This window comes from Vanellus vanellus, assembly GCF_965231255.1.
Source record: "Vanellus vanellus genome assembly, chromosome: 19".
Taxonomy (NCBI): domain Eukaryota; kingdom Metazoa; phylum Chordata; class Aves; order Charadriiformes; family Charadriidae; genus Vanellus; species Vanellus vanellus.
In genome coordinates this window covers 9,214,881-9,359,059 of record NC_138924.1, presented here as the reverse complement: position 1 = coordinate 9,359,059, position 144,179 = coordinate 9,214,881, and the positions used below count along the sequence as shown (strand labels likewise).

The window sequence follows — 144,179 nt, the reverse complement described above, 5'->3', positions numbered from 1 at the left end:
TCTTTCTCAAGGGAGTCTGGTATAGCAGGCTGAAGCAGCAGCTAAAGTACCTCAATTCATTTATTAAGGTCATGGTTACCACTGTGTAATGCTTCGGTTCCAAATCTGGATGCTGTTATGTTACTCTGGTGGGAGAGGGTTCAGCTGAGACTTTCAGACCTCAGGTGGTATTTCCAGAAATCAGCACAATCATGATTAGCTTTGAAAGCTGCGACAAGAACTATAGGCGAAGGATTCATGTTACATATTGAGAATGTTAGATGACATATTGTTGCTGGGTGGTGAGAGATTATTCATGAGAATCTTTAAATGTAGTCACGAGCTGACAAATATAAGCCCTTCAACTGCTGAGCTTTCACACTTGTAAGTTGTAGTGGGCAGATGAACTTCTTTCCTGAGCTACTTGTCTTTGGAGCTTTCTGGAAGAGAAACATTCAAAAGATCCTTGTGGATTTGATCACTGAGCTGCAGGTATCTAACTTGCCTATAAAAAGCCTGAGATGAAGAAATAAGTTACCTTGAAGACTAATAATTTAGACTCTGAAAAATATGCTTGCTGTATCTTTTGCTTTCTTTTGTTGACACGTACTCTTTAGTCTGACTATGGGAGGCTGTGCCAGGTGTGTGGTTTCTAATGGAGTATTTGGTACCTCAAAATTCTCTGTATAATTTCAACTGAAGTGTTTTTGACAGCTAAAGAAAAGTGGTTGCTTTGTTACTAAGACATAAATAGCAGATTCTTCTGTGACGAAGTGGTTGAACAATTACAATACAAATCTGTAAAAAAAGGGAAAATATAGGAAGGCTGTAATAAAAAGAAGTCCTAAATAATGATAGAATGTGCTTGCTTGCAGGTTTTTTCTTACAGTTTCTTTAAAAACGTTTTTCCTTTTTCCTTCATAGCGTTGGCTGACTGAACAAAGAGCTCAGTGCCCTCATTGTAGGTAAGGTATTTTTAATATCATAAGTAAATTATCAGGAATTGGATGTACTGTTCTGTTATGGGCGGTCTTTTTTCAGTGCAGGTTGCGCTAAATTTGTAAGCTTGATTTTTAGAGGCCTGCCTGCTGTTACTATAAAAATTTACCCTGGTATAATGCTTATTCTAAAATATGTTCTAGTTTTGTGACAAGCTAAGGAAGATCTTTGTTCTTCTATTGCACTGCTGTTTTCAGTGCACGTAGTCACTGTGATAACAGTAACTAGATGGTATTCCCTTGGAACGCAGGAGTCAGACTCCAGAAACTTCAGTTTTCAGACTGAAATGTGTATTTTTTTTATACCTATAATTTGTGAGACTTAACCTTATGTGTTGCAGATTAGTCTGAGAGGTAGCTACAATGTCTTGTTTGTTCTGTTTTTTTTAATGCAGTGTCCCACCCTGTCCCCCCAAGCCCTGGCACCCCTTAGCACTTCTAGTCCTTGAGTACCTAGCAATTCTAGCTCTTGATAGACCAAAAGTGGGAAGGTAGCATATTTTTTCCCCTAAGGGAAGGGAGGTGTTTAAAAACAACTAACCAACCATTTCTGCAGAACTTTTTTAATATTCAGCTTTTAAAGTATTTGATCAATAGTTCTAAAATGCTTGCAAGGAGGTAAATATATCTGTGTTTTACAAAGGGGATAATTGAAGCTCTGCAATGGGGACAGGTGAATAATGGGAGAAATTGAAGAAGCACTGAGAAATGAAATTATTTGCCCAGTGTAATCCAGGAACCTATCAAGAAATCTGGAAATAGTTCTCAGGTTCCCCATGTAGCTATTCTGTATCTCACTGTGGGGTGGTTCCTTGTGGTTCCTGCCTCCCCCCAGCTCCCAAACGAGCAAATCATAGAATCACAGAATCATAGAAATTTGCTTAGGTTGGAAGGGACCTGAAAGATCATGTAGTTCCAACCCCCCTGCCCTGGGCAGGGACGCCTCCCACCAGCCCAGGTTGCTCCAAGCCCCGTCCAACCTGGCCTTGAACACCTCCAGGGATGGGGCAGCCACAGCTTCTCTGGGCAACCTGGGCCAGTCTCGCCACCCTCACAGTCAAGACTTTCTTCCTAGTATCTAATCTAAATCTACCCTGTTTGAGTTTAAAACCATTCCCCTCGTCCTATTGCTACACTCCCTGATAAAGACTCCGTCTCCACCTTTTCTGTAGGCCCCCTTTAATGGACTTACACCATTACATTTCTTTTTCTTTTTTTTTTTTTCTCTTTATGAAATAACCAGTACAGCTTCAGCTTTTTGCCTTTGACTTTTCCGATAGTGTAGAATTGATGAACTGGTTTTACTTCAATGCTTGTCTTTTAGCTCCTGGAGCTTAGTTCTTGCTCTAACTCTAACAATGCCTCTTGCAGAGCCCCGCTGCAGCTACGAGAGCTTGTAAACTGTCGTTGGGCAGAAGAGGTCACACAACAGCTTGATACACTTCAACTCTGCAATCTCACAAAGCACGAAGAAAATGAAAAAGACAAGTAAATGGAGCATTCTTCACATAAAGCATTTTGCGGGCTTTTAATTTCAGCTTATTATAATTGGGGAACAAACTGATAACTTTTACTTAAAAGCTGAATTGTGCTGGTGCTTAGCAGACAGAAGCAATGTTTTTTTTCTTGCTGACTAAAAGTTGGAGTTCGTTTCTGTCATACTTAACGGAACAAGAAAAGTTCTTCAGTGTCTTTACCTAGAAAACTGTTTCTAGTTCAGTTCAATATAGTTAAAATGAGAGATATGGGAAATAGGAAGGGTAGTAATACTTCTTAAGGCTCTTAGCCCTTCTTAGTGACTACAGATCTGAAATAAAATCTCCTCTCAATGACTTGCTTATTTGGCAGTCCCATTAAGACTGTGGTGCTGCTTTGGTATCTCTTCACATTAAAGCAGAGGAGCTGTTCTGAGAAGGTATCTTCTAGTCCCTTGCAAAACTGTAATTGACAAACCCAGGTTGAGATCAAAGAAAATATATGAAGTTGCACAGAAAGCACTACTATTGCTGTATCTGTCACGTTACTGCTATTCATTCTCCTTCCTTGTCTTTGGAGCCTCCTGTATTTTCTGATACACTCTTCCTAGGAGCAGCTGTCAGTACTTTCTCAGCAGGCTTTTCTCCTGGTTTTGTGCCATTACCAGTGCTGTTACGTGTGTTAAGATATATTCTGGAGATTTGGAGGAGAAAAGTGTGAGAAGAAGCATTGAAAAATGGACAGGGACTAATTATGTGTTCTATACCTGCCTCCTCCCCAAGTTCCTGAATCCTAATGGAGGGGGAAGGGAGAGGCATGTATTTTAGGTCTGGCCTGGTCTGTGCTCAGTTTGTTAATTGATACTGTTCCTGAATTTTAAGAAATTGCAAAGATCAGATTGTCCAAAAAGCTTATGAGACATTGCTCCGTAGTTACTTTAAGTTGTGTATGATTAGGATTTTAACAATGTGAAAGTATTAACTTCTGGAATTCTGAGCTGGGTTCATTGGTGATATCATTTATTTGATAGGTAGAAATGCAATTTTAGTAATATACTTTCTATCTCTGTGAAGTACTTCCTGAGAGTATTAAGAGCAACATTTATTTTACAAAAGGTTTTTATTGACTGTAAGTATTCTTCTTGCAAAACTTTGCTGATGTTTTGTGTTTTACTCTCAGTATTGGCTGGCAAACCAAGTAAGAATGTTAAATTGAGTTTGCAGAAAATTCATAGCTATTTTCTGTTGATGATATCTGTTTGTTTTTTGTGTGTGAAGGTGTGAAAATCATCATGAAAAGCTTAGTGTTTTCTGCTGGACCTGTAAGAAGTGTATCTGCCACCAGTGTGCGCTTTGGGGAGGAATGGTAAGAAGAGACTTGCTTGCTTATGTGCACATGGTATATTACAATAAGAGGCTGCAAGCATTATGTTTGACAGCGGTTTGAAGAAATAGAAATGCTATGAAACTGTTGTTATGACTATTGAATTGCCATGCAAATACTGTAGGTGTATGTGTATTTATAACTTCATGTGAACATTGGTTGTGAAAGGTGATACGTTCTGTTTATAATTGGAGAAGTAAATTGAATTTTTGCCTAAAGGATGTTGGAATTGCCTTCCTTGTTACAAACTTCATGATGTCTTGGACAAACTTTACATGGTGGAGAGAATTTTACGGGCAAAGGAATAAGTCTTTCTCGGAAAACATAGATAACGTTTATGTTATTTAACTGTCCTGGCTTGTAGTCTTGAGTATCTTCGAAGCTGTATTAGTAGCACAGTTGAGTATTTCAAGTTGGGACTGCTGTCGTTGTTTGGAATGTAAGTGGTTAACAGTGTGCTGCCTTTGTTTGTGAAGGGTATTTCAATAATAAAAATAGAATAGCCCTTCTATCCTTATTTGATTTGTTAAGGAATTGAACAGTGAATGAAGCAGTTTATTTTTGGAGGACTGCTGAGACTCCAAATAACTCTTGACAGGAAGCTTTGATGGTATGAGAGCTGAATTCGTGACTTATGAAGGGATGTGAAAGACAGACTTCCTACATACAATCTGCTTTGGAACTTTTCCAAAATGAGTGATACACTAGGAGGCTTTCTTCCCCTCTCTTTCAGTCATTTAATAGGAGTGGAATAAAGTTAAAATGAGATACTCTTATTCCCCACCTCCTCTTCCCCCACTTTTTTTTTTTTTAATTTTAACAGCACGGAGGACATACTTTTAAGCCACTGGCAGAAATCTATGAGCAACATGTTACAAAAGTAAATGAAGAAGTGGCAAAGCTTAGGAGAAGACTCATGGAATTGATCAGTTTGGTGCAAGAAGTGGTAAGAAATTTATCCAATATAACATTGTTTTGCTGTAGTGCAGCATTGTCAAAGGAGAACTGTAAAGTGGGAAATGGAAATAGTACACCATTTCACATGCTCAGGATGTTTTCAGTACCTGTTCAGAAGCTGTTGCTTCTTTGAAGGTAATTAGATTATCCCATAGAGAGACATTTTTACTTGTTAGTTATACTCTTTTTTTATACAATATAGAAAAATCAGCATATTCTCAATACTAGTTTTGTAGTTGCCACACAGAAAAAGAGGTGAGTTAGCTAGCAGGGAATTTTTGTTTTGGTGCGTGCTATTTAAAAGCTAGAGTGGTGCAGTCCTTTGAAATATGTTTTGTAAACACTTATGAAAGTGCAGTCTGGCATGATAAACAAGTATAAAAATGCTTTATTCTAATAAAGCTAATTTTCTTCTCTTTAGGAGAATAAACTACAATTATATTGGAGCATACAGGGTGGGCTGTAAAGCAGCTCACCAGTTAGAGATTTGAAGTTTGTGTACCTCCTTTTTCTTCCCCAGAGGGCTAAACGTGTTAGACATCCAAATATCAACATGGTCAGTTTTGGCAGTTTCAGTGGGAATTCCAACAATTCAGTACAGTTTCTTATGTTCTAGGAAGGATTATTTTTGTGTTCTGTCGAACGCTGTTGCATTTATTCTGTAGTCTTTGTGCAAATAAAATAAGTTTGGGGTTTTTTTTAAAAACAAGTTTTTGTATGGGTTTTTGTCTGCTATTGTTCAGGTAGTTGTTTGCCACATGCAATGGTAGGTTAGCTCTGCTTCAGCTCGCATGTGATGGTTACATCACCAGGTGGGCTACTTGGAAGTATTTGTAAAATGTTGAGAGGATCGCTGCCTTCACCTTCCAGGGTGAAGGGCATATTTTTTATCAAATTATTCTTGTTACCCAGAAGGTGACTTTTCTTTGCTGCTCAAGTTACAGACTGGCAGTTGTATTTACAAATTTTGATACTAAAGAATCCCCATATGACAAATCTCGATGTAATGAGAAAACGTTGCTCAACTTTACTGTTAACCTTTGGTCACCCACCAGAGGGCACACTTACGTGTTCAGTAAAAGGATATTTACAACTGGCAACAGGAATAGCTTGTAATACAGCTCATCTAAAAACTCATTCCTATTTTCTTATTCTAAACATGCAAGCTTCAGTAAAACCAGGATTATTTTTTTCCTCAAAGAAAAATAGGTCTGGAGGGAACTCAAGGGAGGCGTAGGTGTTTCTGGGATCTGAGCAAGTGGAGTCAACGTGTAAATGGGTGAAACGTGCAAAAGCGTGAAAGCTTTCTCACCATGCATTTTTTTTTTTTTCCTGAACCCTGTTTTAGGAGAGGAATGTGGAGGCAGTGCGTAGTGCGAAGGATGAACGAGTTCGGGAAATCAGGAATGCAGTGGAGATGATGATTGCCCGGTTAGACACTCAGCTGAAGAATAAGCTCATAACACTAATGGGTAGGTAATTTGCCTGATCTGTTATGAAAATGAACAGCATATTAACAACGTGTACATCTGTTGAGAAACTTTCTTGCCCTTAAACGCTTTATGGTATTAAGCAAGTTAACTGCTGACAGAAAACTACCTACAGCAAAGATTTTAGTGAGTTACGTAGTTCTAAGTTGTTAGATGTAACCTGGTTATGTTCTGTTAGAAATTCCTGTATAACAACTTGGAGAACATGTCCATCTAATTGGAAGATGTTTAGTACCTTTCACTTAAAATGTTTTTACACCGTTTGTGTTAGCTGAGAAGTCCCATCTTTATATATTACAAAGATGCCAGATTACACTCCTTTTAATATAATTTTTAAAAGCTAGACGTCTATATGACATGTCTGGTGAGCAACAGTTTGGACCCGTACATACAGGCAGCCGTGTCTGCATATGAAGAACATAGCATCTGGAACCAGAGCTGCTCATTTGGTTCCTGACACTTCTGCTGAGCAGGGACTGGTCACTTTAGCTCTCCTTTGGTGTAGCGGTGAGAAGACAGGTGGTACGCTTACAGGTATTGAAGCTTACAGAAGCAACACTACTAAAAATTAAGTGTAGCTTTCAATGAGAAGGACAGAATATTTCTCAGTTGGCTATAACTTTGTCCATGCTATGCTCAGCTAATTTTGCATCTGTCCTGTGTGCTTCCATTAGTGTAGTGCATAGGAGCACATACTAAAAGGTGACGGCATCTTGGCGTATTGGTCTCTTTAGACACTCTCAAAATGTTATACTTGTGACGTTAGTTTTGCAAGGTATACAACTAGTAGATCAAAGTTCACAGACAAATATATACAAGCTCAAGGGTCTGTGTGCTTGTCTCAGAAATAAAATTAAGGCAATAAAATAGCTGTGCTGAAGATGTATTTCTGGTGCTTGAAATCTTCACGCGCACCTAAGAAAACCTGAAATGCTCATGCTTGGAAAATATCCTTAACATTGATAATGCTTGGATTTATTCTTTTAGTTCATTTCCATTAAAACCAAAACAACATAATAAATGTATATTACCTGCATTTCAAGTTCCTCTAAAAATTCATGTAATTACTTTAAAATGTTTGCTTTAAATTAAATCCAGGATTCATACGTATTTTGTGCCTGTATTGAATACAGTTGTCAGTTGCAATATTTGGTTTAGTGTGTACTGATTAAAGATCAGTCTTAAAGCTGTAGTAGAGTGTCTTAAGGTTAACGTTTTGTCTGTGTAACACCTTTTTTCTAAGGACTGCCAAACATTCTTCAGGTATGTAATGTATGATGGAGACAAAGTCCTCATGATAGGAAACAGACAAATGCGACTTTTTTTTTTATTCTTTCTCCTCATGGTCTTCATGCCAATTGAAATGCACAAGCACATTTAAATGTTGTTTATTCTTTTTTATGAAGAAAACACAAACATCAAAGTCAAGAGAAATGGTGGCTTTTAGGAGAAAAGCGTCACCTAATATATGAGAGAGACTTGTCTGGATGAGAGCAAATTTGGTGAAGTCAAACCTGCTTTTTTGTCAAAAAAAAAAAAAAAAAAAAGCACCCCAAAACAACAAACCTGCTATTTCTGGGACACAAAGAATGTTTCATTACTGTCTTAACCTCAAGTGAGTTCTTCACTACAGCTCTAATTAAAAACGTAGGCTTGTTTTTAAAATGCTTTCTCAATCAACCTTGGTATATTTAGAAATCCTTTACCTTAGTAGCTTTTGGGGCAGTTTCCAGGTGTAAAAAAAAAAAAAAAAAGAAGGGGGGCACAAGTTCTTAAAATCCAGTGAGCATGTCTTTTTTTTAAACATGGCTTCCTTTATCTAAACAGGTCAAAAGACATCGCTTACTCAAGAAACTGAACTTCTGGAATCCCTGCTTCAAGAAGTGGAACATCAGGTGATTATGAAAAGAGCTGAAATGTTGTGTTATATAGATTTCCTCCTCAGTTGGTCTTTCTTTTTACTTATTTAATTTCTTTTTAAACTATTAATTGATGGACAGAGCTTGAGGGTATCTTTTCATTTAAGCGGCCCTACGTTGCACAATTTCTTCTTAAAAACAAGCATGTCTTCCAGAAATAATGAAAGGTGTTCTGTTGCTTGAAAAACGAGTACAGGGATTAATAGCAATATCGTGTAAAACTACAGTTATGTGTTTGTTTAAGGTAACTTAGCGTTTAGACTGTGTGGGTAGATTCTGTTAGTTCTGCTGCTGCCAACTGTGTATGAATAGTGGTGGCTATAAACGGAGAATAAACAAAACCGTCCTATTTCTTTTTGTGCTTTTAAGGGAAACTGAACTGGTTCTAGGTTTTTTTTTTTATTCCTGTCCACCTGTCTTTCCAAGAAGATGAAATGGTATCACTTTTTTCATCTTGCTTCTAGCTATGCAAGTTCAGCTTTTGTGAATGAAATATTCAAGTTCTGCAGAGCTTGATTGTACTTGCCCTGAAAAATTCTGAGGAAATGGAAGGGTTTTCTTCCTTCAAGCATTACTGTATCCAGTAATTATCTTTGAGCAGGGTTTGATGTTTTAGGTTGGGGATGGGGGCTAAGCTTCTTTGAGTGATGCCTCTTGAGCTGTGTTCCTTTTTCATTCCCTGCACTGCTTTTGACTCAGCAAGAATGCTAAGCTGGCTTTATCACAGCGATTATCATGTTCTCCTTGTTCATACCTATGACAGAATGTCTTAGTTGAATAATCGATGACATCAGGAGGATGAGAGCTCCTACATACCATGCATCAGCATGGTTTTTTGTCTGTTTGTTGAGAGCTTTCTGTGTATAGATCATTCAGAAATTACTTATGGTGCAGCCCAAATGAAGACCTTCTAAATCCTGAATAGCAGCGTGTATGCAACCGTGCAGATTGGCTGTTCTGCAGAAAAAAACACCACATTAAAATAATAAAAAATTGGTACTAGTGAAACATGACTACTCGTCCCTCTGAAATAGGAGGAAAAGCTTGCTAACTAAAAAAATTGTGAGAAGATGCAGACATCTGGCAACTGCGTATGTCTCTACTACTTAAAGTCATCATGTATGTATTTGTCAAGAGAAGCTTTGAATTTCCTATTCTTTCTGTGGAAGTAATAGAATTATTTGAAGAATTCATAGCAAAAATGTGACTTTAAAAATGTACTTATTAGTACAAGCCTGACAAAGTTTGAATGTAAGTCTAAGATTTGTTTTTCCAATGTTTAAAGTATAAATAAGCAGAGTAGATCTGTTTTCTTTACTAAAGAGGGTTAGAAAAATACAGTACTAGCTATTCAAGGAATGTGGAAGATTAGATTTTTTTTTTTTTCCGGATTTTGAAAAGACCTTTGTTATTACACTGGTTTTGTAGGATATCTCAAATGAAGTGGATTGAAGTGGGGTTTTTTTTGGCCTATTTAAGATTATATAGACTTTGTCTTGTTCAAATTTGGATGAATAAAAAAAGTAGAGCGCTTGGCAATACAGCAGTGAAGGAATGACTGAAATGTAAAAGAACTGTCTAATGTCACAGGAGCTTGTATCGCTGTGTTGTGATGTATTTGAGTAAATTATCCCAACGGCTAATTAAGCTTCCTCTCCAGATTGATTTACTTTGTTATTGTTGCCTAAACGCAGTAACAGATGTGATTTGGTATTAATCAGACATCTTCTATCTAAATTAACCTAAGTGAAGTACACAGTAGTTGCTGTAACTTTCATTGTAGAATTGCATGGAGTCTTAAATGTTCAGGGTTTCCCAAATGGGCTGCACAGGCTTTGGAGCGGGACAGAACTAGAATATCTATTTTAATTTCCTAACAGAAATTTTAGAACGCACGACCATCAGCTATCATAGGCAAATTCTTAGTCTTAAGAGCTGACAGTTTCAAGGGAAATAAAAACCAAACAAATAGGGGGGAGGGAAAAGTACACCCAAAACCTCCAGGCTTCATTTTACATTGCATTGGGGGTAATCTTTCTGAAGCTGTGATAGACATGCCATTTATTTGTTTAAAAACAAAAGTGGTCAAAACCTATGGTTTCTACTAGTGACACAAGTATTTTTTTCTTTCTTGTTTTTCCCCATATAGTTACGATCGTGCAGTAAGAGTGAGTTGATATCCAAAAGTTCAGAGATCCTGATGATGTTCCAGCAGGTTCATAGGAAACCTATGGCCTCGTTTGTCACTACTCCTGTCCCCCCAGACTTTACAAGGTAAGCATCGTATTTCCTTTCTCTTGTAGTTTGAACTTGAAAGCCATCTTATAAAGGTTTGTTTTGCTTGTTAAAAAATATTTAAAGTAACTTAGAGGAGACTATTTCTTCCCATTTTACTGTACCACTACATGGAGGAGGATGTTCCAGTGAGTCTGGGAGGTAGATGTTTTCTTGTGTGCATCAGCCTCTTATAAAACTAGGACAGGAGAGCACTGCTGTATTTTGACATGTGAATTTGAAAGAGTGGATAATAGGTGGTTGTTGGACGGGTTGCTGCAGAGGTGGTCCGATACCAGCCTCTAGCGAAGGGCAGTCATGCTTCTCCACTATAGGAGCAATGGGAATAGTAATCTGTGGGGTAACATGATTCTGTTAATTTCTGTGTTAAACTTGATCTCTCTGACTGAATTTGGGTCCGGGCTTATACACTGAAAATGGTAAACTGCTTAACTTGCTCCTCTTAGTAACCTACGCCGCAAGTAGGCTTTTCTGTTCCAGCAGGGCTTATTTTATGTCTGTAGTCCCTGCTGGGAGGTCAGGAAAGCGGGTTCCAGCTGACAACTTTTTTTCTCCTTTACACTTAGTTTACGGATTTGTCCTTTTTCTCTTATTATTGGGTCATTCAGTATATAATTGCTAGGCTCTCATGAGATGCCTGTGCAGGTCACCTTAGTTCTGAATATATAGCCAAAATCACTTCATAACACAATTCTTCATAAAGAGAATGCTGCTAGTGCTGGGTTCTGAGGAACTCTGTTGAGAGTTTAGGATAGCTGGCTGAAAAGCATGTCCACAAAATTGAAAGTAAGAGAAATTTTAGAAGAATTCCTCGAATAATTGTGTATTTACTAGCAAAAATCAGTTTGGCTTGCTTTTAAATGCAATCTCAAAACTATTCTCATGACACGTTTTCTGAAAAGAATAATTAAATGCCTCTCTGAGGAGAGTTTAAATCTGACTATTAATTTTCCAGTGGCAGTAAGGTATCTCCTGCTCTGAAACACAAACCGTTTAAGCTTTGTATTTTCAGCCATGCAATAGTTTCATCTTTTCTAGAACCACCAGAGTCTTACCTTAAAAATTCACCATATTAAGAGATTATTAGCCATCAGGTAAAAGGTAAAATCCTCTTAAATACTTTTGGTTGCTCTTCCTTTCATAACATAATTTTTTTGTGTGTGTGGTATTGCAGGGAGAGGCTTATAAATGGAACTTTCAGAAGGGCTGAAATAACCCCGTGTAGTCCTAGTGAATTTCAGTGGCTCTGGTGACCTAAACAATTTTAAATGCTTCTGAAGGTTCCAAAGTTGGGATTTTTAATGCCATGTTATTAAGCTCTAGTTTATTTAATTTTTCTGCCCCTCCTTAGTGAATTGGTTCCAGCCTATGACTCAACGACGTTTGTCTTGGAAAACTTCAGGTAAGAATGTATCTTAAATTACTGTGAATATTGTGAGTTGTCTTCTGTTTCTTCTGTACGTGAGCAGTATTCTTTAATAAAAACACCGCATAATCTCTACAGGAAACTGTTAGATATGAACTAAACTATAGGAATTCAATCAAAAATCTCTTGTTTACCAGGTTAACAACAATTAACCCTAGCTGAACTGTTAGCTAAAAAGATTTTTTTTTTCTGTGAAAACAGCAAGCTACTTATTTTTCCTTTTAAAAAAAGATTGAATAATTTTGCAAGGAATACGTATATTTGTATGGACACAACATTTTGCATGGGCCTCAATGCTGCTGCATGCTGTGTGCAGCAAGAAGGGTGGTTCTCAAGTGTAAGAGTGCGAGTGTATATACAGCTTACTGTTTCATGGAGGGTTTTGCTTTGTGCCAATAGCAAATGTTTTTTCTCCTTTTTCAATAGTACGTTGCGTCAGCGAGCAGATCCTGTTTACAGTCCACCTCTTCAAGTGTCAGGACTTTGCTGGAGGTTAAAAGTTTATCCAGTGAGTTATATTTTCAACTAGAGTTGTTATCCCATCCAAAATATATAACCAGCATTCATATGCTTCTCTTGTAAGGAAATCTCAGTTAGTCTCTTCTCGTGTTGTATACAAAAAGCTGTATGAAAAGAGCTTAATAAGGTTGCAGAGTGGATCATCAACCATTGGCGTATTCCCTCTCTGCCTCCAGTTAACCAGCACAAACATTCTCACTATAGTTAATCTGGTTAATTTAAAGGCAATTAAAAATGGGGTTTACAAATATGCCATAGGCACTTTTTAATAGGTATTTTTACCATTTTTGTCTGTCTGAGAGGTTTTTGCAGATGTTTCTTGCAGAATTGATGTATAGAATAACTTACCATATTTATGAATAATACTTATTTGGGAAGTTGGGAGCAGGAGAAGGTATTACTTGAAGGGGAATCTGTTTCACTGTGCATCCAGTTCTCCAATGCTGACACTAAAATGTGCGTATTGTACTAATGTCCCTTCAGTGGGCTGAATACTCAGATTTCAGAAACAGTGTCTTTGTCCACATTGGGATGTTAACCCACAAGGTATGATCTTTTTGCAGTCCACTAGTCTGGTCAGTGCTTCCAGAAAGCTCTGGCTGCTACTACGGCTGTGTTTGGAGAAATACATGTTTAGTGGCGGAGTACCATTTTATTTGTTAGTGATTTACATGGCATCTTCAGAGAACTGGATGGATCTGATAAGCTCACATACGCACAGAAATGTATTCTTGTGATGCAGAGGTGGACTTTTGTGTAAGTTTTGAGAGTATTGTAAATTCAGGATTGACTACATAAGGTGTGCTGACAGAAGACATTGAAATTTATTTTTTAAATGGTAAGTTGAAATGTTTCTTCAACCTAGAGGGTTCAAGTTGAGCCATTCTTCATCCTTGCTTAAGGTGAGTGTGATGGAGGTTTTGCCATGTTTTTTCTTGATTTCTGGTGATTCTAATATTCTTTCTCAGTTAACTGACCTAACTTTTTCATGTTGCATGTTTTTTCTAAAGAAATTGCTCTTCTTTCAAAAACTAAGTGGCTTTGAAATGCAGCTGTATGTAAAATATTTCAGAACTAATGTTTAACCTAAGCTGTTTTCATGTTGAGAATTTGAGAAGAATTGGACTGTAATAAATTGCTAAGTAGATTTTTATGAGATTTTTTGTGCTTTTTCTATACATTAAATAAATGTTTTTCTGATACATTGACAAGTGTTTGTTTAGTCAGTCTTCTGCTTAATTGAATGCCTAAAATTTTAATAGAGTAACTAAAGCTCTGTTTTGAGATTTATATCTGAGATACCAGTACTAGACTGCATATGTACTTCCAGATGCAAACTCTGTGTAGATTCAAGGTACAGTAAGCATTCTAGGTCATGGAAGACTAAAAATCGAAACTGTGGCATACGAAGTAGACTACTGCTACAAATTCTGTATCGATTGAAGCTGTTTTCTAAACTTCAAGGCTATATTGAGATGTTTTGTTTTTCTGGTTTTGGCTTTCTTTTTGTAATGTCTCTCTCAATTTTATTTTATTTCAAGGATGGCAATGGAGTAGTTCGGGGCTACTACCTGTCTGTGTTCTTGGAGCTGTCAGCTGGATTGCCAGAGACGTCCAAGTAAGCAAACCTGTAGTAAGAGCAGCTGTTTCGGTTGTTGTTGGTTTTTTTGTTTCTATTGGCAAAGCATCTGGAGGATGTTTGCAAAGAACGACCTCAAGTTCTGTAGCGTTGCTAGGGACTGATGCATACCCCTCTTGTAAAGAATAGTGAGGCTTCTGTTGTCCATTGGGCTTTGAATCGTAGCCAGAGAAAATATTTTAAAGTTGTTACTCAACGGCTTTCTCGAGATAAAAAGCAAGCTGGCAAAACAACCGATCAGAGTATCTGTCTACTAGTGTTCAATACTAGAGTTGGTTTACCACTCTACTCCCTGTTACTACTTTATTCCCCCCTGTACTCTTTATATAAGTGTTTGGTAAAATTTTAAGATGGGATCACCTCTTCAGCTGGGCATGCAAGCCTCCCAGGAAGTGCAGTTCTGTTAAACTTGACGCATCCAGCAATTCGGACATCTTTATTTTGGTATTAATAACCATGATCTTCCCCTGTGTAGGTATGAGTACCGTGTAGAAATGGTTCACCAGTCCACCAACGATCCCACCAAAAACATAATTCGAGAGTTTGCCTCTGATTTTGAAGTTGGAGAATGCTGGGGGTACAACAGATTCTTTCGTTTAGACTTGCTAGCCAACGAAGGGTATTTAAACAGGCAAAATGACACTGTGATCCTAAGGTAAGGAAGATAACTTAGTGGGGCTCCTTTCTGCTATCATTTCACAAAGTATCGCACCTGCTGCTGAAATAGGAAATAATTAGGTCGTTGAATTTAAAATAATTGTGACATGTTTTGTCATAAATAGATTTCACTGTCATAAGCTTTAAAGAAGAAAATGTGCTGAAGGGAGTTGTGGTAACTTTAAGTTTTCTTTGAGAAGTAGCTACACTTGACTCTAATAAGCCTGGGTTGGAGATCTGTAGCTAACTGAATTAAAGGAAAAGGGTGATTTCTCTCCCTCTTTAGAAACCGATTTAGTGAGCATAGGAGAACTTTGGGAATGAAGGAAGTCTGTAACATAAGAGAACTAATACTGGCAATGGAAATTGCAATGTTTTGACAAAATATAGAAGCTCTATCCATCTACTTCAAATTTTCTTAGTATAGTCCTACTCTTGCTCCTATTAAGTGCTTTGTAGTGCGTTAATCTTTTTGTGTGTTGGTTTGTGAAGATAACCACCTCTCATATAACTGCCTCTCCTACAAAAATCATACTGTTGCCATTCAGTGCATTCAGGATACTGAGTATAGAAGTACGTGTTGTCTGTCAAGTTTATTTCATCACTAGATTTCAGATTGTCTGATGTTCTCATGCAGGGCTTTTCGAACTGGGGTGGGGAGGAATGACAATGACCAAAAAAAAAAATAGCAACAACCAAAATTCCAACAAAAAATAAAACCCCTTTTGAAATGTTCCTTTGAAGGTTCCAAGTGCGCTCACCAACCTTCTTCCAAAAGTGCCGAGATCAACACTGGTACATTGCTCAATTGGAAGCAGCTCAGACAAGTTATATCCAACAAATAAATAACCTTAAAGAAGTAAGTGGGATGTAAAATAACCTTTCGCTGACCAGTAGTTACCTCTTTTAGGTTACAGTGTTCATGTTTTGACACTTGTGTGTGTTTGGGTTGTTATTGATAGCTTGATACTGGTGTTACTAAAATAGTATATATGCAAGTCCACAAACTTATTTGATGCTGCTGCTCCATTGTTGTCTTCTGTGTATACTTTTGTGTATCCTTCTAATATTTAAGAGGCTTGCGATTGAACTTTCCCGGACTCAGAAATCACGAGGCATTTCACCTCCAGACACTCATCTTAGTCCCCAGAATGATGATGGTCCAGAGACAAGATCAAAGAAATCTGGACAAAGCACTGAAGTACTACTTGAGAATGTTGCTGCTCCAGGATTAGTGCGAGATAGCAAGGAAGAGGAGGAAGAGAAGATCCAGCACGAAGACTTTAATGTAGGAATTGTCTTTTTTCCACCCTCTTTGTTTATGTGTAGCTTTTTTATGATAGGGTAGCAGTAGAAACATAAAACTAATTTACAATTCAGAAGTTCACTTTGTATCCTCTATGTGGAAATAGGAGATAACACACTCGAGAGCTAGCGGCGAGAGATGACACTACAGAGATATTCCAGAACAGAGCTAATAGATCCCACCACAAAAAAAGTTTCCAAGTTGCAGCTGAAAAATCCGGCTTCTCTGTTACCAGCTTTTATTGTGCTTTGAGACCCTCCAAACTCCTGTATGGTAGTGTGACACTCTGGCGAGAGAGAGTTTCTGTTCATAGCTTTTGGTGAATGCATCAAAGTACAACTGAAATGTTTCTTTATAAAAAGACTTGTTCTGTTTTTCCTGTAGCACGAGCTCTCTGATGGTGACCTGGATATAGATCTTGCTGGAGAGGATGAGGTGAACCACCTTGATGGTAGCAGCTCTTCAGCTAGTTCGACAGCAACTAGTAACACTGAAGAAAATGATATTGATGAAGAAACTATGTAAGTAACTTAAAATGCCTTTCAGATAGTCACCTTGTCTCCCAAGGTAATCATCCTAATTCTAGTGGAAACAGATTCGTTTGGTATATCACAGTTATGGGGGGGGGGGAATCCGGTGCAATGTGAGGGGCGTTTCCCATACTGGAAACAACATGAACATAATGATATCGTTAACGCTAAACATTGAATTTTCAGTCATCTAGTTCTTCTCTTTCTGATCTCTTTGTTTACTTTAGTGTTGTATTCTGTCTTTGACAGATGGTAGTTACTGTGAAGGTTCTTTCCCAAAACACTATCAAGAAATCCTGTTTTTACACTGTAATGAAAGAGAGGTTTGGTATTAGGAAGCGGTGTAGTAGTAGGAGAGTGATAATAAAGACATTTACTTAAACTGGAGAATTTAAGGTTCTTAACTGAGACAGTGTTAAATCCTAGAATCTTCATTAAAACATGAGAATGTGTTGTAACACATACAAATATAGAAGTTTGCAGGATCAGATTTTACAGTCTAGATAAGCGTGGTACTTTCGGACTCTTGGTTAGTGAGTCAGTCGTTTAAGTAACACACTCTGATTTGTTCAGTTTGTGTAGTTTGGAATGCAGAAAATACTTTTTACGGTGCTTCATGTTGTTTTCAAAGTATGTGCCATAACATTTAACAAGAGCTGACAGAAGCTAATAATTGTATTCTCCTTTTTCCACCCCAATCATTTCCTGAGGTCTGGAGAAAATGACGTGGAATATAGCAGTAATATGGAGTTGGAAGAGGGAGATCTCATGGAGGATGCAGCAGCTGCTGCTACTCCTGGGGCATCAGGTACGAAAAACAGCCGTCAGAATTCCCATATATGCGAAACACTGCTGGATTCCTTCCCGTTCTTCTTGGAACCAACACCAAGCTGCATATTCTGCAGGCATTTCTATTTTTGGAAATGCTGCGTCATGTGGTTTGTACTGATTGTTGCAGTGTAGAAGAAACATTTCATTGGTTCGATTAAAAAAAGGGAAGGGAATGTTCTGAATATGCTTGTTTAAAAGTGATATATAAGTTTGGAGGGAGGCTATTCTGCCTCTTTGAAACCCCTTCCATTCTGATGGAAAGTAGACTGACAAGAAATTTTTACTACTGTCTGTGTGGCCTCTGAATATGTGACATTCACTTTGGTTTTAGAGCACTGTAAAACCTGAAGTACATGGAGACAATCCTTACAAATCAAGCAGAAATATATTTTAAATGCAATAATGAGAAAGCACTCTAAGATCTCTTGCTGCCTAGAGATGATAATAGCCCAAACTTAGCCATACGTTAATAAGATTCTGAACGAAATACATGTATATTGAATATAAGTAGTTATTTATGGCAAAAATACCAGAAGTGGCAGTCACTGGAAGTGGTATTTATGCTGCTGTGGAACTTTGCTAGTGCTTGAAAGACAGAATTCCTTAACAGTCCTGCTTTTAGCTGCTGTTTCGAAACTTCTTGAAAATTCCTTGTAAGCGAGGAGATTGAGGGACATGTCCGTTTCCTTCTGAAAGGATAGCCTTAGAGTAGGAACACAGTGGCTGCAGAAACAGCATTTCTCTAGGAGCTTGTAGAAAGTAATTTTTAACAGCAGTTGGAAAAGCTGACATAAGCTCTTCACTTGAGCTCTTGCGTTTACCTGCTCGCGCTATTTTCCCATCTGACTGTTCAGAGTGTCACCCATCTGTGTTGGAAGGGAGTTCTACAGAACTGTACAACTTTTAATCTTTGCAGATCTAACTATTTTCTCTGAAGACTCTCTTCATCTTTTGAGTCCCTTGGCCACTATGTAATGGGAATATCATAGCACAGAGCAGAACTCAACTGAAGATTCCCCCACTCCCCTAATCCCCCCCCCTTCCCCCCCCCCCCGGTGCTCTTTGGCTTAAACTTTTAGTTAGGAGCATATCTGATTTGCTTTCAGAATCCATAAATCCATGAAGTAATTCTGATGTCTTGTTAACTTTCTTGGAATGTCTTCGTTCCTGATCTGCTTGTAGAACTCTTGTCTTTTTGTTTTCACAGGGAATAGTGCATCACTTGTGTCATGTATATGCACGCTCTTTCCCTGTAACTCTTCCTTAGGTACTAGCCATGGCTACAGCAGTGCAAGTGGAAGACCTTCAAGGCGGGGAGGAAGTGCCCTTGGCTCGACAGCCAGTAGCAGTTTACTAGATATAGATCCCTTAATTTTAATCCACTTGTTGGATCTAAAAGACAGAAATGGGATGGAGAACCTTTGGGGCCTTCAGCCGCGTCCACCTGCCTCTCTGCTGCAGAACAGAGGTAATTGTACATCCTGTGTCAGATGATTTAATGCCAACCTGGAAGTGTCTCTGAGAATGCAGTCCCAGAGTTAGAAGCAGATTTGAGGAGGGGAGGGGAAAAAGAGGGTGAGAGGCAGTCCTTTTCATGGATAGCTAACCCTCTGTGTCCTCATGGATGCTCATCAGTATGCTGCGCCTTACTGCCGCCTCTAACACATTCTTTGTCTTAATGGTTGACCTCAGCTTGAGAATGCTGGATGACTCAACTCAAACCAGAAGTGCGTATCGAGGAGGGTCTCTCGTCTTTTCGTGGGGGATGTGACTGAACTGGTTGGCTGGTTTGTGTAGCAACATTGTCGAGATACAGCTCATGCAGCTTCTTTGACTGCAACTGTGGGAGGTGAATGAAAGGCCCTTTTCTAGAAGGGGTTAGCACTGAAAGACAAAACAACACAAAACAGCTATCTGCTGAGGAAGCAGTTACACCTCTCATTTCACACAGTTTGTACACTTAGTGGCTGAGAGTACTAGGAGCACAGTGCATGCTAACAGGAAATAAATCCTGGAATAAAAAAGGCATTTAAAACAGAACTAGAAAAATGTGTGTGGTAGTAAGGCTGGAAAAGCACATGTAAGCACTTGTGGAAGAAAAATGGATCAAAATGTCAGGAGGGGAAAATAGTGATGGTATTTCAATAATTGAAGACTTGGAAGAGTATTTGTGGTTCAGTTGGGACCCTTCAACTCAAAACCACAATTAACCTCATGCACAGCAAAAGCAAGGTAGCTGGCAGCGCTGGCACCCATGGCTGTTACTGAAGGTTGCTTATTTCTCTTGTTTTGTTAGTGAAGAATTAAAATTAAATCAAACCTCAATAATACATTTATCATGATTAACACTTAATTGGAGCTAGCTGGCCCACTACTGCAACATCTTATTTCAGGTCATTTAGAAACAACCATTTGGTGACTTAATATAACAGAAGAGAAATAATTATGGTCCATTTGCTGCAAATAAATGCTTGCTTTTGCTGCAATGACATTGGTGGTTTAGATTCACAGAATCACAGGACCATTCTGTGATTCTGTGAATCTAAAAGCTAGCCCAAACTATTTGTTCCTTTGTGATTAGCTTTTTAAATGTAGTCAGATGAATTTTCAGCTGAATGTAATCCTTCTTTCCAAAAATGGAAGTCATTTCTGTAAGTACAAAAAGGGGAGGCAGCACATTGAACTGTAATTCTCAGCTCTGTTTTGCCTGGAAAAAGGCCTAGACAGGCTGTTACGAGAGGGCATTGCGCTTTGTGCTGCGCTACTCGAGCAAGGTTAAGCTCCCCTCTGTTGTGTTGAATGGCTTTCTGGTCTTCTTCAGCTACTGGCTACACAGTTGAAATTACCTGTTTTGCTGAAGTTCCCTTAAGGTTTGACTGTTCCCAGAGCTTATTCAAGTCAGTCAACCAAGAGAAAGCCACTGTTACATTTGGAGTTTACCAGACTTCACCTCCTAAGGTGAAGGTTTCTAAGAGCCACTTGCCTTTATTGTTTTGAACAGCTGAATTTGCAGTGAAGCGCTTATAGAATTTATAATGCTTCAAATAGACGTCAAAGTTGATCTAATTCTGGCTGAGCAGCGCGTAGGCTTACTCAGGTATTAGCTCCTCAACCTGATCTTCTGGTGTTAAATACTTAAGGGAATTCCTTCCCTAGTTTCAGGTTTCTTTGGGTTCTATACGTTAACGTGATGTGTTGGTGGTATGAGAATCTTGTATGCACACTCAACAAATTTTATAAAAACATGTAACAAATTTGGCATAAACTGGCAACCAGTCTTGTGAACTCAAGCTGGTCTGGCAATATAGAGTAGTAGCTCTGTTGTCGTCAGAATTCATGCAGCAGTACTGGGAACCGTGCTTCTTCCAGGGAGAAAGTTTCGGGGCCTTCTTCCATGCCAGGCAGAGAATGATGAGCTGCTGTCCCAGTAGCTGTGCAGTGCTGGCAGCCGCAATATTACGGTGCCATACCAACACAGAAGAATATCTCTCCCTTATTTTTATAGCAGGGCAAAAGGTAGAATTCTTCCAGCTGTTAAAAAAGATGTCTATTTTTATTTGAGAACAGTTTTACTTACCCGTTGCGTTCTTTAACTTTTCCTTTGGTAAAAGCGTCATCCTATTCTCTGAAAGATCGAGATCAGCGGAGACACCAGGCAATGTGGCGTGTGCCACCTGACTTGAAGATGCTGAAAAGACTTAAAACGCAGATGGCTGAAGTTCGAAGCAAAATGTCCGATGTAAAAAACCAACTATCAGAAGTGAGAAGCAGCAATGCTGGCGCATGTGATGGACAACCCAGCTTCTTCTCAATTGAGCAAGGCGCTTTAGCTGCCTGTGGAACGGAAAGCTGCAGCAAGCTGCAAGAAATAGGAATGGAACTACTGACAAAGTCTTCAGTTACCAGTTGCTACATAAGGAATTGTAAGTGCATAGGAAAAGGGGATTTAAATGTCACTTGCAGATGTCCATTGAATAGGTGGTTTATATATCTGCAAATAGACCTTTTGTAGTTACTCATACTCAAGTTCAGCTGTAAGAATCCAGAAACGCAAAACCTGCACTGCCTTTTAATAAGTAAAAGTTACTGAAGCTGGTTTCAGCCCTTCTCGGTAAAAGCACCAAAACTTTTGCTTCACAACCAGTAACGCACCTAATGCAGTGAGAATGTTCTGAAGTTTAATCCAGAATCGAACTGATCTGAGCTGAAGGTCACTCCTTGTTGACTGCCGCTCTGCGTCTGGCCCATCTATGGACTTGAGGATGTTTCATGATGCTTGTCAGGGAACAAAATTAGAAAATTCCAGACTCGATATACTTTAGTAACTTGAAATCTCGCTAAAATTCAAGTAAGCCAAGGTTCTCTCTGGAGAGACACTGCCTTTTGAAGGTGACCTCTTTCAAAGAGGTGCCTGTCGTCTATGTGTCTGTTCAGGTACTATCTCTAGGTCCTGCTGGCAGCACTGGTAAGCCAGTGTGGAATCTCTTGGATATCAACATGAAGGCTGTGCAAGTGCTTTGTTGCTTATGATCCTGAATAAAAGCACTGATTGATAATCCTCTCTCACTTCCCTGTTGCCTGGGAGAGATGATTTTCCAGCTTTCTGGGTTTTGATTCAAGTTACTGCTTGCATTTTGGAGTCAAGATGAGTAAGAAATATATTACAGACATGAGTGTACTAAAGAACTAGTAGAATTCCTTTCCATCCCTTTCAATACTGACCTGCAAAATGGAGCTTTTGCAACTCCAGCAAAGGTCTGGGTTGCATTTCATCATTCCCACGGAGCAGAGAATTTCTTCTCTGATGGTGGACAGTAAGAGAAGGAGTTGTGTTCAGGTTTGGAGCCCTGAATTAGTGCCATCAATAAGCCATGGAAGGATCAAGCCACTTCATTGGAAGTGCTGGTTTTGGCGTGTTGTGTGCTTTGAACATCACCTCTTTCCTTAGCAAATGCCTCATCCCTCAAAGGTTACTAAGGCACTGGGCAGTCACTTGATTCTGCATCGGAACGAGAGGAACAGGCATATGGTACTCTGTAAAACAGGAGCAATGTTCTGACTTGTGTTGAAACCTCCAGTCCCTGCCTTTATGGGGTGTGGTGACAGCAGAACTTGGCGTTTTGCTGTTCCAGTTACTACTCCGCCATTCCTCTGCCGAGAGGAGTTTCTGTAGCAGGATCCACACTGAGACGCTCAGAGAATGGTTAGTTTAGGAAGTGGTGAACAGTGTGAGTCCCATAACTGCCTTTCACTCCTGCTTTCGAGGGTCTTTGTTACATTGGGCTTTGAATTTAAGAGCTGAAGGGATGCTTTTGGCTATGCTTGTCCCTTATACTTTCATGGTGACTGAAGGAATCTAGATGATGGCTTTCTGAAGGATGCATAAGGCAAGTGAACGTTACTTGTAGTCTTGGCTGCATCCATAGTTAGTTAAGCTTCCCTCTAGCCCAGGCCTTTAACAGGAAGGGTGTGGAAGGAGTTTTATGTAGGATTGGGAGTTAACGAGCAATGAGCATAATGTGGAGCTTAACTTCACTTAAAACAAGCATAAAGACAGAATACTGCAGCAGTTTGACTGAACACTTGTCACATCTTGAAATATTTTTGCAGCTGCAAGTAAGAAAAGTAATTCACCCAAACCTATTCGTTCTGGAGCAGCAGGTAGTCTGTCTTTACGGAGAGCTATGGACTGTGGGGACACTAATCTTCGTTTAAAGGGAGACGGTCAAACTTCTGAAGGTAAACAAGGTCATCTTTTGTGGTGTGATGTGGTGCATGTTAGCATCTGTTGTACAAAAGCGTTTCAAGAAGTCTTTCACTTGGCAACTAAAATTTCAGAGAAACTTTACTGGATCCTTTCTCAAATCTAGTTAAGGTTATTGATCTGCTGTGAAACAGTGCCACTCCGTTGACTTATTGGAGCGTAAATGTGTATTACATGTTACTTCTGGTCTCTCTGAAGATGTTTCAAGAGCTAACTTTATAATGAAAATCATAGATCAAAATGTACTGACGCCGGCTTAAATTGTGATTTGACTTAAAGGGAGTTCAAGGAAACTGGAGACACACGATGAAAGAATTGTATGAAGAGTTGCTGCTCCTGAGTTTTACAATGCCCTTCCTTAAGGGTACTGAAACACAATACCTAACACAGGAATCAGTATTTTGCCCCTGTCAAGTGTTCAGAGAAGGAATGGGATATGACAATTGTTTTCCTATAATGCTAAATAGATGGAGAAGGCTTGGGTGAGAAACTGGAAAATTACCCTTGTCCAAGACTAGAAAGGCTGCCTTACTGCAGCCAAACGCCGTTGCGTCTATCACCGGGAAAAATGACAGTGACAAGTGTGTCTGTGTTACTAGAAGATATGTGGAAGATAAGTTTTAACTACACAATATGGAGGGGGATTAATCTGTACAGGTTAATGAATTACTTTGCCCGAGTCTCCCATCAGAAATAGCAGCTGAAACAGCAGCTTTGTGTGTTTGGGGAGTGGGTGCTGTGTGTTGCCCGTACATTGATTTGGAAATGCCAGGCGTTAAGAGTGAGGGTGGGGAATGTGCACTTGTGCATCCACGTGTTTGGAACCAAACCAGTGACATGAAAACAACCAGACGTTGAGTCTTTTGAAATAAGGCTGGATGTGCTTTGAGTTTCTCTCCCTCTTTTCTCAGGTGGCGTAGGGAATTCAAAGTTGAGCAGTCGGCATCACTCTCCCAGGCCCCTGGCGAGCAGCAACGCTTCGGAGGTGCTGCCAAAGCCAGAGGAGAGACCTTGTGAAGGTTCAGACTCCGATGTGGGAGTTTCTGGCTTAAATGGCTTAGCTGCTGTAGAGAAGACCAGAAAAGTTGGTGCTCTAGGGTAAGGATTTTATTCTTTTTCCCTCTTGTTATCTCCTCCCCCACCTTCCCTTGATCTGTAAAGGAAAAATACCAATCTACTACAACCAGGTGCTTGTAGCATGGAAGTGAAATTACTTTGAAGTTTACTTGGTTGTTGCTGTTCCCTCTGGATATCAATTTTTGGGTTTCTAACTAGGTTACAAGTCATCTTTTCTTTTTTATTTTTTCTTTTGTTTTGATCAGCTGTGGATGTAGTCTGAAACTTCTATTTGAAAGGCAGGCCCGGTTTGCTCTCCCACTATTCCTTGCAAAATAGCCTCTAACTGAAAGTTATCACTTTTGATTTTCTCATTTACAATATTTTTTTTTCACCGTGACTCCACTTTTCAGCAATTTCATAATAACTCCCTGTTGGCTAGCTAAGCTAATGCAATGGAGTACTCAGTTGTTTGGGCTTTTTCTAAATAGCAAGAGTCGCCATTTTTGGAAAATACTCATAATAAACTTTTCCAGGTTTATTTTTTTAAGATTTTAAATATTTCTAAATCAATCAAAGCTGGAAGTTTGTAGATATGCAAGAGACTTAAACAATGAGTAAAACTAGATGTGGCACTAAAATGACTTGTTTCCTTAGCTGGATTAAAGCTGAATTTCTAACATGGGGTTTTTTGTCTCCTAAATTCTTTCTCAAGATCAAATTCTAAAGGATGTCGTACAGAAGGAGCACAGTCAGGTGGTCTGGAAAATAACTCTGAAACTGGTGAACTGCAGGGTATGCTTTCTGAAGGTGCTTCTGCTGGGCCAGAAGAAGGTAAATCAGATGTTGTAAGGGCAAAGCAGAGTGACAACACTCCAGTCTATGATGATCCATTTCTGTAATGGAAATAGCTTGAAGGGGGGGAAACCAAAAAAAAAAAAAAAAAAAAAAAAAAACCAAACCAAACTGTTTTCATGGCTGTTGAACTTTGCTGTAACATTTGGTGGCTGTAGTATAAGTCTGAATGAGGAGAGAACATCTCTGTGTCGCTGCTGTCCATGGCTTCTCTTTTCATGATGGCACGGTGCAGCAGGAATGTGAGGACCCGGCGGGCAATGTTAGATGGTGCCGTCCATTTCTCTGGACGGACTACGGGTTGCCTTTTGTACCTCTTGATATGTCTTCAGGTCTCCGCTTTGGCATTCAGTTGCATGGCCTTGAAAATAATTTCTTATCTAATTAAAATAGTAGCCAGTGACCTTGGCTTTTAAGTTTTCTGCCTTCAGGGACAGAGCACATTGGTAACTAGCTCCACGTCCGCACTAGAATCTCTCCAACACTTCATTCCTGTTGAGTGTTGTGGTACGTAACCCAGTTTCCTTAGAGACGTGGAGGAAACTTTTCCCCCTCCCTTCCTGCATCCTTTCCATGCTGGAAAAAAAAATATTATTGCCTTTTTTTTTTTTTTCTGAAAGTCCACGTAGAAGAGTTTTTCTTATCTTGCTAAAACTCTCCTGCCTTCCACCCCTGCACTAATTTGAATTTCAATGACTGAATTGTAGCGCAAAGCCTATATTAAGGTGCCAGCATCCATCTCTATCTGCAGTGTGCAATATTGTGTAGGAGTTGGCATTTACAGAAGGTCTCTCAGTGACAAAACTGAATTTCTGCTCTTAGTCACTACAGCGTGATCGTGATGCGCTCCCGCAGTTCTCCTATTATAGCAGAGAGGCTAATAGGAAAATGTTTTAAAAACTGAAATACTTCATTGTTAAAAAAACCCTAGGAAACATATTACAATTTTTTCCCTTTCAGAGGAAAAACTACAGTAAAGTTGGCACCTCACTTAACTACTTGCTTTTTCTTAGCAATATCAGCTCTTAAGAAGTAAAAGATCAGAGCAAACTCCTTTTGTCACCTACGAAACTGTGCAAAAGGTGGAGTTTTGACTGCTGTCAACGCGGGCTCAAGGTCTGGCAAAACAAAAGAAGCCACCTTGATTATCAACAGCTATGGTTCTTTTTTGTAGGAAAAGCATGGGTTTTGTGTGCGAGACTTGAATAGAGTGTTGCTGCTTGAAGGGTCTGGTAGGTACATCTGCTCCACAGGTATACTGAACTGTATAAAAAAGCAACCTTTATTTTCTGTCCTAATTGTAGAGGTAGAGTGAGCAGCTGGCGGGGGAGTGCAGCTCAGACAGGAAGGAGCTGGGGACACCTGAGTCTGCGCTCAGCTGGTGACATGTTGGAACTGCTCCTCTTGAGCTGAGCTGCACAGCAAAATGAGGCGGTTCCCAAAGCCGGTACCCATTGTTCTGTCAAATTCCTTAGTGCTTCAGTAAATACATGTAGCTCTGAACGTGCTCCTCCTCTCCTGTTCTCCTCCCAGCTCTTGGTATTTGACATTGGTAACTCTTACGTGTGAAAAAGTTGAATGCTGCAGCTACATAGGTCTTACTGCTATCATTTTTGCCTTGTGGTTTTTGGTTTTTTGGGTTTTTTTGCAGCTGGGGTGTGTCAGAAGCATGTCCTTCATCTCCTACCAGGAATGAGCAGTGACAGTGACATTGAATGTGACACAGAAAACGAAGAGCAGGAGGATGCCACCTCTACCTCGGAGGGGTTTAACCACGCCTTCTCTGTCCAGTCCTCAAGCGAAGGTAGAGCGGACAGTGTGAGCCCGTCTGCCCCGTCCCTCCCGCGCACATCCCTCAGCCCCGGTGACACGGGGCGCTGCGAAAGCACAGGTCACTGATGGTGCTGTAGAGGCATTAAAGCTCAAGAGAGCGCCAGTAAGATTTGGAACTCCTCTCTTGGGATCCTAATTAAAACCAGATCAAAACAGGAGAGGGGAACTCTTTCTAGCCTTGAGAAGTCAGTTTAGGTGGGTCTCCGGGGGCAGCATTGGAAAAGCCATAGCTCTAGTTCTGCGTTGGAACTCTCTGCGTTCCTGAGTCGCCACTGTAAGTGGGCTAATTTCAGGGAGGCAACCACTGCCTTACACATGGATTTACATCTTAATTGGCAGGAATGTGCTTTGAGCATGTCAGTGGAGTTTCAAAAGCTCATATTTCTTTGAAAAGCTTTAACCTTCTGATCAAATTAAAAGCTGTGGGGTGACAGCTGACGCGAGGTGAAGTTGACTTTTGGCCTGAATAAGCATCCGACACGGCATTAGCAGCACGGCCTAACGACTCGGCTCGGTAATTGGAGTTTGCTGCTTTGCTGTGTGTCTGCAGCAGGCACTAAAACCTCGCAACTCATCAGAAGAATCAAAACATCGCTCCTATCTGTGTTTGACTCGGAGGTAGCCTAAATTTAAAACCCTATGGCAGCCTTAACGGCCGAGCACATCGTGTACCAGTGTGTTAGGGATGAAGTACAACACAGAGGGCCTCGCAGTGATGGAACGCTAACTCGCTGTGTTCCCATTGCTCATCCCATAAAGGTTACTGGGTTTGTGTGCGTTTGTTTTCAGCCTCAGAGCGGTGCTCGATGTTCCCGGAGGGTGATCAAGTTGGTCCTGATGATCTCAGCTTTGTTACTGGAGAAGACGGCACCAGGTAATTGTAACTGCTTGCCGCAGCTGGGCTGTGGGGTGGCTGTAGCCCTGGGGATGCACCTTTCCCATACCGTTCCTCGAGCCGCAGAGATTAGAGACAACGTTCATCATACTGTGAGTAGATGGGTGGGTGTTTGTACGGTCTAACAGCAGATGGGTGAGCCCCTAGTCTGCTTCTGGGGGGCTGCTCTGCCTCCCCAGCGCCATGTGGCTACCGACATCTTTAATGCAGTCTTTAGAAATGACTCGGTGCTGAGGGGCGGCTGGCTGAGTTTTGCATGCTTGTGTTGCATTTAAGTATCTGGCATAAAATTTCAGCTCTTAAGATTGTGTTTGCTTGAAGCCTTAAACTGTCCCAGCATGAGGGTTTTCGGTGACAACTGACTTTCTTTGGAGCAGATAGAGAATGGGGCCTGGAGACCTGCTGGCTCGTGTCCCTGGGAAGAGGCGCGTTTATTCACTGGAGCTTAGTCCGAGGCTGCTGTTCCTGGCTGTGTGCACACTCCATTCTCTCAAATACCCTTGTGTGGTTCTTCTGCAGTCGTCTTAAACCTGTTACTGGGGTAAAATGACCTTTGAAGGCCTTACCCTAAAGGTTGCATTCCTGCTGGCTCTGCCAGCTTCAGATGCTCAGAAAAAAAAAATGTCCAAAAGGTGCTGGAGCCCTGTTTGAGGCTGTGTCCTCTTGTGTCGTTGTGATAACAGCGACTGTGTGAATGTCCCCATTTTAAATGGTGTGAACCGATTGTCTGAGACTGCTGAATCCTCCAGCCATGGTGGAGCGAGAGTTGGGGTGAAGTAGCTGGCGCAGAAGGTGTTTTCCTCAGTCTGTGGTGTGGACCAACTGAACACATTGCCAAACTCTTTGCCACTGTGCGTTGCATTTTGAGCTGCTAAACTACTTGTGAAGCTATGATGAAAGCTGAATACCTGGTTAGTGACAAAGCATGAGTAACTGTAAGCGGTAGTTGTCCTTGTCTCAGCTGGCTCTACTGACATTTGTTTCTGTTTGAATGTTCCACAGTATAAGTGCTGTACAACTCATAGTTTAAAACTGTTTGCACTTTGTTAATAAAATGAATGTTGAACTCTGCTGTGAAGTTTTAGATGTTTGTGTGTAAATAAGAAGGCTGTCGGGGTCAGCAGGACACGGCTGCCACGCTGGACTTGCTCTTTAGTACTGCGTTGCTGTAGCACCTGACTGCTCATAGAAGAACCTTTTTCCTGCCATACACCTGTCACTTTTTTCCTGAATTATTCCATGAAAAGTGCTTGAATCCATTTGGGATTTTTAAAGCTATGTTGTTAGGAGCCAGACCAAATGCTTAAATCTCATATATTCAACTTGGAATTGAGGAGGATCCTCAGTTTTTACCCATCACTTGGTTTTGTATTTCTCAGCTGGAGGAAGGAGGTGTGCCTCTGAGCTGCCTGGGTGCAGATGTTCCAGCTGCTGAGCACTGAAGGGGGCCTGTGACGAGCTGCACACTATGGTAGTGCGTTGTGAGTGTTTACTGTTGTACAGGGCTGCATGTTGCTTATTATACACAGCTCAATTAGCAGTAATCACAGAGCTCTGCCTCTTCAACACGCGCAGCTGCTTTACTCTTAATAAGAGGCCCGAGCTGAAGGGAATTATTTTGATTAGCCACATGCTCTGTGCTGGAGTTACTGCCCAACCTTTGCGGGGACAGGAAAGGAGCCGGTACCATCATGCGTTGCTCACTGTATGATGAGCCGACTTCCACATAGCTGGTTTTTAAACAAGAGGTGGGGAAACAGGCTTGGAAGACTTATTCAGCTAATGAACTTACACCGCCCCTTCCCTTTCTGGCTGTAAACTGGAGCGGGGCTCGATGGGCCCTGGGTAACTGCACGGGTACCACACGAGACCGTGCTGAGCAGTTGTTTTCTGTTACACATCACACAAAGGAAATGTTCTTCCACCACAGCATGACACTGCATTCAGATGTCAGGTGCCTTGTTTGTTAGCTCTTAAATAAACAGACTATGTGAAGTGTGGTTTTAATTACTGTTTTATTAAGATATTGGTAAAACTTCAACAGTTTTTCTGTATAAACAGCTTTCATAAATAAAATATGGATGACTAATACATGGTTATAACTAAAGTCGTATGTGAACTGGAGAACAAGATTGTAAATGGAAAGTCCCACCACAGTTGAAGGGTTAGCTTTAATTTATTCACTTCATAAAGAACACGTTAGTTTCATGAACAAGATAATACAGACAGGTCAACAGGAGCACCCAGTGCAGCGACTGACACCACACCTGGCACCTGCACAAGTACTCGTGCAGGAGATCTCAGCCAGCTTCCCCTGTTCTTGTTCCAAGATGTCTTCTAGAGTGAAGGAGAGAAAAAAACCCTAACGAAACGCAGTCGCGACATAAAATAGTTGTACTAGACCCTAATAGGTGGGGGTTATTTTTGCTTTCGCTTTAATGCTGGCCAGTATAGTGCCATCGCCTGAGCAGCGAGGGCTGGAAAAGGATATGAGTATCTAAGTCAGAGGTTGTGTTAATGCTTCGTTATTAGTTATTGCACGTGATACAAGGGTAGAAAGTTTTGTTCCTGTTGCAAAGAGGCTATGAATTAAAGAAAGATTGCCCTAAATTACAGGCATGACCAAAGCTGCAGTATCCCCTTCGATGGCTTTGTTTATGTGACTAGTGCCGAGTGGATAAATTGTGCTAAAACGGCCCCTAATTTAGACCAATCTTTCTCATTTTTTGTCCCACAGAACATTGCCAGGGTCGGGAGGATTTAGTGAGGAGATCTGAACTACAGCAGCCATGTCTATAAACACAGAACTTGTTATGCCTCATCGTATCTGCCCATAGGACAACGCATTTCTCACTGACACACAGTGTTCCAAAAACAGAGCGGAGTTTCTATGACGATGTACCACTATAAATGTGGCGTAAGTTAAAGTCTGCTTTGACATTGTCCTTCAGCGTTACAATGCAATTGAAATCAAATACTGAATGGTTTTAACTTGCAAGGACAATTGATGGCACTTCTAGGTAAAGAAAAGTTATATACATGCGTTTCCACCCACCTTTAGTGCAAATCGAAATGGGTTAACAGCTCCCTGGTCTGGTGCTATACTGCTCTCTGCGACGCAGACAGTCCTCAGAGTTGCACATTTAAGAAGTGTACACAGGAAACTACCAGAGTGGGGACTGAGTGAATCCCACTGGTACTCACAGTGAAGAGCTTACGAGCAAGTTTTGAGCAGCTTCAGACGAACCGCCTGCAGCCCCTTTCTCAAAACCAACACGATTTCAAAAAATAAAATAAAATAATGTTTTCGCTACCTACCTCCTAGTTCTGCAAACACGGTTAACACGTGAACTGAAACTGATGCGGGTTGTGTTAACGCGGAAAAGGGATACTTCAGCTCTTTATTGGAAAGATTCGTTATACAAATTTCACCACCACTAAGATACACAATAAAAATACAAAACACAGGTCACAGACTGAATCTCAGTATCAACAGTTAATAAATACAATTAGATACTTTTATATTAGCCTAATATTTTTACATTGTCACCAGATAGACAATCAAAGTACGAGATACAGAACACTTAGATACCATCAGAGAGGGATTATTGCTTACGTTAGCAAGCAGCAAATAAGGGCACAGGATTTTGAACTGAAGAGAACTACTTCCTATCACCAGTGGCATTAAGAGAAAACACTGCATTTCACAAAGCACTGCTTTTTTGTCTAGTGTGTAGAATCAAGAGCAGCATATATCAGACCAATAACCACTACTTTTAATAGCATAGAACTTTAAAGGACTTACCTTACAAATGGTTCCTATCTACTCTATAAATATGCATTTAGTGAAGAAATGAACACTTGCTATATCTATACAATGTTTTTACCTGACCACACTGGAACTATGATGGTAGATTTTTTTTCTCCTAGCGAGATACATGGTATGAGTCGCAGAATTATCATTTATGAATCCACACCTAAAAAGCTAGATCCTTCCCAAAACAGCACACATGCAGTCCAGTGCTCTTCAACTGCTTCTGCAGGCTGGGAAGAAGTTTATCATCCATAACGGCTTTTCATTCTAATTTACTCACACAAAGAATTGCACTTACACCACCTCTCTCTCCGAAGCACGGCAGCCAGCTATAAGATGGACTTTTGATGCGTCATTATTACTGTGAATAATTTAAAACAAAGGCACCGCAGAGATGCCCCCGAGTTGCATATTTTACCATTTCATGGTTTCTCAAATTTCCTCAGTTAATCTGACTTGGAACATATGCTGCAGCTGAAGAGAAGGTTGACAACAGCTAAGGCTTAGTAAGATGACAGATAAGAGCCAATGATCCCATAAGATTAACAAAAAGTCTGAAAAAGATCAAAGGAATCTAAAGCCACACTCCAGCTCCTGGTTACTCACGAAGCCTTTTGCTGTTCATCAGATTGCTTTTAAAATAGTGCATCAAAGACAGAAGCAGCGGAAATTGGCAGAATTCAAACCTTGCCATCTCGTCGTGTTGAATAATCTCCTGGCTACTTAATATTAAAATACTTTGCAAATTCTAGCTAAATACTAATACTGTTATTAAGTTGTTACTGCTAAAATGATATGAATTGTACAATAAGCGCCTATGAAGACTTACTTTATTCATACTCTTACAAATGTCTTATTGTAACAAATAATAGTAACAGGATGCGTATTTAGTGGAGCTGACGGGAATTGTCTGCTTACTTACGTTCCAATTAACCGCTCCCCTGCGGGTCTAACATCGCCCCGGGAGTAGGGAAGAGCTGGTGGGAACTGTTTGCTTCCCAGTTTGAGCAACAATGCTCCACTTATGAAAACAGGGGCAAGTGACTTTCCTCACTTCCCTTTCTGAACCCAGGTTTAACCGAAGCAGAGCTCTGGCTCGTTAGTGAATTCTACCCTCTCCGCTAAACCCCACGCGCAGCCCCTGCTCATCTGCATCCACGGCATTTCCGTTGGCTTTGGATTGCGCCGGCAGCCCGGCATCAGCTCCTACGCATGCTGGAAAACACCAAATTGCAGCCGTAGTGCTCCTTGTAGACACAGCATCCTACTACCATCCTCCATGCTGCAACTTGATATTAAATTATGCCTTTGCCATCTAGAAATCATTACCGAAACCAAACAGCTCATCAAATTGCTCATTATCTCTCGCAAGCAGTTCTCTGGTTTGACTGGTTGAGTGACAGCGGTATTGTACTGAACATCTCCACAGATTGGTTTCTTTTAAGACCTGAGATGAAGTTACGATGGAAAGAGGTTGGCTCAAAGCGTTAAGCACAATCATGTTCGATTAAAACTAATTGAGAAGAGTTTCCTACACTGACAAATGAGAGAAATGCCACTAAAAGCACCAGAAAGATACGAAATTCCCTACACTGCACCTCTAGCCATAGGAAATCATTTTTTAAAAACTACAAAAAACAGTTTTCTTCATATTCCACATTTTATGTTACATGAAAAAAAACAGGTAAATTATGAGTCTGTACCTCAATTGGAGTCTGAGAACAGAGCAGCAGGAGCTCGGTTTGTCCATTCCTAAGTTACCTGGTAAAACCCTGTATGGCTTTTAGTCGTCTACCTGCAAAAGTGGATGTAATTTTCTAATTCATCTTAATGCTCGCCTGAAATAAACAGAAAGCAGAACACAAAAAAAAAAACCCACACCTTGACTTCTATGGAAACTTCCCCCCCCCCCCCGCTAAAAAAAATTGGCGGTTCTAAACCAGAATCTTTCTGTACATATTGCTCCGCAGACGTACCTCAGGCAGGTTCAGCTTTCTGTGTTGTTACAGACTGTTCCCTAACCGCGTCTGTTCACGTGAACCGGCTGTTTGGCTTTCACTAGTGAATGTGGCTAGATACTCGTGTGTGCGGGTGGCCGGGTGGCTGTGGCATTGCTCGGGGTGGCACCACCAGCAAACTTCATTGAGACTGAAACAACTACATTTGTTAATTCCTAGATCTATTTACACATGGTTTGAGCTTTGCAGGGGACTGGAGTACAGTTCTGAAATGCCCACCTTTTTTCGCTTTCTGATGATGCCAGTTTTATTTTGGGAATGTCTATTTTGGGAGTCTGACGGGGGAACACGAGGGAGATGATGGTTACATTTTACAGCATTGATGAAGGTATGAATCTGGTATACAATTACTTTGCCTTCGCATCAAAAACATGCTCTCGCCGTAAGCGCTATGACTAGCCAGCCTCCACCACGGGGAGTGTCTTACCGACAACCTCGTGCTACCGCGGCCCCGGACAGGTAAGGACAGACTCGTCCCTTCTATATGGGAAGGCTCACGAGCCACGAGCGGCGTGTGAAACTTTGGTTTGAGCCTGGCTCCTCGTCGCCTCTTGCCGCTACAGAGCCGAAAGTGAAAGAATGCAGCTCGTTTTCCCAGGGATTTGAACAGTTCATCTTCCAGCCCAAAGAAGATGGGGGATAAACCCTTCACCCTGTAGATGCTCTGCCCTGCAGCACCCAGACTAAGAGGAGCGTTGTACTCCCTGGGATCGCTCTGTCCACAGATCGACGACGTGGTACGCTCTGGTGATTCATTCTTCACTGTTAAGCCGTTGATCAAATTCGCACTCTTTGGTATGCCGGGACTAAACGCTTGAATTGGTGGCGGACATTTGGCACTCTGAGGTGTACTAGTTTCTGTTTTTGTCAGGTCTAAATAGCCTTGATCATCAAACAGGTTAACGCCGGACCCTATGCTTAAGCTAGTTCTGTCGGTGAAGGAATCCACTCGTCCATCATAGCCGAGGTCTGCAGGTGCCGAGCACTGGTGCTGGGGCCACGGTCGTTTGCAGTCTCCATGGTTTTCTTTGTCTTCCCCGTTGTCTTCTTGCCCACCTTGAAAAGAGTTCTCTGTCCAGTCCGACTCCTCACTAACAGCGACTGCTGCGTTCATGTCCCTGAGAAATACCACAATGACAGTAATGTTGTCGCTGGAACCGGCATCCCGAGCAGATGCCACTAATTTATGTGCTACCATGCTGCTGTCGCCGTTATTCTCCTTTAGATGGTCAGCCACCACTTTGACTGCCTCATCGGGATTGACTGTGTCATAGAAGCCATCGCAGGCTAAAATGAGGTAGTCTTCAGAGCCATCTAGTACAGTGGAGGCAGAGTCTGCATCCCCACAGATATATGGCTTGTGCTCGGCGTCCCCTGTGGAAAAACAACACACACATACACAAGACCGTGGGTTTGCAGCCACAGCATCTGGAAGCCCTTTTATTAACACAGCGTGGAGCCAATGGCTCTTACCCCAAGTTAAAGAAATTATTTGGAAATTATCCCCTCAAACCGTAGAGACAAAAATAGAGGTCATCGCTCACAGTTCTGTCTTCAGCTGCGTTTCAAATTTTGATCACTAGAAAACTAAAGTTTTTTAATTAAAAAGAAAAGCAAGTCTGAAAAAGGAATTCCAGCGTGTTCTTACCAATAGCTCTGGAGACTGACAGGCTCCCATTCACCCTCCAGGCTCCAAACCAGACCACGCAGCCGCCCAGTGCCTCAATGCGCTTCTTCTCATCCTAAACAGCAAGGCAACACAAGCGTTGTTTGGACAGAGCGCTTAGTACTGCCATCGCGCTCCGAACACTTCAACGAACCCGTGGTGTTTCACATACACAGCATGGTGGAGGCTGCAGACCCCACCAGATGAGAACAAAGGATTTGCACACAAATCCATACCGACTTCCAAAGAAAGCAGGATAACCGGAACGTACACAGCCGCTCCAGGAGACATTGGCAAGGCAACACGCAGCATCCCGACATCCCACATAAAGGCGATACCTGTCAGCTTCAGTGGTAAACACTGCCCCGGTGTATTTAAAACGGGCCATTCTCACCTCTCGATCTGGTTTGTGGGGCTTCATCAGTTCCACAGCTTGGCCTCTCCTCACGAGCATAACCTGGGAGTCCCCAAGCCAAGCCACATGCAGCATATTTCCTCGGATGAACGTCACCACCCCAGTGGTTCCACAACGCAGACTCTGGATAGGGTGGAAAAAAAAAATGCCCCCAGTTTTAGATAAGCCAATATAATTTCAAAGCGTTTTCCTGCTTTAACTTGAGGACAGAACATGTTGCTATTCCCATGCGCAGCCTGTTCCGGGAAGAACACGCAGTGCTTTCACTTACTGCTATGACTGCTCAGTAACAGCCCCTCAGAGCCAGCCTGGCTGAATGCAAGTGATGGATTTTGCCCCGATACTTTCCCTTGCCTTGGGATCGCGTTTCAGAAGCTGGGCGCTGCCAGCGATCTGCCGTGCCACTGGTTTAGTGACGTCCCCTGCCTGTTTCCTATCTGTTGATAGGAATGCATGCATGTTAATGAACTTGGAGGGAGGTTTGTTTGTAAGCATCTCGAGTTCCCTGCACTTCACTCAGCCCTTGCACGAGTTTAGGAGGGCTAGGAGTCAGTTAGCCATTTATTCGTGCTCAATGGAGCTAAGAAAAATGTATGTTGTGGAGATGAGGAAAAAAAAATACCCCAAGGACCAAACCTAGTTAGCATGCGAACATAAGAACAGCAGCAGCATCCTTCGAAATGAACTGGATGTTGTGAGAAGTGGAGGCTGACATCTTTATGGAACACAAAGAAGCCCGCCAGTGGGCACCGGCTCCATGGACTGCGCACGGCCAGCTCTGTGCTGACCCCTGGCCTGTGCTCAGCACAGCACTTGGAGCACCCCTGCTAACAACGACAGAATGTATAGATTAATACTTTTGGAGTCAAGCCCAGGTAACTCAATCACCTCTCTGGCTGCCTTCTGGACAAAGCGCTCATCGGTCACCCGGAAAGCCCGGCACAGTGCCTCTGCCGGGTCGTGCTGAAACATCTCCTGATGGACCATGTTGACATGGAGATGGATGGAGGCATAGATGGCAGCATCCACTCCCCCGTGACCATCAAACACTGCAAAATAAGCTTGCTCTTCTTGGTCCTGTCAATGGAAACACATTGAGAAAACAACTCAGGAGAACGCAATGCAAATAGCTAATTGGATTGTCGTAAAACTTTTGAACTTGAGATTTGTGGTGCCCTCATTAAATTGCACTTAAAGGCAGAGTCTGCACTGGAAAAACAAACTACTCGGACCATCTTCACTTGCATCAGCGGGAAACTTCCACCTTATTGCTGATGAATTCTACCTGCAAACTCCAAGAGATGCCCTGCAAGAATCACCCGTGCAGCGCTCTCAGTGCTCCTTATGTTCGATTTGTTACAATTCAGTCATTCAACTCAAATAGAAAGTGCCATTCTCATCAAATTGTGCAGGAGTTTTTGTGACTGCAAAAACCACAGAGGGAGAAGAACATCCGATACAGTTTGCATGAAGTCTACATCAAGACTGGAATCCACCAGGGATAAAATGCCAGTATAGTTAAAATGTGAAGCCAGCCAGCCTCTGCCTTCACTCTTCTTGTTGTTTTGGGGTTTTTTTTTGTTTTTTTTTGTTTTGTTTTTTTTTTTTTTAAAGTCTAATCCATATCACCTTAGATGCCTGTTTTTTAAAAAAAGTGTTATGTACTCTCTCATCAGATAATTGTGATTACATTCACAAATCAAATACAGGAAAATCACTCATCACGTCAGTTTTCTCAGCTTCCCCCTATCTGTTCAAACAGAGAAACAATGCCGTACCAAGAGACATCAGCTCGTGTGCCTATTCATACACAGAACACACCAACCCACTGTCAGTGCCAATTCAACCTTGACAGCCATCTCAATGACTAGAATATTTGCACATTGTAATTTTTAAGTAATGGGCTCCAACACAAATTGGAATACGAAAGCTGACGACTGACAGGCAAAGGAAACATCTGCCTCTGTTTGCATTAATATCATTTAAAGGCAAGAATGTGGATGGGGCAGAAGATGGTTATTAAAGTGACAAGATATCATAAAGAATCAATTATGCAGCAATCTGATCCTAAAGGTAAATTTCTTGCCACTTTCTTCTATTTGCCATTCTTCAGTGTCCAGTTTTATATCCGAGGAAGAGCAAGCACGAGTGTTTGACCGATGGCCACATAAAGAAATTAATGGAGGGAAGTCTGGCCCCAGTTCCACCAAACTACTCATGGTGCTCCATTCTTGTGTGAACTGCACCCCACTCTCCTATAAGTTTTGTGATTAGTTTATTTATTTATTTGTTTGCTTGCTTTCCTTATTGTTGCTTTTGGCTTCTTCTTCCCAAGAGAAAGGGCTGACAAGCAGCACAGACTCACCCCTGTAGACAACTGGCCTCAGTGATGAACTGTAAGCTGAACCACTTCCTCACCTCCATTGGCAATCCTCTTCTACACCTGGGCGTCTTCAGCCAAAGAGAAGCTCCTACCTTGGTTTATCACATGCTACTACAATGCCTCAGCTGCCACTCACAAAAGCAGGGCTGCGTTCTGCACGACGGCAGGTCAGTCCTTCAGCCACTGCACGAGTGGCTACATCAGGACGGACCAGATACAAAATTTCTTTAGTTAGATGACATTTCACCAGAAGACTGTGAAAATTGCTCTTTTATTCCTCATACCCTACGGAGAAACTGCATGTCAGACTGCTGCTATGCTTACAGAATATCAGCTGAACTAACCTAAGACCAGGTTTGCGTCTTGACTACCAGTTCTCCTCCGGTCCCTCACAGGTATGGCTTTCATTTGCACAGTAGAACACCGCCTCGTTTCCCCAAGAACAGAAACTGTATTTAACGTGTATGTGTCTTCCACGTGATCTCTTTTTACCTCAAGGTTGAAGAGCATGTTGAAGTCTGGGATGCAGACATGCTTGTCTTCCATCTTCCTGCGCATGTTCTTGATGGCATGGATGGATGTCTCGTAGTAGCGGTGGGGCTTTGGCTGGAGTGGAAAGTCTTTCACCCAGTTGCTGCAGATCTCATGCAGTTTGCTAAAAACTAAGCGGGCTAACTTCACCGTCTCAATCTCTGGGGAAGGCAAAAACCACAAATGAAAGGCTAAGGGTGTTATTAAGTGATATTTTTTTTTCTTGCATACATTACAAAGATGAAACAAAACCATTTTAGCCAAGGAGTTGAAATGGATGTCAGCAGGGAAATTCCGGGCTCTGATGCATAAAAAGAGGAAGCCAAAGTCACCATAATCAGCATTCATCAGCAAGCAGCTCATTGTTTGCCTTTTTAACTTCAACATTCCCCCATGCCTTTGGGGAACTCATTTGCAGCATGAAGAAAAATGAAGAGCAAGTATGTGTCCCACAGCATTTGATCCCCTGTGCCGCTCTGCACAGGGTGGTCCAGCTGTGCCACGGCAGCTCTGACAGGGACTTCATCATGGCATAAAGCATCACATACGAAAACCACAATCCATTGCAATGACATATTGGTTTTAGACCAAACTATCTATTCCAAACGCCACTTCACTGCAGAACTGAGGCAATACAGTGGCAAATAATCTACAGAAATTATTATCATTACTTTAAAATGTTTTGGCAGAGTACCCATTTAGCAGTGTACACATACAGGTACCTTCTTCGTTTCATAACATTATTTCCAGATTCCTGACTAGGCTGTGTCAAAGATATCTGCATGAGCAAATGAGAAAACTATAATGGTCTTAAATTTAGGAAAATGCTGAACTGTCACTCCTGAGAAATAGTAATTTTAAAATGTGAAAACTCAGGCACTTGACAATCGTTCTGAAGTTCAGGGCAGGAAAAGAGGATGTAAGAATCAAGAGCCGAACACATCAAAATCTCCTTTTTCATGATCATTCACCAAAGCCAGAGATCTTCAAAGCTAAACATCAGCGATCCATGAATGTCAGTCGTTCCTGGGGGAGGAATGGCCCAAATACAGGGAGCAGAGGGGAGGCTTACAGCATCTCGCAGTTCAAAGAAATTCTGTGAAAAGCCTAAAAGTGGCATTTGCTAGCTTCTGCACTAGGCCTACACAAGGTGTGGACTATAGTGATCAGGGGGCCAAGATCCTTAGGAGCAAGATATATTTGGACCTGTTGGAGTGAGCCCAGAGGAGGCCACAAAGACGCTCTGAGGGCTGGAGCACCTCTGCTAGGAGGACAGGCTGGCAAAGAGAAGGCTTCGGGGAGACCTTAGAGCCCCTTCCAGTCCCTAAAGGGGCTACAGGAGAGCTGGGGAGGGACTCCTGATGAGGGAGTGTAGTGATAGGATGAGGGGTGATGGTTTTAAACTGAAACAAGGTAGATTTAGATTAGATATAAGGAAGGAATTTTGTACACAGAGGGTGGTGAGCCCCTGGCGCAGGTTGCCCCAAGCAGCTGTGGCTGCCCCATTCCTGGAGGTGTTCAAGGCCAGGTTGGACAGGGCTTGGAGCAACCTGGGCCGATGGGAGGTGTCTCTGCCCAGGGCAGGGGGGTTGGAACAAAAAGATCTTTAAGGGCCCTTCCAACCCAAACCATTCGGCGATTCTACGATTGCCAGCTCTGCTGATTATGAGTTGGTTCAAGCTTGATCTGCAAGAGCAGCCATTAAGCTGGAAATAACCTATAAACATAATCAAAAGAAGGAGCCCTAGCTTCTTGATCACACAGCTTTAAAAACAAGTGGTGGAAATCAAATGATTGTGTCATCCCACCACTGCCATAGCAATGGGTACCAATTCCCCCCCAACACCCATACTGCTCTCACTGGTGCCACCAGTAGTCTCTTTGCTGGGTAATATATTTAAAGAGGGAACACATACAGCCTGACATGTCCAAATTATATCTTCCAGAAGTGAAACCTACAGATTTGCTTTTCCATTTTTTTTCCGGTGAGCACGTACAAAGGGACACGGTGTACATTTCAATGTCACGTGGCTGTTACACTTCAGAGCGTCACTCCGAAGGAGGGAGGGAGTGAACCCATTGGCTGTGCTGAGACACTAAACGGCCTTCCCCAGCAGGGAGTGTGCGTAGTGTCAGCATCATCAATAATTGCTCTTGAGGTTAAAACAGGCGAAAGGCCCACAACAGTGAAACCACCCCCTCACAGCTGTAAATTACTCATCAATTGTTAATGCTGCAGCTCTGAGCCAGAGCTGACTCAGCTGTCATTGTGGTTGTGTCATGGAGAATTTAATTTCCCTCCTGCTGCTCCAAAATCCCCAGCGTTGGAAGTAGAGCTTAATTGTACCGCAGCTAGTGGGAAATCCAGCTCATGCATTATTGTTCCCACAGACGACTGACTTCTTTTAGGGCAAAGTCAGGGTAGAAAGAATACCAGTAACCAAATCCTGCTTTTTAGTACCTAAATTTTAACACCTTTCTTGAAAATGTGGACAGTGTGACAACAGGGATCAGCACCCGGGTCAGTAGACATGTCATAAAGCCAATGACCAAGGTTGTCCTTAATCTAAGAACTCCAATTTCGTACTAGTCAATGACTTCTTTGTGTCTTGGTTATAGTAATCTCCTCTCCTAGTACCTGGAAAGACTGGGCAGTGGGACTTTGCAATTTGCTTTGTGAAGTCTGCTGGATATTTTAGATACTTCCACCATGTAACGCAGTCCTACTATCCGGGCTCCTTTGGTGGTTCGTTAACAATGCTGAACCCCCACATGAATATCTTCCTCCATGAAAAAGATAACTAAACGTTCTTAACCTGACCTTTCACAAAGGAAATCAAAAGTCCTTCAGTTCTCATGGAAGCGCTCTCGCTCCTCTCCAGTTTAACGGGAAGAGAAGAATCAGTCACAGCCGATGACTCTCAGATTCTATTCTTGATATCCAATGACACATGGTCACCCTCAAAATATCAGGCCCATATTCTTGCATTCCTACATTCGTGGGCTCAAAACACTTTTTCTTCTTTTAAGATTAGCATTCTTTTCTCATGAAGCTTCTAATTTCCTTTCCACCAGCACACCAATAACTGCTTTTACCAGTCCTAGGCATGCAATATGATATGTCACGTTGCACTACTCAGACTGAAATGTGTCACTAAGGAAATTTGGAGTAATTTTTTTTCTTCTAGCAAATTCAAACTTGAGGCAAATCAGGTAAATGTCTCCTTGTATTATACAGAGTAAAAATCTTCCTGGATTAATAAGAAAAGATGACATAGAACTGGATATCAAAACCAGACAGCTGCATTCAGCTTGGTTTCGCATTCTGCAGCGGTCCAAACATCATTAGGATAAACAGTGAACTCTGAGCACAAAACTTCAAGATGTAGAAATCCCATTTTCATCTCCTGCTACAGTTCCCTTTGTTTTCTTACAAAGTATGAAACTGTCCCTCTATGGTACCAGCTAGGGCACTCATCCGTCACAGTAACTAGCCCGGGGTTCTCAAAGGACTCCTACCAAGAAAGTTAGCTAGAACGCAGTTACCTTTTGCAATGAACTTTCCTTCACTCGTGCGTGAACCCCCCTGGGTTTTTTAATGGTTTTCTTAGCCAAACCTTGCATCACTTGAGCTAATGCTCCATTTCAAAAATTACCATTTATGGTATATTATTTGAAATTGCAGTATTCATATGAAACCATTGCTTTATTACAGTCCAGAAAATGTTCTCTCTCTCTTCCTCTCTCTATCTTCATATTTTAACATTTTCATTGCACCTGTAAAGGTGTATTTTATTTTCAAGTACCTTTGTTATGACAATTCACCTCAACATACTGCAGCTGGAGTCATATTTTTAGCGCCTGCTATAGCCCATACATATATCAATCTGTGTTTGCATTGGTGTATTACAGATTTAGATATATTTAAATGGCAATTTCTGTAGGTGTGAAGGTTTTGTGGTTTTCTTTTCTTTTTCTTTTTTTGTTGAACTCTTTAGATATTCTGTGTGGAGGCTTAGTCAACATTTCCTTGGAGACTGTCAAATATTTATGCAAGTCTCAGAGATCTCAATTTGGAATTAATGAAGGCTGCTCAGCCAGAACAATGACAAATCTATTCCATTTACCTGCTCAGCAGGAGGAGGCAGCAATACCTACAAAAAGGGAACCCGTAGCATGTTTTTCTTTTTCTCAGGTTTCCGAAGACCTCTGAGAAATATACCAGAATTTTCCTTTTTGAAGAGCCAGATTTATATCTCCTACTTATCCCCTAAATAATTTACTTATATTTTGTCAAAAAAGGAGGGAATGGACAAAGTGGTTTAGTGAATGTATTTTCAATATCGAAATGACAGATTTCTTCTCAATACATGTGAGAAACATTGTTGTTCATTGTAACGAGTGCCCCAGTAAGTTTTTCAAGGCTATTTAGTTCAGCAGAATCCTGAAACTATCTACGGTGCATGGCTTTGAGCTGGACGCTGTGTTAGCCAACACAGATAAATGGAGAAAAGGAAATTTTCCTTTTAAGCATGAAATATCACCTTTACACTAACCTTTGCTAAACCAAAAAAAAAAATAAATTAAAAGCCATGGTATAAACTATATTGACTGAAATAATTCAGGATTAAAGTTTCTCTTCCCACATATATTTGACTTTGCTCTAACGATGGAGGACAACTGGCACGTGCCAGCAAGCAGGAGGACCACATAGTCTAAAGCGCATATAAAGAAATTCAGGGCCATCAGATACAGTCTTATGAAGCTGCACTTAAAAGAAAGGAGTAATTTCACCTGGTCTTAGGAGAAAAATTTGATATAAGACTCAAGTACAGCCAGAGAAAGGCATTTAAAAATAGAGAAAGAATTCAATAGTAAAAGTTGAAACTAGACAAGATTCAAAGATGAGAAAGCTTTGACGAAGAAATTAGCCACTAGCTCTATCACAAGTGGTGCCGAATTCTTCATTAATCTTTTTACATCAATATGGAATATTCCTCGTTTGGCTAGCTGGTTGAAAGAACTAACTTGAGGAAAATCTAGTACCATTCAAGTGGTGAGACTAGATGGATCACTGAAGTCAATGCTGACTTAAAAAAAAAACAAACTATGAATTATCTGCAAAGTGTTCCAGTATGCAGTGTAAATGAAAGATCCACACCATATAAAATTGTACATTATCATGCACAGGTGTACTTACGTATGATCCCATCTGCGTTGTCCACATGCTTTGGTAAGTAGTGTGCTGAAAGATCACTCTGAAGGACTTCATCTGAAGTTGCTCTAGCTAAAGCAGCAGCCAAAAATGAAGGGCAATTACTGGAGGGGGGGAAAAAAAAAAAAAAAGATATTGAAAGATATTTTCATCTGATTTAGCAAGGTAACTTGCAGTCAAGGAAACACAGAACAATACTTTTCTATAAACAAACAGGAATCTGAACCAAGACTTGTAAAACTTCCAATCTACTTTGCTAGACAGCACCACAGCCCTCCAGGAAGAGCTCAAACTCACCATAGGGATTTTAGTAACCCTGTTTCACTCTTATGTTCCCTGTTTATTAAGTTTTAATGTTCCATTTCATAAACCCTATTTAAATGCTTTTCAAATCTAGACTTGAGCCACTCTGCAGCGTCTGTCATGCAATCCTTGCTTAGTGCACATTTTCTACACGCGCATTATACACTTTCATCTTAAGCTCATTCTGTCCAGTTTCTCCTAAGAACTGCAGTCAGGTTTCCAAAGGATAAGAGAAGTCCTCAGTTTTCAAAGTGTCCAAAACCTCACCAAGGGACACCTAAAGTTAAGGCAAACCCATAGGAAGTATGACGTTGATGTGCATAAGGTTAAAAAGCTCCCTTGTGAATGATCTCTATCACGAGTAAAGTGGCTTTAACTCACTGTAGCTTAATTAAGCCTGATATCTCCCAAGGTTAATTAATCTATAGCAAACCAAGGCCACTTTAATGTACATCCTCTCATTCAAGAGGAGTTTAATACCTCTTAATTTATGCATATGTATTTCCCATCGGTCTGCCTTAACTTCTCCAGGTGCCTCTTGCTGACACAGCCTGAAACTTCCAGCTTCCATAGTTACCATCTGGGTAACAATGTCCTGCCTAAGACATTTCTACCACTGCAGGATCACACAGAGACACACGAGTTAATTTCAGTCTCAGAAACCATCCACCAACAACAGAATTCTGCGTCAGCTAGGCCAGGGAACAGGTAATGAGCACATATACTCCCTTAACCTATGTCCTCCGCTTATGCCCGGTGAGCCTGTTCGCATGCTTTTAGCACGGTTGGAGGGGGGGTGTTAGCCCAGAAGCATCAGTCCAACCACATCCAGAGCAGAAAAACTTCTACACACCAAACCGGACTTGTCAGACTTCGTTCTGGAACCTGGGAAGCACATGGCAACTACCACTTGCGTTCACATTTGGTTCACTGCCCAGGAAAGCCAACTGCCATCCTAAATTGGCCCACATGCCATTGCTTCAGCAGTGAAATCTGAATTCCAGAAAAAAATCAGATTCGCTACACTTGGGTAGATTCTTGATACCAAATGCTGCTATAAACAGTAAGATTATGTAACAGGTTTAGAAAACGTACACAAAGTAAGTCCTCCAACCCTCATTATTTGCTATCCACCATATCTATAAATAATTTAAATATAAGATTAGCAATAAATAGCTTTGTCCCAGTGACAAATTGCCATGAGACAAGCTCTGAGCCTTGAAGGTACAGAGAACGCCACTCGAACGGCGTTACTGCACCATCAGTAAGAGTATTTCCTAGAATTAGCAGCCGAGTATTCTGCTCACGCAGCACCTCCAAGCCTCAGCGACGTGCGCGCTAATGAAGCACGACTGCTGGAGGAAATCAGCTGTCTTAGGACTGGCTCTTCCCCGCACAACACAGGAACTCTGATCCTATTTACATACAGCACTGCCCAGTGGTAAGAGTAATCAGCAAGAGGAAAACACACCGGGACCTCCTTTACTTCTGGTGCGCGTAGAAGATTATTTTCTGTCTAGTCTTGTCTGCCTTTATTTAGCTCACAAAGAACAGCTTTTTCATTTCTATTATTAGCTCCGATACTCCAGAGCAGGGATACTCGTTAGTGTTCATGTTCTATGCGACTTCCATGTTACAACAAAAGCCAGAGATTGCGATGCCGGGGATAGCATGATTATGCCGGCAGCTCACGGCACCGTGAGAACAGTGTTGTGAAAAAGCACAGAGAAAGGTTAAGGTTCAGCCTAAATAACCCACAGCAGAAGAATCCACGCTGAAAGCATTCACACCACCAGCCAGCCCCAGCTCGCCTCAGGCACGAACATCACAGGCTGCGCCAGCACCTGGAGCAAGCTCAGCTTGTTTCCCAGTCCCTTCTTACCCTCACCAGCTCAGCGCCTAAACTCTGTAGGGAAACCAAAGCTGGTTTGTGTCACTTATAAACGGGCCTTCAAGGATGTCCACCGGTGGGCAAAGAGGGAACCTGGTTAAGAACGGAGGCAACGACGGTTGCTAAAATAGAGAGTCAGGACCTAAACAGCAGAGAAAAAATACCTCCCGACGCGCGGAAGCTCTGCCCTGCCTGGGCTGGGAAGGTGGGAAGGCCACGTCTATGGAGACCCAGAGCCATGAGCATTCATATCTGAAATTTCAGATATTATTTTAAACGTAGTGACAGATTACAAATTCGAAAGATGCATTTACAGCGTATGTAGCTGGTCAGAGTATTTCCCCCATCAGCTTCAAATGCTATTTACATGTCCCTACAGCCAACGCTGGCAGTTTGGCACAGCAGCTCTTTATCTAGCCAAAGAGTGCATTTCCATTACAATGCTAAACCTACACAAAAAGCTGCTGAAGATGTTATTAGATAAATTAGAGGATTTTAAGTACATCCTTCCTGATTCTCTGGCAGCGTGGGTGTGTTTAGAACACCCACAGTTGCATTGCAGCAATCCTGGAATAACTTCGCTAAGGTAATAAATCAAGCCTAAAAGTGGGCCGTTTCCATCAATTAAGTTTGAGAAAAACAGTCTGAAGTGGGCTTAACTCAGCCCACGTATTATTATGTTACCGGCTTAACGCACAACTCTGCTCCTTCCTGATAGCATTAAAGCAGTGAAGACTTTCCAAACATTTCTCTGAGCTATTCCTCTGTGCTCTAAATCTAATATAAGGTCTCCTACTAAAAAAAGAGATGGCAAATTTAAAATTCTTATTGCATGAAAGTTCACCATTGGGGTTTGAGTGACTTTTCCATTTCGACGGAAAAAGTAGAGAAAACAAATCTGCCGAAGGCTTTCCTTCTCTGTCTGGCCACTCTTTGTCCTAATAATAACAGCTGCCTGCCAAAGAATTAATTGCCCTTGACATTTGTTCATCACAAAGCTCCTTATGTAGCCGTTACAGGACTATGCCATGTAAGCAGGGAAGTGACCAGATGCAGACAGATGACTTCCTCTTCCTGATTAGCACAACTCAAAATTTACTTCTCTTACTTGGCTCCTGAGAGGACTTGAGTTGAATTACTTCTCCCCTTCAAGCAACGGCAGACTGCACTGGAGGTTTTTTTCACTTCTTGTAAAATAGATTAGATGTTGAAGTCAAACTGCTCTCAGGACACTTCATTATTGTTCCGCCAAGGCAAATGAAGAATCAGGTCCAGGATCTTTGGTTTTAACCACAAAAGCGATCATTCAGGCGAGCACCTACAGCACCCCACAGAACAGCGAAGACCCTCAGCCTTTGCCACGCTGGTGGTCCTCACCTGCCCTCGCATCTTCTACGCAAAACAAGGAGTAGCAGACAGGATCCACGGGCACACGGGAGGTGTGTTGCGTCCTGCTGCTGGCGTAACTAAGGATTACCTGTTGGCTGCTGAAAATAAATTCTTATGCCACATTCAAGATGCTGAAATGTTATTAGTCATTAAGTTATGACAAATTAAAACTGGGAGGGCACGATCTTGTTTAGCAGAGAGCCGAGAGCTAGAATGCCTATGCCTATTCATAGCCATGCCACTAATTCAGCAGCTGACCTTGGACGAGTCACTTCACCACTCAGACCTTCCGATTCCTCATCTACAAGCAAGGGATGATAATGTCATTCCCTGGGGGAGAGGAAGAGAAGGAGGAAGGCTGTAGAAGTCTTAATTTGGTGTTTGCAAAATACTCTGAGATTTCTAGATATGAGCACAACTGAAGGGAATAATATCACGATGATAGTGGGAGATATTTTCGATCTATACAAGATTTATGGAGCTTTCATACTTTTTTCTCATTCCATATTCTCTGTTCTCATACGCTGTCAGAAGAGCTAAGTGGAATACACGGACAAACAACATCTCTAGTCAGGCAGGTTTAGTCTGATGCGGGCGGCTAACTCACAGTCATGAACAACTCCACGAAGTAAACACATTTTTAGAAAAGCTGATGCATCTCAAAAGGGGAAAACCACGAAAGAAAGACATCAAGTTCTTAAAAGGTGGTAATGCTGGTGTTCCTGGAGCATTAGCGCTGCTGATGGGAAAATGATGCTACAGGCACATCATTGCCCCCCACCAAAATACACAATCGAGTGCCACCAGTGCTGAAAATGCTTAACGCTGTCACGGTCTGGTGTAACTGATGAGGCATCGCTAACCCAAACAAAGCAGGAAAAATGGACCGAAACATACTGGTGCCTTTCAAAGGCCAAAATGGTCAGTAAATCACAAAACAAACAGTGTTCCTATTACCTCAAGAATCCCCTGACACTACAGAACAGCAATTGTTTAGTTGGAATGAAACATGATTTAACTAGAAACGCTATTCAATCAGCTGAAAACACAAAACAAATCTACAGGCAAATAGTATAAAGCATCGTATATAGTTTCACACAGCGATCCAAGACCAAGAACATGACCTGAAAAGAACCAAGTACAGCACATTCCCATAAGGTCTATAATTTACTGTGTTAGTAAAAGACTTTGTAAGGATGACAAGCTAACTGCACCCTTTCCAAAAGACATTACACTAGGGATGCAGTTTGGTAAACACTCCTGTGTTAATGTGGCCTGTTGCAAGTTCTTGTTAGAAAGCAAGTTTTGCAAGATTCAATTTAAGAAAAACCTCATTTGTCCCCAGCCTGTATTTACAAAACACTCCACAGTCTCCTGAGACTTCTTCCAGATGGAGCTTCTGATACAGCCTGGAAGCTCTTTGAAGAAGCCTTTCAAGTCTCTATTATTGAAAGTTCCCATGCTGTGAACTGCAGCAGTAATGAGTAGAGACATTCTTTGGGAAGATCCTCTGGCTCCTTACCCAGCCCTCCCTTCAGCCGCCTGCTGTGTCAGTGGCCATCCAGAAAGACATGGGACTAGCTGAGGGGCTTTTGTCTGGCTCCTAACTCCTGTGAGTCAGGCAGGACCCAGAGAGGAACAGTCTGTTAAGCAGTCCTTAGACCCCAAAATGATTACAGATGTGTCTTCTAATTATGCCAAGCGAATGCTATTTCCAGCTCCTGTCTCTGCAGGTTCTCCTCTCCTTACTCACAACGCATCGCTCTCCTGCGAGCTCACCGCTCTGCTCCGACCCGGGCGGTTCTGCTGCTTCGCACAGCTGGTGGAAGTCTTGATGCTGATTTTAAGCCTGGTCATGGTGGACGAATGAAGTATGGTATTTTTCCAAACACACGGTGAAACCCTGCACTAGATTTTAGCTGCTGCAGTGAGTTACTAAAAAAAGCCAGCACACACGCACAAAAAAAGAAACAAACAGAAAAAACAATGCACCTTTTAATAGATTGCATAACCAAAGCTCCTTGAGAAGTCATTTGAGCTGGCAGTGTTGAGACAGTAAAGATGCTTGATAAATCTGTTTGAAGAAGCTGAAAATGTGCTACACAAGGAAGCTGCTATCTATAGGCTTCACAGAGACAGCTGCCTGGTCAGATCCAAAATGATTCTGTCCTTGTGGTGACAGTTGGAAGCAACAGAAATATAATACACAACCATTACAAAAATATACTCTTTCTGATGTGCTCTACCACATATTCTATTACAGACACTGTGGTGATATTTCTTTGTGCTCACTGCCATATTCTAGAGTATGATCAAGTTTATATAGATATTTTCCTGTGGTTAAGTCTATCTTAACTGGACATTAAAAAAAACCAAACACAAACCAGAGATGCACTACACATCAGACAACATCTTCAACACCTGGATTAAGATGCTTCACACACCAATCAGACTTTCAGTATTTATGGCTGTATTTATTTTGTAATAGCTGTATCTTACTTGTCAAAGCATTTATGGAGGCTATGGTCTCAGAAATGTCCTAAAGAGAGAGAGAATAAAACTTATATGAAGCTCATATTTGACAGCTATGACTAAGATAGGTAAAAATACTTTGGAGACTCAATTTTAAAATAATCACCTTAAAAAAGAAACACACCAAACCCACAACAATCAAAAAATGCCTTTAGAAATGACCTGTTAACTCTCACTTGTTAACCACTACAAGTCAAAGACATTGGTTTTGACTTATTCATAAATTAAGATCTAATCTGAGATAGAACTATTCAAATGTTTTCATCATTTGTAATGAGATACTAAGAGTCAACAAAATGCTCTCTCTAGTAAAGGATATGTGAAATAGGTATGAATGGAAACCTCTAGGAAATCATGTTTGGTGATCAGATGGGAAACATTTGCAAAACCACAGAACTCAATTAGAGTGCGCTGGCACTGATCCCATCAAAGGCCTCAGGTGCTGCACTCATCCGTCAGGGGGTTTGGATTGGATATTATACACAAGGAAGTCAAGAAAGTGCTGTGCTGCGTGGCACATCAAACCAATTAAAAAAAAAAAACCAAAAAAAAACAAGGCAGAGAGAGCAAAATTAAAACACTGGCAAGATGCTGAAAAAAATAAATGAAGAAAAAAAATTGCTCACGAAAGCGTGATTGCAAGAGCATGGTTTATATATCTTTTTATCCGACTGCTTAAGAGACCTGGCTGCAAAGGGATATCCCACCTCGCTTCCCCAGTCGGACGCCGCAGGCGAGCGCAGATTCCCAGCCGCTGAGGTCCAGAGGCAGCTGGCACTAGATTTGTCAACGGATGCCAAATCCATGCTCAGGCCCCTTTCCAGCTACGTACACACACGCGCTCAACCTCTCTCGCACCAACGTGTTTCCGAGCACATCTAACACAGGCTTCCTAGCACACTGCTGCAAACGTCTTTCTTGCCAGAAGTTAACGAAAGGCCAAGTAAGAGACGCGACGCCAGCGGGAGCAGGGAGAGCAAGCCCAGGCGCCCCGCAGATGTGCTCGCTCTGCCCCCGGCTCCCCGCTCCAGCAGGGCTGGGTCCCTCTTTTACCTGCAAATCCATCTGTTTCACAGGACAAACCGCACACGCTGGGAACTGGGCAGGGGCCGTCCCTCCGGCTCTGCCAGACGGACCCATCAGAGCTCAGCCCGCCCTGCCCCTACCTTGGGGGGGGCCATTCTCAGACACTCTGCCGCCAGTTTTCAGAAAATTGACAGCTATTCAGTTATCTTCCAGACTTTAACCCATCTTTTGAGTTTGATTGAAACTGGCCTGCAAGGCCAAGCTTATCAGTGGGAGGAACCCTACGGGCAGAAAGACTGAGCAAGCACAAAAGCCTTACAAACCAGACTTCCGAAAACCACTTCTCGGAAAGATGCTTTTGTTGCCCAGAGAAGCTGTGGCTGCCCCATCCCTGGAGGTGTTCAAGGCCAGGCTGGACGTGGCCTTGGGCAACCTGGTCTAGTGGGAGGTGTCCCTGCCTGTGGCAGGGGGGTTGGAACGTGATCTTCAAGGTCCCTTCCAACCTAAACCCTTCTATGATTCTGCACTACTAGAATTTTGTCTGACAATACAGGTCATTAAGGGAAACCCTTGACTTTTAACATACTGACTTCAACACATGAATTAGACTGAGATCTCTAACCCGTTTTCTGCTGCGTAGTGAGTCACTACGTCCTTTCTCCGGAGGGGTAAGTGCACATGACAGCACATAAAGCTAACAAAATGTAAGCTAGACAAAATAAAAAGGTCACCTTTGTCTCTTTGATGAGGTACAATGTCACGAAGGCTGGTGTATATTTGAAAAATAAATGGTTGCTGACCACAAGCCACTCATAAGCATTTGTGATTTAATGACTGTCACTAAAAAACAATTGACATGGAAGGGGTGAACTGTGAAGAATCCAAACGACATAAAACAGCTCCTACAAAGCTACTCTGCTGAATAGATTGTCTGTATATTATCTTTGAAACCTAATTCTATGATTTCTCTAACTCATTCTCACAATATGGCAGTTCTGAGGTTACTTATATTTCAGTCTCTGTAGAGCTGATGCTACCTGCGTTAAAGGCTGCTTTTAAAATGACAGAAGTCGTCTACTATAACATGAACAACCCTTAAAAACCCAAGATGAATCTTCCAGGAGCTGAAAGCCAAATTACTGCAAGAAATTGAATTCCCAGAAGTGACTGTAGGATAGTTTTCCTCATTATATCAAAGAATTGAAGATAGAAAGTTTGCTGTTGAAAATCATATTCCAGGACTAGAGTCCTCACAGCCGTATTATATCCATCTGTTATTAAAAGAAAGGTAAACCTAGACTTTGAACAAATGCAAAGAGAAACTATTTTATTACAGAAATGGACCAGAATCCGTGAACCTCAGTTACAATACGGAGGCCTTCGGAATGTTTCTATATAGCAGTCTCCCCCTATCTAAATCAGAATCATTTCTGTCTGAGCAGCAAGATTCTGAGGGATTGGACAGTCTTTTATTAAATTTTAATTACTGCTATAAAGTGCATTTTACAAAATTATAAAAATATTAGTATAAAATTTTAAAAATACCAGCAAGATACATATTTGATGGACATTTATTATAAAGCCTAGATCTCTAGGGCTCAGCTACGCAAAAGCAAACACACAGTTAAAAAAATAGTATCTGTATTTACCTTCTTATTAAATAACCAAAATAAAGATGGTTTATTGGAATTACCCAAACATGTGACTTTCAGGAATTTATACTGAGATAAAAGATCCTTCTGGTTTTTGTTGTTACAGTTTTACAGGGATTATCTTGCATATTTACACGGTGCATTCCCTGTTCCAACAGAAATGCTCAGCAAGAGTGACATGCATACCTCGTAACCAGAGTCTTCTGAGCGCCATTCCAAAAACCAGTCACTGCCTGCTTAGCATCCCCGGCTCTGGAATGGTAAAGAAGCCTCCATCTATGCAAGACACATGCTTACCTGAAGAAGTACATTTCTTAACTGGAAATCCAATGCCAACAACAGTTATCTCACAGTGAGTTTCTCTGCTAGACTGAGGCCTGTTTAAGAGCTCTACAGGACATAAAAAATGTCATTGATTTTTCTCTCTTTGGCTCTCAGTCAACTTGAAAGTCAGCATAATTCAATATCTTTCTACTAGTTCCATTAGCAAAGAAAGGAATCCATGCTTCAATCTACGCTGCCTTATTGGAAAAAGTAATTTAATTTTACATCTGAAAGTGTGCCAACATCAGCATAAAACTGTACACAATATACATAAAATTTAATTTATAAATTCTGTATTTTTTCAAGCCAGAATGAGATGCTGTCTAAAATCAATGAGAGTGTCCCAACTTGCTCTGAAGATATTTACATATATTCTTTTTATTTCAGGTATTTTATGTTCTAGTCAGAGTTTTTGATGATTTTTCTCCTTACTATAAAATTTAATGACATACTATCTAGAGAAGTTCATGTTGCAGAAAACCTTGTTACAGAGGGCACGCTTTGCCCCTAAAAGTTCGGGCATATAATTTACTCACCACTGACTCATGTCCTATTTTTTCTTGCTGTTAAAATAAACTTTCATTGATACTTCCTTTAACCTGAAGGGATATACCATCGAAATTTGATGTGTCCAGAAATAAAATTTAAATACGAATCACCCAATGCAGAGCATCTATTTTATTTCAGATCAGATTAACATGCCGAAGTCCTCTGATTACTAGTCAAAAAGAAAAATACCTTGTGCTGTTATAGTTAATGACTTAATTTCCAACAAATGAAACGAAATGCTACCCAGCAGCACATACCGCTCTCCTCATTTATGTCTCTACTGCAGGTCATCATTAAGGCAAACAAATGTAAAATGACTTCTTTAGAAAAGGGTGAAGACAACGAATCTACAGTCCCTGTTCAAGTGAACAGCTTGCAGTAACACCACACAGAGCTAGTCCCCAAATCACTGTGATTGTACTGTAGTATTTGTCTCCATGTAGATGAGAGAAAATAAAAGCCGTGGGCCAGGATTTTCAAATGACATTTGATCACTTAACTTCTTTCAACCCATTGAACAAATATCAAATATAAAGCAAAACACACCCCAGAAGATTTATGAGCACTGAGTCAGCAGAGAATGTTCTCTCGCTCCCTTCTCACTCTCGTGAAACGCAGTTCATCATACAAATGGCTTGGGTGTTTATGCCAGATGTAAGATTAGATAATTAGTCATCTGAGTCCTGGATGTCAACTCTTTTGTGATACAAAATTTATTCCAAATGCACCATTTATAATCAGTTGACTTGCAAAAGCATTCTGGTGTTATACAGTAATACATCTTACGATGTACAGCCAAATATCTGCCACTCCATAGTAACGTATTCTGTTTCTACTGTAGCGATACTCTGCCTGATCTTAGCCCTTCCAATGACTTAATTTTTTGTTTTGCAAAACAGGGATAATGATATTGACCTTTGGAAAGCCATTTCAACTCTAATGATGAACAGTACCAAGAAGGGCTGGGTATTATTAATTAACCCTAAACCAGGAATGGAACAAGAGAACAGCAATTCACTCGCACTGATCACCAGAAAATACTGCTGCTCTTTTACCTTCTTTCTCTTGAGCATGACATGCAGGATAATCAAATTAAAAGCAAACATGGAAAGACTATACAGTACCTTTAAAATAATTTTACAGATAAACATATAACTACAAGTCGCTTCAAACATTATACAGCGGGGCAAATTAAACATTTTATTGGAACCTCAATTTCAAAATTACTGACATCGATGCACACAGAACAGGACACCAGAGGGGTAAATTGGCCTCAAAGATCAGGGTGTGCACTCTTCTAAAGGAATAAAACTTTACTTACTCTGGAAAGATCACATCCTAATTCCCACTGGCACTTGTCCTTCGCAGAATTGCAAAGAATATTGGTGGGTTTAGGGTTTTAAGCTTTTTTCTTTAAAGGATAATCAAAATGTTTTAGCTATTCTGTTTCACGTTAAAGTCCCTAATGCATTCTGTTCTACTGAGCCACATAGTTATTTCAGTCATTCTTAATAAATAACAGTTGCCAGTAGTAGTTAAGCCAACAGATCTGAATTATTTATAGTGTTGAGGAACAGAACGGCAGATAAAATGCATTAGGGCTTTCAGTTGTTCTTGCCTGAACGACACAATGGCAGCCTTTAGATGTTTTTCCACAGGCTGTAAAATATTCTGCTTCCAATCCTGGTTTAAAAGATTTCCTGAAGAGACAACAGCCAAACCTACTGCTATCCATCTTCAATAATCACATTCATGAAGAGCAGGTAAGAGAGTCTTCCAAATACAGTACATTATTTAAAAAAAAAAAAAAAAAAGAAAAAAAGAAAAAAAAAGAAAAAGGCACAGCCTTTTATTTGATTAACAAGTCACATTCAAACTGCTATTTAGTATTATTAGCCAGAATGTATTTATTTAGATGTTATTTAGCATGGCTCTGTACCTTCCATCTAAAAGCACCTCATAGTGTCGCACTCAGTTTTTCCTCTTCTCCTTTGCTTATAATCCCTCCTCCCTTCAGCGAGAAAAAAAGCACAGATATCTTCATTTTACAATGGCAAATCTGACTTCACATTCAAGGGTGGAACATGGAAATCCCAAGTCCTGTCTCTCCTCTATGCCTCTTTTCTAAGAGATCACATCATGAACACACAAAAAACAACAGGGACAGAAATTATCTTGACAGTACTTGACAAATTACGTTAAACAGAGTTGCTGAGTTTATGCTCTTTGTGGCTTAAAAGATGCACTCAAATGTCTGTCTTGATAGACTGATGGGATAACGTGCCTCTGCTGAGCTACGTCTGGGTAGAAATTTGGGGGAACATCTCACTTTCCCACCTTGTACTGACATCACAGGGGATTGCACCAGCGTGACATTCACTATACACAATCGATTCACAAGGAGAACCGTGCCCACAAATGACAAGGAGAGATTTATACTCAAATGCTGTGGAGAGAAGAACTGGGGGAGTAGTTACAGCAACATAAGCTTAAACCAAACAGTTTTCCTTTTTTAGTTCACCTTCCGCTTTCTATATGGTTCTATTTACAGCAGGAAATGCTGCAAATTGTAGCATCTCTAAGGAGTAAAAAGAAGAAAAAAATTAAAACCTGGAGAGGTAAAAACACAGACAAACTTCCTACTACCAAATACTAAAGAAATGGGGAGGGGGAGGGGAATAGCACTTTCAGGCCATGTCAGGATATTAAGGCATCTGCACTGGCTCCCTCCCATGTCAGACTGTAGGAATGAGCCACAGTATCCAAACTGTCAAGCAGGCTCAAGTGACAGGGATCTCTGTGCTTCCTCACTCCCCCTTCCTTGGCTTAGCTTCCCCACCTCTCCCAGTTCAGAGACTTACTTAAAATCGGCACTCTGGTTTTACTGAGACGGTTGTATTGAAGATGCCATATGTCACAGGACTGACCATGCTCAAAAGATGAAGAATATGGCTTTTGCTTTGGGTAGAGCAGGTCCTGAGCCTCCGTAACATACAGCTTGCCTGCAGTATGTATCTATATATAGCTCTTTTTGCGCACAAAGACTATATGAATTGATGCTGAACAAGCTGAGGATTTCAAACAAGTCTGCAGTGCTGTAGCCTCTCTCCTGAAAGGTACAGTGAATTATTTAAAACTTGGAAAACGTCCTAAAATTATTTCCAGCACCGTTTAAAAACAAATCCGTGTACGTATTCCAATCACTGTTACAAGGTCAACTGAAATAAGAGCTGTCACCTTTTATAGCTGTGACTTTACAAAGTAAATCTTGCAAGATTAAAGGCGTTGCTTCTCTACCATGGGCTTCTCGATACAACTCAAACTCTACCTGCCTATTCACCAAAAACTGGGGCTTTGTTTATGCAAAAGAATCAGCCTCTTCTTAACATCTTATTTGTTCCATTTTATTTTGTATGCGCAATGTTGCATTAACACAATCGATTCGCCCACCTCAGAGGCAACACAGCTGCCCCCAATCTACTGCAGCTCATGCAAGAATAATCCAACACCTCTTCTTGCTCTCTACCCCCCCACCCCCCCCAAGAAGACGGCCAACTTTTCCTGTAAGTTTATTATTAAACCTGTGATGTCTTCAGAAGACAGACGAGCTCTAAATATAAGAAAAAATCTATTACGTAACACCTCCGGAGAGGCGGCAGCGCAGACAACACCAGCCCGAGTGAAATAAAAGTGGAAAGGGGATGAAACCCCGTGTTATTGCCCTGCCTTTGCCCACTGCCCGGACTTAGGCCCATTTGCGTACAGTCAAACATACAGCAGTATATGGAATCATGTAATACATGTGTAAAACGTATGGTTTTTTTTTTTATTTCTATAGGTGATAAGCAAATGCAAACAAGCAGCATTATCGGGAAGTTAATTCAGGATCTGGCAAAAACTTACTCAGATCAGAAGACATCTTCCTCAAACACAACAGGACTTGTTTGAAGCTCCATGAACCAGGATTGTAAATAATACACCAGCGAGGACTGACTCACCCACGGTGATGAGTAGGCTCAAAGCGTCTTCAAATGGAGCAGTGTCACAGTTATAATCAGCAGTTACGAGAGTTACTTAGGAGTCACACTATCAATTACAATGGTAATACATATTCAGGGAGTGATATGCAGACAGAGAGAATATGAAATCAAAACATTAATAAAAAACAAGGAACCTTTGGAGACAAATTATTATCTTCTGTATCTACAGTGCTTTATACGTTCGCAAATGATTTATAATCTAAAAATATATGATTACTTCTACCAGCACTGACATACAAGCTACTTTGGATGAAAAACAGCAAATTGCGAACCATGGATAGAAACATTACACAACTGTTTTGAACAAACAGCAAAAAATGGACCATGCTAGAAAGAACAGGGGGAATCTATACAGGAACTGGAGTTACCCAAGCTAAAATTTAGCCAGGATAATGTGAATATTGCCTTGATTTTCTACACCTATGATGGGATTTTCAATAAAACTGAGAATGGTTAGAGTCGTCTGTCTACCTTGATATCTCATCCCCCAATGTACATCATCTTTCTCTGACCATTCTTTAGCATCATACCGAGACACTGACTTGAAGGAAAAATACTCAACATCTGTAGCTGAAATACATATACATATAAATACACACGTGTGTGTGTTTAAACACAAACCATCACCACAGACTCCTTGGGAAAAGGAAGAAGGAAGATTACTAAAGCAGGTAGAAGATCGAAGGTCATGCAAAAGCATGTAGCTAACCCAGAAAAGACATCATTAAAATACTTTGTCAATTAATATTTTGAAAATAAAAAGATCAGTCAATTCTGCCCCCAAAGCACACAGCCAGTACTGGCTCTACCAATGATAACAGCCTTGAAAAACTCAAAGAGGCTTCTGAAAGGCACAGTTGGACTAAGGGTAGCGGTAAACTGGAATAGCAATTATGTAATCACAAAAGAACAAAATCAGGCGGAGGCAATCAAGTAAAGATGAAATCCAAGTATGTTTTCTTAGTTGGAACAGAGAATTCTGTGAAAGAGTTTAGACAGACCATGAGAAGAGCCATGAGAGTGCAAGAATTTTTAACTGTCAACAAAGCAAAAGAAAAAATAAATCTGTATTCTAAATCCACACTGAAAAATAGCAATGAATTCTTTTTGCTGGATTTAGCTGTAAAAGACTGCTAATGGCGTGCAACTGGAACTATCAGAAGTACAGTCAGGCAGCACAAAGATTGCCTCAAGGGCAGATAGTTTTAAAATAAAAATACAGGTGGTGCACCTGCATGAGTGAGCTTTTTAATGATGCATGGAGCCGACATAAGAGACACCCCTGCAATTGGTTAGACTGAAAATAATATACCAAGGAAAAAAAAGATTAGGAACACCAGCTGAGCTCAGAGATGACATAGGAAAAGTTACTGTTAAAGCAAGATTTAAGTTATAATAACACAGCGGTAGTAAATTGGAAGATGTAATATGATAGGAGACCGAGCACTGCTCCCAGTTCTGCGTCTGACAAATGACACTTTAATCTCTACACATCCCCCCATCTATGTGTCAAATAGGTTTATTGCCTTTAAACTTTAGAAGAGTACTGTGACATTTAATAAATTAATACCTGGAAACTATGTTTTAATCCTTGGATAGAAGGTGCTGGGAAAGGACAGCATATTACATAATTAAGACTACCCAATAAAATATTACTGTATTTACTTTAGTGAACTCCTCTCTGTCTCTCTCCTGTTTCAGTTCCCGGGTTCCACAGTGCTTCATGACTTTCTCATTTCTTTTTCTCAGGTTAGTAGGATGAGAGCTGTGGTCACAAAGCAGGACCATTAGTACTGCAGGTGGGACAGACAATTTGCAGTTGCTCCCATAATATACAGAGAATATAGGAAGAATCCTACTTCACCCATGTAGTCACAAGTATTGCTCTGAATCTTAGTCTAAAAAGTACTGTAAAAAGCAGATGGAAAAACTACAGGGGGTACGGAAGAGTAATCTAGGTCCAAATCTTTCCTGAAGTTACCAAGAATGAAAAGTGAGAGATTTGATTTGGCACGACCTGAAGACCCTCAAAACTTCCAGAAACGCAAAGTAAGCACCTTGCAGAATTAAATTCAACTATTCCCTTTAGCACGAGCAAAAAGAGCCCATCCAAAACCAAGTGTAAAACACTGTGGATTTTCATATATGCAGAAAAAAGGCGTGTTCAGTCCTACACTATCTCTAAGCAGTAGATATATATTCATTACCTTTGTTTTTCTATTTCAAAACTAAAAACCTAATGCAAATTGGTTACTAAACTGTAGCAAAATCAAATACGGAGGAATGCAAAGGCAGCAACATGAAGTCCTCAGGGATCAGGGAAATTAAACAAGTATAATATGTTTTAGCTTGTTATAAAACAATAGTGGACTGGTGACAAAAATCTCATCCTTTTATCAAAACTCTGTGTTTTCTAATATTCTGCCTGTTCTTTTTGATCAGGGCTGGTTATATAATCATCAGCCATGCCACGTTTTTGCTGAAATCATGCATTTGATTTATAGATTTTTATTAGTCCCAAAGACAGCAAGAAAATCAATTCATTCCCAAATAAAGTACAGCAAGGTGCCTTAGCACTGATACACTTTCCTATGGGCTAGATGGCAGTAAAAGAAAATGCTTATGACAATTATTTTAAAAATAGAGACAGGAGCTCAAGTAACCACAAAACAAAGAAAGGGAAAACAATGCACACAGGAATGCAAATCCCCCTCGCTCTGCCGTACAAAGCCAAGACGGACCACGCTCCTACCCACAAGGACAGCCCGTGGCAGCAGGTCTGAAAAATCCAATAAGGAAAACTGCCTGGGTCCACTGTTTATAGCTATATATTAATTCTTGATATTTAGCATAGCTTGTCAAGAATAATGCAGTATTGCACAATTCCTCATGAGTCTCTTCTGCCTTTTAGCTATGAGTCACCATTATATTAAGAAAAAGTGAGCTTAATTTAGACAACACAAAAGGATAAATTACATATTTTCTTAAGGTCTCTGATCCAGGGGGCTACATATTTTTTTTAAATTTATTTAATGTCTCATTTCTCTCATCTTCCCATTTTAAAAAAAAAAAAAAACAACACAACCCTATGAAAATGTCATTAATCTTCAGTAGGTGGCATCACGTGAAACAATCACATTCCTGGACATGAGGGAAAGGGATTTCTACATTTGATGGAGGACTTTATCTCTCTGCTATGCTCCCTCTCCTGCAGGAATGACTTAAAGGAACAAAGGAGTATTCCCTCAGTATTATTCCTCCTGCAAAATGTATTGCCCCAATCTACCTTGCCAGAAGGAAAATGGAAAAACTGCAAACAAATATTAGCATTTATAGCTATTTCTTAAATACAGATCTTGTCCTGTTAGGAAAAAAAACATCTGTTTTGATAGCAAACATCATTTAGGCTGGGGAAAGGAGGAGTGTACGTGCCCTTTTTAGTATATATTTTGAGTTTAATGCGATCCCAATTGAAAACAATAGGAAATCTTACTGATTTTAACACCCCAGTGATCAAAGCTTTCCTCTGATGTTTAGTAGCGGCTATGAAAGGTTTGTGAGGAAAAGAACGATTATGTACAGGAAGACATGTCTGAGGAACTCTTCAGGTTTAGATATCTGCAAAACCTTACTAAAAAAGAAAGAAAGAAAAAAGTTAATAGAATGATTGAGATTAATTTGCATACTTGCTGCTACAATAATTAAAGACATCTTTCTTATAATGGGAATGTCTCAGGCATTTCATTCACAAGGGAGATTGACATGCTGATATATTTTACTTCCAAGTTAGAAAGTATTTTTCTTTCATGGCAGCTACTCTCTGGAATTTACTAAAGGAAAACAGTGAGAAAGACTGATAAGAGAAACACTGAGTAATATTAAGTCAGGACTGCAAATACTTCTGCATCCCCTATTCACCACAGCCTTCGGTATGGGGCCAAGATGGTAGAAACAATCAGATATTTGCTCCTCTCGATCCTCTCCATCGATTATCTTTTCGCTCTCCCTCATCCCACACTCCAGCCCCGGCACACAATGCAAACTGACTCCTCCGGGCACACCTCTGCTTTGCGTTACCCAGGTCTGACGAGCTGGTGATTAACAGAGAAAACCTCCCAACATTTTCTTTGGACATCCTTCCAGGACAAACTATTTCCTTCAAAAGGGAGGATGTGATGTTAAAGTGTAAAAAAAGACAAGAAATGTGAAATGGCCATGAAATAGAGGAAACTAGAGAGAAGAAAAAAAAGTCCTGGCTGTACTACAGAATGTTCCAATAATCAGTCTATATCTATTTCCTTCAAGGTTTCACTATTGGAAATAAAATGCCTGTTGAAGTACAGTATTTTAAGGAATCTAAAGCAGCAACCAATTAAAGGAGAAAAAAAAAAAAGCAAGCTGATTTCTCACTCCATGTATTTAATATTATGTTGTTCCCTGATGAAACCCTTAGTAAGTGGGAGTACTCAGGGAGACGCTTAGATTTACATAAATTTGAGACTGAAAAAGGCTGTTAGACTATGTCCATCGCACTGCACGGTCAGGACTGAGTCTTCCAGTGGAAGTTACATCAGCCTCCAGACAGACACAGTCCTCAGTCTTGGGCAAAATGCATAATTTAACTTCAGAATATGTTTTTAAAGCCATTCTACTGCCCTCTCCTTTATACCATTAGCACAATATTTCAAGGTTATTCATGCATAATATGTAAACTCTAAGTTATGATTTTATCTTGCTTTTAAACAAATAAAACATACATAAGCCCGTTCTATCATTGTCACATAAATTTTAAATATGACTACGTGCCATTTCTGATAACCTGATTTTTACCCCTCTTGTAAAGGGAACAGTGCACATACCATAGCAACACTCAGCAGTTAATATAATTCAATGCAAAACTACACAAAGTTTAAAAAATGGATAGTGTAGTTTTTTTTAAAGTTCTGCTGGAAGTTTGATATACTGCATCATCATACAGTGGAACAGGTAATAAGTACTCATGATTTTTCCCATTATGGCCAGTAAATTCAAACATTAGTAACTCTTTTATAAGAAACTTCATCTGTTAAAAGACCCAGGTGAAGCCTAAGCCACTCACCAGAAGATACTGTGATTCTCAGCTCGGCAAATGCAGAAGAGATTTAAAAGAATCATCCATTTGCTTTTTTGGCATAAAAACCAGCAATGCTCCACAAGCAGTTTCTGTGCGTAAGAGATCCAGGATGGAAATAGCAAGAAGCACACCCGACAATGCTTGTTGAAAGGAGTTTACTAAAAGGACAGATAGAAACCAGCAGAACAAAATTCAAACGCGCACCACAATTTTCACATCAAGACGACTCCTTTGCAAGGCGTATTCTTTCAGCCGCTCCTATATTTTTACTGGTCACAACTAAAATTCCCTTTGGCGGGGGTAGGGAAGTCAATACATTCAGATTTTAAGAGAAATATGTAGGATAAAAGTATGAAGAATTTGGAGGCTGTAATAAAAAACAGCAGATGGCTAAAGAGTGAATGCACGCCCCAGTTCACTTCTGGGCCCCTGGTACTATTCCTAAGCCGAGGACGTCAGCAGAGCCCCTCCAGTGAATTCCAGCCCTGCCAACACTCGAGGGTCACGTATCATCCTACATGTCCTGAAGATGAGATGTCTTGCACAGGCAGTGGTTCCCCACCAAAAGAATACCCGAGCTGCAGCCAGCCTGTGCCTAGAGGCACACATCCTGTAACACATACTGGAGTCAGGGTTAATGTCCGTTTTCTCTCTTTTTTTTTTTTTCCTTTAGCAGATAATAGCCAAACTACTGCAGTGGCAATAAAGATCTTAGTTTTAAAACTGCAAATGTTAGAAGCAAGCAATCAGAGAGCAAAGAGAATGATCAAAAGTTTAGAAAACGTTACCCATGAATAAATGATGACGCATAAGGAAACATGATCATTCACATATGAAACAACAAAGTAGATGAAGACACGGTGTTGCTTTCTGTGTTAAAGAGGAAGGGACAAACATTACTGAAAAAAATAAGAGGAGAGATTCAGATTAGGCAGTAAGAAAAACTTTCCACCTGTAACTAAAATTACCAAGGACTGGAATAGCCTACAGAAGGAGGTCGCGGGATCTCCACTGCCAAAAATTTAGAGACGAGGTCAGAAAAGGACCTCTCAGGATACGGATTAGATTCAGCTAGTTCTACCTTGAGGTAGAAAGATGGACTAAATGACCTCCTGAGCTGCTTTTCAGCCCTATTTTCTATGGTTTTGCTATTCTATTAAAAACATGTGAAATTTCCCTTAGCTCTTTTCCTTAAAAGGAAGGAGGGTAATTCAAGAGACACAGTGTCTCCAGAGCATAGCCCTTATTAATTAACCTCATAACGTAACCTGCAGTAACATTGTGCAATGCTGTGTACCCCCTCCAGTGCCTGTCCTACATAACAGTGTCTTCTGGCTACAGAATTTAGAGCTTGATCACAAAGATATTGGTGTGTCCTAACTCTCTCTGAAATCAATGGGAATTGAGGTAACTAATTAAGAACTGTAATCAGGCCCTTAGTCCAAAGCAACAGCAAGGCATGCTTTTAAAATCAGATTAGTTACTTAATCGTTCAAACCAGGCACCGAATAATATATTGACTGCCTGTGAATGAGGCATCTTTTTTCTCAGGTCCAGAGCCCACTCTGTCTCACACACCTCAGGAAACAGAAGCCCTCCCTCTATCGAAGCAAAATCTACCAGGCACCGACACTGGCGGTAACATTTCATGGTTGCTCCTCAGTCAGGGTTGCTCATTTACGGCTGTAAAAAGACCCACGGCTGTGCAGAACTACCCCTTTTACACCTGTTTGTGAAAAATGATTTCAGTTCAGTGTAATGATTTCAGTTCTTCTAAGCCTTCTCTGCCCTGTTTAAACAAAAAAAAATTAAAAAAAAAAAAAAAATAATTTTCCTAGGGAATCGTCTGCCATGTCGGCAGACCTTTAGGTACATTATAATGGCAGCCTCTTGCTTGAGCAACGCCCTTTGCTTATCCGCTGTTCTCATCCCAGCTGGTAATAATCAGAACTGAGAGACTTAATTACTGTACCTTTCAATAAGGCTTTAATTTTATTTTTGTTCTTTCTACTGCAAATGCCCATGAATCAGAGGGTCACTTTAAGCACAGAATTCAATTTAATTATACTCACAGGCATTTTTATCATTAAACAGGTCAACTTATTAAAAAAAACGTCTTGATTATGAGTAATGGAAAGCCTGGCAGGCAATCCAGAAGAGTTTCACTCGGAAAGCTCTCACATGCATTTGTTTAAATTTGTTTACTAAGCACTCGGCAAGGTCCCACTGAACGAACATGACAGCATTAACTGAAACTACAACTAATATTTAATTATAAGTGGATTTTAATACTGACTTATTGACTGTTTTCATGGGAATATTTACCAGTATTTGTAAACTGAACTATTATCTGCTGATAAAAGCAGGGAAGGAGAAAAACAACACAAAAGGTCATTGACTGAGAATATGACTGTGTATTCCTGAACCGAATCTGGTAAAATCCTTCCCAAGTTACAGAACTACTTTATACAACCAGGCCCATTCTTCAGATCGGATAGGATTCTTTTTCACACAGGACGCTGTTTTAATTACATGCCAGGGAGGAGGTCTCTGATGGACTATCCTCACATGAACTAGATCTAAAACCAAAAATCCATGCTGTCCATGGAAGGCTTGATGTGCAAGGTAGAAGATAGTAAAAAATTCTGGAGAAATAACATTTTGGATAGCAGAGAACAGAAGAGGTCTCCTGGAAAGATATTTTCATGCTTAACTAATACACCTCAGTACTCAGCTTGGATCTTTTCAAAGGGATCCTTCTGCCTATTTTGGCCACATTCGGTACGCAACGACGTGTAACATGATTTCTATATGTTATTTATAAGGCTAAGTAGTCAAATAATTATACATACTGTGTATTTAAATATCTCTTTCCTTTATGCTCCACATTTTTGTTAACCTCTTGTTTTCTAATAGCTCAACAGGCCTAGAACTTACTTATCTATTTATTTAACAGTATGGTCAATACTAATTTGAAAACTAGCTGTTATTTTTAACCACTTGTTGTATGAATAAAAAAGCATCAGTTCAGTTATTTGAAGCTGAAGTCTTAAAAAGATAATTACAGAACAAGAGTGCAACGCAAGAAGTTAAAGTTTTTACTGATCTCAATTACAAAAATTGTTTACGTTGATCTTTCTGTTCTTATGACACAGAAAAGAAATCAAACTGCAGCAACAAAAAGCTATTACAAATAACTACCTTAAAGGACCCTGACTGCAAAGCCATTTCTTCTCTGTACTTGAAGACTATACGGAACGCTTTTCTAATTCATCCAGGCTTACTTTACAATACTGATAATAGATAACCACAAACACACAGATACCTAAAACAGAAAAATTAGAAGCAATTTCTGTTCCTGAAAAAAAATTCCATTTTCCCGATGCATTAAAGTGCCCAGATATAATAAGAGCAGCAGCTCTCAGAATCCAGAAAGACAATGTGGTATAACCATGACCCTGAATTGTCATGTTTCATTTTCAATTTCCTTTTCTACATCAAGGTAAACATTACGCAGTTACAGCATTACAAAATTGTCAGAACTACAGACACTTAGGCAAAAACATGACCATGTGGATTTTGTTTGACATATATTGTTGCTTATCATCCAAGTGGTAGCTGATTTCAGAGGTTCATAGGTGTTTGGATTTTAAGAGAGAGAACTGATGCAACGTACTCTTTCTACAAATACAAAAGTTTATTCAAACAAGGATATATCCAATCACACGGATGTCGTCCTTGAATCAGTTGCAATGAGCCCACATCTGATGTTACTTCCATTGCGACTCCTATCTCATGTCCTCAGACGTCTCCTCTCACAGCTATGTAACATTCCCTTTCAGCTGATACGGTTACTATCCTGTTCAGACTGGAAAGAGCAGCAGATTTGCTTGTAATAGGTTCACGTACTGCTCTCTGGTGATCTATTTTTTGCTCATATGATTCAACTTAATATGTTCCTACAGTGTACAAGGCTGACCTAAGTTCTTTTAAGTTATGACCTAAGGAATAACATTACTTTTATTAGTCATAAAAATTTCCAAGACCAAGTTTCATATGGAAACAAACCTGAAGCCCAATGAAAAAAAAAAAAAAACCAGTAAAAATAGACAAACTTGCTTCTGCGATAGAAGTTACACTGAAGTGACAATAAAATATACTCAATAGTCTCCAATTAGGTCTCTTTGCTTACACTAATTTTCCAGCTATTAGATATTTGTTCGGTCTATGTTTGGATGCAACTGGAGGGACATTTCAAATTATAACTTAGAATTACAAAAAAAAAAAAGGGTCCTTATACTTCATAGAAATTGAAAGATTGGAATTATTTAATCAGCACAGGTGAATTTGCAAACTTAGCTGCACATAAATTATCTTTACTCCAGTCAATGGATACCTTAGATTTAACCCTGAATTATTTCAGAACCACATTTTTATCAGCAAAATTGCTTTCAAGCAAATCAAGGTTCCTCTGAAGGTTCTGAAAGATAATACGACACTTTGCCATCCATCGCTCCATTCCTTCCCTCAGTTACAGTGGTCCAGCGCTTGGATATTTAACTGGAATTCTCTATAAGAATTTGTCATCTTTTTTGTTACCATTTTTACAAATTCCTGAGGTAGCTTCATAAATAAGGTCATCACAAAGAAATTACACCGTGCGTGAACAAAACAGAACACTACTTGGTTCTGCTTCCTCACTCTCCTCGCACAGTGCTCTACTTCTGCATCTGCCCCCACGCAACTCTCTGCTCACGCATTGTTCCTTCTGCAACTCCATGTATTCGTTTGCCGAGGGACAGTGACGTGAATCCTAATCATGTCTTCTCTGTCACTCAGCACTTCTGAGGACAGTATTCCTGTCACCTCCGTGCTAGTGAGCGAGCATACAAAGTAAAGCAGCTCGGAGGCACAATACAAAGGCTGAAGAGGATAAAGGAGCAGCAAAAGCAAAGCACAACGGATGGTGGGAACAGCGACTGGAAACGAAGGGCTTACTTAACCCCCAGCCCTCAATGGCAATGCTTTTACTCTGGTCCCCCATGAATGTACGGAAATAGACGGATACGTAATAGAAGCCTCAGTATCCGGACTGTCATTTCTTGCATTGCAGTGGAATTTCAAATGACGGCTACCGCACACAGCAGAAAATGCTCCCTGACCCAAAGAACCTGCAATTTACATATTTAAATTGTCAAAGGGAGAGGAAAGAAGGGCAAGAGAAGTTAAGTATTAATTGCATGAAAAAGATAATGATTTGCCACTCAGGTTAGTTCCACAGTTTGGGAGGTAGATTTCTATTTAAATATTGTTTATATTATTCTGAAATTAGGACAAATAACAAAACACAAAGACATGTAGGGCAAAAAAGGGAGACAGAGCAACTTTCAGAGGCCTAAAACATCAAAATGATGGCAAAAATAAGAAGAACTCAGAATGATAAGCTTTCCTAATGAAATACTAGTTTTGCTGTCACATATGTTAATCCCCTAAACTTAGGGAAAGGAACACGGGGCAATACCCAGAATACAAATTGCCCCGAATGCAAAAGCAGCTGCAAAACAAAGAATGAGCTGATTTGACACTTGCTAAAGAAATCCATTAATCATAGGAGAAATATTTATGTTTTCAAGTCAGAATACTAGTCCTGAAAATGAAGTATCTGCATTAATTCCTCATCATATTTCCAGACTTTCAGCCACAACACAACTATTTACATGAAAAATGTGATTATACAATTTCACGTGTGTGTTAACAATTAGTGTATAATGTAAGAGATGTTCCACATCAAGACATTACAAAACGCCATACAGGTAACAGGAAGCATATTTCTAACTGACACCAGACCACTTATTTTAAAATAAGTTAGATCCTGGTTAGATCATGCAAAAGTGATAGATATAACCTGTAAATTGGAATTAGTTACATGCTGCATAATTTCTTCCTATTAAATCTGAGTGCTTCTTTAAAAAAAACAAATTATTTGGGATGCTTTTTTTAATGGAAATTTTGAAAAAAACAGACAATATCTAATCTTAAAGTTCTGCTGAATTTCTGTTGCTATAACAACATGTGAAAACCTTTTTCCTGTTGAGGACATCTGTAGCTATTTTTACATGCAACAGCTGGATTTGTCTGTCTGAATTTCACTTACAAGGAAAAGTGTTTTATTTGCTGTCTCTGAATAAGCTTTTAATATAATGACAAATGTCAGAGTCCAGCAGGCTCAAGAGCTGAATAATCTCTGGTATAAAACAGGCATTACAGGGCAAAACTGTAAAATGAGCAACAGTTTGATTAAAGCAGTGAGAGTCTCACATTCCCCCATGCACGCACACCTCCTCCTCCCAGATTTGGCACTGGAACAACAAGGGCACAATAAGTCTTTATAAATAAGATCTTTGATCTCAGGAGATACCACCTTCGTACTCTAAATTTGTCTAAAATTTACCAATACAGGAGAGCACCAAGGACCTGACTCGCAATCTTCTGTAGAACAAAGCACTTCAGGCAGCTGGAAACAACCATTCAGCTGTGATGCCCAAATACATGTAAAAATATAACAGCTAAATAGTCTCATCTTTCTCCACAAAAGTTTCTCATACAATAAAAACAGCAAATAAAACCAGCAATGAACGTACTGATTTCTCCAAAACAACATAACAGCTGAGCTATCTCAGCACTTTGCAGAATTGGGCCATGTGTAATTTTGCCCCCAAATCATAGATATCTGTAGGACTGCAACCAGAAATTAGGAGCTCTGGTCACAATCATACATAAAATGGAGATCAGACAACCAGGCAACACAAAAATTGACATCTAGAGAAGACAATTCTATTTCAGAACTCCCCTTTATACTGTGCAGCAATGTATTTATTATTATTATTGCACCATAATTTAGACTATAATATCATTATAATGAATTACTGAAGTGAACTGTTCATTCCCTGTGAGGATTAGGAAAGAATGAATTATATCCTAATGCTTATTACAAACCGCTTCTCCCATAAACAGCACAGCTTTGCAGAGCCCGGTGAAACCCATGCCCTTACCTACCTCAGGCAGAGACAAGGCTCCAGTAGTACAAAGGCTTTCAGACTAAAAGGAGCCACAAAAGGCTACGTGGATTCCTGAAAAACTCTCTCCTACCGTTTCCAAAAAGACCTGTTACTTATGAACTGAAATCACAAACAAAAAATTGCAAACAGACTCCACTGGAATGTTGGAAACATGCAATGCATACTTTATACGAAGGTAATAACTGCATATATGCCTGGCGCACATGAATTACAAGGAGAATACTCATGTTATTTTTCAAACACAAAAGAGGAGGGCATGACATTTTGTGAACAGGGTCCTGTATCTTTTTTCTCTTGGTTCTCATTTTAGCTGTAAATACGTAATTACTGTAAATGCATCTAACGCCTACATCATTTCTAAAACAGCACGGAATTGTTCGTATTGCATCTGCTGATCAATAATTACTAATGTCATGCAGAGACAGGTAAATTGCCAGTGCTTTAGCCTAGGACATTTCACGTTCACACAGACGCCTACAGTTTAAGGCAACAGTTAGCAATACAAAAGGCAAAACCAGTCTTAATTTTTCCTTAATAATTTGCTTCCAGCTGATTGCCCAACACAGTAAAATGTACTACTACATGCTGAAAAAGCTTACAGAGTATGACTTGGATGTCAAGATTTACAGCCCAGTGGCAGACAATAGTTTTGTTGACACTTTCTAAACTGAATTTTTTGGAGAGCTTCCTGAAGAGAGGAGAAGTATTCAATTACCCGGTAAATATCAAAGAACATGCTTGGTGTTGCTGTTTTTCCCTTGGACAGGAATTCCATACTTTGAAGTGTGACCTTTTGTGCAGACCTACTGGAGTCTGTATTTAAGCTGTGTGCTGGAGAATCAGACACAATATTGAGCTTAAGAGTGATTTCCATGCTGCTTAATATACAATGCATGAAGCAGCACAGAAAGCGTAGACCAAATGGCCCAAGGCAGCAGTTTCTCCACAATTCTCTAAAAGGACAAAACAAAACAAAAGATTAAGAGCAGAGATCTGAATCAATTGAAATCTAATGTCTTGAAATTGTACTGAGACGTCTGCCAGGATGCCCCAGTAGCTGAGTAACTCTCTGAACTCTGCAAGACTGATAAATACACCTAGATACTTTGCTGCTGTTAGTAAGGAAATAAAGAAAAATAACATGGAGAATAAAACTGTCTTGGAATGCAGCCAGGACAAAGCAGAGCACTTCTGCTCCAGGATTCATGATCCGTGTGAAGTCTAATCTGAAGGGCCGCTAATAAAACTGGAGATTGCAGTGTACGACATTGCTCTTGAAGATATGGGGCCAACACACAGAGCAAAGCATACCGAACTTCGAAGAGTGACATAATGGGCAACCTACTTGCACAGGATGGAAAGCAACATATTTGTTAGGATATGGCAAAAAACAAGTAGTTCAAGCAACTTAAAGAATTTGAGAATGACCTTGTGTTAATCAGGTTAGCACGCCCAAGGGAGTGGGAGGGAAATCTCCTTACTTAATAAGATCAGTCTTGATTTTAGAGATAATAGGGACATAATTACAAGTTGGTGAGGATGATGTGACCTCCAACCCATCTTTTCAATCCTCATCTAGAGATAATGAAGCTAGTGAAAGTGGAAAATAAAATGGAGTAAGGAACAATGATCAGTGCCAAAGTCCAGTGGAGAAGTCTTCAATAACAACTATGCCAAATTTTGTGGAACATAAAGAAAGAAGACATTTTAACACCACATGAAATAAGATCTGCATCCACTGAAACCTTTCAACGCATCTTGTTAAACCAAAAGACTTCAATAAGCCCGCAGTTTAACAGTGTGGTTTACAGCTTTGACACACAAAATGAGAACGAAGCAGACAGAAAACAAACTGGCCTCTCTTTGTGGTAGCCTTCATACGCAGCATACATCTTCCCAAGTAACCTTCCAAAATGACTAGCCTTTTCTATCTGCCATTTATATTTACTGTGGCTATTGCAATGTTTTTTGAAAGTAAACTCTCAGCCATGAATGGTTAGAAACACAACAGGACTCGGTTTTGCACAAAGGGATACATACATCTGTAACTTTGCAGGTGCTGCCATCTGCTCATGTATTAGAATTTGTACCCACAAAAATGTGTTGGTACAAAACTCTTTCAGCTACTACAAATACCTTTGGTTTAACACTTTGGTATTTTTATGAGGAATATTTAAAAAATGAAAAGTAAGAGCTATGCACAAACATCAGAAAAAATACGTCCATAACAACAGTCTTCCCAATTGGCTTTCCATTTGGTAAGTTTATGTTTATTAACTGCCTTTTTTTTTCTTATTAAAGGTATGTCAAACAGACATTATGGGATAGAAGATAAACTTTAATGCTGATTTGAACACTATCAAAAAATGAACTCAAAATTATATACTATCAACTATTCTATTTTTCTAATGTTTGATATGAAAAGTGAGAGAAACGCAAAGAATATTTCTGTCAACAGCGACTGACCTTGAGTTAGGCCTCAATATGACAGAAAACAATCTTGAATTTTCAGCAGGTAACCTGCTCATTTAAAGACTATCAGCATTCAAAATACGAATGACACTGATCCCCTATGTGCTGAAATTCTAAAAAGTTACCTTTAATAAGCAGCTTCAGTTCTTTATGATCAAAGTAACACCAAAACATTACTAAATCCCTTTACTACTATTTTTCCAGATGAATTATTTCATATCAAAAAAACAAACATAAAAATTATAACCTAGTGACTTCAAGATAGTATTGCTCTCTGTTCACAATTAGTATATGATTCTCAAGCTGATATCAAAAGTTGCTGCATAAATTTAATGATATTTATCAAACCTAAGGTTTAAATAAGTTCAAAGCAGAAATAGCACTAGAGCATAGCTTGGGGTAAGGGCGGGGGGGGGGGGGAAAATCAATGAAAAGCCATGAAATTTCTCTGTGCTCTATCCCTCATGTCACAAATAATCTCCCTAGAGAGATATATACACACACACAAAATTAAATTAATGCTTTCAAACTGACAAGCGTGGTTAAAAATAATAAAATTAAGCCCTTTTAATCAGAAAACACTGCCAAAAGGTGCATCCGCTGAAGCCTGCCACTGATACCAAGGCCTGGCCAATCTGCCTGTTAAGAATATGACTTAACGAGCAGAGAGTGTTCTTAAGCCTAGATGGCTTTCCCAAGCCATCACCTCCTGCCAAAGCTCAGAGAGGGCCTGGCAAGCTCTTCTCAGTGCTCTTTGGCTGGAGACTGAGTTGCTATGATATATGTCTACAGTATAATAAGAAAAAAAACTGTGGAAAATGTGAAGATTGCGGGCATCTTCCCCGGAAAAAAACGTGTTTGATTACAGCAAGTCAGAAGCAATCTTGACCTATGAATACCTTACTAAGAGAAAAGAGAACTGTTCTTCCCACTATCGGTTCCAATTTGTACTCATCTCGATATCAATCCAAAAAAAGAGAGAAAAGAGGGGAAACAAAACGAGTATTTTGCTGAAAAAAAAGACTAAAGCACTATAGAAAGAGTTTTTCTGTTGTTATGGAAACACAGAAAGCACAGGCAAGGAAAAAGAAAAGTGAATAAAGAAGCAATTTAAACCGCAAATGTAAACATGTTCTTGCTTCCCGGAAAAAGTCCTTCTAAAGGATTTTGTTGCTGCTGTGGATCTAAGCAACTGAAAACTACAAATTCTTCCCCACAGAAACACAGATAAAAATTTGAAATCCATTGTAACAAAATAATAAATAGGACAAGGAATAAAAAAAAAAAAAAAAAACAAACAGACAGTGTTATCAAACTGGTATTTTCACACACAGAGAGAATAGTTTGCTGAAAATGCAGTAACTTCAGACACTTGCTGTTTTAAATAATCAACAGAGTGGTGAAACAGGACATGATTCTGCATTTATCTGGAGAAAAATAGGTCTTTGTTCTTTCCCCACATTTGTATTTCATCCATGTTAAGCAGGTAGACAAAGAAATAATTCCATTATCTGAACACAAATTACTTATTAAAAATTAGTTAAGTTGCTTTATATGGCACTACTCTGAACATGCAGAATAGAATGTAAAAATTTATATCATCTGTTGGTCTACAGTCCTTTCAAATAAAAAAGTTAATTTAAAATGTTTCCCGACAGAGTCCTAAGTTACATCAAGAAATAATGGTAAATAATTGTACACACGCAACTGATTAGCAAAATATGGCTTCAAAATTCTCATTCTGTCTTTAAGTAATGCTTAATGAAATGGTACAAATCACTCATGCTAATGATATAATGTTCGTAAGTACCTGGATAATCTACTTTGGTCAGGTATCATGGAGCTTCTCAATGAAAATAGGGCAAGGGTTCATGCCAGATCTTTTTGCTGAAGAACATGGAAAATTGGCACTTTCTCTACAGAAGAACAGCAAGCGCATGTATCTCTGGATCTAATTGAAAACATTTTTCCACTACGTTAGAAAGAAGAGAACAAATTTTGTATGTGTAGCAATGATCACAGGCTTATGTAAGTTAACAATGAGAGACTATGACAGAGGGTTTGTCATCTCTCCGAAATATTTGAGAGGACGATTGTAGGTGAATCCTCAATAGTTTTAGTACCATGGGTTTTGGTCAAATATCCCGACTGCACCTATTGAACAATTACTCTTGCTGATGGAATAATGGGCAGGAAATCAACTGCATGTCCAATACACACTTTTAGAAATAAGCTAATCTTTGAAAATAGTTTCTCTTCCTCACCAAAAAAACCCAAAACAAAACACCAAAAAACCCCAAGGGCAATAGACCATAGAGTTCACATCATGGACCCAATGACTTCTAAATTCATTCTGGAGAGAAAATCATTTTTAGTGTAGTCATCTATCATTCACCCAGCTCAGTAGCTTTTTACTCCCTGCAGGGCAAGCTCTCTTCATCCTTGCTTCGGTCATTTTAAACTACAGAAGGGAACAGATTACACACCTAAGACCACTGCTGATTTTTTTTTTTCCTTTCTTAGTCCAAATTCTTAAATCATTTTGTGTCTGAGAACTCTGAACTCGGGCATGTGAACTGTTCTGACAGTAATGGTATCTGTTAAGAAAAAACACTAGACTCTTCATGCATATAAACATGTACATAACTAAACAAAAGCAAACAATATTCACACAAATGTTACTATTGTAATTATAGAAAGTGACTGAACTGCACTAAATTACTGGGACTAACTTTGGCTTGCTGATTCCCATGCACTCGCATACACCTTTAGCTCCAAATACCTGTCAAACTCACTAATGTTCTTCATAGAGAAGTAAAACTTAAAAATAGAAACACGGATCTTATCAGGATCTAATCAGACCTTTTGAGGAAAAAAAAAATCCAGGCAAATTTGTGTGATTTTTCAAAATGAAGCATTTTACCTGATTTTGTGATGATACCCACAGAAAGCCACCATGTACTTTTCCAATATTCTTTAGCAACACGCACACAAACACAAGTCTCTATAGATTTATGAACACGAAAGGGACACAATAAAACATTGTCACATCTCTATTTGACCCACTGTATTTCAAGAAATGCAGTTTAAAAGTCTAACCTGCAGTGGAAGACCCCATTGAAAGTCCTGGTGGCTGCCTGCTCGGGAGCTTTACTGCTGGTTCTTAGCCAGGAGAAGGATAATTGAAACAAAATACCCTGGGGGAAATGGGCACAGAACATGTATTTTCCTTTGGGCCGACTGTAGCAGGACTTTAGAAGCACCAAGATGATATCCCTGCTGATTTCCTGTCTCTACTGCACTTTTATCTCTGGTGTACAAAACCAGTTACGATCTCTGCCATAAAAGATACAATATACTGATTTATCCCTAATTAAGGATGAAGTACAGAAAGAACATTTGATTGTTGTTTACCTTTCGACATCTGTTGGCCTCTTTCAAATACAGTGATTTGAAAAAAGGAAAGAAACCTCACTAATTGCTCTTAGAGCTGTGTGAAGAGTTCAGGCTTTCTGTTTCTGGGCTTTTGTAAGGAAGAGCTATGTTTCAGATGTAGTGTGTGTTGCTATGGTAATTATTATTTTACTGAATGATATACATTCAGAACTGATTTCATATTGTCAGTCAGCAATTAAACAGATTAAACTGTGTATACTCACGATTCTGAAATATTTCCAATTTGTTTTAAATTTTAGGGCATGTGCAAAGCACTGGTCTGACAGTCCTGGAAAATGAAAGACTAATTCAAAGGGGAGCTCCAGCTGTACAGGTTTCCTCTTACCTCCTCAATGGTCTATTCACAGGCCAGTGTATCTTAGGAGCACAGATACTGCAAGAACATTTTGGTGCCTGACGTCAGATACTGTCTCTTTGGCTCCTCACAGCTACAGCCATCTCCTGCTCATTCTTCTGCTGCAGACTCGGTATCTCTCTTCCCAGATGGCTGTAGCAGCAGCTACAGTAACTATCAGAAATCGAACTGGTTGGCTTCTATTTTCCATTATCACAGTTCTCGTCAGGAGGAAGTTTTCAGTTGCAAACCCCTGAGAAAACCTACTAAGTGAGGATAAATCACTTTCCTCGTCCTGCAGTCCCTTCTGCCACCATGCAACCTCTGAGGACAGCACACCGCTCTGAAAGCGGGCAGGCAAACGTGCGGCATCAGCTGCGGCCCTGCATCCTACTTTCGTTACCAGGACACCTGTACGATAGAACCAAAGCACAAAGTACCCAATGTTATACGCAAACCTATCATCCATCACTTTTATTCCAGACCCAATATATACTTTAGACTGACAAAACCAGATTTCTCTAGCTCTCTCAAGTATCTAACTGAAGTTACAGAAACACGAAAGCAGTTGAGGAAGAAAACCAGGAAGCAACATGATTTAATTTTCCTGAGAGATTCTAAGTATCTCAGAGTAACTAGAGAGACAATACTCCTACAATATAAAAACGATGCTAAAATTTGTGTAACCAAAACCACAAAACCCTTTGGAATTTTATTCGCTATGCCTTAGCTTAGCAAAGGAAGAAATGATAGTGGCAGAACAGGAAATCAGGAGAGCCCAGGCTTGTGCCTAGCTTTATTACAGGCTTGCTTTGATAAATCAATCGGTTCCAGAATCCCATTTTTCCCCATGCTAAGAAATAACTCAAGAAAAAAATTTAATATACGTGAGTAGGGGTAGTCAGGGAGATAAATGATGAGTTTGAAAACTCATGGATGAAAACCACTAGAAAAACGCACAGAATTGTCAGGAAGGAAAGTAGCTGTGCAGCTTCTGAACAAAGGAGAATCATCTCTAAACAAAGAGCAAATTCAGTGTCTGCCTTGGTTCTACAGACCCATGGCTGGATGCATGCAATAACACAGACAAAACAGGCTGAATCTTTAAGCTTCATGGGGAGGACACCTGACAGACACAGAACAGTAACGGAAATTATAAGATGTTACTTAATTATCCATACATTTTCTTGGTCATTGTCTCTATCATGTAAATTATTTTAATAGGTTGACATATTACTGTTTGTGGGAGCAAGTCAGTTAAGAGATCAGGAATGAGTCAGCAGTAGAAGGCTGATGGAAACATTAATCTTGAAGAAAGAGCTAAAGGACTAGAGGAAAACAGAATATCATTCAAGATCTGAGAAAATATAATGGGCACAGAGGGTCTGACAGGTGAATAGACTGATGGCTGCACAAGGGAACATCGACTGCGAGAAGCTGGTAGAGCACAGGCCATAAACAAAGAGGAAACAAAATGACTAAAATAAGGTGAAGCCTTGAAAGTTAAGATAAAAATAATTTTGATTCCAAAAGGAGATCATAATTTACCCAAAGGAGGTCACGTCATGGCAACATGACTGGAGCAATTGTGTTGCATTTGCCGTTTCTCTTAGTGATAAGGAATCAACATAATCTAGTCATTTCACTAGCGGCATTTCAGACAGTTCACAAAGGATTTGGCATTCATTCAGGAAAGTCCTGACTTATCTTTTTGTCCCAGTTCCCAACCCTGTGCACAGTAGGTCTTTTGTATGTCATCAGCATATCAGTAAAATATCTAATTTGTTCACAATGCTACTCACTACATAAAATCACTAAAGCAAGAAAGACTTGTTTTACGTCTTTTGGATCAAGCTGTCATGTTTGCAAAATATACTTTGCTGGGTATCCCTGACATATGGTCAGAATAATTTGGTTTGTTTTCTTATATACAATCTTCTTTCAAGGAAAATTTACTATGAGAGCACTATGGAGGAAAAAAGGATGCAAAATGACCCGGTATTCAGTTCCAAGGGAACGTAATTTTAATAGCTATTGAAACTGTCTGCTGGGCTTAATATTCAGGCTAAATATGATGAAACCAAAGTGGTGATTCTTTCTCTTTCTTATGCGTTTTAGAAAATTTGGTTTTGTCTGAAGAGAACAGGGAAATACAAACAAAGTTGTTCACATCAACCAGACCAGCAGCTGCCAAAAGAGCCTGAAAAGGGAACATTAACTGCAATTTCTGCATCTGAAAAAAAAAAAAAAAGCAAACGGTTAACTAACAGCAGGATTCCACAATATGAGTTCAGTAAAGCTCATAATCCTCAGCTTTCCAGAAGGGCCACAACATTAAAATTCAGTGGTGAAGGAACAGATCATTCTTTAAGACAACACTAGCAGCTGAAGTATAAGTGAAATGGTAGTCATAACCATGTCCCTAACTTTCTCCTTAAAATGGTTCTAATGATATCCTTCAGCCTTTGCCTAGTTAACTTCCAATCAGCACGTGTGAGGCTGAACTAGAAGTTATTTTAGGAGCCAACTGGAAAGGAGATTCAGCCTTTTTAAATTTGAATTGTTTTCTATGGTTTAAGACTGTTTCCATGGAGAGACCACAGCATATGAACAACTTTAGGCCAAGTGCTTTGCTGCAGGCTTATCTGAATGAAAGCACCACAGCAGAAAGGATAATTGAGGCCAGTTCTTTAAAATTCATGGCAATTCTCCTATACTTAACACAGGAGCGATTTATTTTCACTATTTTGATCTGTTAAGCATTTAAAAGTTAAACAGTGCTATATACACCTTCTCTTAAATGACATATCTTAATATAATATTTACTCAGGATGGAATAATGTTAGTTGCAACAATGTCATGCCATTGGGTGATGGTGGCAAAGTAGCAGGCAAAATTATACTCTAGATGAATGGTAAGAGATGCATATGGGGAAAAAATGTCCATCCTAAATTCATACACAAACTAGTGGGCTCTGAACGGACTATTACCACTTGGGAGAAATACCTTGTAAGTTATAACAAATAGGTCTATTAAAAAGCCAGCTTACTCTTCACTAAAGGAAAATAAAGGAAATACACTGGTCATAATTATTAGAAACAGGAATATTGTTATACTACTATATAAACCCTGAGTGTGTGCGCAACTTGAATACTATCTCTGATTTGGTGTCGGTCTGGGTTTCTCTCCTTACACCTTCCCCCTCCCAAGGCACACACACAGAGACAAACAAGAAAAGTACAGAAAAGGGCAACAAAAATGATCAGAGGGAAGGAACAGCTGCTCTTTGAAGAACAATTATGAGTTTATATTGTTTAAAAAAGTCACGTGGACGCATTGGTCTAAGAGCAGCAATCTAGTGGATACGCTGTATGCTCTTGCACATCTTCACAAAGCAAATCCAAAATTCAGCTTTTCCCCAAAAAACATTTCACTAGGCAACACCCTTGTCCCTACATATTTTAAGACAATAATGAACAGTGCTATATATGTGTTGGTATTTTGGACAATTTCTAAATTAGTTTGCAGTTCTCCCAACAGGTAGTGTTATGTTTGCAAGTTCACATTCTTAAGACTCCACAACACACAACAATTGATGTATATTAAATAACACCTATATCACCTGTGAGGGTCCCAAAATTACATCTATTATGTACTTCAGAAAATAAAGAAACAAATATTAAGTGGCTCAAAAAATGCTAATGAGAATTTTGCAGAAACAAGGTTTAAGGTCCAGGAGCTAACATATAAATGTCTATCAGTAGTTCAAGTTTAAACAAGTCCTGAGAACATTTTCAGAGCTTAACAGATCATAAAAATACCATTAACAGTCCTTATTTAGCATTTTCAAAATAAGCACAAAAGAAGCCTGTGGTAATTTACATACAATCCTTTGGACTTTCACCTAAACTTCATCCAGGCTACAAACAATCTGTGTTTTATCTGCTTAACCCCTTTGGAGACAAGATAGCAGGCAAAGGGGAAACACAGCCTTTGCAAAAGATTTTCTTAACCATACTCCTGCGCTCTTAAAAACACAAGCTGAGATGTAGCTTCTCTCCTCTGTGCTCATCCCTTCACATGAATCGCTGGTTTCATCTGTGTTTCATCTAATGTAATCAGTCTTATTGTGTGGGCTGTGGTCAAACTCAAGACAGAGCAGAGCTGCGCTGAAACAGGGCCTCCCCTCCTGCGCCGTCAGCTCAAACTCCAGCTCAACGTGTTCAGGCTGCAGCTCTCATGGACCCGAGTCACAACACCGGGATGCGATGCTGTGGGCCTTTTCCAGTCAGGGCAATGTTACGGAGTGCAGCCTATTACGGCAGGAACTCCAAACTAGTGCAGTATAACTCAGCACAGTTACAGAGTAAATGTCACAGTTTCACAGTCATATCCCATCCCAGGAAAGTATGTTCAAAACACCTGGATATATTTCAGGCTTTTGCTAATGAAAGATGATCAACTGAACTACCTCACCATCCAGTTTAAGAGCCTTCACCTTCTCTTTTAAATTATCGCACCGAATCATTCATACTATGCCTGGCTTTGAAGGACATCTGCACACTTTTCCCAAGACAGAATGGTAATTTAAAACCTGAATGGAGGAAGAGGGACAGCAAGAAAGTTTTCTCTGCCGAGTCAGGATGTTGCTACTTGGACTGGTTTTGCTCCTGGCTCTCCTGTTCATGGCAAATGTTAGTGTCAGGTTCTCATAACTGAGTACCAAATCAGACAAGCTGATACTCAGAAGACAATAGCTGAGTCTGAGAACGTTTACTACAGCCAAAGAAGTTCCAAGGCATTTATTACCAGAACGTTTACCTTCGATATCAGAAACTCTGTATACACGAGAGGAACAATTTATGCTGACATTTTCCATAGCAATGCTCTTTTCCATTACAAATGCATCATGTTCTTTCCATTCTTATGCATAAAGAACAATGACCTTAAAAGTAACATTTCAATTTACAGGAAATCTTAACTAGTATGATCATCATACCCAAAGGAATATGATGCTAAAATATTATTCTCTTGAACTTTGCAAAACACAATAAGATATCAACACGAATAACAAACCTTTCACCGATTTAATACATATGCGCTGTAGTGAGGTATTTTGCAAGTAAAGGTTAATTTGCTTCCCCCTGCAAAAATGATATTGATAATTACTAGAGTCCACATTAGCTTATTCAATCCAAATTTCCTGGAGGTGAACAGCAGTACACAGAAGCAAAATGACCAGATTTTGACTGCGTTCTTTGACCTGCATTTCTCAGACTAATGAGGAAGTATCTAGGTAAGATGCAAATGAGCAGCCCACATGGTGAAAGGAATTCGAGCCTACCAATTGCCTTTGTCGTTCCCTGTATTATGGCAAGCATTTCTAACCACTGGCAGACATCTTCTAACCACTAACTGCAGACTTGCACATCATGCATAGATCAAGATCACTGTTTTCCTATCAATATACAGTATAACAAACACAGGTAATCCTTTTCTTTAGAACAGAAACCAGTTCTATGGCAAACATGGGTACATGAAACGAGGACACCGAGGAGCTACAAAAGTACTCTCAGCCAAGATCCTGTAAACAAAGTATGTCAGCAGAAGATAAATGGAAATGTTAATTTATTTTACTTCTTGAAATTCTGGATCCGATTCCGCTGTTTTATTGCATCTCCGGGGATAAACTCAAAAACCAGACAGGCTTGCTTTGTCACGTTTCTTCTCTGGAGAATTTTAAAAAAGAATCTATTTGCACCATTGCAGGTTGAAAAAAATCTGAATCAACAGCGACTCACTCAGCTAGTTCCTGACTCCAAGACAAGTGAATCAAGAAGACACTGTTTCTTTTATCCAACTGTAGCAATTACCCCCAATGGATTTACACATTCAAAAATATATTTATGATGCCTCATTAGCTTGGCATGAGGAATAAACTCCATCAGTCAACATTTATTTTACTAGATTTAACTGTTATTACCCTTGAGTTGAAAAGGAAATGAAGAAAAATGTAGGCTTGTAGGAGCTATTTGCCCATGGGCTTCATTATGGGTGAAGAAAAAAAATGTCAAGAGGGTTGTTTTCGTTTTGGGTAGGGGGCAAGAATTATTCACCTGCTTTAAACGTTCTTGTTAACAGACAGGTAAGGGTATAAGGTGCTGCAGCCTTGATAGTAAGAATGTCAAAAGTTCATGGCAGCTGTATCAAGAGGGCCAAAAGCGATGAGCACCTACTCATTTGGCAAGGCACTGAGATGACACGAATTGGTGGCATTGGTCTGGTTCTTCTCATGCGACTGTCACTACCACATAAATCACCAGTGCAACTGCCAGCAGTATGCAATTCTAGATGAGCACTGGCTGTGGAAGGGGGCACAGGAACACCAACCAGGAACTGAAAGAAGCCCTGAGCTAGCCCCTGGTACCGCAGTTGGCAGAAACTATTCTGAGATTTAACACAGGACTTCAGTTATAAGGGAGAAACAACAGCCTCTATCAGTCCTAAATTAAAATCTATTTATGTTTATGAAATATATTTATTCGCACATCTCTGCGTGTGTATGCTTTTAAAGATAAAATAGCAAGCAGATAGATGTTGATTTATGGAGAGTTAGAATTAAAATAGCTTACTTGCTGATTACACCATTCAGGACTAGGCTGTTTTGTCCTATTTGACGTTATTTTTTCATTGCTGAATGCTATGCCATTGTCTCATCTCCAATGTACTTTAATACCACATTCATAATGCCACAAAGGTGCTAATTGACCAGAACATTTCAACAGTGTGTATGTTAAGATTTCCATTGTACAAAAATAAGGTAATTTTGTCTGTGCTATCTATCTGTAGACAGGTAGCTGTAATCCCAAAAGTCTTTATCTCTCTATCTTATCTCCAATACGATACTGAAATGGCTCATGCTACCAAATGAAAAACAAACATATCTGGGCTTATGTTATGCCATATTAAAAGTTCAGCATTATTTCGTTAAATAGCTATGTTTACTTTGTTTGATATTACAATCACAGATCTTACTCTTTCTGACAATACATAATCCAAGATATTTGGCACTCTATCAACAATTCCAGACTTGGAAGGATTAGAGATGCGCTGACAGTTAAACGGAGTTAGAGTTCTCTGCCAAAGATAGATAAGTAGCATGTACTCTTTGATAAGTCCTATCAGAGCCACACTCTGACAGGAATTCCTTTACCACGTTACTAAATCTTACACTATGAACCTCGTTACTCACACTGCCATGTGCCTCACTAGAGGCTGAACTCCCTTGCCACCAATAAATATATTCCGTGTCTTTCCCCAATTACATACCTACTGCTTTATATTCCAGATTGAAAATAACCGATCGGGCTTGATGGGGCTGGGAGAGGGAGAAGATGGAATGCTTTTGTAATAGTGTACAGAGATCTAGCCAGAATGCTTAATCTGGTTAGCTGTAAGACGAAAATCTGTCTGGTGGCTGTGTGACAAAGGAATGAGGCTATGCACAACAATGCAAACACCTTATTTTAAATGTTTACAGACAGAAATTTCCATCATTTGCACAGAGTTACTCTGTTGAAGGAAGTTGCTGTAGAAACATTACAGCTGGGGGGGATTAAATCTTAGATCTTTAATCGGAATGATTCTTCTCCATGCCAAATTTTTACAATATAATTACCCACACAGGCACACACATGCCGAGCACGAGGATACACGCCAGTACCATTCAGTAAAAGCAGACCTAAGTTGACTGAACTTTCTTCTTTTATAGGACTATCATGATGCTAGCTTCTGTAGAATCTGGCCATACATTTACTCACCTCACTGGATGCTACATCATTACAAAATCCATTCCAAAATCTCTCTTTGTCTTCAACAGAATTTGGTAAAATAACACCGCTCTAGCTGCAAAAGCATTCCTGTACATGTAATGAAGATCTCAGATCAAACATCTCAACAGATTCATTTAAAATAAGTGTATTATAATTTCCTAGATTATTACCTGCCAAAGCTCAGTGGGTGGTCTCTGAAGGCCTGCGCCGTCAGGAATCCCAGGTTCTTAGAATCCTGTCATATCTGTCTGCATCCACCCCCTCAATGCTTCCAGTTTCCCTTCTTCTGCTTCAGAAAGTAATTCCCTTGGTAGCTGTCACATTACGATATTGGGATACAGTCTTCCTGCTGCACTTGTGGATTCTAACTGAGCCTGATTGTCAAGTTCACTAACGGAAAACGAGTACAACCTACTGCAGCGCCTTCAGATTAATTTGCCTTGAGCTAATCAAAGTCAATTTCTAATTTCGACCCTTAACTGTGATCAATAGGGCTTCAATAAAACTTATTCATACGAATAGGGGGATAACCGATAGGAAGAATTTGCATTCAATGTAGCTATTTAGGATTATATATCATCCAGATTTGTTTCTTCAAGTTCAGATATTTTTCAGGAAGAGGGAGACGACAGCTCAGAGTGTTATCACAGCAGCAAATCTGGCAAAGTTTAAGAGCACAGTAAAAACTGGAAATGGGTTTAGAGTCATATGTAGTCAAGCCAGATTTTAACTACGTTATTATCACTATATAGCTATTTTTTATATAAACAGGCATTCAGTAAGGTGCCTCATATACTTTATGGAGAGAAGCCTATTCCCTGCAGGTGTTAAGGCCTAACTCCTGACTGAGACATCACCTCCGACTCTTCACTCCCTCTTTTATGCTCCAGCGGTATAAATCAACTTAGAGCATGTAAAGCTTATTTACATTCATATGGCATTCTCTGAAATATGATCTATAGGAAAATTTTATCCTTTGTCAGAATTTTCTTGCATGCTTAATTCAGTGCAAACCAAATCAGCACAAGAACTTACATATACACACTAACATATCAAGTAACTGATTTTATAATTTTTAGTACACTTAGAAGCATGTTATTTTTAACTAAGAAAACTAAGTTGATCTTACTGGTGAGCATGGACAAGCTTGTTTACTTTCTTGGGTATAGGTAAAAGCTGTCATAGACAGGTATCTGGGCTGTGTATTTGCGTGCTTTATTTTTTTATTGAATACCACAGCTTGGCCAATAGTTTGCAGAGATAAAATAATCTGAAAGATAATTTCAAGCATGATATCAAGGGTAACACTTCCTAAAGTGCTTTGTCTATGTTGCCATTTTTCCGGAAACTTCCCCAGTTTGTTGTTCCCACCAGTGTTACGATAAGGGCAGCAATTTTAGACACCTCACTGTAAAATTTCTTTATCGTGTCACTTACCCTGGCACTAAGTGAGACTAGCAGCTTGTATTTTCTACTCATACTAGCAGTGGTAGTCTCTACTGTTTTCAGGGATAGTACTGTAATGGTTTTATAACTATGCACAGAACGCAACAGTAAAAGTTACAGTAAAATTAATCAGCGATATATCTAGCTGCCAGTCTGTTTTAAAAATATATTCCCTTTTCATGCGTATATTTTTGTTTTTCTCTGATTACAATTATAACAGATGAATAATTAACCTTTGCAAGCAAATACACAGAGTAGCATCATACTCACACAATTAACTGTATTCATGCAACAGACGTGTAAACGTCTTTTTTCCAGGAGGTGGTAAAAACAGAGGGATCTCTGGAGCAAAAGAATACTTGTGAAATGCTTTCTTTTACAGGATATCCAAGCACATAGGCTGGAACGTGGAATTTGGGGAGTTACAAATATACTTAATACAGCTGCAAATGCCTTATTTTGATATTAAGTCAACATACCACTCCATACTCAAATTCTGCTAGCAGCAAGCAGAGTACCAGAACTCACAATAAAGAACAAATCTAATAATTACCAATTCCATCCAAATTGATGTATTTTTGAGTCTGGAATCAGTAGATTAGTTGCAGTCTTTGACCTTTCAAAGTAAGTACACTGTCCTCCTCCCAATCTCTAACAAGCAGCAACCAAAGTTCATTAACACCAGTTTCTTGGGTAGCTTGCTATGTCAATGTACTTCTGGTTTTTATGAGACTTCTAGACTATGATAAATTCTTATTTCCCGTTTACAGGAGAGTAAAATAACATGAGGAGGAACTGATAGAGAATGATAGATTTATCTTTTCAAATTGCTCCTCAAAGTATAAAAGCATCTATAACTGGTTTAAACACAGAAACAGCGGTTGAATAAAACAATTTGGACCATCTATTTACCTTGCCAGACTTTCTTTGTCATGGAAGAAATATTCAACACTGATAAAAGAGGATGGTGAAATGTAAGAAAGGTTACAATTCTGTAAATCCATAGTAATAACATTAAAGCGGGTGCACTATAGCTACTTTTGACAATTAGATTATTGAATAAATAAGGGAATATGGTTCAGAAAAAAAGGTGCAGTTTTCACCAAGGAATCAAATAGAATATACAGGTTTTCACCTTGGAGAGGGAGAAGGGGCATCAGTCCTTTAGTTTGCATCGACTTCAGCTGTCCAGGGACTGATTAGGTCATTAGGTTCAATCAACATTTCACTGGGATGTTTAAACACAGCCCATCAGGTCTGAAGTTAGCAGGTAACCGACTTAAAGGAGCGAGCATGCTAGCGATTCCTTTTAATAGTGTTTTAGCTGATCTGATGTTTCAGATGGTATAATCACTCTCACATGTTTTTTTTTATTAATTATTTTCATTATGGCTTCTATGTATGTTGGAAAACAACCCCTTAGATTTCCTCTGTTACAGATTCTATCCCCTATCTCCCCAAAGAACTATTTTTCAGGGTCTGAGTGATGAGAAGTAGTTTTCTTAGACTTGGAGGAATTCTTGAAGCTTCAAAATACCCATCAATGTCAGCGTAAATGTTTAAAGGAAAGAATTTGGGTATCGCAGAAGAAAAAAAAATAAATCTCAAGAGCAGTCTAGAAGACCCCACATGCTTACTCACAAAAAAAATCTGAAAGGCATAAAACAGAAAAGTAAAACAAATCATCTTCCTCAAAAAGAAGAATAAATATACAGTAAATTAATTAACACAGTTCTGAAACACAAGGATTTATGAAACTACAGGATGTGTTAGTTTATCCTTGGATTTAGAATTAGCAATTTTTTGAGGGTCACATCCAGTGCCTTTTTATTTAGCCCAAACTTCCTTTGACATGACTTGGAAGCTCTTGACATGCAGAAAATGCAAATTAACCTCCATGCACATTGTCTAACTTGGCATTTTCCTGTAACTTTCCATGTTTACTGTTGCTACTAGTATTACTTCAAGGGTAGCTATTTTAGACTTCTCACTGGAATCATTTTTATCATGTCACTTAACCTTGCTCTAAGTGCGACTAGCAACTCGTATTCCCTACTGCTCCAGTGGATAACATTGTTTTGTCACCAAAAACGAACACCTAAGAAAAGTAAGTACAAGTTCCTGTAGCGTGTATTTCAAGAGTCTAGACAGACCCTTTGGCTAGCTACAATTCTATGGTACTGCTTCTAGTAAAATCTCTCACCAATTTGCTCTGTTCAGTTTTCTTGACTACTTTCACAAGATCGATTCCGCAGCAATCATTTTCTAGCAATCTCTCTGAATCCTAATTCTACTATGAGTACTAACACAACTTTCAGATGCCTATCAATGCAAAATCCCACAAGATCCCATTATAGAATACACCATAAGGCTACCAGAATAATGTGAAGATATGGCATTTTTAATTTTTTGCAGTAGTGAGCATACTGGAAAATGAGGAAAACATTCTGCTGGCACATAGTCTTTAAAATGCCATATGATCTTATACTATTATTTGCTTGTTGATTTTAACAAACCTAATTTTTTTTTCCCCCCAACCTATAGAAATTTGAGGTTTTACTCCCACATAGAAGCAGCCCTTTAAAAATAAGTTTTTCCTGATTTAACACCTCTGAATATTTTCCTTTGTATCTGCTAGATGGCCACAGGCAAAGTAGAACAGTGTCGGTGTCATCCCTTTTTTACCACTAACAGGAGACATTTGGATTACTTTACCAGGCTTTCCAAAAAAACTTTCAGTGAAGCCTAAAACAGCTCCCTGAAAAGCATCTGTAACTGGTAACAAGTTATTAATAGCAAACCCACATGGAAGCAAGAGCATAAGAAAGTACCAGATCTTTCTCTAACTTAAAAGTTAAAGTCACAGTGTAGCCCCTAATATCTTGCAACGATTTCAAAACAAGTACAGACACAGTAACGTACAACCAACTTTCAGTTTAGGAAATCTGCCACAATAAAACAGGGATTACAAGAAAACTTTGATGAGATTCTCTATTTTGCAGACCCATTTCACAGACTGACAATGATTCTCTAAGAACTGAATGGAAGGAACATGGATGGGTCACTCTGGTTGTGATATTATTTAATTCTTTCTTCCTCTTTCTGTTTTATTATTTCATGCTACCTGATTAGCTGCTTTTCATATCTTTACAAATATAAAGCAGACTTCCTCAAAACGCTTTCCTTTTTCTTTCTGTACTTCCTCAACAGATGTTTTTGTTATCTGTCTTTCGGATGGCAAAATAACCCCCCACACAAGGTGTTACTTCCAGATTTAATATTTTGCTCCGCTCCATAATACAGAGGATGAGACTGCAAGACAGCTCGTATCTCCCTTCTTACTTTCAATTTTTGCCTGGCTGGATAATTTTTGTTCATAAAGGGACTGATCAAAATTCAGTGTTTAAGAAAGCTTAGACAGACAAACAAGTAAATATATATACACACAAACATAGGTGTCTTATTATAGCATCTCCTGGGCTGTTACAACCTTTGTCTTTACTCCTGTTAAGATGCACAGACAGCATGGAAACAGAAATTGCATTACTTCTCAGTTTTCAGAGGACAATAAATTAAACTGAATAGCTATCAATATGTTAATGCAAAACTAGCTTTTTATTAAGTAGATTATATATTTTGTAATACATAAATTATATATTTTCTAATTGTTGTTTAAATCTATTTAGTATAGAATTGCATTAATAGAAATAGAACACCTTTTACAAACAAATTTAATCAATATATTTACAGTTTATTGCTTTCTGCATTAATTTTTCAACTAGCTAGGATGAATTTAAGAAGTGTTTTTGAGATTTATTGTATTGTACTATATACACTTATTCTAGATAATTAAAAAATGCCTGTTCTTACTCCCTGTTGACAAATTATTCTTCTCACATCTCCTAAGAAATCGGGAGAGCTTGTAAGATTTTTTGGGGGAAAATATTTTAGGATCATAGAATAGTTTGGGCTGGAAGGAACCTTTAAAGGCCATCTAGTCCAACCCCCCTGCAATAAGCAGGGACACCTTCACCTTGATCAGGCTGCTCAGAGCCCCATCCAACCTCACTGTGAATGTTTCCAGGGATGGGGCAGCCACCACCGCTCTGGGCAACCTGGGCCCGTGTTTTACCACCCTCAGAGTAAAGAATTTCTTCCTGATATCTAATCTACATCTGTCCTCTTCCAGTTTGAAGCCATTCCCCCTCATCCTATCGTAACAGGCCCTGCTATAACGTTTGTCCCCATCTTTCCTGTGGGCCCCCTTTTAGGGACTGGAAGGGGCTCTGAGGTCTCCCCACAGCCTTCTCTTCTCCAGGCTGAACACCCCCAACTCTCCCAGCCTGTCCGCCCAGCGGACGGGCTCCAGATCTCCCAGTGTCTCTGGGGCGTCCTCTGGCCCCGCTCCACCAGGTCCATGTCTCTCCTGTGCTGAGAGCCCCAGAGCTGGATGCAGCACTGCAGGGGGGTCTCACCAGAGCAGAATAGAGGGGTAGAATCCCCTCCCTCAACCTGCTGACCACACTGCTGGGGATTCAGCCCAGGATATTTAGTAATTTTGTAGGAGAAACTATTTTTTCTTTAATCCCCAGAGCTAGATTTAGAACTTTGTGGCTTGTCTCATTTTTTAAAAAATTACTGTATTGTATGTCATGAACAGCATCAGCACTTATAAAAACAAAGTGAATGTGAATTGCACCAACTCAGTTTTATGAGGTACTAAGCCAAAAGTATCTAATATCCAAAAATGTTTTTCTAAAATTAGTATACAATGTAATTAGCAAGATTTTAAGTATTCTATATGATCATTTGGGTCACTCATAATCAGTCAAACTGAAAAAGGTTAACACCAATGAGGAAAGTTTAAACCATTTAAAATTCATTCTCAAATGAACAATGCACTGGGGAAGAGGATCAGATTACTTAATATAGGTTCGGTTCTCCTCTCCAACCAAGTGGCCTGGGCATACATCCCTGGCCAGGCTCTTGGAAACTGCATCTTCTTTTCTCCCCTTATTTCAATGGGAATTGCACAAGTGTTACGCAATGATAACTCTAACCCTCCATCTACATGGAAGACAATAACACAATTCTTTTCATGGATTTTACACAGTTCCAACCATTGAGGTAAAATTTTAAAGGCCAGAGAAAAGAGCTCACTTTTTTTTTTTTAATTATTTTTAAAGGATGTGCAGTATTTGGTAAGGAGGGAGTTCCTTCTCTCTCCTGATCTATCAAGTATCATAAATGAATAATATATCTCACTTTCTCTTTAGACTTCTAAGACACGAATATAGCTCAAACTTCATCTTTTTGGGGCACATTAAAACTACTAGTAGTACTATTTGCCGTCACAGAGGAATTGTACAAGCTCCACTTAGAAATCACTTCCACATGTCAAAATTTTAAAATGTTCTGTAAAAATCCAAGATCTCTGTTAACTATTATAACAGATCTTCATTTGAACTTAACAGAGACTAACCTTAGTAGTTCAGCACAGTATTTATATCAATGCTCATTTCTATCTGGGGTACTTTCACCAACAATTCACATTTGAATGTTAACGTTAGGACCAATTCATTTTCTTCTAAAATTTGGCATAACATTTCTGGAGTGCCAAGAAGAAGAGAGATTAAATTAATTTTGTAACAGATACATCCCTTATTCTCTGTGGAGTACACTCCAGTGAGAATGCAGAACTAAGAACAACCCAACGCACCCAAGTTCTGCAAGGAGAAAGCATATCTGTCCCCCAAACAATAGTGTTCCTCCTAATTTCTAGAAATATTGAGCTTCTGACTTCCCGTTACCTAACACATCGGTTTTTACACAGCTTTCAAGAAAATGGTAATAAGACGGCTGAAAGCATGAACTCTTATATGATAGGTACCTTTATATATAATACAGGCATTCAATCATATTTGCCTCAATGATTAGATGACTTGAACAGAATGACACCGCTTATAAGAAAACCTGGTAAAAGTTTTAGTTTAAAATATATATCATTCCGTATAAGTAAGTGTGAATGATTAGTTTAATATTAATTTATTAATTTAAATTCCTACTTTTTATGCAAGTAGGAATTTTTGATAGTTTACCATTGTGTCCTCAACTAGACCCATAGATTTCAAGAGGAACCGAATGTTTCCCCTGATTTTCAGGTGATCTATTATAAACTAATAAACCAAATCCCTTATTAAAAAAATATTATTATGAGCTTTATCAGCACTACCATATAATTTAAAAAAAATAATCAAGCAATGTCTAATTGAGCAAAAGCTCATGGCATGCAGAACTAGTATACGTGGGAAAACAAATTTTAGTTACCTAATATCTTCTCTGTTGAGAAACAGAAAAAAAACCCCACATAACCGTTTGCTGAATTCTCAACTAGTAAGTGGGGGGTTCACCCTTCCATAACTTCAAGTTCGGACCAGACCGAAAGTAAGAGAATCATTCTAGAAGCTAATTAGTATAATGTGTAGAGTACAGTGTTTGTAACACTAACAAGGAATAACTTACCACATTCATTTCAGATTTTTGAACCTCAGTAAGAAGGTCGTAGCCTGAGGTGAAAGGAACAGCCCTAGAGACAGTGCCAGGAAGTTAAAATGCCAAGCCCTATTTTTATACACTGCTTCTATTTTTAGTTACATCATGATGGAATTACAGAGTCTATAAAAAAAAAATCATATTATCAAACGAAAGTACTCAAATTCTTATTGTAAATGAAGAGGAAAAGAAACTAAACTTGAAAAAAACATTAGGTACAATTTAGCAGATTTAACAGACTTTACTGGATCACAAAAGGCCAGCAAAAATAGCTTCAAAATCATATCCTCTGAGAAAATTAACTTTGAGGAGCTACCCACGATTTTACCCAATTAATCAAATATTCCTTTTATTGTAATTACAGCTACAAGAAAGTGCAAATGGTGCCCAATTCAGACTTGTCTGCATCTAAGCACATTTTCCAATGATCAAAGTTTAGTAGTCAAATTTTTAATCCTGCTCTACCATCAAAAAATACCAAACTTTTCAACTGATTGCATGCAGAGTTCAGAACTGGTGAACAGTACTACAGCTTAAAATGTTGGTTCAGTTACTGAATCACTAGTTGCCTTTAGCTGTTTTCCATCCAATATAAATATAAACTGAGGTAATCCTGCAATCTAGTTAATTCGTTTAACTTCTGTATTAATTATTGAAGTACCCAAGGGCAGCTATTTCCCTTAAAGTTCTAATTTATAACTTAACTCTGATGATTACTTCTTTAGAGAATGTCTTATTAAAGGTGGGTAATATTGTTTCTCCCTAATGAAGTACAAAGGCACAGCAGAAATGTTTCTGTAAAACAAGTCCAGAATCTGCATTCATTTTATCTAATCACTAATATGTTATAACAACAAAAATCTAGACTATTTGTTTAGTGGTTGATTTCAGCTAAACCAAAGATGAGGTCCTACACTATAATATGCAGCAATGACCATTTACAGTTTAGTAGCATGTCACAGGTTACCAACACGTCATGGACACATATTGTCCAGGACACACGTATTTTTATAACCATTTGCATTACGTAATCACAATGGCATTGCATAAGACAGTCTTGCGGCATGGTTCAAAGAACATCTAATGTTTTAAACTGTTAACTCCATTTAATCTCATTTTTCACATTTCTTTCCTAGTCAGTGAGAATACTTCCTAGGAGAAAACAAACCAAAAAACAGTACGCACAAAGCAACGTGAAGAAAGCAAATGCTGCAGAACAGCCAGAGATTATTTCAGAGTGACATCAAATATAGGAATAAATAGTACTCTCATTATCTGTGTACTACATGCCCTGTTGCTTTCGCTTTTAATGTGATCATGTAAGCAATTTAGCAAGACAACAAAAAATTAATGAGTGCGTACACCAGTGACAGAGCAGCCAAGGCACTGAAACTTCTACTAAGATACTGTAAAGCAAACTAGAAGTTTAATCTTAACATCAGGAAAAATAATTTTTTTAAATCTTCTATGGAAAGAACCACAACTAAGTAGACCATCATTTCTTCAAAGTACAGGTGGATAAATACTCTGCCATTGTTGAAGGTAATCACAATGAGAAATTTTAAGGACAAAAATATTCTAGGCAGAGTGGTTTGTGCAAAAAAGAATCACTAAAACTCTAAAGGAATGAAGCCTAACATGGTCATCACATCCAAAAGAGTGTCAAATGCAGTTTCACAAGACGGCCAGTAAGATTTTAGTTAGGCAAGGGGTTTTGAGTATAAATGAAAAGTAACATATTATAAATAAAATTTATTACATGGATTCATATATACATTCTTTCTTGATAACCCAATCTAGTTTCAACAGCAGTTATATAAGGTCCAAAAAAAGAAGGTATTAGCACAGGTCTAATTCTTCAATCAATTCGTATTCAAAAGCAAAGATCTTCACTAAGAGTAGTAGAATCTATGCAAATTGCTCTTGGGTCAAAAAAATTCTCTGTGTGAAAAGCTCCTAACAAAATTAATTCCCTTTAATTTGTTGTACTACTAGCAACATTCATTGAAATAAAAGCACTGGAATGAATGTATTCCCATAATCTGTTCACTGAGAATTAATTTTTTTAATGCTATATAAAGCAACTTCCAAGCACAGTCACGATTGCACTTGAAAACCTCAGCATCCTTTTAATCATAAATTAGTAAGTTTCGAAACGTCACCATATATGTTAACCATTAGAAAATGTAAATCTGCAATCTAAATAGCTGATACTAATTTTAGCTGATACTCCTTTTTTTAAAGAGTATCAAAATATCTGATTTGATTCAGTATTTTTAAATGTGTGGGTTGCCTTAAGCAATGTAAAGAATCTCTCACTTTGCAAACCATTGGTTGTGTTTTGTAAGTTGTTATCATTAAATACTACCTATTCATAGATTATAACAATTTCCAGTCTAAAGTGTATGAAATGTGCCCGTCTCTGCATGCCACGACATCACCATCATCCAATATATGGGTTGGATTTCACAGTAGAGTCTTTTAAAGAGTAATAAGGCATTAATAGCAATCCTGAAGTTCTCTCAACTTTCTGCATACGCTTCTATCGGATGATTTAGAATTTCTTGAGAGAGAGACACCAGGATTTCTAGGACTGACATCCCTTGGGTCTGAGGATGTCGGCATCAGCAGCCATACCCACACGGCTCTACACCTTAGCGCCAGAGCTCGGTGCTCACTGCTGAGTCCCTGGGACTCCCAGCCACTGTTGCTCGCTCTGTAGCACACAGCTGGCAGGAGCCAGCTCAACAACTACCCTCAGGAAGAGATTCCTAATCTTGGAGGGGGCTCCAGTAAGATGTTAACACAGCTACAACCTGCCTCGCCTCCCTTCCCCTCCCCTCCCTCAGCCATAACACTGTCATGCTGTTACCCAGGAACAAGCCAAAGTGCAGAACCAAATCATCAACAGAGATGGGGGCGGGAAATTTAATGGTTTCTGTCAAACCTCCTCATTAACCATTAGAAAATTCCCCAAACAGGTGCAACCAATATCTACTCCAATCATTTATTGTAAGCACATGCCAACATTATCATCATTTCCATTGTAAAACCTCACAAAAGAAGATGAAATAAGTACCATCTTAAAAAAGATGGTATTTAATTTTGTTGGTCCTTGTGATTAATATTGGAGATGGCAAGTAGTTAATTATATTTCCTAAAAGGGCTTTGAGATTGAAATCAACAGAATAGGTGATAAAAGACAAATGATAAAAGAGTAAAACATCACAGCCTGTTTAATATGATAAGAAAGGCAGTCTAGCATAATATATGAATTTCAACTTACAGATAGTGACAACAATTCCAGCTTTCATATGACAGGGGTTAAGAAAGCAAGTTAAAAACATGTACATCTGCTTTTTAAAGTCTCTTCACTCATCAGTGGCGGAGACAGCAGACAGAACATTGTTTTCAGTTAAGAGCTTACTTTATAAAAAAAGATTTCTGCTTGTGTAAAACTACCACAGAAAGTTCTTCCTCTTGCTTAAAACTGCCAGTTGAGGGGCAAAAACTCCATTCTTATTTACTGTCTGCATTTTACATAATTCCAGTGTTAAAAGGTTGAGCCTACATTGCCTTTCTTAATTTTCCATAGCAAGACTGTGGGAAATACATAAACCTGAACAAAAATATTTTCTCTCTTTAAAACAAAGAAAGGCTTAATTTAAAAAAAAAAATCACTTCAAATATTGCATTTTTTAATCTTAAACTTAGGATCTATGATATTCTGTGAATGTTGCACAGTATCCTGTAAAGACATTTAAAAGGGCAGTGCTTAAAAGTTTTTCTTTTCATGTTCCAAGTCAGAGCAAGATTTTTGCAGTCCTCAATCATTTTGTCATCAGCACCTTAATTAAGCACTTAAGATGGCATAACAGTAAATTTTACTTTTATTTTACTTACCATATTTTGCAAATCTTAACACTAGAGAAACAGGCCTACTTTCTAAGCTTGCTAAAGATGTTTCTAAAGGAATACTTTAAAGCAAAATATTGTACCACCAAAATCACTGAAAGTAAACCTGAACCTACAAATGATACCAACTATATCTATTTCCATCAAAACTTGGGGAAAAAAAAAAGAAAGAAAAGAAAAGAAAAGCAAGAATAATATACAACTGAATTTTTCAAATTATTTCATTTGTACAGGAAAAAAATGCAATAGCAAGATAAATTTGTTCTTCCTAGTGGCACAACTTCTAAGGGTGAACTACTTAACTCAGGCTGGCCCTCTCCTCTCTTAGCAAACAAATCCTTGTTGATCAGTTTTTTCAGATATCTTGTCAAGAATCAGCTTTTTAAATACAATAGATTTAATAAAAGTATCAGTAGGAAGAGGAAAAGAACCAAGTGTGATATATAACTTTGTTACATCAAGTTAGTAACTTCTTCCTTTAAAGTCAGAAATGAGGTCTACTCCTGAACCAGTGGAAGCAAGCAATGGGGTCTCATATTTAACAGACTGTCCTTAGTCACAATTAGAAACAAATTACAGAGCTTTCTCTTAAATAAGATGTTATAGAGGATAATCACAAAATTAACTTTCAAGCTATCAGCCAATGTTTCAGTGCAATTCCTCAAATATTATTCTTTTTTGATTATTTTCTTCATCTGACATACCTCCTATTGATCAGTTTCATTCTGTTGAGGATCACTAAGAAAGCACACAGTACACATTTTGTGGCATTTAGACAGATGTAAAGATTACATTAATCTAATTTTCCAAGCATATGCTGTCTCTAGAAGGAAACCAGGAACTGGAAATCTCAAAGGGGAATATGAGTCTTTTGGAAAATAGCAGGAAAATCTCATAAATAGGAACTCTTTGATACTGATCTACACAGTGGCAGAAAACTAATACATTTTTTCTTGATTGGCAATATGTTCTCATTTCTGAGATGGTCTTACTTTCCTCAAAAAGAACTAAAGCTGTGTGCTTAAAATAGCTGAAAAACAGCTGTTGGATCTTTCACAGTAATGGGCTTTATCCTCATGCTACATATAATGCAAACCAGTCATTTGACTAATATATAGTTACAGTTACAGAAAACATGACTTCACTATATAGTCTTTCTTGCTAACAACATACCAATAGAATATTCCCCTTCACATGACTTTTCATGTTTGTTTGTTTTTTTTTTTTTTCATTTTAACACTGTCATAACCATTTGGCACAAAAGCAGCTCTACTCATATGCATGAATTTTCACATCTCTGGAATCATCTGACCAGTCAAACCTTTAGCTGTAAAGGGGCAAACATTCTACTTTTGCCTGTTTTATAATCTTGTGATAGTCTGAAGTTTCTCTGATGACTGTAGAGTGTACTAAAAATACAATACTTTACCTGAAGAACAGTTTTGTACACTTGCACTTACCTCAGATTCCACCATCACTCACGAAAAAGCTATTTCAGCTTAGCTCTCTGTATTAAAGTTGTTAGATTTGGCTTACAATATTTTAAAATGTTTTAAAGAATTACATTTTGCAGTTATCCTAGCTAGACAGATATAAAGCAATGACTATCAATCTTCAGTTAAAAGATACTAATTTACTATTTGAAAATGCATTTTCTATACATTGACAAAATTTGCCTTTGGAAAACAATTCTTACAACATGATCCTCTGCTCCCTTAATTTTGAGGTAGATATTGCTTTTTGCTTCATAATGTAGGTGCCTATAAAAGGAAGTCTGCACTGATTTCACCATAAACAAAGCCAAAGAGATGCTTCATTCAGCAGCCATCAAAAGATTTATATAAAGGCTGAGAAAAAAAAAAACCAACAACAAAACAAAACACAAACCCAACCACAACCTGGCAAGAGCTATCCCTATATAAAGAATCCTCTCAAAATATATTCCCCTCCCCCCCCCTTAATAATTTCATCCATTAACATGGGTGTCAGAAACCGGGGAGACTAAGTCTGCCTGTCCTGAGGTATGGGGAACATGCAGAGCGAGAAGGGGGTGGGGGAGGAATTCAAGTTCAAAAATAATTTCATAAATATACTTTAAATAATACTTTAAAATAATCTGCTCTATGTCTAAAACTTTATTTACACTAATCTGACTTTTGATTTCACAAGTCTGTTTTAAAGAAACAAACCACTTTCTAAATACGTAGAAGGGACTTGCCTCTCTCCTCTCTACCACATCCTATGAATGTGCTGCTGTATTCCAGAGAAAGAATTTCCAAAGGTGGCAGGGTGAGCGTGTGTGAATAGGAGAGCTTTGTCCTCTGCAGCTATTATTGTGTTGTCCCTATCGTCCACAAACGTGGAGGACAGATGAGAATTGAATAGAAACAGACCGTACAGTTGTAAAACCCTGTTCTTTATTTATTTATTTTTGCGACTGAGTAACACCTCTCATTACAATTATCAGCTCAGTGGCAGAAAGCTCCCCGGTGTGCTGTGCATATTTTCACAGGTTCATTTGTCTCCTCCTGTGGCATCAGTTGAAAAAGGTTCCTAAAGAAACACCACTAACAACCATTTCTATTTCAAGCCTTCAAAGCCAAAGCTGAGCACAATACAAGGCACTGGTAACTGATCTTTAGGTTTCAGTCCACAGACTTTTCACACTGGGAATAGATCCCATCTGTTCCCTCTTTATGCACCAGCCTTTAGAAAGCACAGATCTGGAAACTGCCTCCGTACAGAGCAGAGTATAGCTGGCTTTCCCCAGCTGATGGTAGAAAGAGCCCCATGATTATGGATAGCTTTCTCTCAAGGCTTTCTATTCCGCTTTTCTCCCCGGTCCATAAATACATGGTGTGGTTTTCTCGATGTGGGGTTTGGTTTTTTTTGGAAGGGGAGGAAGGGGGCAGACTGCCTCTCTTTCCTTGCCCCTTGTTCTGCCCCCTTCTTTCTTGGCAGAGGTTTCCCCATTTACAAACCCTCACGCAGGGAACATTTCAATTTCAAGCCTCAGTACAATCAACCACAGGCAAAACCCCCTCTTGCTTTGGCACCAGAGCGTGAGACATTTCCCCCACCGCTCTCCCTCCCCAAGCAAGCTGTTCTCCAGATGGATGGCTCTCCCTTGCCTATTCCCTTCGCCTCTTCGTTCCCTGTCCCGGCAAGAGGGAAGGCCGAGAGCAGAGGTGCCTTTTAGGAACAGGACAGAGCAGGACACTTTGATCCCTAGCAGCTCACCACCACCCAAGTATTTAACTCCTTGCCTGGGGGACCTTCCTCCTCCCAACCACCCTGCCCTGGCCTCCCCAGCGCCGGACGGTCTCCCTCAGCCTCACAACCTGCCCTCACCCCGCAGCATGGGGGGGCTCCTCTGCCGCCCCTCGCTCTGCCCACACAGCTCCCTGTGTGGGGAGTCCCCTCAGCCCCACACTGGAGACTCCACACACACAGGAGGGATCCCCTCAGCCCCACAACCTGGCCCGCCATAGGGGGAGGGGGGACGGACGGACTCCCCTCAGCCCCACACCGGGGGGGACTCCCCTCAGCCCCACACCGGGGGGGACTCCCCTCAGCCCCACACCGGGGGGGTCTCCCCTCAGCCCCACACCGGGAGGGGACTCCCCTCAGCCCCACACCGGGGGGGGACTCCCCTCAGCCCCACACCGGGGGGGGACTCCCCTCAGCCCCACGGCCTGCCGCCCCCCGCCTCCCCTCAGCGCGGCGGGAGGCTCCCCTCAGCCCGGCACTCACTACTTGTAGAGCTGCTGCAGGCAGAGGTCCAGGCACTCGCCCTCCACCTCCTCCTCCGTGATGTACTCCGAGAGCGGCCGGGGCAGCGGGGGCAGCGGCGGGGGAGGCGGCGGCGGGGCGGGCGGCTGAGGGTCGCCGGCGTCGCCGGTCTCGCCGTCGCCCTCGCCCTCCTCTGCCTCGGCGGTCGTTCCCGCTTCTCCCTCTGCCCCGGGGTCCTCGTCAGCGGCGGCCGCGGCGTCGGCAGCTGGGGGGGGAGCCGGCGCCGGCTCCGGCTCCGGCTCTGCCCCGAAGGGCCCGCGGAACTCGCCCAAGAACAGCTCGAGGAAGCGGCGGTAGCTCTTCTCCTCCGCGCTGCCGCCGCCGCTGCTGCTGCCCGAGCCGCCCGCGGCCATTGCTTCGCATTCCCGGCCGCCCCGCCGGCGGATCAGCACTGCGCCCGCAGAGAGCTCCCTGCCCGCCGCCGCCGCCTCCCGCCCGCCTGCCTGCCCAGCCTTGCGCGCGCGCTCCCGAGCCGGACCCGCGGGGGCGCGCACGCCGCGGGAGGAGGGGAGCGGGCGCGGGCGCCTGAGCGGCGGGAGCGCGGGCGGGTCCTGAGGGGGGACTGAGGGGGTCCGGGCCGGCGGGCTGGGGGGGAGGCCGGGCCGGAGGCGGCGGGAAGAGGAAGGCGGGAGGGAGAGAGGCCGAGCGGGTCGGCGAGGGGCCGTGGGGGGAAGGCAGGTGGAAGGGCGGGAGCGCCGAGAGCCGCGCCGTTGTGATGAGTCATGCGAAGGCGGCCAGACGCGTAGGTTCCTCACAGGAACCCTGAAGGAAACCTGAGAGCACGTTCCCGATTACCTAATCTTTGCCTCAGGATTTCCCTGCGCTCATCGTTTCCGGCGCCGGCGTCGCCTCCCGCGGGCTGCCGCTCGCTGCCAGGACGGGGCCGCAGGGTAAGCGGGGCCGGGGCCGGGGGCGGCCCGGCCTCACCTGGCGGGGCCGGGGGCAGCGCTGCGCCGGCGGGCCGGCTGCCAGGCGGAGCCGTGTTGACATCGGAGCGGGTTAGCGTGAGGGAAACCGGCAGTTTAAACACACGGGATTTGGGCAAAAATTTAAAAAAATGCCCTGTGGAGATGGCCCACGATGCCCAGGCCGAGCTCCCCTCAGCCGTGTCTGCCCCCCCCCCCCCCGCCCCGTCCCGTCCCGTCCCGTCCCGGGAAGGGCGGCTCTGTGGTCACATTTACCCATTTCCAACACTTAACAACAAAACTTCGGCCACCAGTGTACAGTCAAGATCGGCATATGAATAGCCGTATGGTAAATGATACATAACACCATATCCACGCGCTCGATGGCAAAGGGGAGTTCGTAAGTAGCTGCAGATGTTACACTGAATGAAACTTAAAAGTTATAGGCAGTCAGTAGGAGACAAACTGCAGCTAATATTCTGCTGCTGTCTAATACACACCTTTCATTCGTGAAAGGTGTTTTGGCTTGTTTTATTCATTGCTGCTGAAAAGCCCTTTTTCAGAGCTATCAGGTCCATAAATACCAACAGTGAACAGGTCTAATTGCCACACATTTAAAATAGCTGGTACACATGGGGGGGAACGATGTCCTTAATGCCAGATATACCTTGAAAAATGGCCAAATCACAAGCCTCATATGCAAAAATATTCTCAAATTTTAATGGATTATAACAAGGACAGTAGCTTGCTGAAACTTGTTGTTCTCTGCATTGTAGTAATTACCTCTGTGTGTCAGGTGCTGCTGTAAATTTGTCTTCCGTTTGGTGAATTGTTATTTCAGAGCCAAACTAATTTTAGAATATTTCCGGCAACTGCATTGACTGATCATATTGCAATCTTGTGAATATGTAAAAGCCATGAGAGTTAAAAGTGTGATTGTCACAGTTAGTCTTAGTCTTTCACAGCCAAAAGCTATTACAGCAACAGAAAATTGCATAGCTTCTCCTGAAAGAGTATCTCCAAGTAGTTCATTTTCAGTATACAATTTATATATTTTCAATTTATTTAGGAATGTCAGGTGGGTTTGAGGGGTAAAAAACATTGCAGTTCTTTTTGAAGAGACAGCCCACAGTTGCAGCTGATGATGTCATTGCTGGGTTTTGTTTTTATTTTTCTAGGTTTGTGTGTACTGCATCATCAGTGAGTCATAAGCCTCAAGAGAATGCATATCGATGCAAGAAACAAAAAAGCAGTCTCAAGTTCCCAATTAGTTGTTTTTCACTGGTAGTTCAGAGGCAGCTGTAGTTTCTAATAAACTATAATCCAGATAATCTTAATGTAATATGATCTCAATTCTAAAAATTCCTATTATAACAATATATTAGGGAAGTAACAGCTAACTCAACAAGATGTATGATCAGGTTCATGTTGTATGACAAAGCAATTAAGGCTACCCAAGAAAAGATTCAAAAGCGTTTGGATAGTCTGTTTCTTAAATTTTTGTTAATCGTATATTTTTTTAGTTGTTTCAAACAGCACGTAAGAGTATCTGAGAGTAATACCTACCCTGTTTCATGTTGAAATGTTCAAATTACCAGATGTCCTCGATTCATCTTGGCAGTCCCCATGTGCTTTTTATCATTTGTCTAATTGCAAAGGACACTAATTAGAATGAAATAGAGTAGAACTTTGTACTCAGGATACTTTGTCAAGTTTTGGCACTACGGTCAAGTTAGTATTATTTTGCCTCAATATTAAATAAAGAGCTTATGGCTCTAAGCCATGCTGACATTTGTTTCTGGGAGGGAAGGTGAAAAACCATTCTTATTAACCTGCGCTGTGGAGCATATGGTAGCTGTGGGTGGTATGGCTAAGTTAGGCAGCCAGGATCCTGCTATCGCTTCACTATGTGGAGACAGTGGGGTGGGCAATTACCACAGAAGGTAGCCACACTGTTACTTACTGCTGTCCAGAAAAGCAAGCTCTAGATAAGATGTATTATCAAGTAAAGCACTAATCTGTCAGAGGTGTGTTTGGTACTATTATGAAATGTTTTTAATGTTCAGTAGCTCTGGAAGCTAAATTTAGAATGCCTCGGTGCACTCTGGATTGCTGGGTAGCAGCAGCATGAATGGTTCCTGTGCGATGAGGTTAGGTGGATGAAATAAACTCACAATTCATAAAATTTTGAGTCTGAAATCATTGGTTTGATGTATTGTCAAACAGAGGATAGGACTTGCACCCGAATTGAGAAGGAAACACAGTTGTTTGTATACTTTCTGGCTTCATCATGTTGCTTTAAAAAAAAAAAAAAAGGTTTTACAGTGTTGTTTTGGAAGAAATCAATTTTAGTTTAGCCTTAAAATGATGTCTTCCTCTTTCTCATTTTGCTGGTGAGAAATAAGCAGGATTTGAGCAGGCCTTGGGGAGGTGACCTGAATTGTATGGAGTGCAAAAAAAGTGCTTTTTAATTTTTTGTAACCTTTGGAAGTTATTCCTGTACACTGACAAGTAGAAAGCATGTAGGGGCATTAAGAATGATTTTACAAGATTTAATATACCTATGATATACATTCCAATACCATACAAAAGAGTATAATGGGAAAACCCAGTGGTAAATAATTTGCCTTTCTAAAGTGATCTCTTTAAAAAGTAAGGCTTTTGCAATAAACCAGAAGTAATTTTAGAAGCTATATTCTGTTTTGCTGGCCAGATGAAACCACCAGAAGAGTAAGTATTTCCAAGCCTTTGGCTGTTCTCATTTTGAAGGCCTGTCTACTGTTGAATGTTGTGTGGTACACGGGTAATACATTACGTGATGCTTGCAATATACTGTTGAAAGAGACTGAAATTCTTTATGTGTATTCACATGATCAACATGTCACCTTGTGAATGTGTATATATATTTGTTCTTTTTATAGCTCTTCAAAATCAGTGAGATAATTATTCACTAAAATAATTTAAATTGTTTAAGAGTAAGAATTTGGAAGGAATACAGTGAGAAGGCTCTTGATGACAAGCTGCATCAAGGTCCAGATAATTTTCTTAGGTTCAGTCTTTGTTCAACTGCAGTTTTAAAAAGCACAGTAACTTCTATTACCACATTTTTACTGGCTCCTTGACCACAGTAAGTACTGTATTAGGATGTTCTTAAATACCAAAGTCCTTATCTCTGTTTCTTTCTCTTGCCTTTTTTTTTTCTTTCTAAAAGAAAAGGGTTTTGAGGTCAAGTCAGCTTTTCCAGTTTAATAGTCAAGCATTATTCTGAAATATCCACATCCATTGCAAAACACAGGATTTCAGGCCTGATCCCATTTCCAGCTGTCATGGAAATTTCCAGTGCCATTCCAAAGGAAAATTCCATTTTCAGCCTTCCATTCAGACCCCTGTTGAGGAAAGGGGGTTCTTTGAATAGCGGTAGTGAGAAACAGGATATTAGTCCATGCCTATTTAGTTAGATTTGGAAATATGTTGGAAAAAAGTATGTGGAAGAAAGAACTAATGAAAAGCTGAGCCCTTCAAAACTAAACAGGTTTGGAACACTGTCAAAGCAGGTACAGCACAACATACCTTGTTTCCCATTAACAAAGGCAAGGACAAAACTTGTTACGTCATAAAACCTTTGACTGCCTGATTGAAGTGTGCCTGTGGGTTAGTGCCCATGGGATTGCCTCAGCAAAACACAGCTGACCGCATAACACTGAGTAATGTGGTCTGGATGTTGTCAAATCACGAGACCATCCCGCAGGAAGGAGCACACCAGGGTCCAATATCTCCTTGTTAAGGTTGATCCACTTCAGCAATCAGTCACTCTTCATTGTCATAATTTCCTTTTACTGCTAAATGGAGATGAGGGGCACAGACCTCCTGGATATCAGCAGGCACCAGAGCTTGCTGGCAGTGTTGCTGTGACAGGCCCTCCCTCTGTACTTTCTATTTTTGCAACACGTTTCATCTGAGGCTGAAGTCCCAGGGTACCATACTGTGTGAATGTAGCGCTACTGGAATTCCTAATCCCGAAGCTCACTTTTGCTCAGAGGAAGCGATACAAAATGGTGTACCAGTTAAATCCCATTTATACTCTGTTCTACAGGTTTAATGGTGTGTGCATGTTCTGGTCTTTTGAGGTGGAGGGTGAAGTTCATCCTAAAATGAGAGCAGAGTTTAAGCCAGGCTTGTTAAGGCAGGTGCCTACTGGGATTTGAAAAAATCATATTTGTTCTTCCACTGACTTTAAACGACTTGTTCATCATCTTACTGTAGATTAGATCCCCGATCCTGTGATATCCTGCTCCAGTCACAAGACCTTGAATTTTAGTCAGCTACTTAGAAATGTCTCTTAAAAAAAACAACCCAAAACTTGAAAAAAAATCATCCGCTTACGTGAGTACCAGACACCAACCGCTGTTGTGTCCAGACATTATTGTAATATATGTGCTACAAGAGTACAGATAAATAGAATGGTAGGATTCACAGACTTTAAAGTATGTATGCAGCTGATGCTAATTTCTGTGATTTAGCCACAGAAATTTGTGTAAAGTATACAAAATGATGAATGAATAAATGACTTTTAGAGATACATATATGTGATGTATTCCATAACGTTTACAGTCAAATCTGTAGTAAGCTTATATAGTAAAAGTGTTACAAATTATGTTACAATCTCATATTGACATGTTATACTTTATAGGCATAATTTTCATGCTAAGGAGACATCTTGTTCTTTAGTCCAAAACATTTTATTTTAGCAATATGTATAATACAAAAAGAATCACTAAGTAAGTGTGGTTAACTGTGTTGCTAAAATTGCAGTTGTTCGCGCTAAATAAATTAGAGTATTAGAAGTATACATGTCATAAATTTAAAACTCCAAAATAATGCAATGTGAGATACCAAACTGAGCAAGTACTCAAACAGCATGTTTGGAGGCTTTGCGAAAAGCATCGAGATCCAATTAGAACCATTTATTGAGGTCTGTAGAGTCTCCTTTTTACTTTCCTGTGTACATTGGTAGATATTTTATATTTTAAACATTCCCCCTTCTCATTGTTTGAAACTGAAATGTGATGTTTGTTGGTGTTTTTTTTTTTTTTAATATCCTGATGCTTCTCTGGCTCCTTTTAAATCAATGGCAATTAATTCTCGTAATGAAATGAACAGTATTAGCTATAATTCTTGAAGAATGATGTAGTAAAATACATACTTTTCGATGTGTCCTTTCCACCTATAAGCTTACATTTTTACTGCTCATATAGTGATTGAACTATTGCTTTTAGTACTGTTTATATTTCTATATAGTTAAAACCATATAGAGCTTTGACTCTATATGCATATTATACAAATATTTCTTGCTTGTAGGAAGCAAGACAGTAGCTTACAGTTTAACAGCGGGTGCGTTTGTGGGTGAAATTCAGTACTGGGAAGGGGGCCAGTTCCCAGTGATTTCATTCTTCAGTGTAGAACATTATTGCAGCAACCTTGCGCTAGCCAAGGGAAGCCAACTCTCCTGACCCTAATCATCCAAAATGACTCTATGGCTGGAAGCCACAAGACGTGGAGTAGGCAGCCTGGGGAGCCAGGGAGAGGGGAAGCCCAGGAGCGGGGAGCAGCTGGCACTGGTTCCTCCGGGCGAGGGGAGGCCTGGTGCGGAGGAGGTCTGGGCAGGCTGCTCGGTGGCCCTAAGACACTGCCAGCTCCGGCAGCCAGTGGCTCACATTCCCCTACAGCCAGGCTCCTGTGTGTGTGCTCTTAGCAGGGCCCTTGTGCTTGGACTGCCTGGGAACCATAGGTTAACTTCTCCAGTTCTCATCCTGTAAAAAGAAGTATTATTTCCCTTAGGTACTCTGTTGTAATATTTGTGTGTCTGCAATGCAAGCACTCTATTTATTCATTTTCCCTCTTGTCCCTTAGGACAAGAAAGCATCAAACCATACTTCAAAACTTAATCAAATATGTTTAATATAGAACTAGCATGTGTTAAAAACAGTATAACATAGCTTAACATGCCTTTCTAAATAATTATGATCCCAAGTGTGGTAAAGACAATCTCTTCTGAGAAGCTGGAACACAACGGCTTGTCCTTCCAACTTATGTATCTGCTTTTGTTCAGAAAAAGGGTGAGGTTAAAAAGGCGGGCAGTGAGGATTTCACCTTTGTTGTTAATCCATGAAATGCCTTGAAATAAATCTGATTCTAAGTTTAATCCCCCCAAAATAACTAAAGGAACAGTAACTGAAATTCAACAGAAAAACAGATGTTATATTTTAAATGCACTTTTCTCAGCACTGTCTTCAACATTCAGGTTACCAGCTGAATCTCCTTCCACGTTAGTCAACCAGTTTGTAACTGACTTCAATACGAGACTGATTGCGTAACTTGAACCTTGGCTACACCTTCTTGCCTTCAGTTAAGCTATTTCTTCTACGTGTTTTCTTAAATTTATTCTAGTTGGAAGCTAGTTGGCTTCTGAGTGTTTCATAATGGAAAAGGTGCAGAACACATAAAATCAGGACAAAGTAATCTGTTATTTTCCCTGTGCAAACTACAGAGTTTCAAAGCAGGATTCTGGGCTTGAGAAAATGTATACTGTGACCACAGGGTTTTCCTGTTGCCAAGCCCTGTGGTAGATACTGTATTCATGCGGTGACGAAGTAGGTTCCTACACCACAAGTAAATGTCATCCCTGCAAAATAGAATAATTCCAAACTCAGCATGGTAGTTAAAGCTCTTGGCTTTCAGAAAACTGGGACTTAAGCCGCAAATCAAATAACCTTTTTTATTTTTGATTCAGTGCTGTGATGTTGGCTAGTTAGAATCTTACTTTTTGTGCAGTCACAAAATTCTCTCGTGCTGCTCACTGTTGTGCACTGATGCTATGAAATGCAAGAGAATTCCAGGCACATGTAAGAAAATATCAACTTGCCATGGAAGATTTATTGGTGAGGGAACGGTCAAATTCTTTCTTTATACGCAATTCTAAGCCTGGAACAGCTTCCTTATCTCCAGCAGATGAGAACAAAATCTGGCTCATTTAATCTAATTTTGTCTCCACCAACAGATCCTTCTCTCTAGTTCTGGTCTGCAGAACTGATTTTTATAATAGCTTCAATATAAAAAAAAAAAAAATTAAAATCTCAGCACAGAGAGCCTCCAATGCTTCCTTTGGATGTTTTGTAACTCCCAGTGTTAACCAGTAACTATGCAATTTTTTATTTTGATAATATTGGAAAATCTAACACTCACACAAAACGATTTATCTTGGTATAACAGGATCAGCATCTCAGCTGGGGCTTCTGGATGCTACTCTACCACAAACAAATTAAAAGAACCCAGTCAGCTGAAATTAATAGTATATTGGAGACATGTCCTTACTCTCCTCACACATGGAAGAACGCATTGGGGTTATTAAATCAGAACAAAATAAATTGAGAGAAATGGATTTTTCCATAAATATCAGACACAGATAGCAGCTATCACTAGCAACCAGCAGTGCTTCTTAAAATATTGCTACCACACTCTTAATGGACGGTTTTCCTTGTGGCTACGTGGGCATGTGTACTGTGCTGGCTCCCCCCTCCTCTTGCGCTGCACTACGTAGGAAGCTGTTATTCCCAAACGGAGCATTTGCTTGCTGACATCACATGCGGTAGGATCCTTTTGTTTGCCTGTGTCTCTCCTGCATTGAAATGTTTGTCTGAGTCACAAATCCCTCCGCCTTTCTTCCTCTATGTCATGCTTGCTTGAGAGCTTCTCCCTGACTCACAGTTTTAAAATTTTGACAGAGCCCAGTTTGCTGCACGGCAATTGAATACTTTTCCTTTTAATATTTTATTATGTAATTTATATCTGAACGCTATAATAATGCAAAAATCACTGCCACTTTTTTTTGCAGCTTTTTGAATACAGAGGTTTTGTGACTCAGATTCAGCACTGAATTTTGTTTCAAGGCAAAGTCAGTTTAGTGTTACTAAATTAAAAATTAAAGATAGTGGCTCCCACAACTTGAATTCTGCGTTTAGCCTGCTGGCTGACTTTCCTCAGCTATAACTTTATTGAGCACTATGCCAGAAAGGGGGTCATATGTGTGCATGTGTACAGACAAACACTTCTCATAATTGAAGTAATTACTATTTTGCACTGCAGTACCTTTCTTCTCCTCTAATAATCTTATTGATTTGTTTCCTCTTAATAAAAAGAGGACAAATCCCTGCTGTATTTTCAGTGTACATTCATTCTTTCATTTGGTTCAGATTCTGGAGCTGCTAATACATTGCTTGTGTCTAAGAAGCCTGGGTTTCCTCTTTATTAAAGCCACAAACAAAACAGATTCTTATTACAGAATCTTCACTCCGAGTGCTTTGGTAAAAGAACATGGCAGCTAAGGACTATGCAGCAGTTTGGTTCAAGCTTAGAGTGATGGTAAAATATTCTTACTAAGAAAGGAACATAGAATTACCATGCTGGATTAAATCTTTTGTCCTTCAGATCCAGTCTTTCATCTCTATTGTTACCACTACAAGATAAATGAGAAGTTCAAAACAGTGCTTTGATTGTCCTTGATCAAGGACTTTGCAGCAGGTGAGGGCTGATGCCCCAATCTGGCAGAGCATTTTGGCATGTATTTATCTTAAAGCATCCATCAGCAGCTCCACTGCCTTCTGCCCTGGTCTGAGGCATGTGAGCAGACTGCTGTGTGAAACCTTGTTAAAATTCAGATACACAGAAAACCAGATGAGTGATCAAGACCTGTATCATTAAATGTACTGTATTAGATGTTTTTTTTACCCAAAGAAGTAGTTGTATTCTCTTCCTCCCCAAAAAAAGCTAAAGCCTCTTGTTATAGAAAACATAGATTTTTATTATAAAAGTAAAATTATGCCATACACAAAGGAATTTCCTGCGACAGAAATTTGCATATTGCAGTCTTAATGTTAAAACAATGTCCAGAGAATTTATGTTAGAGTCTCTCAGGCTACGTTTGGTTGCATATTCACTACACAACTGTTCTCATGTAGCACACATTTTTTTAACATTCAACTTTTGAATCGCTATTACTTTTCCTCTTCTCTCCGTGGCCGTTTGCGAGGGTTCATTTCAGTATCTTCTGCATTTTGAGTGACAGCTGGAGGCTGCACATCTCGGAAGCCATGAGACTGTAACATATAAGCAAAATCATGTGATAACACTTCTATGGATATAAAGCATGAGTAACTAGTTCCCAGAAGATCAGAGTAAGGTATGATGCTGTCATTTATTTTAAATGAGCGACCACAGAATGTTTATAGACCGGGCTAAGCTCAGAACTGCAAGCTTTTCAACACACTTCCCAAATAATAACTCTCTCAAAGCAGTGCTTCTCTGTAAATTAACTTACGTTGCCTATTTAAATAAATTAAAAGCCAAATCCTTCAGCCCTTATTTGAGCCCCCACAGAAGAAAGGAGACAACTGCATCAATTGCCTCAGTCATTTTGAGAAATAAAACCGTGAATCTCTAAAACCTAGGATATTTTTGTTTCATGTATCTACTTAATGAACTGAAAACATCAATGAGACACTGTTAAGAGAACAGCATCTCTGAATCAGTCTCTAGACTGCAAGGACTGCCCCAGCATAGTAATTCATGGGATGCAGTGGGATGAGAACCTTCAACTGCCAAAAACTAAATGTAGAAGTGAAAACTAGATGCTGCTACTCAGGAGAAAGCTTAAAGTGATCTATTGGGCTTAGTACCGTTCGTATTTTCTGTTACCTTGGCTCACAATTTAATGATTTTAGAAGATTTTAAAATATGAAAGATCTGGAAAATCAGTTAAACATGTCATCAATGCAGATGGAGATACCGAGATGTTACGTGAAGCCTGCAACTGCCTGTCTTCCCATCTCCAGACAAATGCTGTGCAGGGAGCACTGCTGACAGCTCGGTGAAGACTCTCACCGCAGTGCAGACTTAGAGAGGAAAAGGGGTTAATCAGAAAAAGAAATTGCTTTGGGGATCCTAAATGCTCAAGTAGAGACAAGGCAGGGATGAGAACATTTCAGAAAAGCTGACATTTTAGGTTGGTGCAGTGTGAAAAAGCGGGCAGAATCCCTATCAGACATGTGTCTTTTCTAAAATGCCAGTGTGTCCCACACCAAGATCAATCCAAACCAAACAAAACTACTCCATCAAAATGTTTTGCTTAAGTTTCCCATCTCTGTATTTCTATTTCTAAATGCCTCACCTCATGCAGACTGCTATGTTTTTAAAGGAACAAACGCAAGAGGTGCCACAAGGGCAGCATTTGTGCAGTCCCTCTGCTATTATAAGCAACTCAAGTGTTATTCTAAATAGCGTAATGGGGAATCTTCAAGTTTAGTGTTTCACTGCTGCTTGCATCTAATCTCTGCCATTTCCCTTAGGCACAAAGGTGGATCTGTAGCCAAGAATCCACTTAATCCAGCACACTAGACTCCCAGCGAAAGCATTCCGATGCTTATAAAGGCCAGAACACGATAAAGTAGGCTGCTTAGTATGGATGTTTTGCATTTAGTTAAAGGAATGTACCTTCTGGGCATAGCCCCTGGAAAATACAAGAATTTTATATATATCTGTGGAGCCTGTTAGTGGTTTTTAGACGGAGAGAACATAGCTAACAGAACTAAGGCTTAAAAAGGCTCACTGGACCTACGAAGTCTATGGTATTTTGAGGTGTACTTTAATGTCTTCTGGGGTCTACAGACTGCATCAAGACTGACAAAGGTAGATGGCTGTATTATTTGAGCAGTATTCCCATTGCTGGGAGGCCTGGCAGACCCTCCACAGTTCAGGGAAATACTGACAATTCCTACCCAGAATATAGGTCCTGGCTCTCTGTCTTTCACGATCAAATAATCAGGTCACGTTACCTGGAAAATTTAGGTGAATCAGATGATCTATTTACTCCCTTGTGCATAAATCAATTTACATTTCCATACTCTGCATTTAAGAATGTATCCTTATCAGCCAGTGAAAGAAACTCTATTTCATTTGATAGGTGTTCCACAGCTTCCACACTTGCTCACTGGTGACCGACTTGCCAGTGTGCCGGAAAGGACACAGCTGAACAAGAACTAGAGCTTGGTCACTAAGTGACATGCTGCTCCATCGGCTTACAGGCACTGAACAGCCAGTTGGTCAGTGGTACCAATTTGCATAAGCCTGAACATCTTTGAGGATCTAGGCTTGAGGAATTTGTTATTATTTTAATTATCTTTTTTTGTATGATGGCTATACATAGACGTGCTAGATCAGATTTGGAAACACTGAACATGTATTTACATCTTCCAGTTAAGCTACAGCGAAGGGAATGAGAAATGATAACAGCAGACTGTTACCATCAGATCTGAATTTCATGAAAGAAGCAGGGATAATACATTTTTTACTTACAGAAACCGTCTGCTGAAGCAGCTCAACAGGATTAAAGGGAAAAAAACACAGGGATAATCTTAAGTTTTAACTAATCTTTGATTAGGATACACTCTCAACTGTATTTCAAGATTGTGTGCATTCACACAGAAGAAGACAGCATAGCTGTTTTATGATGGATATAAAACTGAAAGGAAAAGGCAATTAAACTGTCTAAGATAAAATCCATCTGTTTGTCAGCTGGAGAGAAAGGGCTGCACACTCACGTCACATGATCCAAACAACCTTGGGACGTAGTCCCACTTACCCTTCCAGTCTTTACAGAACGAAGAATATATATATATATTTGTAGTATTTCTTCTGTGCAGGTGAATACATTCAGGATTTTAAAAAATCTGATTTCTGTTCAATAGTTTGAAGATCTCAGCTTATGGCAGCATTAAAATCTGCAGGAAATGCTATGGCAACGTGTTTCCATGAGGACACACAGCAAATAGTTACGGCATGTACCTATGTATCTGACATTTGAAGATATAAGAGTCGAGTGGTGGGGTTTTTTTAAACCTAGATACAGCTTAGATGGTATGTGTTCTCATTAATATGTATCTAAGCACTCCACAAAAGAAAATAATCACAGGATTTAACTAGGGATGAATAAGGACTCCAGCCATAAGCTGGAAGCTCCTCATACAACAGTGACAGCAGAGACAAATCTGTGTATATTGGGCTGGTGATAGGGTTACCGGTAGGATGGAGCTATGAAAGAGATAAATACAACCTAGGTTATATCAGGCAATGCACTTAGAGCTGAGATGTGGAAATATGCATGGCACAAAGCACGGGTGATACCTCTGGAATACCATGTATGATTCTGGTCACCCTTGTCCTAAAAAGATAAAGTCAGCTGAACAGATGCAGACAAGAGCCACTTGGGAAACAACAACCTACCTGACAAGGGAGAAAACAGCTTGGCTTGTTCAAGTCTCCCAAAATGAAGGCTCAGACAGTGCATGATTGTTCTCTGTAATTGCACTTAGGCCAAAAGTTAACATCAAGGGCAGACAAAATAAGCAGTACTAGCAGAAGAACAGATGGGGACGGGCTGCCTATAAATTTGATCTGGAAATCAAAATGTTTTAACTCTAAAGAGGACTAATGTGCTGGGTCATTTTTCTAAAGAGAAAAGGTGAAAAATGCTCATAAACCTGGAGACATCCCAGTGTTACTGGTTACCTTCAGAAGGCAACTGAAAGGCAACACGAAGAACACAAACGGCATTCTCAGATTTGTCTATGTGTCTGAAAATTCCTTTATGGGTAACAGTTTGCTCCCGTCTTTACCTCCATCCCAAAAGAAATACTAACTGTAATATGATATGGTATGGTTGACTCCTTCTGACTCGGTGATTTGTACAACGTTGCCAACCTGGTTAAACAAAAACCAGATAATTATGATTAGTGAATACAGTAATAAAAATTCCAAGTAACCGAATGATCAGACCCAAGTTTTCCCACAAACATGGGTTAGATGGCCAGTGGAATTCTTATGTATGTATTTTCATATAGGTCATTTCAACTGTGGATATCAAATTCCCATCCTTACGTGACCTGTCGGCTCAAATACAAGGTAGACCTACTAAAAAGAGTGAATGATTAATTAGCCTTGTTTCATCACAGTATTTGATCACGTTTTTGGAAGAATATTCATTATGAATTAATTCCAAATGCCATTTTCTTAAAATGCAAACAAAAAGGGTTTTGAGCACAATTATCTCCTACTCCATTAAGCAATCATTTCTTCATTGACCTCTCAAAGCTGGGAGATACCCTCAAGAATTCAACTACTTCAAAGAAGTTTTTTTCCTAGAGATTTCAGAAGCCTGTCAATATAACCTAGTGGATGGAGAATGAGAGTAAGATGTTCTATTTATAAGCCTGACCTTGCCACTGACGTAGAGTACAACCTTGAGAAAATTGTTTCCCTTATATTTCTCCTCTAAGACTTCCTTGATTTTGTGCATTTAGACTCTCAGCAATGCATCTGGATTTGTGCTTATAGAGCACCTAGCCCAATAATATGCTTGCGTATTATAGATAACAATATAGTTAGAAGATCTATAATACAGATAGAAGACTGCAAAGCAGCTCAAAAGCAAGGGATTTTTCAACCAGTCCCAGGGCTGCTAGTCTGTGCCATACCCCCCTTCCCAAAACTTACATTTAGGTAAAGCCAATATAGGAAGTGTTTTGCTCTCTGTATCAAGACACCCTGCCAAAGATCCTGTTAATTATTTTTGGGTTTTTTTTTCCCTCCCTGAGGTGCCATTCTATTAGAGAGCACGTAATTACAGCCTGAGGAACACTGCCACTTCGTATTAGCTACAAAGGGAATTCCTCAGAACATTTAACTGGTGGGTTATACTTTACAAAATAGCCTAAATCTGAAGCTGCATCGTCCATGCTTTTACAGCACTCAGCTGGAGCTCTGCTGCATGCCTCTGACTCAACAGGATCTTTCCTTGCAGCAATGAGAACCCTTATAATTAGGCTCTGACATTTTAAGTAGTAGAGAGGAAGAAAAAGACAGGTATCATATTTGACCAAAGCACAATTATTTTTTTTTCAAAAAGGCAAATGGATTCTCAAAGGGTCATCTTTGTGCCTCCATAACCTAATATCAAAACAACAAAAGCAGGATGGATCATCAGGTATAGGTAGTTCATTAAAGACAGGCAGTTGTAATTGGAATTGCTATGCTTCTGCAGGCCCGCTCCATATCAGCTGCATATTTGGAACAGTAAATAAAACATGTTTGTCTATTTTTGGCTTGCTTTCTGGAACCTGTATCCACGACCTTCTTTGCTGTGTTGCAGAAGAAAAAAGCTCTTTAATTTTGAAATTAACTTTTGTTCCCTCTGCAATCATTATGTTGATGCAACTTCTGTCTTATAAAGGCTATTAACTAATCAGTGATGTTAATTTAATACCAAATTAAACAGCCTGCTGTAATCATTCTGCATTGCCTTCAAACTTAGAATTTAAAAAACAAAACTCCACAAGAAATTGTCACTGCATTTCTCTTTCAAGTTTAACAAGCAAAACTATGCACAACAACATTCCAGTAGCATTTTTGTTTGCTGTTTGCAAAAGATTATGGAGTAGAAGCAAGGCTTCTTAATCTCAAGCTGCTGCATTGTGATACTATATACAAGATAAATTTAACTGACCGGGAAAGAGAAATGAGCTTGCAATACAGTGAAGAGGGAAAAAAAGAACCAGGAAACAGAAAAGATACTGCAACAATCAGAACTTCATACTGGTTTTAGAAGGGTCATCCTCATTCTTTCGGGCTTCTAAAATCATCTTCCACAGGTCAGCTCTGCATCGGGAGTAAATGCAGCTATCTTTCTACCTCTCTGCAGGCCATTGTCACTTGGAATCCGCACGGCTGCCCAGTTTTGCAGAACCATCCTGCTGCATTCAAAAGCAGAGAGGTCCGCTGGCTGCCACTGAGGCTCAGGGGCCAGTAGCCCTACAGTCTGTCCTCCTGAGAATCCCCATCTAGCTGGAAAGCTGCCTTTGGCATCTTCGGCTTTGTACTGACTGGGGCCTAAAAGACTGAAGCAAGGAAAATCTACTCCCTGCTTACAAAATGCAGATAGTAAAAAAAATTGTCTGCTTAGCCACCAGATCCTAAATTCTTCTGTCTGAGCAAGTGCCATGAGGATAATCTATTTTGATGAGACAAGGCATCTTGTCAGAAAGTACAGCACTGCAGCAAGCTGACCACGGTGAGAAGGAGGAGCATGACAGTTCCGCCCACACTGTCTTAGGCTGAACTAGAAAGCTCCGGTGGCCCAGCCCCGGTGGCCTGGGACACGGCAGACCAAGGCCAGAAGTCAAATTCAAATCCCTGCTTGGCCACTAGGGCCAGTCTGAGAGAGACTCTCAAATGTCACACTTGTCAGTGTTATTATGTACCTTACTGGCCTACATTTTCACTTACCTCTGACTGTTGTCCCAGTGAAAGATTAAACGGACAGTAGCAGCATGTCCCCAGCTTTCTCCTGGATGACACAAAACGACAAGCCATTTTATTTATCTCCTATAACAGCAGCAGCGTCAGTAAACTGAACTGAAATTAGACAAGTCTTCCAAAAAACACCCCATGATAAAAACGTATATACCTTCCTTGCAGTAATGGATCACATCTTTTTCGTACGTGCAAGGATTTCACAACTAGTTTATCAAATATACTGAGACAATTAATAACCTCTGTACTCACAGCATGTTTTATAGAAAGCTGGACGCAATACTTCCATATTTGTAGATATATACACCTAATAAATGACAGGTACTAGACAAATCTTGAAAACAGGCAGCAGGAAGAAAAGATATTTCTAATTACTACTGAAGAAGTCTAGTGAGTATGTCTAAATCCTACTTCAAAATTGCAATATTCTGTCTCTCAGGCATAATTATGAGCAAACATCACTCCCTTTGGGATACAAGCTTTGGGAGAAAGTCAATGATTATTAAAGTATTAAGGGCCCCTGAAGCAGTCTTCTGCTTCTGACAGCAAAATGCAAAGGAACACAACCAAAATCAAGGGGCGGAGGGGTGGTGGGAGGAGAGAATGAAGTTCGGATTGCTATCCTATGTCAGGAGAAACAGTCCTACTGTTTCAGTTCACACCTGACCACAGGCTCAGTCAATTTATAGACAGTTTTATTGGGTGTTTTTCTCTGTTTATTCCAGGAGACAGTCAGTAGTCCAAAGATGGATTGCATTTTAAAACAGCCATTTTGGTTCAGTGCTGCAAGCCTCTCCTATTCACCTGCACACAGCCCCATAACTCCTGAATCGCTTCTTGGTCTCCATCATGTCACCAGCCCCACACACCCCATGTGCTCCGGCATTCATTATAGCACAGAGAAGAAAAAGAACGATTCAACTGTAATGAAAACATTGACCCTCTAGGCATCCTGCCAGAACTCGCTCCACTATATCTAAGTTGAGATTAAAGATTTTGGCTATCAGATACGGTTCCGAGTCAGAGATCAAAACACATTTTACAATGGGTACAAATTCCACAACAGAATGTTTCCAACTGTATCAAATATGAGAGAAAAATGCTACTGTAAAATGATATATTTCTGAGTTAAACTGGCTGCAGATTAATATTTGACCTCCTTTCTAAATATATCCAGTAGAAATGTCTAGGAACACCCAGCTTAGCTGTCACTAGTGGGAAAGAAAGCTGTCCCCTTCGAAAAGCTCTTGACTTAATACCTTGCAGCATCTGTGCTTTTTTTGTTTGGTTTTTTTTTTCATAATTAAGAACTTCCCTTCTGCTAGGAAGCTGAATAAGGGTTTAGAGAATAATGCACTTGTGAAATCTTAGAAAAGGCTGTCTCTCAGGCTTACCAATCGATGGGAGAAAAACCTGTTTAGAAGAGGCAATAGGATTGATTTTACTTGGGGTTTTGCTGCTGACCCCTCCCCTCAATAGTTCCTTTGGCTACAACCAACCATGGAGGAGCAGGAGGTTCTTTAGCCAATACAATGAGACTGTTGAAATGGCATCCCTTCAGAGTGGGTCGTAAAAACCACCTTGTAATCCACCAGCTCAGTACTTGCACCGAGTCTACAGAATAAATTTGCATCTTTGTACCACTCTGAAACGCTCAACAAAGTATTGCTGCTTAGGATGAGGGGACTATCTCTTAGCTTAAACATTTTACCAACTGGTACAAACTTTCATTTTTGCAGGAGTACACACTACTCAGTCTAACAATACTGTGTGGTTACACACACATTCTGGTGAGAGTCACAATCACAGGGCAATATCAGGTTATGTCAAATTGAATGTTTGTAAAAGAAAATGTGCGCAAGACAATACATGGTATCTTTGAATTATAACCTACTCAGAATGTCTTCACATTCTTTGCTGTCCCTATGACTCAATAACCACAACAGCTCTCAAATAGCTCTGGCTATTAAAAAAAAGGTGGCATCTATTAGCTTTACTTGAGTTTGTAGCCAGAAAGGCTGCCAAAAATAATACATCAGAGAGCAAGAAGCAAAAATTACAAAAAGGGTCAGAAACCAGAAGCTGGGTCTTTATCTGCACGCACAGCTCAAAATTCCACATTCTTCTCATTCTTGAAAGAGATGGTCTGTATTTGTTCACTTTATCTTACATCTGTGCTAAATGGTTCAATGCCTGTACAGACACTGAGAACATTTTTGCCTTTGTACCGTCCCCTTCTTCTCCCTCCCCTCCAGAACAAGGGAATTACTTAGTTCACAGAAAATGAAGCTGTGGACTGAGAATCTGTGCCCTTTAAGTGCATCTGAAATAATACAAAGTTACAACCTGAAATAAGATTTTAAAGCTGAGCTTTTTCTTAATTTGTCAAAATCTCTACTTCAGAAGAACTCCTCTATTTTCCCCTGTGACCGCAGCAGAAGAATCTATATAAGGTACTCTGCTCATTACAGGAGCAGCCGGTAAAAAACACTTAAACTCACTATGGGCAGGCTGTAGCTGAGGATCCCACACAGAACTTCCCTCTGCATCATAACTGTAGAGAGGGACATGTAGAGTTCCAGCTATGCAGCAAATAAATACGCCTTTGCAAATAATTAATGGAACGTGTTCAAGTGAAATGGCAAAATAAACAATTTAAACTGTTTTGGAGAGGCAGTGAATTTAGGAAATCACAGCATAGTCTGAGGTGTGCAACCATTAAGCTGTGCTTTAACCTGTTCATCACCACATTCCTGCTAGAGGTTTACTGCCACCAGGTCCGTCCCTACATTTTTTGCACGATCCTTCACTAGCCAATTTCAGTGTGAGTTACCTGATTCATCAGAGGTTTACTTATTATTTAAACAGCTCAAGCTTACTGGGCCCACTTTTGGCAAAAACGGATTGGGAGTCAAACAGCTCAGGAGCACACAGGATGCAGCAATGACCTCCTGCAGGGGTAGTGGCCTCCTTAGCTGACACAGCTGCGGCTGGAACAGAAGCAACTCCTCAGCCTCAGATCCTCAGGGAAGGCTGCAATACATTAGCTGCACGTCTAAAAACCTAGTTACGCACAGAGTTCTTAGTACCTACTGCTTCCCCATAAAGGGTGATTCAGTCATCTGAAGGAATACTGATAGATCTAATATCAAGTTCAGAATTAAAAGTTTTGGGTTAAAAAGGAAAAAAAAAAAAAAAAATGGCAACACTCAGTCTGTGAGTTTCTGCAATCTGAAAATGTCATGACTTTTAAAAATATTTGTAATCGCTTTTCAAAAATCTAACCAGGACTCTAATCTGCACACTATGTTTGAGTTAAGAATTATAATTACGATGCTGACACAGATAAGCAGTACTGTAGAGTTCCACAATGCTAGCAGTTCCAGACGGGTCTAATAGTTTCACCATAGATTCTGGTACACTGCAGAAATTCAGCAAACAATTTCATTTTCTTTGTACACGATGCCAAAAGAAAGGAAGTCATATGTTTGAAGATTAACTCAGTTTTCAACTCACAAGCCAAACACCTACCTAAAGCAGGTACCAAAGTGGACTGGCTTTGTCCAATCCTTGTCGTCATTTGGTTTGTCAGAACTACCTAAAAGAGGAAACAAGCAAACAAACAAGAAAATCTTCAGAAAAGAAGCACACTGGTGGGAAGGAAGAGAGAGATTTTTCAAAAAGCTTTTACCAATAAAGTAGTTACTTAGGCAAAACTCTTGCTACTGTAATGAAGCTTCTGTGTTAACAAGAAGGAACTGTAAAGGTGTCTCATCCTTTCTCAATAGCTGAAACAAAACAAGAAAACCCTGCAAAATGCATTTTCAATTTGCATTGAAAGTAGATTTCTTTCATTCAAGACTTTAAAGAAACCTAAATTTCTCCATTCCCAAGGGATGCAAACTCTACACAACTTGTATATTCCACCGTATTTGTACTAAATAGTGTTTGGATCTGTATTTTGGTGCACGTGACTTGTACTAGCCCTCTGCGAAGAGATAGATTTCAGTCACTGTGGCATAAATGAACTCAGTGGTGCTGCTCAAAACATGCATAAACCTAGTGATTAACAGAATTTCTGCACCTTGTAGTCTAAAAATGCGCAAGTGGGTACAATACAAAGCAGAATGAAAGTGAACAGACAGAGCGGGGGAGTGTTTTCGCAGCAAGAATCACTCGTAGGAGGTTCACAGACAGTCTAGGTTAGATCCCTGGTAGAAGTGGGGGTGGGTGAGACAGAAAAGAGCCAGGAATATTAATTGCAAAGTTGATTAAAAATGAAAAATAAAAAATTGTACCTATCTTAAACCCTAGGGGTTTTCATTGACATGCTTGTACGAATCTTGTTTGAACAGTTAGAAAAGTGTGCTAGAGTAAGCAATTCCACTCAGCACACACCAAAACATTCACATAGCTGAAAGCCCCAAGACATAGACTGCGTATTTTAGAGAAGTAACTCCTGGTTTATGGATGGTAAAAGCTCGAACAGGCTCCCCACCTCACTGCTGGAGAAGGGCTGGTCTGGACATCCTAGCACAACCCACTGAGTTCAGCCTGAGAAACTAAAGGACCTTACTTCCTACCATATTAGAGCACTCAGACTGCCCAGCTTTGCTGCCCAACAGCAATCTCTGGCACGCAAGCTGAATTTAGACTGCTTGCAAGCTACATGGAACTAACTCAAAAACTAACAAGAGGGCCACTCTGAGCTAAATTATTTCTGAAGCTCTGTGACAGATCACTTCTTTAGCAAGTATTTATTTAGCAAGGGTTTGTACTAAACTGCTTACTTGTTCAATAGAAATGTGTTTCCCTTGACCGAAGGAAAAAAGACTGTACAATAACAGCTGCTACTGTTCAAGGTCACCAGGTACCAAATTTATGAGTGAAAGCACTCAGTAAACTGGAGGCTGCGCAAATCAAGCAGTCATATAACATTCCTCTCCATTGGTGCCCACACCAGCAGGAAGAAGCTTCATAATTCATGTCAGGGCGAGAGGGAGGGTACGCTTTCAGCAGCAAGGCCAATCGCCTAAACCAGGCGGAATGCAGAGCTGTGCTCTTTCCCTTCCTGCAGCTATCGGAGGAAGCACAAGGGGAGGCTTATTTTTAGCAGTTAGGAACAAAAGCCAATTGCGCAAAAGAGTTGTGGGTGACAAGGTTGCAAGTCACCTGGAAACAGTTACAGGCACAAGCACCATTTTGAGACTGTGTAAGCTCTAATTCCTGAACAATGCTTTTCTGTGCTGTAAAAGAGCTGCCAAAACAACTTCTGGAACAGATGTAGCTTCTGAGTGCCATCTGCTGGCTACGCGGCTGCAGATTTGCTGGCCTCCATATTGGCGTAAACGACGTAGAAACAATGCCCAGGAAGGAAGCTATGGGTCTCTATGGATGCCAGAAGAGCAAGCCAAACTATCAGATAAAGTGGTTTTCCTCCCTAAGAACAGTTCCTCCTCTAAGATCGCAGTTTATTTTTAAATGAAGAGTGGAAAGTTATGTTGGAACTGCTAAATACTCTGATGTATTGTAATACGCACACTTTGTTGGTAAAAGTCACCAAAGGAGTGTTCCTTGTCCAACCAAATCATTAAAGAAGATGATGTAAAACAGCATGGCAAATTGATATGCTACCGTTTAATTAAGATCCACAGGATGCTTTTAATGCAAATTTTACTTATTTTGGCAAGTTTGGGAATTTTCCTCCTGAACAGTTTTGCCTGTGCAATCCATCTATATTTACTAACCAAACTGGCAAACATGAACGATGATTCTATGATTCTATGAATGTAGAGGACATTCTTGCAGTTTTATTTTGCTATTTATAGACAATCACAAAGCACATCTGCTTAATTCTTTGTAATGTATTTATTCCAAAGTAGCATCTTTTGTGATTTAAACCTGCTCCAGACTTACCGCTGATTTATGATCATTTGCTATGATGATCAGCTGTTGTGCCAGACCATTCAAAAGTCTTGTTCGAAGTGAGAGGTCCTCAAAGTCATGGCGAAAAGGAAATGCAATTCCATCAACTACCACCAGTCGGACCTAAACACAGAAGAAAAGGAAAAACTACCTTTATTATTCTACAAACCAATGACAAAAAGCAGTAAGACCTTTTTTTAAGTGCACTGGAATGTTTTATATAATGTGATGACAGTCTTTTATTTCATGATGTCAGAGTAACGCCTGTTGTCTCTATAAATATATGAGACAACCAGCCCTCCACAAGAGTGCAGGGTAAAGAGCCTCAAGCTCCCAACACACCAGTACCCTTGCTAAATGCAGTTCTGCATTATGCATAGATACTGGCTCAGACCAGAGCTGCAGTAGCTTAAACAGAACGCTGCACTAAGCTCTCCCACTAGTTAACTCGGCACAGAGCTGCCCTTCTGACCGTTTCCAGTTTCTGAGCTCGCTCACTTACAGCTGACTTACCTCTGCAGCACCTGATACGGAATACAAAATAACAAAGCTGGACTTAAAGCCTTGCAGAAGAGAAGCTGGAGAAAAATAATCACTAAACATGAGAATTGTACTTCATTCAACTCTCCACAAACACTAATTTATTTCACCTTCTCCCTCACAATTAAATCCAAACCAAAATTAGAATACATGCTGCCTGTAGTCACTGTTAAGATAACTCCTCCGATTCTAAGGCTCGTATCAGTGATCTATCTTAGAAGAATAGATTTTAACAGATGCTCAAAGACGTTCCAGACACTATGCAATGGAGCCGAGTGTCTATCTTGCCTGAAGATGTTTGCTTTGCTGAATTATTTCTTGTGTAGCAATCATTAGCTGAAGCTAGAGCACAATGCTGCCGCTGGCTCATCACCCTCAAGACACTATATAAACATTAGCCTGGGATTTTGATTTATTCTAACTTAATTTGTTGTACCTGTTTTGATGACCCAAGTTTGTCTGAAATACAGAAGGGAGATGGATAGTCTTACGGTGTCTGCATGTTCAGATGTCACTCAAATCCTAAGTTCTTGCATTAATGCACAAGACGACAAATTGGAAAGAGCACAAGAAAACTGATTTTCTGTATTATTGATTTAACTCATTACTGAGAAGTAGCTTTATGATTGGAATATACAAGCCTACAGCAAACTTTGAAGTTTCACTCTATGAAATTGCCCTGGGTCTCCAACTGAAAAAAAAAAAAATCTTAATTTGGAAAAGAAGATTAAAAAGTTAGAATTCAAATACGATATTCTTCTGTTTTCTCATTTTTACTCCTTCCTGCAAATTCTTTTCTATAAGCCTGTACATCTTCCTCATGCATATTTTTCTTACTTTAAGAACAATCAGTTTAACAGTATAAGCATGACTCATGCTAGAAAGGAATCTATACATAGTTATATAACTTGCCTATCAGATGAGTATGTCCAGGTAGGATGCAAGTTAGTTTATTTTCTCCCAGTTGCACTTGTTATAAAATAGCAAACAAGTAGACTCAAAGTGTTCAGAAGTAGGCTATATCGAGAAAGCTTTGTAGCACACATGCCTTCTCTATGTCAGTTTGTCTCTACTAGACCTTAAAGAATTATGTTTATTATGACAAGAGTATTTTCTAACACAGTCTTTTTCATATTATTGGTCTTTCTCATATTATTAACAAGATCTCAAACTAAATCATATTACCAAGTGACGCCCTGTACAACTATGTATGTCTCAAAACCCTCCCTAAAAGCTGGAGGTTTCCTGTGGTCCCAGTCTCAGCTCCAGGTCTGCACAGAGGGATCAGACTAATTTTAATGAGAGATGGACCTCAATGAACAATCTGTCAAGTCACTTATAGCCTGTCCAAGAAACCACCAGACGGTCTTACGGTTCTCCTGCAACCTTCAGTATTTCAGGCTCCAGGCCAAGCACAGATAATCAGCACAGATGGTACCAGAGAACTGCAGCCCAATGTAACTGTGCTAATGAAGCCGTGTACTTTCCACAAGAGCAAACACAACAGGGCACCGTTAGTACCTGGCAGAGAAAGGGAAATACCAGACTACACTAAGCAAAAGTAAGACTCCCATCTGCGCTTTCAAGAACATAACAGCTTCCAAAAATGGAAATGATATGCAAAAGACAATCTAACTAAACAACACTGATTTGTACTCTGTTAGAATGAGGCACAAGTAATCTTCCCTGAATCCTGTTAGGGAGTGATCTGCTGTGCAGAATCTAGAAGTCTGGAAGGGAGGTGGTGAAAATCTGCCTTACAATAGCATTTCACTAAGACACTAGGTACTAGGAAACTTTTTGGCTGTAGTCCACCCAAGAGTGAAGCTGCAGGCTCTGGTTGCTTGTAGCAACAGAAGATGTATTGGAAAGACGACTCACTTGCTGGATGCCAAGATGGTTCAGGATGCTTCTGGTCCTCAGTGATCTTCTAGGACAAAAAAAATGGCACTAGGCCTTTCTGCTCCCCCTGCATCATGGTCATCACACGCACACCTGGCTCAGAGACTGTTTTGTAAAGCAGTTATGTGATGATTCACACCCAGAGCACCCAGTGCTCATAGAAACGTAACAATACGTGGCAACATAGATCCAGTACCCTCACCTGAAAGTGGAGATTCAGGATGATGGCAGCAGTGGGAGCAAAAGCAAATTACTCTCAAGAGTAACTGGGATGGGAATGAAAAAGCTAACAAACATGCAAGTTTTACATTTGTACTCTAGCATCAGTCAATATATCACTGGCAAGCTGATAAGGTACTAAGGTGTTACTCATTATACCAGATTAGTATCCCTGAAAATCTTTCCTGTGAAGATGAGTCATATCTTCTGGTAAATCTGCAGTAACCCTTACCTTTGAATGCTCCGAAAGAAAGTCTGGGAGGAGGTAGACCTGTGCAAGAAGCTCTATGTAGTCACGGCAACGGAAGTAATATATGTGAGAAAGGATACTTTCAAGAGAGAAAGTCTCCAAAGCTTTCAGATGATCTGAGAACAAATAAATAGATGAGTAAAATGAGTCAGAAGTCTGTGCCAGCATATTGCTACTTTCATCACTCTACCAAACTATGCTTTCTACATATAGCAACAGCAAAACCCCCAGAACCAGAAACAGTCAAGGTAAAGAGTGTGGGAAACATACCTTCCATCTGGCTTGAAAGTCAAGAAGGTGGTGAGCAGATGCTATCTCAGCATTTGCACTGAGATACACCAGAGCCTCCAAGGGAGTGCTCCAAAAATGAAAAATTTATTTTTGAAAAAAGAACTTTTCCAGTAAATCATTTTCAAGCCAGAACACCACCAGAGGACAACAGTGACTATTAATCATCCATTGTTTAATGTACAGGCAGTAGCTCATTTAATATGGTGTCCTTCTACAGCTGTTCAAACAGAAGTTTGCTGGATAAAATATTCTAAGAGTAACACAAAAGTCGTGTCAGTATCCCCAATGCACTGATGACATAGAATAAAACTCTTCATTAAATGCAACCTGGCTATACTGACCTTATGGCAGAGCTGAATTCCAGCTACAGTTTTACAAAATGGGATTTCAGCAGCAACATTGTCTTAAGAAATTCTGCCATTCTTTTTCTCTTTCCTTCTTCTCTTTTCTTCCTGCCCCTACGTTGCAGCACATTATCCCTCAGTTTTGCTGACAGAGTTGTGTTTGGGTTTTACAGTACATTCGATAATTAAAGTGATTTGTGTTAAAAAAAAAAAAAAGAAAAGAAAAAGCCCAAAACCCCACATACCTAAAAAACCCGCAAATCACCACGTAGAAAAAGAGTTATTATTAAAGTAGATGAGCTCAGTCTGCAGCATGGCTCCACATGCTGATGCAGTTCAGGGTATGATACATACAGGTAGAAATGAAAGGCTGGCAGCAAGAACTCCTTAAGCCAGCACTGCTGCTGAAACCCTCAAAATGTAAAACCGCAGCCTACGAGACTTAGTTTCACTCAGATCCTAGCCTACTGGGCAGAAAGAAACGACTTAGCAACGTACCTTCTTCTTGATGAGCTTCAGCAATAAGCTGGCAATGCTGCACGCAGGCAGTTGCAATATCCACTACTCTGTCTACCATAAAACTTCCTTCAGTATCAATGAACACGGCTTCTCCAGCTACGCCCCCAAAGCATTCTGGGATCTGTACATCTACTGCCAACTGCATACTGCCATGGGAAAGAGAAAAAAAGAGAAATATTTACATCGCAATGCTCTCCCCTCCCAACTTACTCCTAAAGTGATGTTTCTGCTGAGGAATACATGGAAGAGGAAGCAGGATAGCCATTATCATATTTATAATGCTGTGTAAGAATCAGAGATTGCAGTAATGACAACAAGAAAAATGAACTCTCTTCATAGTTAAACTAAACAAAGAAAAGTGATTCTCAGTTGCACAAAAGTAATCTAAAAATAAAATACCACAGCTGTGTTTTCCCAACACCGGGTGCTCCACAGATCTCAGTGATTTTTGTTAGCTGCACGCCACCGCCCAGAATATTGTCTAGTGCTGAACAAAAGGTGATGATGAAGCCCTGGGCTTGCTCTTCTTCCAGAAGTTCCAGCGCTGTGCACTTTCTGGTGGTGCCTGACGCCCCAGGAGTCCTTGCTGCATCCCCGTGACATTCCTGCCTCACAACCTGTAATGCTTCCAGAGCCTCTTCTTTGGAGATTCCAACTTCTAGAAGAGTCAAAATCATGAAACACTACCTTATTTATATAAACAGTGATTTATTTAAAGTATGAAGAAGTAATTCGTTTGACAGAACCTGATCATTCTGCAGCGTAACACAAAAATATTAATCTTTTTAGTATAACAATGCACACGGCTTGCCAACATCTCTGGAACTAATGATGTGATTTTCAAAAGAACTCAGAGCGATGATGCCCTGAGTTCAGAATTCAGGTGACAGTAAGTGATCTGCAAATAAAGAAAATCAAAACTGCTGTTCATAGACGTGGATGACATCTGGCAGAGCTAACCACCTACTCTGCACTGAATGTGCTATCGTTAATTTCATTTGAAGCAAATAAGGTCCTGTAAAAGAAGTCAGGTTGCAGACTAGTAAGTGACAGTGACACCTACTGATGGTACTCTGAATTCTCAGGGATAAGAACCTTATGCATTATTTTTAGATTTGAAACACAGAGGAGATACCTATGAATACGTGTGTGACTACCTTTGTACACACCTATCCGTCAGTATCTAGCTACTACACTTTGATCTTCAAGGCAGAACTATCACCACATACTATCATAGATAATAAAACTACTGATAATCAAAACCATGATACACTTCTTACAAAGGCTGTGCAGATCTTATTTTAACTTCTTGAAAAAGGCAACTTTATGATTTCACAGCAGTTTATTTTGTTTAAAGCACGTGCAGCTGGAGGAAGAGAGATGGGATCCTCTGGTGGTTCTTTTTCTGTATCCCATTTACATCACTCAGATGTAACACAGATATTTTATCAGAATCGTGGGGGTTTGTTGTGTGGTTGGGATTTTTTTTCTTGTTTAGGCACACGTGAAAGCAAATAATTTCCTTCTCCCATTCCTCCAGCCTCGCCGCGGTCTCGGTGGGATCTCCCCATGATCTGCCGCAGCCGCTTCGTGTGCATCAACCGCCTCAACGCGCGAAACGCCGCTCCAACCCCACCCTCGCCGATAAACTACGCCGAAAGCTCCGCGGAAGGCTGAGGGAAGGGCTGCGGAGGAGACCCGCCCGAAGTGTGTGTGAGGGCGGACAGGCCCGTGAGGCGGCTGCGGGGCGCCCAGGCCCGCCGGACCCCGTCGCCCCGCCGGTACCTTTGCTCAGCCCGCAGGGGCCGGTCTCCAGCAGCTCCTGCGCCGTTTGGAACCCGGCGGCGACGAGCCTCGCCCGCAGGGCGGGGGCCAGCGGCAGGCTGCCCACCTCCCGCTGCATGCCGGGGCCGGTAACGCTGCCGGGGCCACCGGGCCGCGCTAGGCCGCCACAGGGCCCGGCCCCGCCCACCCCACCGGGCGCGGACCGCCCTCACAGCCGCGCGCGAGGCGGGAGGGGAGGGGGAGGAGGAGGAGGAGAAGGAGAAGGTGGTGGTGGTGGCGGCGGCGGCGGCGGCGGTGGCCGCGCATGCGCGGCGGGCAGAGGCGCGAGGCGCGCGAGCGCGTGCCACGGCCGTTGGGGAGGCGGCGGGCGGCGCTGAGGAGGGTGAGGCGGCCGCGCTGTGACAGGGGGTGACAGGGGGTGGCACGGTGAGCGGTCCGGGAGGGGAGTGGGGGGGTATTAGTTGTGGGAAGGGTGCAGAAACAGCCAAAGGGTGGCTGGGCCTGGGCAGCCCTGAGCCAGGAACGGGGCTGGCTGCGGCCTGCCTTCCTCTGGTCAGGGAGGGCTGCACACCCAACAGCGTGTGGAGGGTGACGGGGCACTGGCACAGGCTGCCCGGAGGGGGTGTGGAGTCTCCTTCTCTGAAGAGATTCAAAACCCGCCTGGATGCATTCCTGTCCAGCCTGCTCTGGGTGACCCTGCTTTGGCAGGGGGGTTGGACTGGATGATCTCCAAAGGTCCCTTCCAGCCCCTGGGAGCCTGTGGCTCTGTGTGATTCTGTGTCTCTGTCATCCCCTGGTTGACACCTCTCCCTTGTCCTCCTTGGGACCACATTTCCCCTTGCCCAGGCCTTGCCCGCTGATGCAGCCCCTCATCGCCCTGTCTCATGGATGGGCCTTTCCTCAGAGGGCGCATGGAGGGAGGCAGGTGGGACGCGAGGGCTGAGTGGCCTTCACCTTCCATCTTGGGATTTGTCTCGAGGACACGGCTGTCACTCATTGTGTCAGCCACGGAAGTTTTTGAAGTCTTTGGGCTATGGTGTTTTGCAGCTTCATTAGATTTCACATCTTTTCCTAGTTGTTAAAGAGAGAAGATGGCTCATGCTCTCCCTCTTCCAATTCCCTGCCCAGTCCGGCTTGGAAGTGTGAAAGGTGACTCCCTGGAGGCTCAACTGCATCAGTATGTCAGGCAGGGAAACTATGCGAAAGTGAAGAAGCTTCTGAAAAAAGGTAACAGCTACATTTAGGCAAGTGCTGGCAGAAAAGAATTACATTTTCCTGCATGGTTATATTTGTGGTAAAATATAGTCAGTGTACTGTCGGTACAATTCAGTTCTGTGAGCAAAATATGTGTGCAAAATGTGTTCTAGTTGGCCTTTTCTGGTAGATGGTACTAATTATTGCGTTAAAGAAACGTTGTTTGAGAAAACTGAAAGGAAAAATAAGCGTTTGGTTGTAAGGTGCTCATAGAGAAATAATTGTAAAACGTCACGGCATTCTGAGCGCGCGCCCTGAGCACTGCCCGGGCAACGGCCGCCCGTAGGGGGCGTGGCGTCGCGTGTGATTGGTCGCGAGAGGCAGAAGATGGAAATGAGGGGGCGCGTCCCGATGGGCGCCCCGCGCGGCGATGGCGCGGGCGGCAGAGTGGGGCCGTGGGGCGCGGGGGTCGGTGGGGCGTGGTGGGGTCGCGGGGGGGGGGTCGGGGGGCGTGGTGGGAGGCGCGTGGCGGGGTGTCCGTGTGGTGGAGGGCTGTGGGCGGCGGTGGGAGCGGCGTCGAGGGTGTGTTTGGGTTAAGACTATACTTTCAGGGATCATTTCTGTAGTTGGTCACTAGAGGGGCGTGATCGCACGTGACCGGCGTCACAATCCGCGAGGAGGATGGTGGCGTTCTCTCTTGAGCGTGAGGCGGGCGGCGGCCCTGCGTATTGCGGGAGCCGCCGTCATCGATGACCGTTCCCGGCCGTGGCCGGGAGGGAGAGAGCGCGAGCTGAGCGGGTCGTGGCGTCACATCTTTTTATTCCCTGGTTGAAAAAATAGACGTGTTGGTGAATGGGCGGTGGCTCGAGCTCGGCGAGGGCGGTTCGGACTCTCTGCAGCAGCGGAGTGTGAGCCGGGGGGAGCTGCGGGACTGCGGGGGCGCTGCGAAGGTGTTTCACAGAAATAGAGTCGCAGGTCGGAAAGGACCTCAAGGACCATCTGGTCCAACCTTCTCGGCAAAAGCACGGTCTAGGCAAGGAGGCCCAGCACCCTGTCTGGCTCAGTCTTAAAAGCGTCCCGTGTTGGGGAACCCACCACAGGGTTCCCTGGGGAGGTTATTCCAACAGCTGATTGTTCTCATGGTGAAAAATTGTCCTCTTGTGTCCAGCTGGAATCTCCCCAGGAGTAATTTGTACTAATTACCCCATGTCTTTTCTGGGTGACTCGCTGTAAAAAGGGGATCTCCCTTCTTCTTTGTAGCCACCCTTTAAATACTGGAACGTGGTGATAAGTTGTCCCCTAAGCCCTCTTTTCTCAAGGCTGAACAAACCCAATTCTCTCAGCCTTTCCTCATACAGCCAGCTTCCCAGTCATTGGATCATCTTGGTGGCTCTTCTGTGGACCCTCTCCAGCCTGTCCATCTCTGTTTTGTATAGTGGGGACCAAAAGTGCACACCATATTCCAGGTGTGGCCTGACAAGAGTTGTACCTTTTTGTGTTTTAGTGTTCCGAAAGCAGCCAGGGTGGGGGGAAGGCTGTGTCGGGGCAGTTCCCCACATGCCAACAAGACCTAGTGGGACACGGCGACTCTTGGCCGCCTCTTGTGTCCCGAGCCCCTTGGTGGGTTTTCGGTAGTCTGACGGTCTGGGTCTTCCACAAGCGGGGCAAGGGTGGAAGCAGCCCAACGGGTTCAGAATACGATGTCCCGTGGCATGGAGTGAGTTGTTCAGTGAAAAAAATGCTTTGAGAGTTCATTAGTGGCCGGGTGTGCGAGTGAGGCGGTGGTGTGCTCAAGCCATCTGTTGGGCAGGGTGAGGTTCCAAAGCCCATCCCATTCAGAGTGCCTGGCAGGAGCCATGCAGTGCTGCCAGGCGTTAGTGCCAGGGCCTCTTCTCCTCTGGCGCTGTGGGATGGGGGGAGCATGGACTGAGACCATGTCATGGTTTAACCCCAGCCAGCAACTCAGACCATGCAGCCGTTCACTCCCTCCCCCTCAGTGCGACGGGGGAGAGAATCAGAAGATTAAAGGTGAGAAAACTTGTGGTTTGACATGCAGACAGTTTAATAGGTAAAGCAAAAGCTGTGCACGCAAGCAAAGCCAAACAAGGAATTCATTGCAGTCTGTACACATGCTGTTCACGTGCCTTTTAGTCCAATGGTGATTTTTGGTCAGGGTTTTTCTAACACCTTATTGTTTTTTTTTTTTCTCTGTGTCCAGGCAGGTGGCCGTTGGCTGCTCTGGTCTCGCAGGTTTGCCATCTCTGCTGAGGGTAGTCACCTCCTTACCTGCTGGTGTACGCTTCTTGTGCACCTGTGCTGGCTGGAAGAACAGCCTCAGGCTTAGGGAAAACACTACCAAAACATGCGTGTGTTATCCTCATTTTTTTTATAACAAAAGACTAAACACAGCGCTGTACCAGCTGCTAGGAAAATTACTAAGAGAATTAACTCTATTGCGGCCTAAAGGCTTCAGCAAATCGAGCTACTCATGCTGAGTGAAGCTGAGCAAACAGCATGAATCACACCATATTATAACCCTAAGTAATTTATTCTAATTAAAACATACTTATTTAAGCTAAATAACTAAATAATAATAGATATTAATCTCTCGATGCTGCAGGGGCGAGGCCAAGGCTACTGGCCAAGAGCACAGAGTCGCCGAGCAGAGCGTGGGGAGAGGGGCTTCGGGGGCCGCCCCGCTCAGAGCCGCGCGCGCTGCTGCCGTTGCCGTTGGGTCCCCGGTGCGGCAGCGGCCCGGCGGGGCCCGCGCCGGGTGGCGGAGGGAGCGGGGTCCGGGCGGTCTCTGGGGGGGGGCGGCGCCGCGGGGAGCGCGTCCGAAGCGCGTGCCGTAGCCGCCGCCGGGCGGGGAGCGCGTGGGGGCGGAGCGCAGGGCGGTGCGTGCGGGCGCGGCGTCGCGTGTGATTGGTCGCGAGAGGCAGAAGATGGAAATGAGGGGGCGCGTCCCGATGGGCGCCCCGCGCGGCGATGGCGCGGGCGGCGGAGCGGGGCCGTGGGGCGCGGGGGTCGGTGGGTCGTGGTGGGGTCGCGGGGGGGCGTCGGGGGGCGTGGTGGGCGGCGCGTGGCGGGGTGTCCGTGTGGTGGAGGGCTGTGGGCGGCGGTGGGAGCGGCGTCGAGGGTGTGTTTGGGTTAAGACTATACTTTCAGGGATCATTTCTGTAGTTGGTCACTAGAGGGGCGTGATCGCACGTGACCGGCGTCACAATCCGCGAGGAGGATGGTGGCGTTCTCTCCTGAGCGCGAGGCGGGCGGCGGCCCTGCGTGTTGCGGGAGCCGGCGTCATCGATGACCGTTCCCGGCCGTGGCCGGGAGGGAGAGAGCGCGAGCTGAGCGGGTCGTGGCGTCACCTCTTTTTGTTATTCAATGGTTCTGAGGATGGATTCCCCTGTCTATGAATAGGCGCTCACTACATAGCATACATTCCCTCGGTCGCAATAGAAATAGTTATGCTGAAGTGTGGACGGGCAGAGGGGCGGTACAATCCCACCCGTCAATACGTTTTGGAGGGACGCGGGGACTCTCTATCGCCCTCTGCATCCCAAGCCCCTCGGTGGGTTTTCGGCAGTCTGACGGTGTGGGACTTCCACAGGCGGGGCGGGGGGAGGGGGAGCAACCCGACTGATTCAGGTTGTGATGTCCCGTGGGGTGGAGTGAGTTGTTCAGTGAAAAGAAATGCTTTGAGATTTTATTAGGACCCGCGTGTGTGAGTGAGGCGGTGGTGTGCTGGCAGTGACGTGGTGGCTGCTGAGTTGTTTCTGATGAATGGTGCTCGTCAGAGAGTGATGAGGGGATGGGGAGAAACTGGTTGGGATTCACCTTTCATGGTGTGTAGCAGGAGTCTGTGTCACTCAGGCTGGACCTGGAACATGGTAAACCTTTGACCAGAGTCTCATGGGGGTTAGGGAGAAACCACTTGATGTTGTGCTGTTTATGCCATGTAATGCTGTGGAAGATGGGCTATGTCAGGTGGGATCCTGGAGCCACAGGGTATCTGCTGGTGTCTGGGCTTGAGAGAAGCTCCTCGTTCTTGGCTGTGGTGTGGCAGTCCTTGGTGCTTAGACTGGATTCAGAGCTGTAAAGGATAGTATAAGTTACATGGCACTCTGTTGCTTTGTTCTACTTGGTACATGAGCCTGAGCCTGAATGTGTTGTGCCTCGGTAGCCCCTGGAAGCCAATGCATCCCCTCTGGAGTGCCTGGCAAGAGCTGTGCAGCGCTGCTGGGTGTTGGTGCTGGGGCCTCTTCTCCTCTGGCACCCTGGGGCAGTGGGAGCACAGACTGAGGCGGTCATCTCTTGTGTTGTGTCATGAAAACTTCTCAACTGGGCCACGTCATCCGAGGAGAGAGGCTGGGATGCAAAGTATAGCATTACAAGAGTAATTCTTTACTCATACACGTGAGCTGTCCCACTCAAACGGGGGCACCCCAGATGCGGGCTTACGTGTGGTTCTTACACCTTTAAGGCATTCAGGTACAAAATGAATTGACCAGTTAGTGATTAACACACCTGTACACACACTACTGTTTTGCAAAGTAACTATAATTCAGTAGTGTCATTATCCATTTGCCTCTTTCTGGATCTGGGTGTCCATGGAATCAGTTTTGCTGCAGACCCTTACCTCTGATGCCAAATAGCCACAGAATCACAGAGTGGCTTATGTTGGAAGGGACCTTAAAGATCACCTAGTTCCAACCCCCAAACCCTGTGCAGGGACACCTCCCACCAGCTCAGGTTGCTCTAAGCCCCATCCAACCTGGCCTTGGACACCTCCAAGGATGGGGCAGCCACAGCTTCTCTAGGCAACCTGGGCCAGTGTCTCACCACCCTCATTGTACAAAATTTCTTCCTTATATCTAGTCTAGATCTACCTTTTTTCAGTTTAAAACCGTCACCCCTCATCCTATCACTACACTCCGTGGTCAAGAGTCCCTCCCCAGCTGTCCTGTAGCCCCTTTAGGGACTGGAAGGGGCTCTAAGGTCTCCCCGGAGCCTTCTCTTCTCCAGGCTGAACACCCCCAACTCTCTCAGCCTGTCCTCCCAACAGAGGGGCTCCAGCCCTCGCAGCATCTTTGTGGCCTCCTCTGGCCCCGCTCCAACAGGTCTGTGTCCTTCGTATGTTGGAGGCCCCAGAGCTGGAGGCGCCACTGCAGGGGGGTGTTTCACAGAGGTGTGAGGGGGTTGGGGTGCTGGCCGCATCTTGGGAGTCCAGGGCTAACTTTCATTCTTCCTGGGCAGTTTTTAAGGTTCCAAGAAACAAAGGAGGTCATTCCCTTCCGGGTGGGGGCTGTCCTTCTCCCTGCCACGAGCTGGGGTCCTTTAGTTGTGCTTGCTCAACCATGACTATGCAGTATGCTGTTACATAGCTCAAGAAGGTTGATACGATTTCATCCTATAGAGACTAATAGGTTCGCTCGTTCGGCAATGAGGTTTCTCTAACACTTGTCAGGAGGAGGTGTTTCATGGCGCCTGGGGGACATCGAAGGAAGCATAGGCTTTTGCACGACCTTAACGCGTGGGTGGCGCTGCCGTCCGGGGGTCTGGAGTCTCCTCGGACGCTTTGGGATTCACCGTTTGAGGGGTGATGCTCTCTGTCGGTACCGGGTGGAGCTGCGGACGCCCCCGCCCGGCCCTGACGCGCTGCGCTGCCGCGGGACCGAGCTGTGGGCACCGCCCTTGCCCGCAGGGGGCGTGGCGTCGCGTGTGATTGGTCGCGAGAGGCAGAAGATGGAAATGAGGGGGCGCGTCCCGATGGGCGCCCCGCGCGGCGATGGCGCGGGCGGCGGAGCGGGGCCGTGGGGCGCGGGGGTCGGTGGGTCGTGGTGGGGTCGCGGGGGGGGGGTGTCGGGGGGCGTGGTGGGCGGCGCGTGGCGGGGTGTCCGTGTGGTTGAGGGCTGTGGGCGGCGGTGGGAGCGGCGTCGAGGGAGTGTTCGGGTTAAGACTATACTTTCAGGGATCATTTCTGTAGTTGGTCACTAGAGGGGCGTGATCGCACGTGACCGGCGTCACAATCCGCGAGGAGGATGGTGGCGCTCTCTCCTGAGCGCGAGGCGGGCGGCGGCCCTGCGTGTTGCGGGAGCCGCCGTCATCGATGACCGTTCCCGGCCGTGGCCGGGAGGGAGAGAGCGCGAGCTGAGCGGGTCGTGGCGTCACCTCTTTTTTTATTCCCTGGTTGAAAAAATAGACGTGTTGGTGAATGGGCGGTGGCTCGAGCTCGGCGAGGGCGGTTCGGACTCTCTGCAGCAGCGGAGTGTGAGCCGGGGGGAGCTGCGGGACTGCGGGGGCGCTGCGAAGGTGTTTCACAGAAATAGAGTCGCAGGTCGGAAAGGACCTCAAGGACCATCTGGTCCAACCTTCTCGGCAAAAGCACGGTCTAGGCAAGGTGGCCCAGCACCCTGTCTGGCTCAGTCTTAAAAGCGTCCCGTGTTGGGGAACCCACCACAGGGTTCCCTGGGGAGGTTATTCCAACAGCTGATTGTTCTCATGGTGAAAAATTGTCCTCTTGTGTCCAGCTGGAATCTCCCCAGGAGTAATTTGTACTAATTACCCCATGTCTTTTCTGGGTGACTCCTTGTAAAAAGGGGATCTCCCTTCTTCTTTGTAGCCACCCTTTAAATACTGGAATGTGGTGATAAGTTGTCCCCTAAGCCCTCTTTTCTCAAGGCTGAACAAACCCAATTCTCTCAGCCTTTCCTCATGCAGCCAGCTTCCCAGTCATTGGATCTTGGTGGCTCTTCTGTGGACCCTCTCCAGCCTGTCCATCTCTGTTTTGTATAGTGGGGACCAAAAGTGCACACCATATTCCAGGTGTGGCCTGAGCAGCGCCGAGCAGAGTTGGATAATGATTTCTTTCTCTCTGCTGGTGATGCCTTTGATGATGCAACGCAGCATGCTATTGGTGTTCTTTGCTGCACCAGTGCACTGTTCACTCATATTCAGCTTGTTGTCCACCAGGACCCCTAGGTCTCTTTCCACAGAACTGCTCCCCAGCCGGCGGGTTGTAGCCCATGCTGCTAGCACGTGTTTTCCCAGGTGCGAGACCTTACACTTGTCTTTGTTGAACGTCATAAGGTTCTTGTTAGCCCACTCTTCCAGCCTGTCCAGGTCTTCCTGCACGGTGGCTCTCCCTTCCCAAGTGTCCATGTCCCCACTCAGTTTGATATCATCAGTGAACTTCATCAGGGTATGCTTGATCCCATCATCCTCATTACTTATGACGATATGAAACAGCATTGTACCCAGTATCGATCCATGGGGGACCCCGCTTGTGACAGGTTGCCAGTTTGAGAAGGAGCTCTTGACTGCCCCCTCCGGGTACAGCCATCAGCCAGTTCCCCCCCCACTGTACAGACCACTTGTCTGGACCGTAACGTATCAGTTTCTTTAGGAGGAGGCTGTGGGGAACTATGTTGAAAGCCTCAGAGAAACCCAGGTAGACAATGTCTGCCTCTGGCCCCACACCAACCGAGCAGGTTCCTTTGTCATTTTAGTGCTGTCGGGGAGGGGTGAGAGCGTGTTGGGGCCAGGGAGACCCCGCTGTGCTCCCTGTTGTGTCGCTGGTCTCTGAAGGCCAGGTGGCTGTGGAGCTGTGGGTGCTGCTCCTTGGCGAGGCTGAAGCTGCTGGCTCTGAGCAAAGGGTCACCAAGCAGCCCGGGGGAGAGGGGCTTCGGGGCTGTTAGAGAAGAATCCAAGAATCCCTCCTGCTGAGTTGTGAGGTTCAGACTGGACCCTCTTGCTTCTAAACTCCTCAGAGAGGAGTCCAGGTGTGGCTGGATCCAGCCTTAGCCTCCGACTGGAAAGAAGAGTTTGGACCCCAGGTTCTGCCACAGAGTCAGTTTATTTCGGGTCGAGCTGGGTGCCTCGATGAGGAGGGACCCCCTCGGTTATTTTCCTGTGCATTTTAAGGCCTCACAGTCTACTATGTGAAGCGTTTACACGCCTGTCCACGCAACACGCACAGACTTTTTGTCCGATCAATTCAACAGCTGCTTTTCCTCTAGGATGGTTGCAGTAACATCTTTCAAATTTTATCTGCTTGTGCAGTTTCATCATCCTCCCATCTTATCTGCACTTGGGTCTCGTCTGTCTTCTGTTGACTTCAGATGGAACGCTTTCTCTCTTTGAAGGTTTTTCCCTTGGGCTCGCTCCAGTTTATCTCGTTGTGCAGGACTCCCAGTACTTCTCCTTTTCGACTAAGTGACTGTTCAACTACAGTCCAGTTATGGTTTGTGGCCCAAGGCTTCTGCACTTCAGTCACTCGTGCCAAGCCAAGCCACTCAAGTTTCAATTTAACCTAATTTTAGGCGATCACCCGATGAATCCTGATATTCTGTAAGTAAACTATTCCAATACCCAACAGGGGCCGCCCCAGCTCCGCTCAGAGCCGCGCGCGCTGCTGCCGTTGCCGTTGGGTCCCCGGTGCGGCAGCGGCCCGGCGGGGCCCGCGCCGGGTGGCGGAGGGAGCGGGGTCCGGGCGGTCTCTGGGGCGGGGGGGGCGGCGCCGCGGGGAGCGCGTCCGAAGCGCGTGCCGTAGCCGCCGCCGGGCGGGGAGCGCGTGGGGGCGGAGCGCAGGGCGGTGCGTGCGGGCGCGGCGTCGCGTGTGATTGGTCGCGAGAGGCAGAAGATGGAAATGAGGGGGCGCGTCCCGATGCGCGCCCCGCGCGGCGGTGGCGCGGGCGGCGGAGCGGGGCCGTGGGGCGCGGGGGTCGGTGGGTCGTGGTGGGGTCGCGGGGGGGCGTCGGGGGGCGTGGTGGGCGGCGCGTGGCGGGGTGTCCGTGTGGTGGAGGGCGGTGGGCGGCGGTGGGAGCGGCGTCGAGGGTGTGTTTGGGTTAAGACTATACTTTCAGGGATCATTTCTGTAGTTGGTCACTAGAGGGGCGTGATCGCACGTGACCGGCGTCACAATCCGCGAGGAGGATGGTGGCGTTCTCTCCTGAGCGCGAGGCGGGCGGCGGCCCTGCGTGTTGCGGGAGCCGGCGTCATCGATGACCGTTCCCGGCCGTGGCCGGGAGGGAGAGAGCGCGAGCTGAGCGGGTCGTGGCGTCACCTCTTTTTGTTATTCGATGGTTCTGAGGATAGGTTCCCCTGTCTATGAATAGGCGCTCACTACATAGTAATGATCGCAGGTCCGTATCTCTTTTGGCCATCTTTTTCGTGGAATGGGATTCATTAGTTTGAACAAAATTGATTAAGGTGACAAACTGCCCATCTAACTGTTTTAAGTACTGCTTTAGAAAAGTTGTTGTTATTACTAATGCAGTCCTCTGGTGTTATCTGTGCTCACGCAGGTTAACACTTTGCCTCTCATATTTATACATCCTTTATTTGAAAACACCGTGGACAAGCAGTGCATTGTGGGTATAGAAAGTTACGCGGAAGATCATTTGCTCATTTTTCTATTTCTGTTAATATCATTATGTTTTCATATTTCCACTTTCTCAGAGGGAATATGGCAGTTGGTTTCAGTGTTAATAAACCCTTGCCTTTTTTTCAGGGTGGGGGGGAACAAGCACTCACCTCCTCATCTTTTGTTTTCTTGTAGGTATTTTTGTTGATGCTGTTAATTCCATGGGCCAAACTTCACTCTTCACTGCTGCATTGCTAGGTCTTCATAAAATAGTGGATGTCCTGTTGGATTATGGCTCAGATGCTAATCAGTTAAGTATAAAAATAATTTTTTTTTTAATTAAATTGAAATTAACATTTAATCTTTTAGTGGTTTTAATCAGTGTAATATACAATATTCATTGTATATAAATGAAGATGTGCTTAAAATGCATGTTGCTTTTTTAGCCAAAGATCCTCAGAAGTAAGTGCGTGCTTAATTTTCCCTATTTCTTGGTGTATGTTGTTGTTTGGGAGTACATAAATGTTCTAGGTATGTTGCTTTTGTCCCCAGAAGCACAGCTGATTGAGTGTAGTAGGGGTAGGTTTAAACATCTCTGCTTTAACATTCCTCAGTCGCTGTTATGATGGAAGCACCCCAGTCCATGCAGCTGCATTTTCAGGAAATCAGTGGATTCTTAGCAAGTTATTGGACGAAGGAGGTGATCTGAGAGTACATGATAAAAGTGGAAAGAGTCCTCCGTGCTGGGCTATGTCCGCTGAGAAAGAAAGCAGCGCTCAGGTATGTGTGTGCAATACATGTTGAATACGTACTTGGCACGTGCTCACATCTGCATCTTAAAGTGAAGAAACTCCAATATTCCAGGGAGAAAATCTTGGCTTTTACATGCTAGATAACTATTTAACATTATTTTTCAACGTCAGTAAGGGTATTTTGAAGTCCTCATGATTCAGATGGGTTCTCCTGATGTAAGGTTCTGCTCTGGTGCAGGGTCTTGTCTATCTCTAACTTGTTAGGACCTTGATGTGTAAGTGTGCGGTGAGGAGAATAACAGGCCCTTGTTTTCAACTCCTGATGTATGTAGTTTGTTTGCATGTATGTGCAATTCGGGACTAAAGCTGAAGTAGTTTTCAAGTCTGTCTCAGTCTGTGCATGAACAGTGTCAGCAAATGTGTCATTTTTGCTAGCATGGGAGCAAAATATATCAAGAAGGCTTATTCATGACTGCAATATTGATTTAAAACTCACAATATAATACTCCTCTTTCCTGTTACTACAATGCTTCTCTTAAAAAGAAACCTAATATTATAATTTTAAGTGGGTGAATGTCTTGAAAGTTAGTCATCTAGTGTTTGAAGTAAGCTTTCATTACATTTTCATGTAATTGATTTTCTTGAAGTTTTTCTGTGTATCCATTTCTTGAAATGCCTATTTCAATATTGCAAGTAAAGAGTTATTTTTTCAGTAGTCGCAATCTCTTAATTTAAAATGGTGTCTCTTACAGTTCTGAAGCAAGTTTTTTTTGGTTGTTTTTCCCTCCCCCTCCTCTCTAGATGCTGGAATTTATTCAGCGTTGTACATCCCACATGCAGGCTGTCATTCAAAATTTTCCCTCTGATCTACTCAGGAAGGTTGGCTCATCAAAAGCACTGGTCTGCAGTCCGTCTAGGTTTGGTGGCCTTGTTCAAGGGTAAGAACATATTCTCAAGTACTGAGGGATTGAACTACAAGGACTTTTACGTCTGGATTCTGTTACCTTAAAATTAACATGTTCTTGTTTCTTTTTGACAATATCAGATTTAAAACCAATGTGTGGTAGGAATGGTGATTTTTTGTTTCCTGTTGTGAGAGTTCCAAATAGAAACTTGATAGTTGTAAATATCTGTGTATTAAAGAGATACTCTTGAAATCAGCAATATGAAGTACTGGATTTAAATAGGATTAAAATGGTGGTAACATGAAGTAGTTTGTTTCCTGTCCTTTTAAGGTCACTGTAAATCTTTTGGGGGTGTGTTTCCAACCATTTCAAGAGCTTTTATGTCAGATACATGTTAGTAAAAATACATACTTGTGAACAAAAAGTGATGCAGGAAGCCTATATATATTTATATATTTAATTTGCTATCTTGCTTTAGATAAATACGTATCATAACAGTGTATCTAAAAAGTTTTAATGAGTTGCACAATAATTTGGAATTTCAGCATCTGCATTAGACTTTTTATGTGGGAACAGACAAATGCAACATTTGAAATACATGGCTGTTGCAGAACTTCTGCATTTTTCTCTCTCCCTTTTTTGTGTTTAACTCAAAGCCTTGGCATATTAGTTACTCTTATTGCTTATGTTTTTGATACTTAGAAATGTTGGCAGTCCTCTGGGTAGATTTCTAAAAGGTGGAGCTAATGCAACCAAGAACATATACAGCTTTGGTTTTGGGAAGGTAAGGTGCTATGAGTAATGGTTTTCTAATGGTATTAGTACAGTTTTTCAGAGTCACATATTCTTCACAGTAATTATCCCACCTGTGTTATTTTTCATTTTTAGTGTATTCTTATTTCTACTGAAATGGTGGGAAAAAACTGCGGAGAGCGCAAATGTTCAGGCCTTTAGTTGTTAATAGTCCCTATCAGAGGAAGCTGCTTTGGAACAGGCAATAGAAGCCCTTCTGTTAAATGTCACCCGTGGAAGTTCTTAATGACTGTTTCTGCTCTCCCTATTTCGTCTTCACTAGAAAGTTAAGCTTTTGACATAGGTATCTTGACGTTTCATTTTGATGCTTTGGCTGGTGCTCCCGTTGCAGTGGTTGCATTCAGTTTTTTAGTGAGCTTGTGGGAGATGTGACGGATCTTGGGAACTGTTGCAAAGTCCTTTTGGTTATGCCCCGGTGTTGTGTCAGTTTTATCTTGCAGGCAGTGGGCATCTAGGGTACTTGACATCTCTCCCTATTATTGGAGAAAAAGACGTGGTTCAGGCAGATGATGAAACAACATTTTCTTACCATGTTGGACCATACATGATCATGACAAAGTAAGTGGAATCAAAGGGATTTTAGCCCCTCTTGGTGTGTATCTGTTACTATTAAACAGCAAGTTGTTGTATCAGTTGCCTTGTTTCGATAGTGTTCCTTGTATATTCTATATTCATCCACTGCTTTCTGCTTGCAACTTGTTTTCTGCAGTCCACTGATTAATATCTTCTTTAGACCCTCTTGATATCTGTATGTTGCTCTGGTCCTTTCCAGCAATATTAAACCAGTTACAGTTATTCACCGATAGCAGCATTTCAGTACTGACTCCTTGTTTAGATTGTGTTGTTCAGTGTTCAATCCTTGACATTGCTGGGTCAGACCTCAGGCCTCTGGATACCCATGTCTGCAGCCCATTTGCTCAAACCTATGGTGAAATGAGAGTTGCAAGTGCAGACTGAGCCTTTTTTTTTGAGCCTTTTGTATTGTGTAGCAAGTAGTTGTGCTGCAGAGGCATCTGAGAATTGACAAATTGGTGGTTTAATCTTCCCAAAGCTCTGACTTGTATCACAGTGGGCTGATGGCCTTCAGTGAAATGAGTTTTAGAGTGTCCTTGTTCTTTACCTTGGATCATGGAAGGGTAACATCTTGGGGCAGCACACCTGTCCTGCTACATCCAGTCTTTAACAGGAGGAGAATTTATTGTCAATTTGAAAGAGTGTATGCTGTAGCCAGGATCATCGAAGTAATGTTACTAGCAGTAGGAGACAGCACCAAAACATTTCAGAATTGCAAAATTATTTGTAAGTAATCCCATAACTGCAGAAAGCATCTCATAGAAATTCCTCCTCTTCTCCTTGCAGCTTAATGTGGGAAGGCAGCAGAGTTACAGTGAAGGAACTCAGCTTTGAGCCCCATCAGAACTGTAGTAAACTACGCTTGGCTGATCTTCTTGTTGCAGAGCAGGAACGCAGTAGGTAAGAAAGAACATGCAGTAGCCACAAGTGCTCCTGGGGTTTGGGTATCTCCAGTGATGTGTGGAAATGTGATTAGCCTCAGGAGGACTGTCAGGCTGTGGTTGCGCTTTCTCTCCAAATGAGAAATACCACTCTCTTCTCCTATCTCTTCCCACTCCATTAGCTCCTCAGTGGATAATACAGGAGAAGATGTTACTCTCTTCTCATATGTCTGGGTGAGTGCTTCATTGCACATTTCTTGGATGGCTTGCTTACAGATTCTCCTAGTTGTGACAATAAGCACTGTTTCCTAAATGCCTCGTAATCTGTGGTTCATTTAGAATTTGGGGTGTTTTAATGAAAAGTTAGAAGCATTCATGTTGTATTGATAAAAACACCTAGGTTGCCAGGACTCTTGCTTTTAATCTCAGATCTGCCTTACAATTTTTTTTTCCTCTCTCTTTGCAGTCAACTCCGTCATCCTCGTTTGCTACAGTTGATGTCTGTTTGTCTGTCTAGTGACTTGGAGAAAACCCGTTTAGTATATGAAAGGGTTAACTTTGGTTCTCTGTACAGCATCCTTCATGAAAGGGTAATCGGAATACTTGTTTTTTAAATAGTAATTAATTGAGAGGAAGAAGTTTAGTAACTACGTCTACCATCTTTACTCAAAGAACAAGAAGACAATATCAGTCTGTGTATCTGGGTTTCTGTTTCATTGCACAGTGTCAAATACTCTGTGTAAGCTGGTGAAGTTTCTAATTGGCAAATACTTCAGTTAACGTTTGGGTGCAGTTGCATTGATTTTCTTGTTTGATGTCAGTCTTAAACTGGCTGCTGTTAAATTCAGTTGAACGTTTCATCTTCTGCATGTGGTTGTATATTGCAGATGTGGCGAGACCAGCTTTTGCCCTTGAATATTGGCATGTAGTACACCGCAAACTGCCTGTGTGTAAAAGTCAAGGCTTGAACTCAGTTGTGTTTTTTTCTTCTTTTTTAATCATCAACTGATCGATGTTTTGTTTTTGTCATTCCATATTTTTCTCTTCCTTTTTTTTCAGTTAATTGAGTTATTATTTAATTAATTTTATTAATTAACTGTTTGAATGCAGACATCTAAGTTACTGGAGAAATTGCAGTCAAAGGCAAGAAATTCTGTCTGCTTCACAGTGAATTTTGGCATAGTCAGAATAATTTCTTTTTCTTAATTACTTTTTTAAGGTGTTATCGGTTGGTTTGATATTGAGAATGGCCATTATTTAGCAAGTGCAATTCGTCTGACTTTTACTACAGCGTGTTTCATGTTTGCTTTCTTTGCTTTCTTCTGTACAATAATAGTTTTCCCCTACATCCAGCTTTAAAGACCTGCCATACAAATTTGGTACTTCTGTTGGTTTTGGTTTTTTTTTTTTCAGCGTACAGAATTCCCACTACTGCACATGGAGACAATTTTGCAAGTGCTCCTTCAAATTAATGATGCTTTGTGTTTTCTACACTCTCGGGGATTTATCCACCGTTCAGTTACCTCCTATGCTATTCAAATTGTTTCTTCTGGTGAGGCAAAGCTATGCAACTTGGAATACATGATAGAGAGGTAAAGAACTTCCTCACTGTTCCTGTGAAAGGGACAAACACAAGTAAAGTCAAATTTAGTGCTAAGTTCTGCTGAAGTGCCCCTCTTGATGACTAGGGACTCCTGTCTCCGAGTCAGGCAATAGAGTTACAGCGGTGAAGAACTCCAAATTATTACTGCTCCGGTATGTTAACTTTGCCACAGGCAGTATGGCAAATTTCAGGTGGACTTGGTTTCTATGTTATAAGTATCTGAAAATAGAAACTAATAAGAGAAGCACCTCTTTACGGGAGTATAAAAATACATCATAGAGAAATGGAACCTAATCTTACAGAACAGAGATGAAATTCCTCTTTGAGTCACTAATTCTGCTGCTGGGCTGGAAATAATTTAAGTCTCCTCTTGTTATACTGAACTTGTGCTTATGGAGGCTTACCTAAAGTGGTTGACGATTCCACACCTGATTGAACTGGTAGTAATTAGGT

At 41.4% G+C, this 144,179-nt stretch overlaps 4 protein-coding genes across 7 annotated transcripts in view; 2 read left to right on the top strand and 2 right to left on the bottom strand.

The window, feature by feature from the left end:
• Positions 1–28,879, top strand: part of TRIM37 (tripartite motif containing 37) — a 31,118-nt gene extending 2,239 nt beyond the window's left edge. The window contains exons 3-25 of one of the 3 annotated variants that reach the window (XM_082492880.1): positions 904–944; positions 2,349–2,465; positions 3,731–3,818; positions 4,660–4,782; positions 6,142–6,265; positions 8,111–8,178; positions 10,352–10,476; positions 11,849–11,899; positions 12,350–12,431; positions 13,984–14,060; positions 14,557–14,736; positions 15,483–15,597; positions 15,814–16,026; positions 16,429–16,565; positions 17,285–17,382; positions 18,673–18,873; positions 21,017–21,328; positions 23,016–23,144; positions 24,081–24,267; positions 24,941–25,059; positions 26,771–26,884; positions 27,703–27,787; positions 28,186–28,879. In XM_082492880.1, coding sequence (XP_082349006.1) covers positions 904–944; positions 2,349–2,465; positions 3,731–3,818; positions 4,660–4,782; positions 6,142–6,265; positions 8,111–8,178; positions 10,352–10,476; positions 11,849–11,899; positions 12,350–12,431; positions 13,984–14,060; positions 14,557–14,736; positions 15,483–15,597; positions 15,814–16,026; positions 16,429–16,565; positions 17,285–17,382; positions 18,673–18,873; positions 21,017–21,328; positions 23,016–23,144; positions 24,081–24,267; positions 24,941–25,059; positions 26,771–26,884; positions 27,703–27,787; positions 28,186–28,189 — 2,790 coding nt within the window. In that variant the 3' untranslated portion in view covers positions 28,190–28,879. Of the gene's footprint in view, positions 1–903; positions 945–2,348; positions 2,466–3,730; positions 3,819–4,659; positions 4,783–6,141; positions 6,266–8,110; positions 8,179–10,351; positions 10,477–11,848; positions 11,900–12,349; positions 12,432–13,983; positions 14,061–14,556; positions 14,737–15,482; positions 15,598–15,813; positions 16,027–16,428; positions 16,566–17,284; positions 17,383–18,672; positions 18,874–21,016; positions 21,329–23,015; positions 23,145–24,080; positions 24,268–24,940; positions 25,060–26,384; positions 26,653–26,731; positions 26,885–27,702; positions 27,788–28,185 lie in introns of those variants that run through there. The other 2 variants (XM_082492879.1, XM_082492881.1) reach the window with 2 other exon arrangements.
• A 5,065-nt stretch (positions 28,880–33,944) lies between these two features.
• Positions 33,945–99,969, bottom strand: PPM1E (protein phosphatase, Mg2+/Mn2+ dependent 1E; the record flags this gene model as incomplete). Its single annotated transcript, XM_082493289.1, has 7 exons — positions 99,509–99,969; positions 43,836–43,954; positions 38,597–38,796; positions 36,610–36,798; positions 35,701–35,844; positions 35,289–35,382; positions 33,945–35,014 (listed from the first exon to the last, which is right to left on the bottom strand). Exons 1-7 carry the CDS (start codon positions 99,898–99,900, stop codon positions 33,945–33,947), a joined length of 2,208 nt encoding a protein of 735 aa, XP_082349415.1. The 5' UTR covers positions 99,901–99,969.
• A 9,322-nt stretch (positions 99,970–109,291) lies between these two features.
• On the bottom strand, positions 109,292–127,809 carry RAD51C (RAD51 paralog C). Of its 2 annotated transcripts, none has more exons than XM_082493086.1 (9): positions 127,645–127,809; positions 126,259–126,517; positions 125,839–126,005; positions 124,688–124,821; positions 121,786–121,917; positions 119,401–119,467; positions 115,843–115,903; positions 113,202–113,262; positions 109,292–109,604 (listed from the first exon to the last, which is right to left on the bottom strand). In XM_082493086.1, the coding sequence occupies exons 1-9, from the start codon at positions 127,760–127,762 to the stop codon at positions 109,503–109,505; spliced, it is 1,101 nt and encodes a 366-aa protein (XP_082349212.1). In that variant the 5' UTR covers positions 127,763–127,809; the 3' UTR covers positions 109,292–109,502. The 2 variants fall into 2 exon arrangements, with proteins under 2 accessions (XP_082349212.1, XP_082349213.1); XM_082493087.1 differs by having other exon boundaries at positions 109,292–109,479; positions 113,240–113,262.
• Positions 127,810–128,732: 923 nt separating this feature from the next.
• Positions 128,733–144,179, top strand: part of TEX14 (testis expressed 14, intercellular bridge forming factor) — a 36,744-nt gene continuing 21,297 nt past the window's right edge. Inside the window, 9 exon segments of the mRNA XM_082493083.1 lie at positions 128,733–128,871; positions 138,395–138,509; positions 138,814–138,979; positions 139,753–139,889; positions 140,559–140,640; positions 141,097–141,227; positions 142,029–142,142; positions 142,590–142,713; positions 143,537–143,715. Of these exon segments, the coding sequence (XP_082349209.1) occupies positions 128,736–128,871; positions 138,395–138,509; positions 138,814–138,979; positions 139,753–139,889; positions 140,559–140,640; positions 141,097–141,227; positions 142,029–142,142; positions 142,590–142,713; positions 143,537–143,715 (1,184 nt within the window). The 5' untranslated portion in view covers positions 128,733–128,735.

Bases quoted from the DNA above. Each gene is read 5' to 3' on its own strand.
- RAD51C (XM_082493086.1), bottom strand. From the start codon at position 127,762: ATGCAGCGGGAGGTGGGCAGCCTGCCGCTGGCCCCCGCCCTGCGGGCG. The intron at 113,263-115,842 runs GTAAGTGAAAAT...TTGTTTAACCAG, and splicing joins CACTGGGACAACAGTCAGAG to GTTGGCAACGTTGTACAAAT. The intron at 109,605-113,201 runs GTTAGTATTTCT...TATATGTTACAG, and splicing joins CCATACCATATCATATTACA to TCTCATGGCTTCCGAGATGT.